The 143,566-nt window shown below is 39.7% G+C and overlaps 8 protein-coding genes, 1 non-coding gene and 2 pseudogenes across 13 annotated transcripts; 2 read left to right on the top strand and 9 right to left on the bottom strand.

Moving 5' to 3' along the window:
* Positions 1-13,552: 13,552 nt before the first annotated feature.
* On the top strand, positions 13,553-65,928 carry LOC144649515 (polycystin family receptor for egg jelly-like). 5 transcript variants are annotated; one of them, XM_078509019.1, is made up of 29 exons: positions 13,553-13,602; positions 13,714-13,782; positions 23,804-23,892; positions 26,133-26,160; positions 28,291-28,553; positions 29,868-30,090; positions 30,971-31,082; positions 32,689-32,952; positions 33,749-34,211; positions 35,073-36,555; positions 39,100-39,512; positions 40,604-40,789; positions 41,177-41,274; positions 41,994-42,104; positions 43,453-43,790; positions 45,033-45,301; positions 46,813-47,043; positions 48,198-48,323; positions 49,478-49,711; positions 50,544-50,804; positions 52,716-53,298; positions 54,420-54,751; positions 55,774-55,998; positions 56,779-57,040; positions 58,352-59,339; positions 60,574-60,790; positions 61,461-61,629; positions 62,134-63,854; positions 64,954-65,928. In XM_078509019.1, exons 3-29 carry the CDS (start codon positions 23,851-23,853, stop codon positions 65,017-65,019), a joined length of 9,708 nt encoding a protein of 3,235 aa, XP_078365145.1. In that variant the 5' UTR covers positions 13,553-13,602; positions 13,714-13,782; positions 23,804-23,850; the 3' UTR covers positions 65,020-65,928. The 5 variants fall into 5 exon arrangements, with proteins under 5 accessions (XP_078365145.1, XP_078365149.1, XP_078365146.1 ...); XM_078509023.1 differs by having other exon boundaries at positions 65,194-65,928; XM_078509020.1 differs by having other exon boundaries at positions 13,568-13,585.
* Positions 65,929-68,566: 2,638 nt separating this feature from the next.
* On the bottom strand, positions 68,567-74,206 carry LOC144649520 (pyruvate dehydrogenase [acetyl-transferring]-phosphatase 2, mitochondrial-like). Its single transcript, XM_078509030.1, has 2 exons — positions 72,764-74,206; positions 68,567-69,335 (listed from the first exon to the last, which is right to left on the bottom strand). The coding sequence occupies exons 1-2, from the start codon at positions 73,920-73,922 to the stop codon at positions 68,770-68,772; spliced, it is 1,725 nt and encodes a 574-aa protein (XP_078365156.1). The 5' UTR covers positions 73,923-74,206; the 3' UTR covers positions 68,567-68,769.
* Positions 74,207-75,431: 1,225 nt separating this feature from the next.
* Positions 75,432-83,612, bottom strand: LOC144649527 (calcium/calmodulin-dependent protein kinase type II alpha chain-like). The gene is made up of 6 exons (XM_078509038.1): positions 83,074-83,612; positions 80,714-80,929; positions 79,498-79,603; positions 78,035-78,165; positions 77,375-77,506; positions 75,432-76,634 (listed from the first exon to the last, which is right to left on the bottom strand). The coding sequence occupies exons 1-6, from the start codon at positions 83,233-83,235 to the stop codon at positions 76,407-76,409; spliced, it is 975 nt and encodes a 324-aa protein (XP_078365164.1). The 5' UTR covers positions 83,236-83,612; the 3' UTR covers positions 75,432-76,406.
* Positions 83,613-84,944: 1,332 nt separating this feature from the next.
* On the bottom strand, positions 84,945-93,525 carry LOC144652217 (calcium/calmodulin-dependent protein kinase type II delta chain-like). The gene is made up of 7 exons (XM_078512228.1): positions 93,121-93,525; positions 90,589-90,804; positions 89,777-89,876; positions 88,682-88,812; positions 87,699-87,830; positions 86,673-86,848; positions 84,945-85,758 (listed from the first exon to the last, which is right to left on the bottom strand). The coding sequence occupies exons 1-7, from the start codon at positions 93,280-93,282 to the stop codon at positions 85,464-85,466; spliced, it is 1,212 nt and encodes a 403-aa protein (XP_078368354.1). The 5' UTR covers positions 93,283-93,525; the 3' UTR covers positions 84,945-85,463.
* Positions 93,526-95,207: 1,682 nt separating this feature from the next.
* LOC144649502 (adenine phosphoribosyltransferase-like) lies at positions 95,208-102,467 on the bottom strand. Its single transcript, XM_078509008.1, has 5 exons — positions 102,347-102,467; positions 99,708-99,811; positions 98,966-99,099; positions 98,467-98,545; positions 95,208-95,707 (listed from the first exon to the last, which is right to left on the bottom strand). The coding sequence occupies exons 1-5, from the start codon at positions 102,448-102,450 to the stop codon at positions 95,571-95,573; spliced, it is 558 nt and encodes a 185-aa protein (XP_078365134.1). The 5' UTR covers positions 102,451-102,467; the 3' UTR covers positions 95,208-95,570.
* A 4,856-nt stretch (positions 102,468-107,323) lies between these two features.
* Positions 107,324-115,119, bottom strand: LOC144649503 (adenine phosphoribosyltransferase-like). The gene is made up of 5 exons (XM_078509009.1): positions 115,006-115,119; positions 113,763-113,866; positions 113,069-113,202; positions 112,888-112,969; positions 107,324-108,550 (listed from the first exon to the last, which is right to left on the bottom strand). The coding sequence occupies exons 1-5, from the start codon at positions 115,107-115,109 to the stop codon at positions 108,414-108,416; spliced, it is 561 nt and encodes a 186-aa protein (XP_078365135.1). The 5' UTR covers positions 115,110-115,119; the 3' UTR covers positions 107,324-108,413.
* A 2,104-nt stretch (positions 115,120-117,223) lies between these two features.
* Positions 117,224-120,978, bottom strand: LOC144652219 (C-signal-like). Its single transcript, XM_078512230.1, has 2 exons — positions 120,068-120,978; positions 117,224-117,377 (listed from the first exon to the last, which is right to left on the bottom strand). Exons 1-2 carry the CDS (start codon positions 120,824-120,826, stop codon positions 117,363-117,365), a joined length of 774 nt encoding a protein of 257 aa, XP_078368356.1. The 5' UTR covers positions 120,827-120,978; the 3' UTR covers positions 117,224-117,362.
* A 1,762-nt stretch (positions 120,979-122,740) lies between these two features.
* On the bottom strand, positions 122,741-123,959 carry LOC144649504 (C-signal pseudogene; annotated as a pseudogene).
* A 127-nt stretch (positions 123,960-124,086) lies between these two features.
* Positions 124,087-126,736, bottom strand: LOC144649505 (C-signal pseudogene; annotated as a pseudogene).
* A 307-nt stretch (positions 126,737-127,043) lies between these two features.
* Positions 127,044-134,665, top strand: LOC144649534 (proteasome subunit beta type-5-like). Its single transcript, XM_078509047.1, has 7 exons — positions 127,044-127,219; positions 129,979-130,123; positions 131,544-131,655; positions 132,644-132,743; positions 132,862-132,891; positions 133,588-133,792; positions 134,500-134,665. Exons 1-7 carry the CDS (start codon positions 127,064-127,066, stop codon positions 134,589-134,591), a joined length of 840 nt encoding a protein of 279 aa, XP_078365173.1. The 5' UTR covers positions 127,044-127,063; the 3' UTR covers positions 134,592-134,665.
* Positions 128,813-128,885, bottom strand: Trnat-ugu (transfer RNA threonine (anticodon UGU)). The gene has a single exon. It is a non-coding gene; the product is annotated as a tRNA-Thr (tRNA).
* Positions 134,666-143,566: the final 8,901 nt, after the last annotated feature.

The raw sequence follows: 143,566 nt of genomic DNA on the forward strand, positions 1-143,566 counted from the left end.
CCTGAAATTCCATCGACCCACCATATCATTAGTTTACTATGTTAAAAATGCTACAAAAAAAATACATCTGCTCGGCTAAAAAGTTTAAAAGTTTACAGTGCGTATCCTTCGGACAAATTCATTTTTACCAACAATGGCCCTGATTTCATTTGGTAGCTCGTTCCATATTTTTGTAGCAAAGTAGCGCCACAATTATTTGCTCGTATCTTTTCTTTTCGCCGACCAGGGAAAATCCAACCTTAGCGGCAGGTTCGTAATTATATTTAGTCAAACGAAAACAAAATTCGATGGTATGAGCAGCCCAATATTATGGGACGATACGGCAATTGCACATACGAACAAATTGCTTAGGCAGTGGCCAGTGTTGAGATTAACATCAACTAGAAATAAATAAATGTAATTTACTGCTAACTTGGACATTACATGGTAGTCTAAGCTGATCTATCATGAATCAACTGATTGACTTTCTTTTGGCTAATACAGTCCGACCTCTATTAAGCTGCCACCCTCGGGACTTTGAAAAGTGGCCGCTTAATAGAGGTACAATATAAATAGGATAGGAATGGCAGTAAACAGTTGACTCTATATAGCAAAATGCTTTTAAAAAAAGAACATATATGAAGATAAATCCAAAATTCACTGAAACAAAACATCAAGTACATTTCCAGTCCATGCATAGTTCTAGCTCTGACACAGAGGGCACATAGTTGAAATGTACAGTATTTCTTCGGCTTGATAATGTACAGAAAATATGCAAAACATCGTTTAGAAGTTTATTATGCCTTTTTGCATCAACAGTTAGTATGTGAAAAAATTTAGCTCGAAATATTTCACAGACGATATATATCATCTGTCACCATTTCGCTTGGAAAGATAATTTGCTGGCCGCTTAATGGAGATAATAAAAAACATATAAATAATACACTTGCGACAGCAAAAAGGTGCCCCGGCCGTTGAATAGAGGGTTCAAATACAGCAGTTTAGTGACAAATAAATCGGGACTTTGAAAAGTGGCCGCTTAATAGAGCTCGGACTGTAGCAGAGTGTGGTGATGTCACTGAGTCAAGAGTCTCGTCTTATGTGAAAACGTTTTTGTCGTGTGCGTCTCCGTAATGCATATATCAAGTATTTATGGTACTAAGTTATACTCACTCACCTGTATAGAAATAAGGCCCCAACATAGATGACATTCCTATTCCAGCAGCAACAGCACTCGCCGCAATATCGCCATAAAACGATGTTAACGCTAAAAACGTTATTTCACCCAACGCACCGGCGCCGCATGCAACACCGACACCAACGAGCCGCCAATGCACGTCGTTTACAATGATAATTATCACGAGTCCTCCGATGGTTAACAACGCTACAGCCGCGGTTCGTACCAGGTAGGAACAGTTTTGAACAAACCACGGACAGGCGACTTTGACTGAAATCTCATGCAGGGCTGCCGCTAAGATCACGGTAGACGAGGCAATGTGACTGCCAGTTAAAATGTCTTGTGTTGCTGTGAGTATCATTTTCTTGGTTACCATGCTAAGCAAGCCGAAGATGGAAAAACACACGACAGTTTTGACTCTGCTGGGCTGCAAACGTTTTATTTCTGTGGTTTCGTCTTCCATCTTCAGAGCCATATTAATACTTTTATGCTTACTTTACTTGCTGGCGAACTTCTGACTACAATTAACTGCTAGTTCAGTCAATAGACTTCTTAAGCTTCGTTTATTTTTTTGTCTCATCTCAGACCACGTTATGTTAATTTAATGTTACCCGTGGTAATTTTCTCTTTCAAATTTACATGGAAATGAATGAATAATTTCCAGATAGACAACGAAACAATCCTCTGGAGAACATCACATAAATGGGCAATTTAAATACGTAGCTAACGAGGTCTATTCCCACGTTCCCTTTGAAAGGGAAACCACACACATTTCTCTTTGAGGTAAAACGCCGTGACGAATACTTTTTTCTGGTAAATTTTACTATCTTTGTCAAGGTAGATGGCCAGAATAAAGCAACGCGAGAAATGTAAAAATTGCATTGTTTATTTCCATGATTAAAATTGAAGAGTTATATGAAGTTTACAAGTTTTTTTTTTCAGCGTTACTGTCACTTTACCTGTCACTACAAGTTTACATAATTATTCCTTCGTTGGCGGGGAAGGCCTGCATTTTCCATATCATTGAATATCGTGTCTTTTAGTTTAAACATATTCCATGAGTCACCATTATGTTTGACAAAAATTATTTTCAATTGTGAAATAGGGTTTTCACCTTTGTGCGAAGTGTGAACAAAATATGAAGTAAGTAATCGACCGTATTTCAGTGTCCAAAGAGTCGGTAAAATGAACAGATTTTTAGACTGAAAAATAAATAGAAAAAATTTAAATAAGTTGGAGAACCCAAAACATCTATTTCCAGGAAGAACACTTCCAAAAACAAGATCTTAATTTCTATTTTATCGTCTGATTTGACACCCGTTAGAAATAATTAAAAATAACAGTTGTGCATCCTGAAGTATGTTTGAATATAGTAATGACGTTCAGTGAGATATGGAGAAACTCAATTTTTTTCCCGAAAATATCAATTGATATGGTTTAAATGCACGATTACACTTAAAATAGTCGATAGTAAAACGTAGAGAAATTTCCAGTGAAACAAAACAGTTGAGATAATTAAAACATATCTTGCGGAAAGATTGGTTTTAAAGAAACATAAAATGATTTAAAAAGAACGTACCATTTCAGGCCCGTAACCAGGATTTTTCACGGGGGTTGCGTATGAGCGCCACAGGCGCGAAAACGTAGGGGGGTATGGGAGCCTCCTGCCCAGGAAATTTGGAAAAATAGGTTATCCGAGACAGCATGTCGTGCGTTTTGAAGACAGTTTTTAAGGAAAGAAGGCAGGTAAAAGTGAAGGTAGCAGCGACAATAATCTGGTACATTTTTTTAAATCCAAAACGTATTTTTCAGAAACAGAACCTTGTAAACGTAATTTACAATGAATGGCTAACAATGACGGCAGTACATAAAAGGAAGGAAGGAAATAGATAGGTTTCATTATTTCAGTGTCAAATGGTAATTAAATAAATCAGCCTGAGAGTCGGTTTGTTGATCTTTTAGCACTGTGGCAAGCTCCAACCTTCTGGGTAGTCTCCTCTCTTTTTTCTAGCGCCTGGGAATATTAATGGCACTTCGAACGGTTCGACTATTCAAGACAATGAAGGACATTTGGTAGAATGTATAGTTGAAATTAACTAGAATCACACAATTTGGTCAAAAATATACCACACGAATCTACAAATTGTGGATCTTCAACCCAAAGGACCATATTGAATGTAAATAGTACAGGAGCACAGGAATGCCATTTCCCTTTCTTAACCGTATTTATTTATTTTGATGAATTTTTTTCACAATGAGCGGTCTTCCAAGGCTCGTGGGGGGGGGGGGGGGGGGAGGAGGGGTGCGGACGCCTGCGGGCCTTCTTGATTTGATCAACATTGCCGAAGTAAGGAGTGTAAGTCAGAAGCAACTGCCATAAAATAACATATATTCTAATTCGCTCCCCGCTCAACCGAATATAAAACATATGTCGTGGAATAGGCAACCACTTTAGGGTGTGTCAACACGAGCCGTGAACGACCAATTGTATTATGTATTACAATTACATAAATTTCATAAACAATATGCGCTGAAAATAACGACAACTAACAGTACACCCGAATAGAAACTATAAAGCTTACAAAAATGTGAACATCTGCCAGTAAATATAATAACATGATAAGCCAATACACGAAAACGCTTATTAACCTTAGTCATTGGGTCTTTAATTTAGAGAGCAAAGATGCGTTCGTATGACTCGAATAATTATAAACGAAGACAACGCCATATATATACCAACAGCCCGCTAATAAGGCATTGCACAAAATGCCACATATCCCCCCCCCCCCCCGAGACGAGGTCACGTAACCCATGATAAATTCATGCGTTGCAAACCTTCATCAAAACTTTCCATCTAGGAGTTCTAGTGACATGCGTAATCAAACATTCATCATACCTTTTCTTATATTTTGTTTTCTTCTGATCACCCGACCTTTGGATCTATAAAGTCTTGAACGTTTTCTGGATCAAACCGGCCAGAGACAGACTGCTCTTCTCCCATTATCAAAGAGAAATGACGAGAAGTCAGGGTCGGTCAGGGGTTTTAGGTATACGGTATACAGGGGCATTTTAAACTGGGTATACTGTATTTGTACCTCAAATTGGGCCTTTTTGGGTATATTGTATACTGTGTTATTCTAAATTTTGGTATTTTGCATGATTTTGAGGGAAAATTTTGGGTATACCGGGTACATGCTTTTCAGGTATACTGGTATACCGCTTACCCCCTGGCCGACCCTGAAAGGAAATTACATATATATACGAGCCAAAAAAAAAGATGTTTACATTTTCCCGATACAGTAAAAACCCGCGAGTAAGAACCTAACATTTAACTGTTAGGCTAAAATATGCAATTTAGATACCATTTTTATAAGAACCTATTTAGCCTAAATTTGGAAACAGGTTCTTAATTTCTCAAATTGATTAAAATGTTTCCTTTTGGGAAAATAGGTTTGGACAAGGCTTTACTGTACATATTTATGTTACGTTCTGAACTATTAGTGCTTCATTTTTACATAAACACTAAAATCTCTATAACGACATTGAAATTTTTTCTTCAGAAATTAATAACCTATTATAGGTTTTAATTAGGTTCTTAAAAGATTTAATTAGGTTCTTAAAAGAACCTAATTAGCCTTAATTCGTGTTAATAGCCTGTTATGTAAGAACTTGTTTAGGCTAACCTGAAAAAGAATAGGTTCTTACTCGTGGGTTTTTACTGTATTTCGATTTAAAAACAAGCAATCCGCGGGGACTAGAAAAGATATTTACATTTTCATTTGGATATTCAACAGTTTATCTTTTTTTTCTCCTTGCCTTAAGAAACATTCTACAGTTTTTCGCTGATTATATCAAGTATTTTACTGATCCAGACCTAAAGAAAACCCAGCACTTCTCATCGGTCTGTCTTCATGGTTTTTGCCTTTCTCAGTATTTTGGGCGTCCCAAAGATGTCAGAAGATAACAGGGAACTGCCTAGAAGCATTCTGTTGTACGAAGACCTGAGAATGTTTTTACAACTCGCGGAGGTGCAACGAATATTAGATCTGACAGATAATCGATAAGCCACTGATATTTGACAAAAAGACTGAGTTATTTCCCTACATACATGCAGGTACTAAGTGGTGCATTTGGGTTATGTCGAGTTGCCACGTGAGGGGCAGATAAATATATTACAAATTTCCTCTATGCAGTCTTGCTAAAACTTTCTGCAGACTTCTGTTCGATCTTTCTTCTCAGCTTTATAACACATTTTCTATTGATATAAATGAAAGAGTAAAGGGACCGCGCGTTCACGATACATACAGTGAAAACATCAAGAGGAATATTGTTTGTCAAAAAGGTATCAGGTTTAAAGGGACACTGTCACGGGGATTTAATGCTTTTCGGTAAAAAGTACTCAAATTGGTGAATAGGTCTTCTCGTACATGAAATGCACCTAGTACATCAAGATGGAGATATAAAGTAAATTGTTGTTGAAAGAAGGAGGGAGAAAAAATAATTTCTAGGTGTTTTTCCAGTACACAAGGACAAATCTTGAAATTCTTGATTTTTCAAGTTGAGATCTAAAGTTCCTGATGGCATCACAATAATGGCTTTTTTATCGCTTCAGCACACTTGCATGGTGATTTTTTTTTTAAAATTGGACTACTATTCGTAGTTTCCACATGTCATTAGGCTCTTGAGTTTTTGAAATAAACTGGTGACAGTGTCTCTTTAAGTTCAGGTTTGATATTCAAATTTCTTAAGTGCACGAATTCCAGCCACCTGTACCAGTATGCCTCGTTAAGCAATAAATTTCGTTTTCTAGTTTGCTAATACAATGTAATTTTAGTTTTGGCTCCACATGAAGTCCCACCAATCCAGCAGAAAGCACACCGACATCATTGCCAACCATGAGCAAGCTTAGTGCGAACTCGCTACGGCGGAGATCAGGAAGTTGTTCAGAAACTGTATGAACCGAGTTCACATAAATAGAGCCGGCTGTGAAGCCTTCGGTAAAGCACAAAATTAAAACAATCCAAACGGACGAGAAAAAACGAAACCAAGAGGCCATCAGAAAGAAAAAGAGATGGACGCACTCGATCAAGGTAAGAATCCATAACTTTTGTACCCGAATGCAAGGGACCATTTTCGGGCAGGCACATGATGCGATCAGGATATGAGACCTTCCCAGAAACTTCCCCAAGTGGTACATTAGCATGTAGTACAGATAATGGTCTCTGGGAGAGAACGGTGCCCCAGAGAAAGCCAGAGTGGTAATGACAGCGCTGTTTGCGAGATATTCCGCGTAATATGCCAAGAACATGTACGTGATGGAAGGATAGATTGCGCTTGCAACTGAGAACATTTCTTTCCACGATAACTCGGGATTTATCTTCACTGATTTGAGGCTCGCTGTCAGTGTTGGTTTCCAGTGGGACGTATTTGATACTTTGGCGAGTCATGTCACTATTTTGTCTTTCTGGAAGATGGTCCTTTGGGAGACTGTAGAAAGAGACTAAAAGTAACAGCACAAAAGGGGCAATTATTCCAAATACTGTTCTTGGTGCAACACACGCCCATGTCGTCATAGCTAGAAATAAAAACAGTATCAAGAATAAGTGTGAAAGTTGAAATGCTGACACATAAGTGAAAAAAGGATATCTACGGAGCTTTGGCCTTTGGTTGGTGAAAGAAATTAGCAGGCATTTTTTGGAAGAAGCAATACTGAAAAGGCCGACCGACCGACCGACCGACCGACCGACCGACCGACCGACCGACTGGCTGGCTGACTGGCTGACAGAATGACTGACTGATTGACGGACTGACTGACTGACTGACTGACTGACTGACTGACTGACTGACTGACTGACTGACTGACTGACTGGCTGACTGGCTGACTGGCTGAATGACAGACGGTCGGACGTCACTTTCTCGCTCACTTAATTCACCCCGACTCTAGAATTGATAGATAGATCGATTGATCGATTGATGGATGGATGGATGAATTGATAAATGAATTGATTGATTGATTGTTTGTTTGTTTGTTTAATTTACCATTACTAGCCGGGAAGAAATAGTGCGTTCGTTGACTCTTCAAGATAACAATAAAAAAATCGAAGTATCAGTCCGTGTGTGCTGGTTCCATTATTATTTCGAAAAACAATAATCAATAGAAAACTAATGATATGGTGGGTCGATGGAATTTCAGGATTTTTTTTTCTTAAATTTATCAAACAGTGTTTTTTTCATCCAAGAACGCTTTGTTCGGCCATTGTTTTCCTTTGACGATTAAGAGCTGTGCATAATTATACAATACAAAACAATACTCTATTTAAAGTGGGAAACATGCTTAGCTTAGAATAGCTAGTTTACAGATGTTCCACTAAAATAACAGATAAAAGAAAACTAAAATAGAATCTATAAAAATGTAAAAATATATAATCTAAAATCTAAAATGTTTAAATGCACTACCTAAAAATATTATTGTGTCTACTATGTTAAAATGCTACAATGCATTACATCTATACTCGGCAAAAAAGTTTAAAAGTTTACAGTGCGTATCCTTCGGACAAATTCATTTTTACCAACAATGGCCCTGATTTCATTTGGTAGCTTGTTCCATATTTTTGTAGCAAAGTAGCGCCACAATTATGTGCTCGTACCTTTCCTTTTCGCCGACCAGGGAAAATCCAACCTTAGCGGCAGGTTCGTAATTATATCAAACGAAAACAAAATTCGATGGTATTGAGCAGCCCAATATTATGGGGCGATACGGCAATTGCACATACGAACAAATTGCTTAGGCAGTGGCCAGTGTTGAGATTAACATCAACTAGAAATAATGTAATTTACTGCTATCTTGGACATTACATGGTAATAAACTAAGCTGGTCAATCATGAATCAACTGACTGACTTTCTTTTGACTAATACTGTCCGACCTCTATTAAGCTGCCACCCTCGAGACTTTGAAAAGCATCCGGAGACCCAGGGGCAGTTAGTGGGGCGAGGGAAACGCGAAAATGCGGGTAAAAAATAACGCGAAACTGCGAGGGAAAAAAACAGCATATAAAAGTTGTATTGACTGAAAGTGCCCCTGGGGAAAGAATCTTACCAGACCAGTTCAAAAAGCTCTCTGAATACTGCCTCCTGATTGGGCAGAAAACTCTTTTGTATTCCCTTTGTATTATTCTGCCCAATCGGCTACCACTTGGCGACCACTTGGAAATAACACAGCCTCAAATAGTTACTACTTAAATGACAATTACTGTTCCTGCACATGTATTCCCTGACGACAGAAGATCGTGCGGAATGTGGAAGTAACACCTTTTTTCGAACAACAACAGAATGATTTTATTTAAAATGCGAGGTTTACAAAGCGATTAGAACTTGGAAAGCAAATTTATCTGACTTTGCGACCGAAATTCTCTAACCGTATGAACGAAATACGCTGTAACTCGGCACAAACCTTTGCAATATCCTGTTCTAGCTGCAGCTTTAAAAAAATGAAAAACAAATCGACAAATTTTTCGCAATTTGAAATCACGTCATTTGTTTGATATTTTCAAAAATTCGGCTGAAAACCATCCATCTTTATTGACTGCTAACATTTGATGTATATACATGATCTTTTTAACTTTAACGCACAAGATTAAGGCGACATCAGCCTTGAAACTGGCTGAAACTGGGTTATTATTAGTATCACATTTATGCGACGGTCAAGACAGACGCACAACACTACAGTTCTTAAAGGCAAAATAAAGATGTCGCTCGTTCAGGAAATCTACGGAGTGGATTTTCCTGTAAGTTGTTGGGAGTAAACTTCAACTGTTTGGTGGCATTTTGGGGTAATTACAGAAAAAACCACTGGTGCATTTTTAAAATAATCATGTTTTATTTAAAACGATGGCTTCCGAAAATCGCTCATAACTTAAACAAATCGCTTTTGATCACCTTAAAATTTATCATTTTATATAATGTAAGCATTATTCTTTCAGATTCTCAAAAATCTAAGCAATCACTTTAAGTTTTCCCGTTTTAAAGCGCGCTTAAAAAAGGGAACTGTCAGCCTCATAAATACCCGCGGGCCACCTTAATAGAGGTACAATATAAATTGGATAGGAATGGCAGTAAACAGTTGACTCTATATAGCAAAATGCTTTTAAAAAGTGAGCATATATGAAGATAAATCCAAAATTCACTGAAACAAAACATCAAGTGCATTTCCAGTCCATGCATAGTTCTAGCTCTTACACTGAGGGCACATAGTTGAAATGTACAGTATTTCTTCGGCTTGATAATGTACAGAAAATATGCAAAACATCGTTTACAAGTTTATTATGCCTTTTTGCATTAACAGTGAGTATGTGAAAAAATTTAGCTCGAAATATTTCACAGACGATATATATCATCTGTTACCATTTCGCTTGGAAAGATAATTTGCTGGCCGCTTAATGGAGATAATAAAAAACATATAAATAATACACTTGCGACAACAAAAAGGTGTCCCGGCCGTTGAATAGAGGTTTCGAATACAGCAGTTTAGTGACAAATAAATTGGGACTTTGAAAAGTGGCCGCTTAATAGAGCTCGGACTGTAGTAGAGTGTGGTGATGTCACTGAGTCAAGAGTCTCGTCTTATGTTAAACGTTTTTGTCTTGTGCGTCTCCGTAATGCATATATCAAGTATTTATGGTACTAAGTTATACTCACTCACCTGTATAGAGATAAGGCCCCAACATAGATGACATTCCTATTCCAGCAGCAACAGCACTCGCCGCAATATCGCCATAAAATGATGTTAACGCTAAAAACGTTATTTCACCCAACGCACCGGCGCCGCATGCAACACCGACACCAACGAGCCGCCAATGCACGTCGCTTGCAATCATAATTATCACGAGTCCTCCGATGGTTAACAACGCTACAGCCGCGGTGCGTATCAGGTAGGAACAGTTTTGAACAAACCACGGACAGGCGACTTTGACTGAAATCTCATGCAGGGCTGCCGCTAAGATCACGGTAGACGAGGCAATGTGACTGCCTGTTAAAATGTCTTGTGTTGCTGTGAGTATCATTTCTTTGGTTACCATGCTAAGCAAGCCGAAGATGGAAAAACACACGACGGTTTTGACTCTGCTGGGCTGCAAACGTTTTATTTCTGTGGTTTCGTCTTCCATCTTCAGAGCCGTATTAATACTTTTATGCTTACTTTACTTGCTGGCGAACTTCTGACTACAATTAACTGCTAGTTCAGTCAATAGACTTCTTAAGCTTCGTTTATTTTTTTGTCCCATCTCAGACCACGTAATGTTAATTTGATGTTACCCTTGATAATTGTCTCTTTCAAATTCACATGAAAATGAATGAATAATTTCCATATAGACAACGGAACAATCCTCTGGAGAACATCACATGAATGGGCAATTTACATACGTAGCTAACGAGGTCTATTCCCACCTTCCCTTTGAAAGGGAAACCACACACATTTTCCTTTGAGGTAAAACGCCACGACGAATACTTTTTTCTGGTAAATTTTACTATCTTTGTCAAGGTGGTTGGCCAGAATAAAGCAACGCGAGAAATGTAAAAATTACATTGTTTATTTCCATGATTAAAATTGAAGAGTTATATGAAGTTTACAAGTTTTTTTTCAGCGTTACTGTCACTTGTACAAGTTTACATAATTATTCCTTCGAGGGCGGGGCCTTTTTAAGGCCTGCATTTTCCATATCATTGAATAGTACGTGTCTTTTAGTTTAAACATATTCCATGAGTCACCATTATGTTTGACTAAAATCATTTTAACTGTGAAATTGGGTTTTCACCTTTGTGCGAAGTGTGAACTAGATATATGAAGTAAGTAATCAACAGTATTTCAGTGTCCATAAGGTCGGTAAAATGAACAGAGTTTGACTAAAAATATAGCAAAAATTCAAATAAGTTGGAGAACCCAAAACCACTATAGGAAGAACGCTTCCAAAAACTAGGTCTTAATTTTCATTTCATTATCTGATTTGACACACGTTAGAAATAACTAAAAATAACAGTTGCGCATCCTGAAGTATGTTTGAATAGTAACGCACGAATTTCTAAATTTAGCCTTTAGGGACAAACAATAGCTCTCAATTTGCATATTATATAAGAACGTGCTTTTTATAATTCACTTATCACTTTCCCCTGATGAAGGCTTTAGTTTAAGCCGAAACGTTGGGGCATTGCGGATATTTTACGAACATTTTACAACAAAACTTTTAACCATTTTATTTTATTTTTATTTTTTTTATTTCTTAATGAATAGTAATGATGTTCAGTGAATAGTAATGATGGTCAGAGAGATCATTTTTTCCCCCGAAAATATCAATTGATATGGTTTAAATGCACGATTACACTCGAAATAGTCGAAAGTACAAGGTAGAGAAATTTTCAGTGAAACAAAACAGTTGAGGAAATTACAACATACCTTGCGGAAAGATTGGTCTCCAAGAAACATAAAATAATTTTAGAAGAACGTACCATCTGTTCAACATCGCTGAGGTAAGGAGCTGAAGTAAGAATAGAAGCATAGAGCAGTTTTCAATTGAGTGTCGTAAAACCAAAACCAAAACCAAAGTAATTACTCTGACCAATCACAAACGACACAGACAATCCAGGGAACCAATCAAAACTCGAAGCAAAAACATGTAGTTGGCACGAAGCGCGGGAAAACGTGCGCGAGCGAGTCGCGATTGGTTTTGGTTTTACTCCTGATTGGCCGAGAAAGTGGCGCGAAATTTTTAAACCAATCACTAAGCGTAGTGAACGCAAAACCAAAGCAAACGCAAAGTACTTTCGACACTCAAGTGAAAACCGCTCTAAACCCGGAATACGATCACGATTTTTATGATAGTGTGGCAGCTCTCATATCTTGTAACTCCATTGGTCCTCTAGCGTAGTAGTAGTCCACTCCCCGAACTCTCTCTCTTCCGCGCGCCTTTTGTAGGCCGGCTGAACCCAGGCCCGCGAAGAGAGAGTCCAGGGAAACTTGCATGCGCATGCGCCAGTTTTTCCCCGAAATCGGGCGTAACATTTTATTTCAATTCCAATTCCTCTTGGAATTTATTGAATTCGCTGCAGTCAGAAGATGGCTGAAAACAACTTATAAGCTGTCGCCGAAAACAGCGTGGCCGATTGGTTAGAGCGCTGGAATTGAAGCTCGGTGGTCACGGGTTCCAATCCCTTTCGGACTACTAGCTGTTGTTGTTCTCAGTTGTCCCAAATTCAGCTCCTCGGCTAGGTAGTTGGGATTTTTAACCATTTTATGTTCATTTAAAATATTTTTTTTCGGTGTTTTTTTTTTCTGTAGTTGTCTACGGCCTTTTCTTGAATGCCGAATCATGCGTATTCTACAGTTTTGCAACCTCGACTGTCGGGTTCTCAGTCCGTAATCGGCATACTATTAGTGGGGGAGATTTTTACATTACAATAGCTTCACGTCAAACCCCCAACCTTTGACTCATCTTTGACCAATCCAACATAGTTGAACCTACCAGGGGCAGAAATCCCGCTGTTTTTGATGTATTTTTGTAGCAAATTCTTAATCTTACATCACGTTTGCTAAAATTCCCGCAAAAAACCCTTATAATTTTCGCTGTTACGTAAGGGCTCGCCCAAGATGATGTTTGGATTACATTTAAATAAAGAATTCGAGTTTTGAAAAGAGGTGCGGTGTGGATCAAAACCCGAGCGAAACACGAACTACGTACAGGCGCAAAATATAATTCAGAAATGTCCTGGTTCCACAAATATTGTTCCTACAACTCAGTTCGGAATAGAAAATGTCCGTCAGCAACATTTTTCGCCGCTCAGAGTGGTGAAATTATTATTTTTCCTTCAGCGGCTTATTAAATCGTCCCCTATTAAAGAAAGGAACAAACTTGTCTAGTTGGATGGCTGAGATAAGACTAATGTGTTAACTTTGACTTTGAATTTCAATATCCGGTTAAATTGAGGCCAAACATTTGTCCTGCGCGAGAAAAAAGAATACGTTTAACCAGGTTCTGTTCTTTATATGGACCGTTATAAGGTCCAGATGTGATCCTTATAAGCTGTCAGTTCCGCAAGATTTGTTTGTTTTACTCAGATACTCCGGCGTTTAATAGTTTGCATTCTAGATTGAGTGAGCTCGAAAAGTCTGCAGGGAGGACAGCTTATCACCTATCAACTTCGCCTGTAAAGTTTGTCGAGTTAGCTGACACCTACGCAAGCTCATTTAGTTTGCTTTGTTGTTTTTTGTGTGACATAGAAAGGCGGCTTCTAAAGTGACTCCTTATTGTCTTAGGGAGGCAGGTGTTACGTCAGTTTCCCTGGGTATCTACAAAACAAGGTAAAATATTGTTAATCTCTCGTACAGAAAAAACTGATACAGAAAAAAGCCAAAGAATCAAATTCTCGAGTGTAATACTGAGGTCTAAAACATTTTCTAGTAAGCTTTTCTTGAAATTTAAGTGTATAAACACTTTGAAAATTTGACGAGAACACGATAAAAGGTAACTTAAAATAATTGTTTTGCAAATTAACGTTTCTTCGACTTCAGAGTTACAAAGTTGAAAGTCCCTACAGATGACAGAAGCTACAACCAGGAAGGATTTTCCGTTGTATTTTGGTAAGTTTTTTACTCTGTTAAAATAATGTACTTTACGTTTTCTTGGCCCGTTATCGGTTTCGTGTTATTTTCTAGGCAGTTTTTTTCTTAGGTGAGCTAGTTTCAACCCCCCGAGGGAAAAGAAAAAACAGACGTGTAAAATTCGCTACCAAAACTAAATCTTAATTTTCATAATTATCACAAAAATTTTCCCCTATTTAGACGCCAGCGACGACAAAAGTGAAGTCACCGTAAAATTCTAGCCTTATGCACTGTAAGATTCGAATGAATTTTTTTCTTAACCCAAAATCTTAGAGGTTTTCAAAATTTTTATTTCAGCAATTATTGTTTGTTTGTTCGCGGATCAAACAAAATCGTCAGAGTCCTATCAAAGCAAAATCTTGCGGGCAAGCGATATATGAGAAGAAAAAAACCTGGATATATATATATTTATCAAGTTCAGTAAATAAAAATCATGCAGTAGAAATTATTACGTATTTGTGTGGATACGATGAAATTTCCCGAATTTCTTCCAAGCTGTCTGCAGGTGTTTCAAAATAATTTTCCAACAATGCATTACTCCGAAATTACGAACACCATCGATACAGCATATCAACAATTTGACTCGTTATGGCGCACTTATATTAATAGGTAGTAGAATTGAGCTCGAGTCATATTGCACAAACAGTCGGTTTTAAGACATTTGTTTTTCAAAAACGAGTTGGTTGATTACGCGGCGCTGTGCGAGTTATGGTCAGTAAATTACAGAATGTTAATTATCAGATCCGGTGTACAAATGGCCGTATTTCATAGACATGCATGCCTCACAAAAAGAGATAATAACGTAGAAACACTACTTTGTTGCTAGATAGCATTACGTTAACACTAGAGTCCTATGATTTTACTCTTATTGATTTTCTGTTTATACTGAATTCATTGAACTCATGCACTTCTTCAGCTTCTTGTTTAATCCGGCGAAAAGTCAAAACTACAAATTGTATCTGTGACCAAAAAATGTTCGATTTTATTTTAAAGGAAGTAAATTTTGGTCAGCACTTAAAAGCATAAAAACTATGTAATAAACCAAATTTGGCGTCCCTGTTGGTCATATACGTACGAACTTAGGGGAAGTTTTTTTGGAGCAAAGCTAGAATTTATTATTACAGGCCGGGGTCACAAAAAAATATAAAGACTCTAATGCTTCAACCAAAAATATACATACCACTCTATAACTTCACGACTAAAAATGTTACTTAAGGGCTCCTATGAAAATTAAAGGGAAATTTCACAAGTAATTTGTTGAGACGAAAGGCTCCAACGCAAAAGCTTCGGGGGCCCAGGGTTGCAGGGCAACTGAGGACCCCATCCGGTCCCCTTCATATTTTGTTAATTCGCTGATTCAAGCGGGAGGTTCGTGAAATTAAAGGAGCTGATGATGCAACAAGGGATCATAGTCCGATCGTGACAGAAGTGCTTCATCCTAAGGGGAATTATGGGACTTGTCTGAAAAGTCGAAAAGAGAGTATTGATTCTGATCTTCCAATAAAAAATGGAGGAATTTTTTTTTCGTTCTTTGGACCCTCGGCACCTACTCCTTTTGAGAACTTTTGATAGCAAAACAAAATAAAAAACTTTCGACTGGTAGTCACCTGACCCAAAATTTTATCCACCTCATTTCCCCCCCCCCCCCCCTACTAAATTTTCAGTTGACGTACGTACTCTTGAAGTTTAGCCTTTTAAAGTTGTTAGAAATATCTATATTGAATTATCCACTGACAGTTTTTAAGTCATTTTCCTGATGCATCAAAATTACTTTCAAATTTAAATTATGAAAATAATAGTGAGGTCCTGTTAGAGTCAGTTTCGATAGGCGACACGGCGGTTTAACAGCAACAAAGAGCAAAAAAAGATGGGGGCAAACGACACGACTTTTGTTGAAATAGCGACAGCGTTGAAAAGAATAAAACGTAATAAAATTAGACAACGACGGTGAGGCTCTTGGTTTCTTAAATCTTCGACAGCGAGCTGATTTAGACACAAAACCCCTGCATCATCAACAATTAAGAGTAGGTCATTTGTGTTCCTTGTACATATAGCCATATTTCTAAAGCATGCGTGGCTGTTTTTTTGAGCGGGAGAATTAACGGGCATTGAAGATTTCAGGTCGAAAGGTACATAAATACAATTAGTGAAAAACTTTCGTTGCCACTAGTATTTTGGCTGTTTTATTTGAGATGCTAGATCCTTCTTCGTTAAATATGGTTGTGTCTGAAAAAAAAGTCATAACGTCAGTCCAAACTAGTTAAAAGAAACAACTAAATTATCACTATGCGTATATGTAAGGAAGCTTTGCATTTATATATTCGCTTTGTCCCAGTAAGACTGGGATTAAAGCTGCTCAAATCTGGCAACCAACTAATGCACTACATCCTGGTGAAAGGGGCTAGGTCACGGTATTTTAGGTAATTCTAGTTATGTTCGTTACTTAAGAGCTCTAAACTTCAAATTGGCAGAGCAAAAGTCTTTTATTTGCAAAATCACGGCCACATAACAAACGAGTCCGACTTTTTTTAAATTTACCCGAACGCAATCCATTTCAATCTTCTCGAATTTTGCCCATCTATGGCCCTTTTTGGCCTTACTGTGTTTCTGTTGAGTTCTTCTATAGTTTGCTATTGTGATATTTCAGTTAATTCAATTCTAAGGCCAGTTGGCCAGTACCGAAATTGCCTAAAATTGAAATTGCGTGAGATAGCCCCTGACCATTATATCTGATTAAGCATAGCAAACTATTTGTCGCCCGTCTCAATTTGAAAGCTTGTCATGTCGCAATTTGGGACGGGTTTGCATGTCGCTGTCGGAATTTCGTCATTTCGTCTAAAGAGCAGGAGTTTTTCAGGTATTTTAGAAAGACAGTTCATGTATTTCTCGCCAATTGAAAACGACATGACTATCTTAGGTACTGAGTTAATATTCGACTTATCCGTCAAATATTCCACACAAATTCATTGGCTCCGTATGGAAGAATTGAAACGCCATATAAGTGTCCCGCAGAGGGACACCAATATGGCGGCCGGAAATCAATGAAAACATGTGAAATTCACTTTTGCTATGAAAATCGTAAATCATATAAAACCAGTTAAAATGTATGCCCGTTAGCGCTCAAATATTACACTGGAAACCTATCTTAATTATATTTAAAAAGTACTCAAATTTAAAGTGGGAACGTGAAAATCATAACGACCGTTGATCGTACTCATAATGACGCAATGAGGCCGTTGTGTTTATGTCAATAAACGTCAAGCTTCAGCACGTTCCCTTCGGATTCTTTAAAGATGATGGCAACGTTCGAAGAGAGACTACCAGTTCAAACATTTAAGGCAACTGCTCCCAGTTGGACATAAGAAGCTTATGTTTGTGATTATATTTATACCTAATCGTACCTTTTTGGTACGCTTCGGTAGCATATCAGGCGAGTTTGGTCGAGCCATGGTTCGTATTTTGGCTCGACTGCGTCTCGCCAAAATACCCATGGCGAGACCATACGAGCCTGATATGCCGCCAAAGCGTACCAAAAAGGTACGATTAGGTATTTACCGTACCCAAATTCTGCCAAAAATCCGGTTTTATTTATCGCTCTGTTGAAGCCATGCTTGCAAGGTACGTACTGCAAATTGTGTTGACTTGGTCTTCAACACTTTTACCAAGTTCCTCTTCTGCCTTTTTTTCCACTCGTTTGCTTAGACTTTCATTCTCTAAATTTTTAAAATCAAAATTAAGCGAAAAATTTGGAAATTCCGTCTCCATTTTTTTAAGTCTGAATGTCGGTAAACATCGCGCAATTGGCGAGTGCGCTCAAGTTAAGTTTTGGCGGGAAAGTTTTTCTCTTGTTACGACCGCCACACCACTAAGTTCTGTTTTATTGGTAAAACCTCTTTTCGATTTATCGTACAGTAACACTACTTTACCTCAAAGTGACCGTGATATGGTGGCCTATCAGGTCAGTGACTTGATATCGTAGGATATCAGGACAGTAGATCGGGCTTCTGATTGGCTACTTGCGATTTTGGGTACGGTAATTAAGGTTATCATTATGATTTTCTTATGATCCTTGTATCACTAATGGGTATTAATTAAGCCTTAGAGACTATTAGACTATTAGTTGCTGTTGCCCTTTTTCCCCTTTGGGGCCATGAATACCCCAAGCGAGCTGGTGAAAAGTCTAGACATCCTCACTTACAGCAACCTGGCTATCAATAGCCTTAAAGCTCAGCGCAGCTCCAAATAACGGCAATGGACAGTTCTGTGACAGGTCTGCGAAAGACGTAGTTAAGAAAGTGGTCAAAACAGGTGTACTCGATGAGGACCTACCTTGTGTATCCATGATTAGGCAGAGTTTGATAACAGTTTGATAATTTTCAGTGAGATTTCTGTCCTCCGTTTTCGAAGTCGACTCAGTAATCTTATCAACTCCACAAAACATTTTCAGTGAAAATTTTTTTTATACATGAGAAATTAAGTCCCTTGTGCGCTCAACCTTTTATTCCCCTTACCAATTATCGTATAAAATTCGGCGGCGCTTTAAATTGATTTTTCTAAATCTTGCCTGACTAGTCTGCTTAAGTTGATATCAGACTTATCATCTTCGACTGACAAAAACGTTTTGCTAGACTCTGAAGATGACTTCCGCTCAGGCTGTCGAAACGTCAGTCACAAACAACAGTTCTTTTCAGCCCTTATGGTGGATTTCCACTGACGTTTACGCAAGACGTTCATACATTGTCTCTTAATTTTTTCACGCACGTAAACGCACGTAAAAAATTTCGCGTCAGTGGAAATCCACCTTTACTCTCACCCGGACGATCACACTACAATCGTTTTATTCTATAAGAATTTATTTTATAAGAATATCGAGGGTGTAATTTGCGAAATTTTAAGAATAAACCAGAGGCTGAGATTTTGAAAAGGAATATAATTTTTGTGTGTTGAAAATTTGTAAAGACAATACAACTACATTTTTTACTGATACCTATAGAATTCGCCCTTTTTCTAAACGGCAAAACTAGACAATAAAAGGATACACTAGCCAAATGTCGATGCTAATGACAGTTCGATGAACGGTACATGTAATACATCATATGTATGGCATACAGCACAAACAGAAATGTCATAGGCTATAATCTACGAATATTCACAAGAATATTTTCAGCCTAACATCGGCAAAAAAAATATTCTTATAAAAAAAAAGTGTATACAGAGCTACTGATACCTCTGGTTTCAAACCATTAACTATGAAAAAATAAATATTTATCAGTCGCGATTTATAAAGGCCGTTTCTCACTTAAACAAGGCATGTAATGCTGATTAGTAAAAAACTATGTAAATAAATAAAGGATGAGGGTTATTTTCAATTTGAACTGTTGAAGATGGCGAAAAATCATTATTTTTTATTTCAAATGGAAAAAATAATTTTTACATCTCATGTTATTGCAAGGTAAAATAACTTAGCGTATAATTATATCCAGAATTTCTACGTAAACGAGAAGGAATTATCAACAACATCTCTCAGCAGGTGAAATTGATCACGTTTGCAATTTTTAATTAATTTCGTCACTATGTCAGGTTGAAACTGACATTATAATTTTACATATGTATGTTGCCACCGGCATCTATCAATGTTTGGCAAGGAATGTAAAAGAAACGTTCAGATCTCTCTAACAATCTTCAAAAACATTGAGCTGACATTTAATTTTGCGTTCGAATGCATCAACTCAGCAGTTGAAAAACAAGCTTTTTATCACCGTAAAGTGTCCGGATAATCAGAGGTAAGTAGCGTTATACGTGTTATATGCTTGTCTTGAATAGACTATTTAGCCTCCTGTCCCGTTGTCTTAATTCAACAGCATTTTGTTTTATTCAAATAAGTGCGCCTAGCCACGACAATTTAACTCTTATTCAAGGCAGGTAAAATATAGTTTTACAACTTTTTTCTTGGGTTGTAAGAAATGCTTTGAACAGAACAATCGAAACTGGGAATTTTTTTTTTAATACTGCCTTCCACACTGAAGGCTGTTTCAGGGTTCTTTAATTTGGAGCAAACTATGGCGCCTAAGGATCGTGTATATTGTTCGTTGAAGAACCCTCCTTTTAGCGGTTTTTCTTAACACTTGAGTTCTCTGTGTGGTATATTTAACATTACTCAAGTTAATCAAATGGAAAATTCATTTTCACGTTTATTAAAGTATATATACCTATCTAGTTAATCCGGCCGGCGAAAACTTTCAAATGCATTTCTTTCCTTGTCAAATACTTTTACTCAGTGAAGCAGGTCATTCTGCCAATTTCTTTGAAGCATTTTTTATACAGCCCTTGAAAGTCCGAGAGAAAGGAAGTTTTAACGATGGACGACAAATGTATTCCCTACTGTGTTTATTTGTTTATTGATTCACATTTTCGTTCGAAACAAAGTTTAATATTTCCGTTTATGCTTTTTTTTTCTGTGACAAAATTTAAAACTTCCGTTGAAATGACCAAAACTTCCACTCTGTTCCCTGTGTGGTATATTTAACAGTACTCAAGTTAATCATATGGAAAATTCATTTTCATGTTTATTACTAAGTATACCTATCCAGTTAATCCTACAAAAACGTAAAAATGTATTTGTTTCGTTGTAAATTACTATCTCAGTGAGCCAGGTATTTTCTGTGCTAAGGTCTTTGCAACGTTTTTAACAGCCCTTGAAGGTCCGAGAGAAAGGAAGTTTTAACCAAGGCTGACCAATATATGCCCTACTGTGCATGTTTGTTTGTTTATTTATTCATTAACATTTTCGTTCGAAAAAAAAGTTTAATATTTCCGTTGATACTTATTTTGTGGCAAAATTTAAAATTTCGTTGAAATGACCAAAAAAATCCCACTATACCTAGTAGTCGAGTTCTCAACTCAACCACAAAGATCTAAAATGGAGCAAAATTTCACGATGTGTTTGTTTTAGAAACGGCACCTAACCCTGCACGTTCAGATGATTTTCAATTACTATATAAAACTTCTCTTCGAAAAATGAGACATTTTCTTCCTTGGAGAGCTAGATCAATAATTGTTCATATCTCACTCGGTTCTAGACGCGAAATACTTTGATTTTAGAACGCACGAATTCACAAGAAAATTTAATTAATTTATATCCCAGCGCAGAGCCGTTAAAGGAAAGTGATTGGCATGTTTGGCTTTGTCCTAATAACACTCGCTAGCGGGAAACTCACTGACAGGCAAGATAAATAATTCTCTTCGTCATTAAATTGTTAATACTGCAGGTTTCCAAGAACAACGGAAACCTCCCGCGCTTTAACAATTGTCGAACGCACGCAACTTATAATCCATTCGATTGATTTTAGAAATCGAGTATACTCGAACTCATAATCGTATAGGTACCGGGTTTTAGCACAACGTATCAAAACCTAAATGAATGCTCAACTTTGCAATTTTTTTACAAACTTGCATTGCACTATGATTAAAATCACACTGACAAATACATAAGCGTCTTGACAGCCCGGTGTTTCCCATTGGCTGCTATCGGAGAATGGGTTTTATAAAACCGTCAACTTATTTTCACAAACGTGCCATTTAAAATGATATCTTTGAAAATAAGATGATGGTTTCATAGTGGAGCAAAGCAGCTCGTCTAAAAAAAGGTCAGTTGTCGAATTCAACCGAACGTTAACATTTGGATTGAGGCAGGATGTTTTAGAAAAACAAATAACACTTTTTATCCCAAAATTACACTGACTCAATTGCCTAGTAATGTATAGCTATAGCAAGGCCTCCAATGATTATCCATTTGCAATAATTAATATTATGCCGGCTTGCTTGTTTTAGAATAAAGTCGGTTTAAACTAACTTAGTAAGCAGTTATAAGAAGCTGGCAAAATCAATTGTGATATCACTGTATAGACCTTTCCAGAATTCTGCATTTCTGTGTTGCATCGGTCATGATAATGTTAAATATCTTGCCTCTGGCTAAAATTGGTAATTTTACTGTGCGACATTTCCGATCAAGGAAATTATAACTTCACCTTGGCAAAAACCATGAAAACTTTTGGCTGGGAATGGGTTAATCATTAATGATTGATGACAAAATGGGCCCAGTTTAACTCTCTTAAAAGGTTTTTCCAATAGCACCCTTCTTCTCGAACAAATTCTTTAGTTGTGCAATTTCAGAACTTTACAAACATATAAAGCACTAATAACTAATTACCTGACCGAAGCAGCCTGTGCGAGTTTTTCTTAGATATTCATTATATAATAAACTACAATAAGCTCATATTCGGCTCATAATAAGACTTTTTTGTTTTGTATAAGTTTTATTTCGATTTTTACAATTTTAAATTTCCTATTGTATTAGTTTTTATTTCGATTTTTACAGTTGGTGTGATATCTCGCGATTATTACCAACTAAATTAAGTGTAGATGTAGATGGGGAAATAACACCCCGCCTTTACGCACAGACACAGTAGTTGAATGCAATTTCGGAACTTTTCAGACATCGACATTTATTACTAATACCACATGCTGCTTTCGCGATTTTTGAGATATTTAAAGTGTATTCAACTAGAATAAGCCCGTACTCAGCTCATTAAAGGGTTAATTTGAAGACAAAACTTTTTTCAACGCAACGGTTTTACGCACGAAGTCTAGATATTTTTGTGAGAACAATTCCAGAACTTAACAATCATCAACCACTCATATTTTTCTAAAAGCAATTTATGGGATTTTATTACATATTTATAGTATATTAAACTAAAACCAATCAAAATCAAGTATTTCTCAGTATGCTATAAACAAACGTATATTATACGTATGTTAAAACTAAATCAAACAATTAGTAAATATTGACTATAAGCTAAACTGTTAGTCTTGCAAGTGCCTGCTAATCAGTATGTCCAGTATAGATACATTTGGAGGTTTGAACGGGAACAAATAGAAATCATACAAAAAAGGACTGATCGCTACCTTAAAAAACTGCAACTGTCACATCGTGACAATTAACACGTGACCAAACATTATTTATAGCTCGAGGCGTACAAATATCCGAAACGACTGGCGAAATTATTATAAAGTTGTAATTGAGGACAAATTTTACAGGCCAAACACACCAATTTTCCACAAAACTTTTCCATTAAAGCTGTGTAAAAGTGTATACAAATACCTCGTATCTATATTACTCGAGACTTGGTACAGCTTGCTTTATTTTTAATGTGTTTTTTTTTAAAAAAAAGCTTCATTCCTTTTTTTAACTTGGCACTCATTAATGAGACTTTCCCACTGATCATTATGATCATGTGAAAATGAATGCATGTTATGGAAATCATTCAATGAAAGTAAAATAATAATAAAAATAAATAAAAATATCGACTGGCCGAGTTATCAAACGCTGGAATTTTCTAGCTTTTAGGCAAATAAGTTTCTCAGAGTACATTTTAGTGACTCACTCGTTTATTATACGATGCATCATGACTGTACGTGCGTTATATATGTGAATTATTTGAATTCTTATATCAATGAAATGAAAGACATCGATAGTCGAATGTTGACATTTATATTCTTGTCGAAAGAAAACAATTATCAACTCGACAAACTTTTATTTACTCAGCAAACTTTTATTTGCTTGCCACATTTAAAAAGATTCAAATTGTGTGCTCTTCTTATTACTTTCAAACATTTATCCTCAGTAATTAATTTGTTAAGACAAAAATAAAGTTGTATTTTTGCATATTTCGTTGGTGTCATTCGCTTGATTACAAACCAATTTAACAAGAAACCACCTGTACTAACTTATTAGTATAACAATGAAAAGTCATTAAAGTCTTCCGTTCAATTGCCAAAATAGTCTGTGTTCACAAATCGACTTTCAGTCCCTGGATGAAGTCAGTAAGAAACTTCAGTTAAAATTCTATAGACATTTTGGCAGTGTTTTACTTAGAGAGCTTCAGTTATTTTTACCAAGAATAACTAATTTAAGTTCAAACTACACTTTGTTTCTTTTCAGGTGCTGTTTAACGAGATGCAAACTTGTTGGGTTTAAATTCAAGGGACATGAGATTCGCAAACTTCATATTCTTCGGAACGTGTTTACTGGTAAGTTGGATAAATATTTTGAGATGTTAAGTTAGGGAATGTCAAGCTATGGACGGACACGAAATTGTTACAAATCTTTGCAAAATGTACTGGAACATGCTCAAAACTTGAGTCATCAATTTTGTAAACTCAAATACACATAGCGCCTCAACTTATTTACGTTTTTTTTACTTTTCGTCAGGGCCTTTCAGAGCTTATAAATGCGATAGAAAATATGTTCTAGGTGATAGTTTAAAAGCGTATAGGGTTTTTTGAGCTCAAAAATAGTGTTTTTCGACAAACAACCACATTCATATTTAATACGTGCATTAAAATTTATTCCCTAAAACTGGAAGAATATTAACATGAGATTATTTCAGTTTTTTAAAGAAGGCCCGTCAAGGTATAATTAGAGCTGTTATTTGTCGCATCGCAAAAACAAGTTAGCTCATTTGCAACGGCTAAAATCATACTTCTGAGAACTACTTCTTAAATTAAAGAAATTTTTAGAAGAGTGACGAGAATTTTTATTGAGCTCACACCCCAGGGTTCGACAACTTTGATCGAGGATCTCCGCGTCGTGTTCGTTATTTTAAGTAACTTTCATTTCAGCTCCTTCTCGGGTTAGGGTTCGGATTAAGAATTATTAAACTACCCTATCTTCGACTTTTCAAAGCATGTCTGGGTTTTATAGTAATTATAGTAATACTTGCACACTAGGTAATTATGCACAAGTGTTAGTCAATTTATAGCACGCCGAGCTTAGCCACCCCTTTCCACAATTTCAGCAGCTGCTTTTGTTAGTGAGTGGTGGGGCTAGTAAAACTGGAAAATAACAAAAACTGTTTGCCTTCTGTCAGTGTTGCAGAAAAGGTGATCACAGTATGGGTGGGTTTTTAATAGCAGAAAATATATTTATTCTCTTAATATCATTCGGCTTGAAAGACAAACTTTTGTCGATCACGTGAAAATAATGTTGCATGTCGACATTCGAACTCGCAGCTAGATAATGATCTCAGTATGTCTATTGAAAACAAAATTGCTAAATTTGTTTTTTCAACAGCCTGGCGTTAAGAAAATATCACGTATTGTTTTTAGTTGCTCGCACTTTCAGCCTTTCAGCGTTTGGAGAAAATAAAAAAAAGCACAGAATATGTAGAATATGTTCAGTCTGTCATACGAAGAGAGATGAAATTTTGACAAAATATTCCATTTTATGCACCCTCATTCACTGAATACGAGAACAGGTGTCTGCAAGTATCTATTCGGTTTGATAATTATCTGAGGAGCGAAACCTTTCGAGGATTTTTTTCAAACACAAAATTTTAAGGGTTTTTTTTTTCATTTCTAAAACAGAACGAGAAGAAGAAATATATAATTTTTTTTTATCGAAATTTAAACTTATAATTACAGTTATTATATATTACCTTGTCTGCCAAACTTTGACGATTTTAATCCATTGATAAAGTTATACAATTTTTGCACTTCTGCTTAATTCCTGTCACTATGAAAAAAATTCTTCTTCATTAAAGGGACTATGTCACGGGGATTTCGAAGATTTTTTGTCTAAACTGTTCTGAAATTAGTAGTAGGTAACTTAACCCCGAATGAACATTTTCTTTGAACATCTAAATGAATTTAGTAGAAACTCAGTCGTGTTCTATTTGAAATCCGCGAATCTGATTGGTTCTCTCATTGATTTCTATTCGCCGATAGAAAACAATCGCGCGCGCGTTGCTCTTTAAAGGGCGAATTTTTCTTGATTTTTGGCTTAAAAAGTACATAAAATTGTAGGTTTTGGACTGCAATTATTTAAAGTTTCTACTAAAACAATTAGACTACTCGCCCTCGTTATTTCTATTCGCTCATAGAAAACTCGGGCTCGTAGTCTAATTGTTAAATATATCCTTAATTTGCGGATAGAAATCAAGCTACGGCTATAAATATCGATATTTCGAAGACGCAAGGAAACGTTTGCCTAACGTTTTCAAATTGCAATCTGTTTCCATTCGGACCATCCGCAGTCAAAGATGCTCGTTAACAGTTTCAGAGCTCTTATATACCATTTTTTTTAATAAAAATGGACTATTATTTTTAGGTTTCCAGCGACACAAATATAAATTTTGGCGGTTCAAAAATCAGTTAAAATCCGTGACATAGTCCCTTTAAGATAAGATATTAAACTTAAGTGTATCCTATTCTAACAGCAAAATCTTCTTTTTTTTCTATTCTAACAGCAAAATCTTCTTTTTTTGCCACAGGCGTTGCAGTGGACAGTGTCCGTTGAAGGTACCAGTTTTCAGAGTTTACTTATTTCACTTGCAAAGAGGCTAAACGTTGTGTTTGTGTGCTTCAAGCATCAGACCTTTGTGGCGAAGCTCAACTTGTGGATAAGGCAGGAATTATATGAGAGATGATTGTTTTGGAGAAAAGAAAAAAATCATAAAATAATGAAAAAGCTTTCGGAAGAAATAAGAAGAACGCCAAACTCGTGCCTTTCGAATTTCGATTGTTTAAAATAAGCATGCCCGTTCAGAACTTCCATCGTAAAAATCTGAAACTTAAAACATTTCAATCGTTGTAAAATTAAAGGTGCGCTCTACCTTAGTTGATTTTCCAAGAATGATCAAATTATTAGTTCTCCTTATGGACATTTCTTGAGGTTACCATTATTATGCAAACTGACATTTAAAGGCACACTGTCACGGGGATTTTATGCTTTTCGGTAAAAAGTACTAAAATTGGCGAATAGGTCTTCTCGTACATGAAATGCACCTAGTACATCAAGATGGAAATATAAAGTAAATACTTGTTGAAGGAAGAAGGGAGCCATTAAATTTTTAGGTGTTTTTCCAGTCCACAAGGACAAAACTTGAAAAAATCAGCCTAACTTTTTCAAGTTGAGATCTAAAGTTCCTGATGGCATCACAATAATATCACTTGTCTATCGCTTCAGTACACTAGCATGGTGATTTTTAACAAAATTGGACCACTATTCGTAGTTTCCATTATGTCTTTAGGCTCTTGAGTTTTTGAAGTGAAATTGGTGACAGTGAATCTTTAAGAAATACATCGAAAACGGTAAATTGAAAATTAATATTTTCACCTTTGGACAGAAGAGAAAAAGAATATTGTAAGACCAAATCCCAATTTTAAAGCTAAGTAGAATAATCCCTCAAACGTATGAATAATATATAAATTTTAACAACTTGGAAACCATTAACATGCGAAAGTCATCTTCATCAATAATGTAATGCAAACGGACTGGTTCGACTTTGAGATGGTAATTTCCCAAAGGGCGGATAATTTGCCATAGAATCTTTTAATTTGTCGTGCTTAAAGCTTACAGTGCAGGGGCTTACGCAGCATGTGCCGACACGATCGCTAAATTTTCTCTGTGTTTGGAGATAATCAGTCGCGGGTAATTGAAGCGAGCCATAACTCCGCCTCGTTGAATTAATACCCCCCATTGCTCGTCGTTCCTCTTCAATAGGCTTTGGAAACAGTTACAAACTAACAAAGCTAAATTCTAGCATTCTGATTGGCTAACAAAGAGGGGTATTTTGCACGGTAATGGCATCTAGCTACTTCTGCTTGTTTTGGGTATAAGCTTTTTTCAAAGACGAAATAACTTGATTGTCTTCCCTTTCAAAAATATTATGTTATGTGACGCAAGAAAAACGTCATCATCTAACTGGAGAATTCCACTCTAAATTTAACTTTGCGGGTCATTAGATATATTATTGAGTTTTGCTGTGCAAACCGAACGTATTGTTTTGTGTTGTGCTCTGCTTGATGCTGTGTTTTGTTTCTTTCGTCTCGTTAACTTTTTTTGTTTAAGGTTTTTAAATAAGTTGATCACAGGTATCCCAAGCTCCTTGGAAATTTGGAGCCGTGAACATTATATGTCATTACGTAATAACAGCCCAAAACATAAGAGTTTGTTTGCGGGACTATAACGGTCGTGCATAGCAGTTCGAAATATGGAAAAGAAAATTAATGAAAACGACTTGTGTTTCTGTGGTGTTTGGGGGCTGTTTCAAAGCGATTCCAGCGAGTTTTAGTTTTACTGTTTTTCTGTCAATATAACCCAAAGGATTGATTTATGGAGAGGAAAGCAGTAAACTCAAACTCGCTGGAACCGCTTTGAAACGGCCCCAAAACGCTACGAAAAAGATAAGAAGTAGGAAATTCTTACAAAATTTATTTTCCATATTTCGAGTGCTATATACGATCGTTTCATTCCGATACAAACTCTTATATTAAGGCTGTTACGGAATGTCACATAATGTTCCTTCACGGCTTCCAAGGAGCTTGGGATACCTGTAAGAAGATATAATAGAAGAGTTTGGCAGAATACGGCCTCACTCGTAAATTATTTTTGACATCACGTGATCCTTTTATGCTCTTGTTTCGCAGCGTTCTATAACATAACTTCAGACATCCTGAGGACAAACCAGACTTTTAATTTAACAGTGGGGGACTCTTGTGATGCTGCCTACACAATTGATTTCGGAGACAGTACTCCAACTGAAAGTTTGACAATTTCAGAGAAGATTTTGTCGCACTCTTATTCCAGTCCAGGAAGTTACGACATCCTTGTTTCGACGTCTGATAGCGTGCCATCTGGATGCAAGAGTGCTAAGAAGTCTGTGGAAGTGAGAGACCCAATCCAGAACGTGGTAAGATTTAACGAAAATTTATTTGTCCCTGAAGTTTCCAACTATTCTAACGGGAGGCCGCGCAAACAGAAACCCAAATTTTCTATTCTAAGTGCCCAGTTGCTTTGGGCGACCACATGCCATTTGTGAATTGCTAGAGGACTCTCGTATTGGCGACCCTCCCACCTCCCCGCAGCGATGACCTTCACGCCTGTTTTTTTTTTCTTCACATTTTTTTAAATTATGCCAAGGCATTGCCCTTTTGATCTTGAGGCTTACGTAAGTGGCTACTGTAGTCGCTTCGTTCCCAATAACTTAGTAATACCAGGGGTAATTGGAAGAAAAGGCTCCGGTAGGAATTAATTACGGTCCCAACAACACGGTTCCCCGACTTCAGCAAGGACCCATCTTCACTTCAGGCTTCTCCTTCCTTTCCCTCCCCTCCCCAGGGGCTTTACGCACCTTGGGATATACCCCTAGTTCTTAATAGAAGTGAAAAAAAAAAAAGAAAAAAAAAAGAAATAGATTAGGTTAAAAAGCATTCTATCACATTTAGCGGAACCAGAGAGCTGGTCAACAATATTACACCAAAGCCTTCCGTATCACGTCCAAGCCTTCTCAAACTGAAACAAAAACTAGTTCTCGAAAAATGCATAAGGCATGTAAAAAATGAAGCAATATCAATAAAACGCACGATGCCTAACCCTTCATTTCATCGCAGTTTGGTATTTTGCATCAAAAAAGACAAGGATGAGTCTTGATGCACCAATCAATTCTCTCATCTTACTCTTAATGAAATGCATAGTTTTAAGTAAGAAGAATTAAAAACCTTGCTCCAAAGAAGTTATGTTACAGTATTTTAAGTTATTTTTCTGATTAGTGTCAAATTGAGTTTTCTAATGTAGAAAAACACCAATGGAGTAAAAAACCTGAAAGCAAATAAAGATGGTTTCGACTGGTTAAGATTAAGACAGATTATGAGCAACGAACTTGAAAAGATTTGCCAATTTTTTCAAGTTGAATTGCCTGTAGTAGGCAACTCAACTTGCATCGTCCGTTTCCTGCATCTTCAGTGTTATGGTTAGCAGGGGACGTAAAAGAACCCACACACTTATCGTAAAGAGTAGGGCATGAAGTTCCCGGTGTTGTGGTCTGGTCTTTGCCCATCGTGCTGTGTCCTGTTGAAATGCTCGGAGATATTAGCTGTACAAGCTACTCTGAAATCCGAGGGTAAAAAACATGATGCTGAAAACGTGATGCTGTAACGTAGCTCCTTTAAGAAGTTGCACCGTAGAAAGTAAATGTTAACCTCTAACATGGTCGGTTTATTTCTAGACAAGCACAGTCAGCAGTAGACTTTGCAGAGTTGGCCAGTCCCTGGATCTGACTGCACAAGTCATCCCAAACACCACTTTCAGTGTCTGGTGGCGTCTGAACAGAACAACTAACTGGACCCAGGGCCCGGTCGAGTGTAAAGAACTCGGAAAAAATGACGTGTTTGTGATGGTCGAAAATGGCGTCAGCGTTCTGTCAAGCGAATGCTTCGAGGAGATTTTTGGTACGCTCTTTAATAACTACCTTATTACATGAAATTTTCGCGACACTTTAATTTCGCGAATTTCGCGATTTTAAAAAAATCGCGAAATTAAAGTGACGCGAACAATAAGTGTCGCGAACATAACATGACGCGAAAATTAAGTGACTCACTTTATATCAACAACAAAAATTAAGTTTAGTACCCTGAAGGAAGGATTTTCAGTGTAAATGGATGTTGTCGTCAATTGACTCAAGATCAATAACTCATGCACGTACAAACATGACCTACTTGTAGACATTGTGAGAACTGCTCTGTTGTTGCTATTGCCGAGAATTAGACCCGCTCTTGCGTTTTTGTTAATTTTGACGTTGTTGTTCCCTTGATGAAGTCGTTTTATTTAATTCAAAGGTATGTTAAATAATATTGCTAAGGAAATGTCAATTGTGTCTTACTCAAAAACGCGAATTTAAAGTGATTAAAAATACAAAGTCTTCGCAAAATCGCGAAATTTAAGTGTCGCGAAATATGCCCACTTCAAAATCGCGAAATTAACGTGTCGCGAAAATTTCATGTAATAAGGTACCCATTATTAACATAAGAAAGTTTTGTTTTTATAAAGATTGCAGCAGTTGACTGGAGTGCGTAGTTTGATTGTCTAAAAAATAATGAATATCCACGTAAGGACAACGGGAAAGTGCAACGACTTGAAATTAATTACATGTTAACGAGAATGTGATTTGAATGTTGAGCAGCCTAGGTAATAACATGCATAAGATCTATTTTCCTAAGTGGAAGAAAAGTAAGAAAGTCCCCGATTTTTTTTTTTTTTACAAGGACTTCACCAATTGTATTTGACTGTTTGTTTAGCTAAGGATTATTTCTTTAAATTTTCGGATTTCAGTTGTTGACTTTGATTTCACCTCCAACCCTGAAATTGGAGCCACCAACAGTACAATTGAATTCACGAGAACTGACGTAACAGTAGCGCCGGGTGGAAGCAACAACACATATAGGTAAGCTGACTAAATATGCTCTGTGTCAGTAGCTTTGACATTCGCCGCTCTCACTCACACACTCACTAATATCGGAAGTGTCCTAATCGTAAAATTCCAGCCGATTTATCGTTTAGGTTATGTGTTTTTATAGGTTCCCTGTTTCCTTTTGTGGAAAAAAACCCAAAAGATTATGAAGTGGCCTCTCTCTTATTCCGTCTATTAAATTAGAAGTTTAAGCATTTAAACTGGGGTTAATGAGCCCTGTGGTCAATGTCAAACTATTTTTGGCTCGTCACTAGCTCGGCTGTCTAGCTGCTGTCAGTCATCGTGCAATAGACTGGAGGTCAAGGTCTAGAATGAATTAAGCGTTGTGTTTCCATCTGGAAAGTTATGTCAAAGTTCCCAGTGATTTTCCGCTCACGCTCTCACGTGATCTCAGCATGCTTTGCCCCTCCCAGCTCTGTGCCAATCCTCACTTAGTAAAATCCCAGTGATTTCTGACCCCGGCTCATTATTGTGAGCTTCTCTTCAAACTAAGGTGTTCTCTGCTTCCCCCCCCCCCCCCCTCCCTCCCTGTATTGGAAGCTTTGTTATCTGTAACCTTCTAAACATTTAGTTTTTAACTACTTTTCGTGTGAAAGTGTATTGCTTTGACTAAAATGACAGTTTACCTCCTTTAATGTTGTTCTTATTTATTTCTGTTGTTGTAAACCATAGCTTTGTAGTCAATAAAGGTTTTTGGTGGCAGGGAAGTGCACCCTAGGCTGCACTCCCACAGTAAGTGCTATAGCCACCCTTGGAAATAGGTCCGGATTTCTCCAGGATGGTACCATCGTACCATCTGACCTATTTTCCTCCCAGAAGGGCACCCCTCTTCTGGTCCGGCCTATGTTACACCCTAACATAGGTTCCCCTAGAGACACCGCTACTCTAGGGGATCTCCCCAAGAGACACTGCTACTCTAGGGGAGACAGGCTCTGCCTTCCCTGCCACCCAAATTTTGCCACCATAATTGGTTATCTCTCCTTTTCTTGTGTCTACCCAGCACGGGTATGGGTGGGGAACAGTATCCCCATCCCCCTTCGTGCAGTCCAGGGAGGGTTGCTCAGTTTTTGCTCCCATATGGGTGGCCTTTTAACCTTTTAAAGAACAAGACAGCAGGGTCTCATTAATAAACCATTTCTATTTCTTTGTTTTCTGATCATCTTCATGATCATTAAAATAATAATCATGCAGAGAGGCTTACAGTGTCTAAAGTAATCCGGGATTTCTTTGATAATGCTCTAATCTGTTCTGCGACGAAAGCAAACCTGACAGGTTAAAAATAGGTAAAGACTAAAGGAGCTAAGTCACGAGGATTTCGCGGATTTTTGGTCTAAACTGTTCTACATTATTTTTGAACATCTAAAGGAAGATGTAACCATAATATTAGGAGAGAAATCAAGCTACGACTATAAGTTTCTTTTTTCGAGGACGCGCGGAAACAACTTGAAAAGTTAAGCCTTGATTTTTCAACTTGCAATCCATTTGCATCCGAGCCATCCGCAGCCAGAGACGCTCGTTAACAGTTCCCGCAATAAATTGAGATTTTAACGACAGCTGCTTTTACTTTTTGATTGATTAGATACGTCTGGGAGTTCGATGAAGACGAGACCATTCAGTGTGCCAACAAAACAGTGTCAAAGTTTTACAACACATCAAACCACGATCCGGGCTACCTTGTTAGACTTTTGGTGTACAACCAGGAGGGTGAAGCAGCCCAGCAAGAAAAGAACGTCAAGGTGTATGACGCTATCGAGCCACCAATCCAAGTATCTTACCCCAACGTTACCAAATCGTCTGAGCCGACCGAGTTTGTTGTGGCGCCTCACAAAGGGCATGGTGTTGTGTAAGTTACAAACTCTTAAAATAATGTATCGGATTATTAGCTTAGTGGAAGCTTCATCCACGTAGTCCCCAAAACAAAATCGAAAATCTGGACAAAACGAAGTTAAAACGGGCGAAATCTTAAGGTTTCGTCGTGCCTTTTCACTCTTTTTAACAAGGTCCCGTCCTCTACCTCTGGATCACAGCGGATGGGGGACCTTTCACTGAGTTGAGAAAAAACCTACGTGGAGGGTGTTCTATGGGCTTGTCACGCAACCATTCCCTCCAGGTGTGGGAGAAACGATTGCGTGACGAACCTATATTAAGAGAAGTCTGTGTAGGAGGTAGACTGTTGTTACAATTTTTGGTCCCTTTTGTGAGTTGTTGGCAAACAAAGGTCGGATGTTAAAGTCAGTTCGAATGCCGCGCTATTTCTTTCTTGTTTTAATTTATTTTGAAGCTTTGGGTGATTGGCAGCTGTCAGTTTACCTCGTAGTACACCTTCGTTAAACTTAGTTGCTATAGTTATTTGTACATCAAGTAGGCTAGCCCATGACAACACTTTTTCAACACGCGATAATGGAACTTAGAAGATCCCGTGTGATGTTTACTTTTGCGGCACATTTGGGAACTATACTGTAGAGTTCATCATCATCATCATCATCATCATCATCATCATCATCATCATCATCATTTCCTCCAGTCTTAACTCTCCTCACTGATTATTACACTTTTTTTAATATCAGTATTAAGAATTTCGTCATAAATCATGCAGCTGAAACAGTAATTGCATTGACACTGATTTCCTTACGTTTCAGATATGTGTGGGATTATGGTGACAACTCCACGGTCCAAAACACTACCAACCGTACTGCCAGCTACATGTATACATCCCCTGGCGATTACTGTGTCCACCTGTTGGCAAAAAACATCTTCTCCGAGGCCATTCTCAACTTTAAAATCTCGGTGGTTACACCTATTGACGGCTTTGGGTTTGTCAAGAACATTACGCCCGTGGAAACGGGTCACCCCACTAACATAGGCATCGAAATCAGAAACGGAAGCCATGTGAATGTTTCTATTAACTTTGGCGACGGTTCCGAGCCTATGTGGATTGTGAATATAGACGATGTGTTGGACATTTTTGTTATTTCCCTGTGGCATAATTACAGCATAGCCGGTCTGTATAATGTCACTATCAAGGCATGGAATCAGGTCGACACCATGACAGCCAACAATATAGCGGAAGTACAGGATCCAGTCTGGAATCTTACCATTCAGGTAAACAAAATAAATCACTACAAAGTAATCGTACCAAAAAGCTACGATTAGGTATGAACATTACAGCTAACATTAGGACAATTACATTTTTCTATTCCATTTTCGTGACTGACCGCGAGTGCTAGTTGCAATTTGGAAATTGCACTGGACGTTCTGAAATATCTTTAAATTACTAGATGTGTTCTTGAATCGAGTGTTTATGGGTTTATGGATGCATTTCAACATGGATTAAGCCCAGCGGGAGGGATACTCGGGATCTCACGTGGCGGGGATGATCGAAGGGGTCATATTGGGCTTCACTGATTTAATAAGGGATTTTTGGGGGTATTGAAAACAATCTAAAGATTTGTGGTAGTGCCTTAGTGCGTAGTTCTGCATAGTTCTATGGTTGAAACAGAAGCGTTCTTGGATGTCTCTAGCATTGTTAAAATGACTACCAGATCTAAAGATAAATTCAGATGGTATGATGAATAAACAAACACGAGCGCTCAATTACAATCTAATGTTCTTCTTTGTGTTATTACATTGCCACTTTCTGGAAATTTAGGGGTCAGAAGTTTGGCATGGGATTTTTTTTTTTAGGTTTATGTTTGAATTTTGAATTTTGCCCCTATTCAGTCGTCCGCGTCACTTGAAATCTCTAGTACCCCCCCCCCCCTCGGGGGAGGGATTTAGCCTCTGAAATGACAACAGGCTATGACTAAAAATTAAGACGCCCTGTGCTCTGAGCTCAGGCAAGCAAGCACCTCCAGTAAGCAACCACATACTGGTTGCCTTGACATTTTGGGCGGTCGCTTAGTACAGGTTCCACATGTAAACATTAACTACATTAACATGAAATTTGTTACGATCTTTCCATAGCAAAAGTTTGACACCACATGCCTGGAAGTAAATGGGACACTCAGCGTTCATCTGACTGTCAACGGAACAGAACCCCAATATTTCTACGACTTTGGCGACCAAACAAACTTGACATTAAGTTCGTCCATTGGCAACCACTCTTACATAACTAATGGAGAATATGTGCTGAACATTACAGCGTTTAATAAGGTCAGCAGCGTTGTCAGGAACGAAGAGGTGACGGTGTGCAAACCGGTTGTTCCACTGGTCGAGCTCGGCGTGACTACTTCTCCCACAAATCTTAGTGACCCTGTCGAGTTCACGATGACTTTAACTGAAGGTTCCGATTTTGAATGCCTTTTTAACTATGGAGATGGCACCTTTGACTTCTTCGGAAAGAACTGTTACAACGTGACGTACTTCGCAGACGGTGTCACCACGGATAAGACCCCTTTTATGAATCTGAAGTTCAAGGTGTATCATAATTACTCTGACGTCGGGCGCTATGAGGTCTTTGCTAACTGTTCAAACAGATTAAGCAAAATAAACTACACCGTGCTCTCAGTTGTACAGAAACCAATAGAAGAACTTGATTTGCCGGAAATGCCTCCTAAAATCCTTGGACATAATAATCCTATCAGTTGGACAATGGCAAACGGTACTAATGTCACATTTAATCTGGAAGCTGAAAACACAATGATCAGTTACACTTCAATCAAAACAGACACTGGAGATGTTCTTATCACCGATCTTAGTCATATCGATTCACCAGGTGTTTATCTTGTCAGGCTTCGAGCCCAGAATGAAGTTTCTGAAGCAAATCGCTCAATTGTCCTTATAATTCAGGATGACGTCACCCACGTGACATTTCAAACTTGGACAACCACCAGTGACTTCGGGTCGAATATTCCTGGATTTGGAGCAGATAACAACACTTTCCCCTCTGAATACCCTGTAAACTTTACTGCTACGCCCGATAAAGGAACAAATCTGACCTACTGGTGGAAGTTTGACGATGGCGACGAACAGAACACCAGTGAGCCAACCATCACCCACAAATACGATGAAATTGAAGCCGAGCACTGGACCAACGTGACAGTATTCAACCTCGTGAGTAGCGTGACGGTCCTGTTTCGACTCAAAACAGAAAAAAGTGTCCTGGGCCTCAGTCTTTCTGACGACAGTCCCGTGAAGGTGAACCTGACTACCACTTTCCGGTTTCGTTTTTCAAGATTTGGCACCCGAACGTGCGTCAAGGTGGACATGGGCGATGGAAAGGGTTTGTTTGTCTTCGGAGGGTTCCACTGTCAGTCACTTGCACCAGGTTATACATACAAATCGGCTGCTGATAACATCACAAGCATTATTCACTTCTACAAGTATTCCACTATTGACGAATTCTGGGTAATAGTCAACGCCACCAACACTGTGTCACGCCTGGACCTCGATTTCAAATCTGTCACGGTAGCACTTTCGTGCTTCTACCCTAACGCCACCATGTTGGGTGAGTCATGAGTAATGTTTTTTTGTTTTTTGTTTTTGTTTTTGTTATTGTTGTTACGGCTCCATTTGTTTGCTATTTTTCGTCAGAAGCCCCTTATAAAGCTGGGGTTCTACATGAATATTAATGAAATTTTAAAAGGTTTACAGAAGGGATTGAAGAAAGAAAAATAGGTCACCAAGGGTGACATGAGTCTAATGCCGTATGGCATAGTGATACAGATTGCGCGGTTTTCGTAAGCCGGTTAAAATTGGTTAGAGGTTTGTGTTCGGGAGTTTAATTTAAAATGCTTATAGCAAGCTAGGGGCATCGTGGATGATTATGGATGAAAACGAAACAGTCATAAATGTTATATGCTTCACAAAATTTAAAGTATGAACAGGAGTTGATGTTACTTCTTCCGTATTGTCCGTAAAAGCAGAAACGATTAAACATTTGGACAAGATTGCGTGACGATTTACAAAAAGCATGTTCATTACAACAAGGGTTGAAGAACTTCACATCGTTTTCATTCAGATTTTTCACCATTTTGATGATGACTCTTGAAACAGATTTTGCAATAAAAGCACTTGAAATAGTGACTGTTACTCCATTGTACTGTACGCACTTAGTGACAGATTTTCCTAGAAACGGGTGTAAATGCTCACGTCAATATAATGATGACCTTTTGAACGCTGGAAACTAGGCAATTATTATCGAGCTACCATACACAGGAGCGAAGACTGTTTATCATGATGTACAAATTTCGCGAATCATCACTTCCATATCAATGTAACCATTTTATGATTTTTCTAGCTGTAAGAAGAACTTAAGATCTCTGAGAGTCGTAAAAGCATGAAATTCGATTTCAGTGTGTGGCAAAGGCCGGGACAGTGTAATACTGCAAAGCGGCCAAACAAACGCATTTTGATTTAGTCGCGTAACTTGATTTACATTTATCCATGTACATCTTTTATTTTTGAAGGTTTTTGTTTGCACTGTAAAGAAAAAATTGGTCAAAATTCGAATGACTTAAATACAAAATACGAGGTAAAGTTTTCTATTTTTTAAAACAAAATAAATATTTGGTCGCATTGTGTAAATAAACGCGAGTCGCCGTCGAAATATTTTTTCTCAAAGACGTCTTGCTTTTTAAGCAAGACGAAAACACAAGTGCTTAACTGAACTGAAAACGAAGATTTATTTTCACAAAAAGCTTACAAATGTCTTAACTGGAAAATTATTACGTCCTGTTCAAGTGTTGAATAATCGTGACTTGAGAAAGAACTTTTAATTATGCGTGGGAACACGTGTCGCTGATTGGCTGTTTTTAATTGAAACTAATCGTGCGTGTCCGTACGGAGTCCGTTCTTGCAGCTGATCATTGTTTTCTACATTACAGCGAACGATTATCGATCCCGAACCATTCCCTTGGGATTGCTAACAGCTTTTTTCATATAACAAAGAGTCTAATGCGCATGCGCAAAGCGCACGCAAGCATTAGACTCAAAAACAATTGAATCACCAAAAGACAGTTGACCTCCACGCAAGAGGACTCCAGGTTATCAGGGGACTGCCTGATGTCCGTATACCTATTTTTTTTTTTAATTCTAATTTTAGAACGACATTAAATCTTCAATATTTCTTATTCTCTAATTTTTACTAATCCTTTGAGAAAAACTATCTCCTTCAAAACATCCTCAAAAAGCACCCCCAAAAATTTACAAAACACCGCATATAGATATATCTGTAATGAGCTAAGGGTTTTTAGATTCCTTGAAAGTCTTGAAACGCGTACAAGATATTACCGTTGAAAAAAAAAACGCCTTCAGGTAAACCCTCGCGTTTCATAAGAAGTTTTACTACAAAATTTAAGGTATGGAGGCTTCCACATTTCACACTTGTCGGGCGCGAAAAGGAAATTTTTACTTTTTGATTTATGGCATATTTCAGAGTTAAGCGTCCTGCAAACAGAACAGGCCTTAAAATCTCGGAGAACCACACAATACCATTCACAAAAGGAAAATATGACTTGTCACCTTTTAACATTATTACATTCTTGGCAAAAGCAAACATATTTCATCAGTAGCTGTCGTAGAAAAAGCGCAGGTTTTTTTTCATCTGTTTACGCTTTGATTGAGAAGTGAAAGTGGCTAGGAAGTGGTCAGGCCTCACTCCTTTTTTTACCAGAACGTTTTGTTAAAGACCACTGAAAAATTATTCCTCAACTGAAAGGTAGTCCTTTCTCCTTACGAGGAAAGCATTTTGCAAGAGTAGATTATGAGCTAGAGAAGTTTTCTAGTATACCCTGACTTTCAATGTTGCTGCAACTACGATTCAGTAATAACGACTCGGTATAAAACCTACATGTGATTCGTGAAAATGGCGGGAGATATAACGCGCGCGGTACAACACGCTTGTCCTTGATTCGCCAAGCGATAAAACAGTTCCTCTCTGATTAGTTAGATTATATTGAATCCATGAAACATCCTGACACATGCAAGTATGATTTCCAGGATTCTGTTTAATTTTGAATCAGTCAAAATTTAATCGGTTGCTTCCATTTAGGTATTGGTCAAAATGTGACCACGGCAACAGAGAAGAAACGCTCGGAGAATATTATCATCGAGACGGAATTAGAGGTTGAGTGTGAGGCATCTAACACTACAGGTTTTGGGTGGAAATGCTTCAAAATATCAAGTGATCCAGTCACTTACCGAGCCCTTGCTAAAGAGGAACAAGTATTTTTGCCAAACGATGTCATGGTCAGCAACCAAGCAGACTTGTTTGTACGGAAAACTGCCTTGTATTTCGGTTTTTACAAGTGTGTGTTCAAGGTCTGGATGGAAGGTATAGAGGGCGTTTCCGGAGAAGCGATCGGTTATATTCACGTAGTACCAACAGAACACTCTCTAACAGAACGCTCTCTGAAGGCTTCTGTGGATGGTGGCCTACGAAAACGTTACAAGTTTGGTAGAAACGTAAGTTGAATTAGCCACAACGACAAGAGTGCTAGTTGTGATAGATACTTTATTACAGTATCGAAACTATACCGTGACTTAAAGGGACTATGTCAAGGATTTTAACATATTTTGGAACAGGCAAGATTTATATTTGTGTCGTAGGAAACTGAAAAATGATGGTCCATTTTTATTTACAATTGCTATTTTAGAGCACTAAAACTGTTTAAAAGCGAGTTTGGCTGCGGATGGCTCGAATAAAATGGATTGTTGTTTCCGCGCTTTCAAAAAAGAAATCGATATTTATTGCCGAAGTTTGATTTCTATCTCCAAATAAAGGTTATATCTTCAGTTAAATGTTCAAAGATAATGTTTTTCATGGGTAAAGTTGCCTACCACTTATTTCAGAACAGTTTATTAGACCAAAAAACTGCGAAATCCCCGTCACATAGTCCCTTTAATACACTGTGCATATACACCAACGCTTCCAGATCTGGACTATGCATCAACCCCAGAAATCATATATCCCCTCACCAGCCTCGCGACGTCCCGAGGGTCACGTATTTCTAGTACTCCTGGGTTTGGGAGAAGCAATGTGAAAGTAAAGTGTCTTTTACAAATTCGGCACTGATAATAAGGGAATAAAATGACTTTTTGAGGGAATGTTGTTTATTTGCGCCCGCGTAGTGTCATTTGTGGCTAATTCTAAGCTTTAAGTCAGCGTAACGACACTTTGTTGTACTCCTGCTTATCTTACTTTATAGTACACTGAACAAAATTACTGGATTCCTGAGATTCTGATTGGACAAAAGCAGTACAATTAATCCCAAATTTTACTCTCTTGGAGTACCAATTTCTTTTCTTTCCGAAGTTGACCCGAAGTCTTCCGAAAAAATTCGAAGTCTTCCTAAGTTGATCCGAACACTTCTGAAGATTTCCGAAGTTTAATCGAACATTTCTGAAATTGACCTAAAGTCTTCCAAAGATTTCCGAAATTTACCCGAACACTTAAAGGCTCGTGCAACTTTGAGAACTTTCAAAACATTACGAGTACCTATTAAGCACTCGAGGTCGTGCGATTTCATATACTAATGCCTTTTTCTAATTTCTAGATTACCTTGAGTGCCGCAGATTCCGAGGATCTAGACTTTGAATTCTTACACCAGGCTTCACCAACATTCTACTGGTTTTGTCGTAATTCATCGGAACCTGAATTTGACACAAGTGGAAATCTTGATCAAATACCATTCATTTCCATACCAGAACTTGATAGCGACGGTCTCCAAAACAGTTCTGAGGTAAACTGATCTTATTCCTTTCTTTGTTAGTAATTACGCGCACTTATAATGACAAACTGAATCCGTTTTGTTACTGATTTTTTACTAAAAGAAACTAAAAGATTTATATTTCTCCATCTGTTGTTTTTTGAATGCACAGTATTTTTTTTGTTTTTAGAGTTAAGATATGGTTTTGTGTTTCTATTCATTTCTTGAGGATTGTTGTATACGGTCTAGATCGCTTTTGCAATGCGGTTGTTTGGCGCGTTATTGTGGCTTATAAAATAGCGTGTCTATCAAGAATTTGAAGGTTGTTGAAAGCCGCTTACTGAAAAAAAATCATTAGTTATAGCGAACAAACTTAAAACTGTTATTTAATACAAAAAGCCTTTTTTTTTTCTATTTCAGAACCTAGGTGGATGCTTCAAAACCGGAAAGGGGCGCCTTAATATCGATACATCTCTTGGAATTATTGATTCAAGGCGAGGGATGTCAGAAAATTCCACGTAAGTATGATGGAGAACAACTACTTATAAGTATGTACAACTGGCGAATCGTCGTCCAAAGCCGACAAAGACTTTCTGCTAGATGGTCGACGAATACCATCTAGTGATCCAGGTGTCGGGGAGATCTTCTGGCGTGGGTGCGAAGGTGGGGAACCTCCACTCTGGGGGTTAAGACCCTTCCCTGTGGACACAGGAGCTCATTACCCTAAGCATGGGGCCCTAAAATGGTACTAGGTTGCTGGGCAATCAACCACCTGGTCCAGGCATAGGCAGTGGCGGATCAACCCTGCACGGCCCTCTTAACGACCTGTGTGCCACCCCATTTCGAGTGGCATTGACCAGTTAGAAATAGCATGAGAACTCATCTTGCGTCTCAGTGTCTACTCGCTGTTAGCATAACCCAGTTACCAACTATAAGACAAACTCGCAATTTGATTGATATATAACGCAAGGGCGGTCAAATTTTACAGCTGCCCTAGATGAAGCCAAAAGAAACCTTGAGCTTGCCGCGTGCGTGCTTTGCCCTTGAAAGGGAAAATTACTCTGACTTGATTTTTGGCTTTTAGGTACTTTAAATTTTAGGCTTCTGATCGTTACACTTAAACTGAAACAATTGGAAAACTCGCCTAGTATGTTAAACTCGCCTGCGCCTCGTTGACTATTCACTCATTGAAAACTCGATCTCGTTGTCTAATTCTATATAATTATTCTGCCGCTAGGTACGTCATCACACTTGTCGTCGACACCCGCAATCCATTCGGGACTAAAAGAGATGTCTACAAACAGGAGTTGGTTATTACCTATGGGGACCCCCCAGAGGTGGAAGTATCGTAAGTATTTGATCCCCTTATCTCGTGATCACGTGACAATACGAGCACCAATTTAACTATTTCAAATAGTTTTCCAATCTCCTTCACTTAGGCCACGACGTTCTTGGTTCTTCAGTGATTACGCCTACGCCTTAGATATTATGATTTAGTATTTACTAAGTATTAACATGTTGCAATGATGATCACGACAGCATGTAATTGCCGACGAGGCAGCCGAGCCAAGAGGCGAGGCTGACTCGGCGGCAGAATCATAGAGCCGGTTTGTATTTATATTGGCACTCAAAGCCCGGCGCACATATTTTAACTCAAAGAAATACTGTAGAATCAATACAAAGCGACGCTAAAATTACCACATGTCATACTAGCAAGGTAATTGAAAGTTAAATGTTTGCTTCAATAAAAATTCTGTTTTCACATATTCCTTGTCCGTTTTGGTTTTGTTTTCTGTTCATATTTTCGCTTGGGAATTGAGTTTTATGTTTTACATGACGAATTCGCATACGAAACTGAAATCTGAGCCGTTCGTGCTTGTTTACGGAAAATTAAAAGCGTCTAATCTTAGCAGGTCTATAAGGAAAATTGTCAAAAATCGAGTCATAGGCAACTTAACCCATGAAAAACATCACCTTTGAGTATATAAAGGAAGACAGAACCTTATTTTGAGGAGAGAAATCAAACAACGGCAAAAATACAGACGCGCGGAAACAACTTGAAAAGTTCTGCCTCTACTTTTTAAGTTGTAATCCATTTCCATCCGAGCCATCCGCAGCCAGAGACGCTTGCTAACAGTTTCAGTGCTCTTATAAAGCAATTGTTAATAAAAATGGACCACTATTTTTAGGTTTCCTACGGCACAAATACCGTATTTATTCAATTAAGCGCCCTGGGCGCTCATTAAATTTTTGGACCTTGAGAGTGGGCGCTTATTCGAGGTGGGCGCTTATTCGAGGCTGGGCGCTTATTAAATTTCACCATTTTTAGCAAGTAGTAAGTTTATTTTGTAACAAAACAATAAATAATAACAAAACGTGAAGATGTACCAAAGCAGTATTTTAACTGTTCATTGAAAGCTTCTGTAAAATACTAAGAAAAAATCGGTCTTCGGGGAAGTCTCTTAGTAGTACTTACTCAAATTTAACTCCCCTTCTGCACTTCACCTTTTTTGTGGGGTGGGGGTGGGCGTTTATTCGAGGCTGGGCGCGTATTAACTTTTGCTACCTTCAGGGTGGGCGCTTATTCGAGGTGGGCGCTTATTCGAGGTTGGGCGCTTAATCAAATAAATACGGTATATATCTCTTATTAACCATGACAAAGCCTCTATAACCATTCTGTTTTCTAATTTTATCAGCTGTACCACTATTTGTCCACCAAAGGTCAATATCGACCAGAAGCTACCTTTGGAGGGAACTTGTAAAGTCTGCTACGGGGAACTCACTTTTAAATGGTTGCTTTTCCGGCACAAGCAACTGGGCATGAATCCCATCGATCCTGACAATTTGGTGGAAGTTCCCCCTGCTGACCTCGCTGAAATGTCAACTACAGGAATTGATTCCCTGAATCTGGCATTACGACAAGAAACGTTACCGAAAGATACTGGTTTTACTGCCTTCTTCAGGGCTTATCGACAGAACGGACAGTATGGGGAATATGTCCACACTTTTGTTACAAACTCACCACCTGAAAACGGTAAATATATAATTTCATTTGTCTTGACTTCACCTTTGGTACATTATTTTGACAAATAACTACCTCAAGTCCTGGTGGATTCCATCTTAAACCGTTCGACTGCCTTAAAGCAACAGGTAAGAGTCGACTGGTTTAAGTATGAGGTTAAGCAGGCTTCGTGTTCATCTGAACGAGGATCATTTTTAGCGGAGCTCCACATAGGCCCAAACGGCCGCCGAGCGTAGCCCCATACCCATACAAAATCCACAGAAAAAGGAAAACCATGAACTTGAGTTTTCATAGTCATCACGGCTAGCGGCGTGGCTCGCGGGCACATACGTCCGTCCGTACGTACGTCGCCCACTTAGAAATAGATTAAGTTACCTTAACCTCTTTGATACTGGACATCCACGTTATGGTCAATTGACAGCTGTCAATACAAGGTGTCTGTGACCAGTATCACGTGACTATATCGCGGGGTCAGGTGTATAAGTGGTCGAGGTAACATGTTTTTATAAAGTTGACTGCTGAACGGAAAATAGTTTTATATTGGATCGCGGGCTCAAGACCTATTTTTTATGTCTATGGTCAGTGAATTCAGACATTTAAATTGAAGGGCAAAGTAAATTACCGGGGAGCTACGCTTTTAGGCTTGGCTGAATTTATTTAATAAAGTTTGCATTTACAGAACTTATTGGTTCAACTCACTCAACCTCTTCATTCCATCTGGGACATAAGGCCGCAATAATTCTTCGCCACTCAACCCTGTCCTGAGCTTTGGCCTGCGCTTCACCCCAAGAACTAATTGGTTACTGAAAAAAAAACTGATTATTCATTTCAATATTTCAATAGTGCTTAAGATTAGTTTGCTTCAAGTAAATGCTGATAGCAAATATCTAAAACTATCTGTTGAACTCAGATTGAAGGAGGATAATCACGAAGGACATTGCAGGGACATGTCGCTGACATGTCCTTGCATTATGTTCCTGGGTGCATCAGCACCTTAAGGGTAGTCAGCGCTTTTAAAGTGCCACAATGGCAAAGGCAGTGACTAGTGGTTTGTCTTGTTTTGTTTTGTTTTTCAGTCGGTTTAAGTTCATAAAATTCAGTTCATGTTAGAAAAAGAGGCACTGCATGTGCCTTTTTTCAAAGCAGCCTGCTGTGAAACGCGAGCTTTTTTAGAGGAAAATCTGAGCAGTTAGCATTAGCATTGGAGGAATGTACAAAAGCCTTTTGCTGATTAACTGTGTATTAATTCCTTAGGGTCTTGTTACGTAGAACCTAGGATTGGAAACGCCATGAACACGTCATTCACAATAAATTGCACCGACTGGGCTGATCCTGATCTACCGCTGAAATACGAGTTTTTATATATCAACTATGTCCAGGAATCCGTGTTCTTTGTGTCCCAGCATCATTCAGCGTCGGTGGTTCTTCCCATGGGACACGAGTCCAACAACTTTACCCTGACCTTAAAGATGCGGATTCTTGATCACTTAGGTGCTGCTACTACTGAAACGATTCAAGTCCAGGTACTGAGTGTAATAATTATTGAGTTCGTTGTTTGATCACAGTAGAAAGTGTTTCTTCATTAGTGTCCGGCGGGGATGCCAAAAGCCATAGGGATAGCCGGCGCAGTGGAGAGAGCGCTCGCCTCCGTCAATGTGCCCGGGTTCGAATCCCGGTCGCGACATCATATGGGGGTTAAGTTCGTTGTTGTTGTTGTTGTAGTTTTTCATCCTTGGCCTGAGGGTTTTCCTCACTCCTCAAAAACCAACATTTCTAATTCCAATGTTTGAGTGTCGTAAGATTGTTGACGTGCTACTCTCGTTAAACCAGGTTGATTGATTGATTGATTGATTGATTGATTGGTTGATTGATTTATTGATTTATTGATTTATTGATTTTGGGGGTAAAATGACATTTTCGTGGAATTCTTTGAGTGTAGCAGCTATGCCTCGTTGGGCCCTCCCAAAGTACCTCCTACTTTCGCGTGTCTTAATTTTCTCGATTCTAAAAAATATCAATAAAAGGTGCCGCGAATATTTTAAAAATACGTTGCTCGAGTGAACTCTTTTTGTCACTATTTTTCTTGGTATACAGACTGACTATGAAACAAGCATTCGCATAAATTATCTGACAAACTAGATCCGATCCTTTCAGATCGGATATGGAAAGCTAAAAAGTGACTCTAATGCCAACACATGACTGAAGTCTCGAAAGAGACAATAAAATTCCCCGACGTGTATGGTGACTAGTTAGAAGAGTTTTTTTAGCGTATGCTAAGGGCCAGGAAAACTAAAGGACTTTGTTACAATTTTTATATAGTGGTCAAGTTTCACTAGTCTGAAGTGTCAGGGCAAGAAGACGGTTGGCACTTCAGATTAAAATTTTGCGAGGCTTATTTTGTCCATAGCTAAAATGACAAATAATAAATTTTATTATACATTGTAGTCACTAGCTGTCTTCTCATTGGCTAAGAGCCTATAGCTAATTCTGGGAATCCGCGCAACCCCGCGCAACCTACAGATTAGTGAATAATCTGCTAGCAGATTATTCACTAATCTGTAGGTTGCGCGCGCAATGCATGATTTCCAAGAGCAATGTGTCAGGCATCTGGCGGCGAAGGAAATTCATAGTTCGTCGATTTACTTCTTCAACCGAGAAATAGTTTGACCAAAGTTCAAAAATTGCTGGACAATTAAGTCTCGGAAAACACAAAATGACTAACAAAAATTGGGAAGGAACTATTTCACGATTTAGTAGGACGACCAGCCGGAATTGGCACAAGTTTTGAAACAGGTTGAAATCGTTTGTCATTACTTCCTTTTCCAGAAAAACAATGTATAATAAAACAATTATTAGATTCGGTTTATGTGATATTAGGAATAATCAAGGTCTCGGATAAGTGTTATCAGCCTCAGCCTTTGGCTTCGGCTGATAACACTTACCTCGACCTGATTATTCCGGATATCACAAAAACCTCATCCAATAATTGTTCAAAAGTTGTTCTTAATGGAGGTCTTTGTTCCCGTTGCAAAAGGTTAAACCCACAGATTTTTCCAACGACCAACTAACGGACATTATCAGTGGCGAAGACGGTCTGTTAAAGGAAGCGTTGAAAAGAGGAGATCTGCAGGGAATGGTAGAAATAATCAACTCTGTTGGCTCGATTTTGAACTACAATGGCCGGCAGGCAGACATCGCTGAGCAAGGAAACTTGACCGATGCAGAAGCAGCAGAGGCAAAGGAAGCAGAAGACACAAGGGAAGAGGTTTGAGAAACTTATGAAGATTAATTTGGTCTTAGAGCGGGTTTCACTTGAGTATCACAAGTAGTTTCAATTGCGTTTGCGTTTGGTTTTGCATTACTACGTTTAGTGATTGGTTTAAAAATCTCGCGCCATTTTCTCAACCAATCCGGAAGTAAAACTAAAACCAATCGTGACTAGTTCGTGCACGTTTCCCGCGCTTCGCGCCAGTTACATGTATTTACTTCGAGTTTGATTGGTTCACTGGATTGTCTGTGTACTTTGTGATTGGCCAGAGTGATTACTTTGGTTTTCGTTTCACGACACTCAGTTAAAAAATTGCTCTTAATTACGTTAGTGTATATGCATGACCAGTCAGATCTGATAATTTAGATCAGAAGAAAAGGCAACATGTGACTGAATTCACAATTTACACTCCTGGCTTCTGGACCTCTCTTGGTCAAGCAACGCTACGCTTGAGGAAGAGAACGATAAGAGTCAATTTCTCTGTAAAAGTAAATTTTTAAAGGTGATTGTGTGAATTAATTCATATCATTTTCAGAGCTAAGCAAATGGAAGAATAAAATGATTAATAAAAACAATAAATATTTGGAAAAAAATTGTAGCAAGTTTATTATATGTTATATTATATAAACTGCGGTGGTATAGCGAGTGGTAGCAAATCGAGAAAAATGGTATCACACATGTGTGGATAAAAATGATATCCACACATGTGATATCATTTTTGACCGATCACCAGAGTTTGCCATGTTTCAATGCTTGATGAGCCAAAGTATATCGATATTAAGTCGAAACACCTTCGGATCTTCCTTCGGTAATCTTCGGAAATTTTTGGCAATTTTCGGAAAATGTTCGGAAACATTCGTATGACCTTCGGACAACATTTTGAAAATTCTCGGAAATCTTCAGAAAATTTTCGGAAAAATCTTCGGAAAATCGTCAAACATATAGTAATTAGAAGGTTTATATAATAAACAGAATAATACATGGTTGCTTGGATATATGGAGTTTATCTTCTCGTGTTCAAAACTGATATCTCACTCGTTCGCTGCGCTCACTCGTAATCTATCGATTTGAACACTCGAAAATAAATTTCATATCTCCGCGCAACCATGTATTATCCTCTATAACCTTTTATCCTTCCTTTTTTTTTTTAGCTTCGTACCGAGATTATCAAAGATCTGTCCGAATTTAAAATGTCAACCGTGGGGCACATCAAACTGATAGCTTCTGCTATTGATGTAACGACTGAAGTTCATTCTGAAGTGGAAACCAAAGCTCAGGTGAAACTAATAATTACCGTCCCCTTCCCCCGGTCAGTTAAAAAAAAAAACTAGTAGAAAAAGGTACTTGGCACTTTGTAGGTTACTGATCCTAAAACGTACAGGACGTGTACTATATACCTAGCAAATAGCTTCGTCTGCCCTCTACCCTTCGATACCAGCCAACATAGCTCTAGGCGCAGACACACAAACTATCCCGCACGATATATTTGTGGTGAACTCGTGGGATTGCGGCCATTTAAGGAACCTAAATGACACGCCATGATTTTTATCTTTACAAAGACATATAAACGGAGGTTTTATTCCTTCTACGAAATTTTCACTGTGTAAAGATTGCGCCAATATATTTTATTAGTGAGCGAAAAATTTTCTCGTTCTGTTTACGGATTACACGGTACGATTTGTCGGCCAAATTTGGACCAAGTTTGATAGGAAATTAAAATAAGTGCGCAGTTAAAAAGTGGCCCGATTTTTGAAAATCAGTTGCAGTGCCATAGATTTTAGAAATTGGGCTTATTTTCATCCTCGCAATTCTAATAATGCACTCGCACTTGGTCGAGAATCCCGCCAGCGCTCAGGCTAACAAATCGTAGCGTGTAATTAGTCATGCGATATATCTTCTTTATACTCGAAATTGTTCAATATAAAGATACCTGCGGGAGTCTTAACTCTTACAGTGCCGTAGCAAGGGTAAAGAAAGTGGGGGGGCACGCGAGCGCCGGAGGCGCGAGCCGCTAGGGGGGTCTGGGGGCAGCCTCCCCAGAAAATTTTGAAATCTAGCGGCTTGGAAATGCTATTTCCAGCATTCTCCAAGAGCTATTTGTGATTTACGCATATCGCGAATTTGAGACATTTTGACATTTTTGAGACATTTTATAGACATTTGAGACATTTTTCACATTGTTGTAACGATTTCTGGTTTGTTTTAGTTTTTGGCTGTTTAATATTGTTGTGCATCACCCTACGTACGTTAAAAAATGAAAAGAAGTACAAATGTTATTGCTTCAAACCTCTCGGGAGATAAAATTTTATTTTCAACATTTCATAGAGGTCTGTTTTTACTTTTTGGGAAAAAAAACTGGGGGGGCACGGGCCCCCCCGGCCCCTCCCCTTGCTACGGCACTCTTTTAAGTTTTGTATTCTTCTTTCTCCAGGAACTGGCTTTGCACTCTTTTCAACAAATGGCCTCAGTATTAGGATCAGAATCAGATAATAATGTGGGCTTCATGGCTGTCAAGGAGACAGTGTCTTCGGTTCTCGGTGGAATTGCAAATGTACTTCAGTCGTCAGCTTCCTTGGCAGCAGTTGATAAACCTGACTCGAAGGAAAATATAACCGGTTATACCGGTAATTCAACAAGTGGAGGGGTCGTTTCCGTCAAGGAAAGTGTAAGTAACGATTTTTTTTCTATCTTTCTGCGATTCCTCTCGGAAAGCGAGGTGGCCTTCTGGGTAATGCACTGGACGTGTGACCCGGGCTCGAGCCCAAGCCGGGATCATTGCGTTTTGTTCATTGGCAAGAAACTTTACTCTCACAGTGCCACTCTTCAACCGGATGTATAAATGGGTACCGGCTAATTAAATGGTAGGGGTAGCCCTGCGATGGACTAGCATCCCATTCAGGGGGGGGGGGGGGATGAAAAACTCTTAGTCACTTATGCTACAAACACCGGAAATAGGCGCCGGCCCGATGGCCACTATTCTCAGACGCAGACCTTTGCAATTCCAATTTCCCCTACCACATTATTTCCAGCAAAAAGTATAACTTAGCAGCAATCCTGTTAAATTAAAATATCGTTTTTCGTCCCCTTATCACGTTTGCCACTAGCAGTCCATCTCGCTCTCTAGTTAATACATGTTGGTAAGGTAAAAGTCTGTGTCCGAGCCAAGTGGCGCATACAGCCGGAGCTTATCCCGGTTTCTGTAGCATTAAGCGACGAGGCGTATTGCTACTTCCCCCTGGATCGGATGCTAGACCATCGCAGGGTTACCCCCCAGCAGTAAATTCGCCGGTACCCATTTATACACCTGGGTGGAGAGAGGCACTGTGAGAGTTAGTGTCTCGCCCAAGAACACAACGCAGCGCTCCGGCCAGGGCTCGAACCCGGGCAGTTCGACTTGGAGTCGAGCGCGCTAACCATTAGGCCACCACAACTCCCATATGTACGACCTCCCACTTGTTGAAAAACACAAATGATAGAGTCTTGTACTTCTTTTGCAGGCACGAAATCGAACGCTGAAACTTGAGAAGATAGTTGATGATTTAGGACACATTGTTATGGACAACATGGTAGCCGGGGAACCTGCTGTGACAATACAAACACGTGACTTCAACCTGACTGTTGAGAAGACCCTTTTGGAAGACCTTGGAGACTCCAATATAACAGACGGCCACACCAAGTTTATTTTACCAACGCTCAAAGAAATGGGGCTAAGATATGACGAAAACGGAACAGAAAAGTACTCAACTGTTGAAATACAGGTAAGCTAGGCTAGAACAGGGGGGGGGGAGGAAGTCGGCACTTTTCTTTGGAGACATAGCAGTGCCTGGAAACGGTGCGAGTCTATATCAATCAAGCCGTTGCTAAGAAAGACGTCACCCAAAGTTTTGTTTCTCAAAAAGATTTAAATATCAATGACTGCATGCGCGTGAAATGCGAATAGTGGCGGTGTTTACGTTTGATGTTTCACGCCACTGATTTCTCACCTGATGTTTCACGTCACTGAGAATGTTTTGGCGGCGTGGAATACCAAGCGAAAAATTGGTCACGGTTGACATTTAACAACCAAAAAATGGTAAATCATTTTAGAATCATTGGAGTTATTTTCAATTGGTATAATTCGCAAGCCCTGCTTTTGCCAGACTGGACACCGTTATCACTGTTGTTCTGATGTCCGGCAAACATCAAAAGAACAAACAAAATGCAAAAAGCTGTTGTGTTTTGTGCACGGTCAAGACCAAGACATGCGAACTAGACAATGACTTTGTCAAGCTATTCACTTTGCCCTTAGCAACCATTCGATAGCTACTGCGCACATTCGGTTGCCCGGCACCGCTATGACCTCTTTTTCAGTTGTGTAACAAAGGGAGTTTCTTCCCCCCTGGGCTAGAAAAAGATTTGGATAGTCCTTGTCAATTTGGGGGAGGCGCGGTGGTCTAACGGTTAGCGCGCTGGACTCCCGATCGAGCGGTCCGGGTTCGAGCACTGGCCGGAGTCATTGTATTGTGTTCTTGTTCAAGAAACTTTTCTCTCATAGTCCCTCTTACCCCCACCCCCACCCCCCAGGTGTATAAATGGGTACCGGTGAACCCTGTGATGGACTAGCATCCCACCCAGGGGAGGGTAGGAATACTCCTGGTCGCTTCATGCTACAGAAACCGGGATAAGCTCCGGCCTGTATGGACCACTTTGCTCTACGCAGACTTAACCTTATCAATTGCAATTTGGTAAAGAAATCGGTCATGCACTTTTAACTCGCGGGTAATACTTATTTTTAAGGGATTTGTTTCTTATTGTTGTTGTTTTTTCATTCCTTAAATTTTATAGATATTTGTCGAAGCTGTTCTTGCCTCTTGATTATACGATAATATCGTTTAGTAATTTCAGTATTTTTTGTTAATATTCATTCATTTAGACTACCTTTTAGGAAGTCGTTAAATATGTGCCTTCATAGGAATCCAGTATCCTTTTGTTTACTTTTATATTTCTTCCAAATTCATCTAGTCTCCCAGTAACCCTTTCCCACTAATTTCCATTTTCCCATCCTTCCCTCCCTCCTCGATTCCCCCCTTCTTTTCATTTTTATGTGTTTTATTGTTTGTGTGTTATTTTAATTCATGGGTTTCTTGTTATTCTTGCCAGTCATAGGCCGACAACTGGGACTACAGAGTAGCTTAATGCTTTACTCCGCCCAGCTTCCTACTTCTGATAGTTATAATTATCTTGCCCTTATTATTTGCCCCGAGACTCAAATGCATCGCTAAAGGGACTATGTCACGGACTTTAACTGATTTTGAACCGCCAAAATTTATTTTTGTGTCTCAGGAAACCTAAAAATAAAAGTCCATTTTTATTAAAAATTGCTTTATTAGAGCAGTGAAACTGTTATCGAGCATCTTTGGTTGCGGATGGCTCGGATGGAAGCGGATTGCAATTTGAAAAAGTTAGGCAAATGTTTTCAAATTGTTTCCATGCGTCTTCGAAATATCGATATTTATAGCCGTAGCTTGATTTCTATCCACAAATTAAGGTTATATATTCCTTTAGATGTTCAAAGATAATGTTTATTTAGGGTTTAGTTGCCTACCACTAATTTCAGAACAGTTTAGATAAAAAATCTGTGAAATCCCCGTGACATAGTCCCTTTAACGCAACTCTTTTGTCTCCCTCAGATGACCTCCATCCCCACCAACTTGAAGACATGGTCAAACACGAGCAAACAGGTCAATTCGTACAATGCTGGCCTCACTCTCAAAGACGAACACCGACATCCCCTTAACACGTCCAACTTCAGCAGCGACGCTCATATCTACATACCACGTAACGCAAGCCAACTTCCTGACGAAGAAGAGTTTTATGTCATACCCTTAGGGGAAAGAAAGTACATACAGTACCACGCTCTCCAGGTTAACAATACAAACTACTCCGTCCACGTTCAGATAAGGCCAAAGAATGAATCCGTAGGAAACCTGACAGTCTTTCTGTTATATGACAAGAGACCAGACCCGGAGAAGTTTGACTACAACTGGACAGTACCGGACTTTAGCGGTTGCACCTTTCGCAATGTGTCTAGAGTAGTTTCCAATTCCTCCACGGGAAATGGGACGAACAACGCAACAAATTCGTCTGCGTCGAACTCCACGGAGACTGAGGAAGAGGTAGTGGTGATTGACATAAAAAGGGACTGCGTAAGAGACCCGTATATCGTTTCTATTAGCAACAGCATGGTTACCAAAGAAGGGACGTATTACTTGGGTAGGTAGCACTATATTTTAGTTCCAAACTCAAAATATAGAGAGGTTTTAACTTGAGTGTCGAAAGTAATTCTCGTTTGCTTTGGTTTTGTATAACTGCGATTAGTGATTGGCTTAAAAAACTCGCGCCACTTTGTCAGCCAATCACAAGTAAAACCCAAACCAATCGTGATTCGCTCGCGCGCGTTTTCGCGAGGCTTCATGTATTTGCTTCGAGTTTTCATTGGTTCATTGGATTGTCTGTGTCCTTTGTGGTTGGCCAGAGTGATTACCGTATTTATTCGATAAAGCGCCTGGGCGCTTATTAAATTTTTTGACCTTGAGGGTGGGCGCTTATTGGAGGTGGGCGCTTATTCAAGGCTGGGCGCTTATTAAATTTTCATAATTTTTAGCAAGTAGTACGTTTATTTTTGCACGAAAACAATGTATAATAACTAAACATGAAGATGTACGAAAGCTGAATTTTAAATGTTCATTGAAAGGTTCAGTAAAAAAACTAAAACAAAATCGGTCTCGGGATAGTCTCTTAGTAGTACTTAGTCAATTTTAATCTCAACTTCAACAATAATCAAAATTCCTCTTGTGCCCTCATTATAGGGGGGTGGGGTGGGCGCTTATTCGAGGCTGGGCGCTTATTAACTTTTCCTACCTACAGGGTGAACGCTTATTCGAGGTGGGCGCTTATTCGAGGTTGGGCGCTTAATCGAATAAGTACGGTACTTTGGTTTTGGTTTTACGAAACTCAGTTAAAAACTGCTCTAAATTTCCCTTGATGTTTTTCCATTGCTCGTTATACAAACCAGGTTGTACAGCAACAAAATCTCTTATTATTATATTATGGTTGATGAGTGTTTTTATTCTCTACACTTTTTAGTTGCCAATATGTTAAGAATGTCAAGAGAGATCAACTGTTCGTCGATCCTTTAAATTAAGTCTTCTTTGCTTGTTCTTCCCTTCCCTTGTTTTTTTTATCTCCCCTTATTAATTATAAAGCCTATTTTAATCGTCCCTTTGGCACACGAAGTACTCACGTTTTAATACGAGACTCACTTCTGAACGAACAAATACGTTACGCACGCCACCTAGTAAACGGTAAACATTTAATCAGCCATCTTTTTTCAGCCGTTTATTACGAAGACCCGGAATCGGAAACGGAAGAAGAGTCAACAGCAAGCGCTCCAACCGAAGCGCGCAAGCGCAGAGATATCGACATTCCCGTGGCCTGCAGAGCGGGAAATGGACGAATGAAACGATCGTGTGTTATTATTCCCCCTCCTCCACCAAAGCCGACAACCCCATCAAAACAGCAGTATGGTACTAAACCTTCCAACGTCGACTTCCAAGGCAACACTTTCAACTCCAATGATACAGAGCACTACTTGATGCGTGTGTTTTCGTCAAACTGTTTATTCTGGGATGAGGAAAACGAGAATTGGATTAACAAAGGATGCAAGGTAAGTGTGTTGGGACTGAATGCCTTATTGTTACTTATTATTGCGGGACTTAATTTTTGCCAATTTTCAAAAACAAAAAACGCGAAATTAACATTAAAGACCCGCGAAAATTCATTTTAAACGTTTTTTTACTGTATTTTTATGTTTATACCCGTTTCATTTTTTTCGCGAAATAAAGTTCCCGCGAAAATAAGTAGCAATAAGGAAACTAACTGAATAGCTAACGTTGAAATTAGGGGGAGGGCAAAATCTAATGGATCGGAATAACACATCGTCCCTTAAGTTAAGCTTAAGTTAAGCATGAATTGCTCCTTTATTGGCATCCAGGTGAAAGTGACTATGATATGTTTCGTCTTCCCTGTTGTTTTGCCACAGTTCACTTTCATGGTCCAAATAAGTTAATTATAGCTTCTTCTTTTTTGTCTTTGTTTTTTTTTATTGTTAAAATAATGGGCTTATTAGCATTTACAAATTGTATGTTACAGTTATGTTTCCCATGAAACTGATTCTGAGGGTCATAGCTTTCACAGCTATTTTTCCAAGTGCAACTTTTCTGTCATTTATGAAACAAGTAGTATTGTGACAGTGCACACACACTAGGCCTTTATCCACAATTTTAAAAGAGCTATGACTTGATATTTCAAGTCTTTTTTTACTTATGTACAAAATTACTTTCAAACTGAAGGACAACTCACGACAATTGTTTGCTTAGGTTGGAAAAACACCAAAGAAGTATTAAGAAACCGCAACTAAACAAGGATAGTTAAGGCTTAGAAAGGTTTTTTTTTTTCGCTCGTTCGATCGTGGCTTCGCCACTCTTTGTCGCCGCAAAAAACCCTCTGGCATCCAGGGTAAAAGCATAGTGTACGAACGACGAAAAAAATGAAAAAAAATTAAATTGGCCATTTTTTTTAAGTCGCGCCGTCTGTGACATAGCTCCCTTAACGGTGGATCTACATAATCTCGGTTGAGGTTTCACTCCAGTACAAGGACTAAGTGTTATGTATTTCTTTAATCCATAGGTGGGAGAGAACACTAATCCCGATCTTATTCACTGCAAATGCAATCATTTGACATCATTCGCGAGTGACTTTCTGGTGGCGCCGAATCCAATCGACTTTGACAAAGTGTTTTCTGCTGACCTCAGCAAGAACTTTGTGGTGCTGTTAGTGGTGTGTCTTATATTTGGATTGTACTTGCTTCTCGTTGTAATCGCTCGGCGATTTGACAATAAAGACCTTGATAAGGTAAGAGATATTAGGTCTATCCAGAGATAATGTGCCACTTGATATCATTCCGGATACGATTATAGCATTGCTCCATCTAGTGGTCCAAACAAACGGTCACGTGGTCCAATTTCCGCCATACTGGATGGCAAGGTACACAATGGGACATCCGAAACAAAGGAATGCCAAGCTTGACTGATTGAAGTGTGCCATGTCACTTTTTCCTGCAAAAGGCCCATTCAAACCAAGAGTCGACCATAATGTGCCTTTTAGTAGCTGCCACAGATTTTTTGAAGACAAAAAATAGATCAGATTGGCGAGCAAGGATGGCGCAGTGATGAGAGCGCTCGTCTCCCACCAATGTGGCCCGGGTTCGATTCCTGGACCCGGCGTCATATGTGTGTTGAGTTGGTTCTCGTCCTCACTTCGATGGTTTTTCTCCTGGATCCCCGGTTTTCCTCCCTCCTAAAAAACCAACACTGTCAAATTCCAGTTCGACCTGGACAGAGCTAGACCCGCATGAAAACAGTTCGAGCTGATGTGGCTTCTTCTCTAAATACAGTAATTTATTTTATCATGTTCCTCACACCCGTGAAACTCGGCCACAAACATTTTTCAGTCGACGTTTAATTTGGAATTGGCAATGTCCGTTGCAGTCGAATAATTCGCCTTAAATCAGTTTATATCCTATTGTTATCGTAATTATCACTGTTCTACGTTTAAATTGCTTACTAAAAGAGACCAGTGTAATAGCAGGATGATTTATTTTTTAAATGTAATTTCTTTTAATTAACATTGCAGCTTGGAGCAACGGCAGTACGAAACAGTTCTGAGGCTACCTTTCCGTATCTGATAAGTGTCCACACTGGTGTGAGGCAAAACGCAGGGACCACAAGCAGCGTGTATATAGTGCTCTCCGGTGATGAGTGGGAAAGCACCCCGATGCCCCTGGTGGACCATGACCGGAAAGTGTTTCAGAGAGGCCAGGAAAACAATTTCGTCGTTAGCCTTCCCAGATCACTGGGCAACCTTACCCATATAAGGATTTGGCATGACAATTATGGTACGATTTTGTTCTGCTCTTATCAGGCTAAGTCATAGGTCATTTTGTTTGTATTGTATTAGTTAGTGAGCCAGATTTTTAGATCGAAAGGTCTGGTTCTGAACCTGGCCGTTATCGTTGGGTTTTGTAATGCACCTATAAATGTTAGGGGGGGGGGGGGAGGAGGCCGGGTATAGGTAGGGGATTTGACAGCAATTGTTTGCCCGTAGTGGGTACTTTTGACCGTTTTAATGGACTTTCTTACAACATTTTATTGAAGTTTAGTGACTCTTTTGAACATCCACGAATGCCCTGGGATTGGGCATATGAACAGAAAGTCTCAGCTAAGTTCAAATGCCCGGCCTATGCCCGGCCTCCTCCCCCCCCCCCCTCCCCCCTCCAGCGGCTTAACATTGATAGGTGCATAAACTAGAAGAGACCCTAAACTCGAGGATCATGTTGTAAAAAGGGGATTGAATCTCTTCCTCAGGTTAAATGATCTATATAACACGAGGTAAAACTGATTTAACTAAGGGTTAAACAGCTGGTTAAATTTAATCCACTTCGCGATGTAAGTAACTCCTAACGTCGGGATGAGCGAGGGAAAATTGAAACAAAATAACAAACTTGTTTTATTCCGTGTACAGCGAAGGCAAAAAAGGTCGTGAAAGTTTTTGATTTCCTCGAAATTATGTTAAAATAGTTGACTATACGTATAGGAACTACTTGCTCGATACTAATTTAGAATTTCAATTCAAATTATTTTTATTTTGGTTTGTTACACTATTGGTTAACTTGTTTGCAGAGTAAAATGTGTCTAGTTCTAAGGCGTTATCGGATCAAGGGAGTCTGGACTCTATCGCTTCACGCGGTCATCGAAACACATATGGCACTGCCTGGACACTAGGCCTTGGCTTAAAGGGGCTTTGTCATGAATTTTAACAGATTTTTGAACAGACAAAATTTATATTTGTGTCGTAGGAAACCTAAAACTAATGGTTCAGTTTTATTGAAAATTGCTATATTAAAGCACTGAAACTGTTAACGAGTGTCTTTGGTTGTGGATGGCTCGGATGAAAATGGATTGCAACTTGAAAAATTAAGGCTTGGCTTTTCAAGTTGTTTCCACATATCTTCAAAAAAATAGATTTTTAGAGCGCTGTGGCTTGATTTCTATCCACAAATTAAGGATATATCTTCCATTAGATGCTCAAAGATAATGTTTTTATGGGGTAAACTGCCTACCACTAATTTCAGAATAGTTTAGACAAAAAAAAATCTGTGAAATCAAAGGAAACATTTCTTCTCATTTAATGATTTTTCCATTTACAGGAAGTAACGCCTCTTGGTACCTTAGCCGCGTTTCCGTTGACGACCTGCGCACAGAAGAGCGGTGGTATTTCATCTGTGAGCGCTGGTTGGCTGTGGAAGAGGATGATGGGAAAGTGGAGCGAATACTTCCGGTTGCAAGCGAGCAAGAGCTGACGCATTTCCAGCATTTGTTCGTGAGCAAGACCGTGCGGGAGCTGGGAGATGGCCATTTGTGGTTTTCGGTGGTGACGCGTCCCGCGAACAGCCCGTTCACTCGAGTTCAACGTGTCTCGTGTTGTTTATCATTGCTGTGCTGCACGATGATCACAAACTGCATGTTTTATAATGTGGGAGGGGGAGATGAAAAGACGACCATGATTCAAATTGGATCCTATGAATTCGATCTGAAAGTATTCATCATTGGAATCCAATCGAGTTTAATTGTATTCCCGGTAAACTTTGCATTGGTTACAATTTTCCGAAACGTGCGTCCGAAAGAAACCAAACGGGAGCGAAACATAGAGACAACAGAGAAGCAAGACGAAGATTTTGCAGACATCAGCAGATGTTCTTCCGTTGAAGAGCTTCAAAATGCCTCCAGCAAAGAACAGATAATCAAAAAGAGTGAAGACAACGAAAAGAAAGAACCTAGCACCAAGAAAAAGAAAAAGAAAGGTCTGCCACATTGGCTTGTTTACGTGGCTTGGGTTCTCTGTTTCCTGGCCTCTGTTACTTCAGCAGTGTTCACAGTCTTTTACAGCTTATCATGGGGTCCCGAGATCGCAAATAAGTGGCTTATTGCCTTTGTGACGTCATTCTTCCAGTCAATACTGATAATACAACCCCTGAAGGTGGTACTAGCTGCTCTACTGTTTGCGATAATTATCAAAAAGCCAATGGACGCCGCGGAGGATACTTCGGACAAGAAAGAACTTAAAGCAAGCCCTGACGATAAGGAGACTGGGGACGACATTATTCTTGACTATGATGAGAACGACGAAAGATACAGGTATGATAAAAATGTTTTGAGGTCCACAACAACAATGCTTGATTTTGTGCGCGTAAATAAATGGAAAGGTTAAAGGAACCATGTCACTAATTTTATCCAAACTTAGGCATAGGAAATGACCATCATTCAAATTTGTTTAGATATATAAAATAACCTCCTAAAAAAGTGAAGGAATATTTAACTAACACACCAAATGCGAAAAAGGAACAGATGGCCAAAAGTGACGAAAATTGAAACGGATTGCGATATGGGTTTTTGAAATATGGTCCGGCGAAACAGTTTTTCAAAGTTAAACTCGTTTGCTTGTAACTTTAAATTATAATGCCCAGGAGTCACATTTGGCTGCAATGAAGCTATGGTTTTGTCATTTAGAATCATAGAATTAATTTCTTTGCAAACTTTTAGTTTCATGCCGAATGTTTGGCAAAATTTAATAACATAAAATTAACTTCGCTGGGACACAGTCCTTTTAATTAGTGCACCCCGCAAATGGTTTAGACCAAGAAGAGTATTTGCCTCATTTGTGAAGGCGTTTGTTTTACCATTTCTTTTATCAAATCATGTTTACTGCTTACTTCGTCGTTTTTTAATGTGTTTGTTGCCATTTTGTTTGCCTTGTTTATCGTGAATTTTCTTTCTCTTCAATTTTTGCAGTATTGTGTAACATTTTTTTTTTCATTTCGTCGCCAAGATCGCGAATATTTTGTTTAGGACTGGCATAAATCCAATTTGAAGCTTACGATTTACGAACTGCTGCACAAATCTGATTGGCTAGAAATCGAAAATAAGGTGCATTCTGCGCATGCTCAATACATTGGAACCGGCCAGATGTTGTACCCTTGAAAATAGTGTAATTGTAGTCAGGGGATGACATAGTTTGTTAAAGGTTTGTCGCTGACTGTGTTTTTGATGATATTTTCCAAGACGTTTCGGCTATTGCTTAAGCCTTCATCAGTTAAAAAATCAAAGCTTTCACACGCGATTTAAAAAAGCAACACGTTAACGCGCGCTTTAAAAATAACGTGTAAAAGTTTGAAACAAAAGAACGTGGCGCGAAACTCATGCGCGTGACAAGGATGTTGTACCCCTTGGTACTGATTAAAGAATCGCGGCCTCTCTGAGGAGAATGCATTTTTCTTCATAGTCTGTCTTTATCGTGTTTTAGTCACTATTTTGACCATGTTTGTCTTGTATTATTTGTGACGGTTTTTTGTTTATTGTTTCAATTCTCCAGGCCCCCAGATGACGATTTTCTGAAAAGCGCTCGAACATTGCGACTGAAAGAAGTGCGCATGTCTGAAATCCTGAAAGAAATTTGCACGTATTTTATATTCCTGATGCTGCTCCTACTGGTTGCCTATGGCAACAGGGACCCCAATATGTACCTGTTGAGGAAGACCCTCCACGAATCATTTGTAGACCAGGATCCAATCAGTATGGACCTTGGTGATGTATGTATATTATGTCTTCGCTATTAGATACAACGGGTGGCGCGGTGGCCTAACGACTTGCGCGCTGGACTCCGAATCGAGCGGTCAGGTTTCGAGCCCTGGCCAGGACACTGCTTTGTAGCTCTTTGTGTTCTTAAGCAACACACTTAACTCTCTTTACCCAAGTTTATAAATGGGTACCGGCAAACCTGTCGCTGGGGTTTACCCTGCGATGGACTTGCATCCCCTCCAGGGGGGAGTAGAAATACTCCTAGTCACTTCATGCTACGGAAACCGGGATAAGCTCCGGCCTGATGGGCCACTAGGCTCGTATGCAGACTTTACCTTACCTTTTACAGATTCAACACTGACAAGACTTGCATCAACTTAAATCGTACTGTTTCTGTCCCTTGTCATACTGTTCTCTCGTAGTTATCCTTTTCATCAGTGCTTTAAGAACTTGTTCATGATAAAATTTACAAGTATGCACTTCGAAGGCGGGGCTTGGGGTGAAATTGGTTAGTGTGATGTTAATATGCATAAGATCTATTGCAACTAACAAAAACCTGAGATAATGAACTTAGTAGCAATTAATAAAACAGCGACTTAAAATGAAGGAGTAAGCTGTTATCGCTGGGTAAATAAGTAAAATAAACCAATAGTTTCTGATTTATAACTTTATATTCTCTAGGCAACCGATGTGGACCTATTCTGGCACTGGGGCCGAGAAACACTCGTACCGAACTTATATCCAGGCGTGTTGTACAACAACAAATCAGACAAATATACCGGGTTCATCTCTGACAGAAACAACTACCTTGTTGGGATTTCCAGGCTTAGACAAGCGCGCGTAGAAAAAGGTGGGGGTTTTTATTTATTCTTCTAGATAATCATTTATATTACGTTTATCTTGTCAACAAACTTTTCTAATTGGAGTTCCGGGGGTGGACTTAGTCCCACTACTTGCTGTTGTTGATAGAGGAAAAAACAGTTTACCAGTTGTGTTTAAAATGGCCTTTAGTACCAGTAGCGGCCAAATGAATGGTTCTGTCAATTCTTCTAGTATATAGGCAGCGCACAAGTGTTCCGACTTTCTAAGAATTAAAAAAAAAAAACAGATCACCAGTACATTGGTAAGATGGCAATAATATTAAACACTGCAGAATTTTCATAAGCACTTGTTTTTATTTCGACGAAGGATTTTGGACGAAAGCAAACTGAAATCTTAGGGTTCGCGCTTTCCTGGTTCCTACTAAACTCTGAGGTGATTAATACAGGGCAAATATAAGTTTTTCTCGAAGTAATTAATTTGGTAGAAAATTAAGGTCTCAATCTGTCGTTTTTTCTTTTCTTTAATTTCACAGATTCTTGTAAGATCCCCGAAGAATTCCAAAGCCACTTTAACGATTGCTATGCTGAGTATTCTTTTATGGACGAAGAAACGGGAGACTACGACATAGGATGGAAATACCTGAACAAAAGTACAACAAACTCTCGTCGCAGGAGAAGTGTTGAAGAGCAGTTTGCCTTCCGTAATAAAGGAGACAAATACCTCAAAAACTTCGGCGATTCCTCCCGGATTCGTTCCCGTCGTGCAATTGAACCCGTGTACACCTCTACTTCCGGTCGTCAACAGAGAAAAAAGAAGAGGCCTGGCAACACAGCCAAAAATTATTATGTGTTAAATTCCGCCATTCTCCCCGATGGCTCGATCATTTCCTGTCCCTCCCGCTGGCTGCATAACAGCGCACTAGATCTCAAAGGGTACCCCTTCTGGGGGAAAATGACTCTTTACAGCGGAGGTGGTTACCCTGCGGAACTGGGATACGACTATCCCACGGCACTTACAGTCATCGCCGATCTGCACTCCCATAGCTGGGTTGATCCGCAAACGCGCTCGGTGTTCGTCGAATTCACGGTGTACAATGCCAACACCAACTTATTTGGCATCGCGTTTCTGTTCGTGGAATTCTTGCCGATGGGTGGAGCTTTCCCCTATGCCCATTTTGTCATTTCCAGGGTGTACAGCTATGTTGGGCCTTTTGCCAATTTCATCCTGGCCTGCCAAATATTTTTGATCCTATTTATGCTCTATTTCATGTATCGCGAGGGAAAAGCCATCTATAAGCAACGCAAGGCCTACTTTCACGGGTTCTTCAACTGGATGGAGATTGTTATGATCGTTTGTGAGTTTGCCATGGTAATTCTGTTCCTTGGGCGTCTCTGGGAAGTGGACAAGAACTTAATAGAGTTGCATCACAACCCTAAGGACTTTGTTAGTTTCCAGTACGCCGGAGCAGCGGATGAATCGTTGAGTTTCATCATGGGGATTCTAGTGTTCCTTGTAACTCTCCGCTTCCTAAAGCTGTTCAGATTCAACAAGCGCATGTCCCTGCTGGGATCTACAATCGGAGAATGCGCCAAGCCCCTTGGATCGTTCTTTATCAGTTTCATGATCGTCTTCTTGGCGTACGCTATTATGGCTTTCCTGGTTTTCGGGATCGACAACGACAGGTATAAAAATTTTCTCAGCACGTTTGAAACTCAAACAGCCATCCTTCTGGGAGATTTCGACTACGACGAGCTCCGGCGGACAAATCGCTTTCTGGGTCCAATCTACTTCTTCACCTTCATGTACTTCAGCGTCTTCTACCTGTTGAACATGTTCATGGCTATCATAAACGACACCTTCTCAGAGGTAAAGGCCTCGATTGACAAGCAACACAACGAGTACGAAATGGTGGAATTCATCTTGTCCAGATTTAAAGAAAACCTAGGGCTCAACCGTAATCGTGTTGGGACAAGCAAAAGCCCGTTTAAGAATCCTTCGTCGGGATTTCCTTCATCTCCACCGTTCTTGCCGTCCGACTACAAGCATCGGGATGGAGATGATCTCTCAGAATGCAGTCAGCTCACAGTCGAGGACAAACCACCTCCAGTCACTACACATAACGTCCTTCGCAAGCTGTCAGCGTTAAACAAGCAAATAGATGAGTTGACGACGTTCGTCGAGAAAAACGACAAAGAGGAAGCCGACAGTGACAAGAAGCTATACGACATCATTAACAACATGAACGACGACCAGGTGACTAACTGATAACTGACTTACTGACTTAAAGGAGGCGGCGTGGCCTAGTGACCAGGGCGCTGGACTTGTAATCCGAACTGAGTCTTGGGTGCAAATCCTCCTCCCTGCCACTGGATAAATTTGAATTCTGTGGTCTTAAAGGGGCTATGTCACGGTATTTTCAGGTTTACGCAATTTTATTTATTTCTCTAAACCTCAAATTGGCAGAGCAATAGTCCATTTTTATTGGCAAAATCACGCTTGCATAACAAACAAGAATAATTTTCGAGCATTTGTAAATGGCACTTTCATACAAATTGAGATTGACTCAATATGAAAAAGTCGGGCCGGCGTTTTTCAAAGTTAACCCGAACGCAATCCGTTTTAATCTTCTCGAATCTTACCCATCCATGCCCCTTTTCGAACTCTCTTTGTTTCTTTTGAGTTATTCTACAGTTTTAAGCCGACATTGTCATATTTGAGCTAATTCTGCGACCAGTTGATCAGTGTCGAAATTGCCTAAAATTGCGTGACGTAGCCCCTTTAAATTCAACTCCTCCACGCTTGTCGATAGCCAACTGGTCAGCCTCCTGCCAGTTGGATTCTTAACGTTAACTGTGTCATGTTTGCTTGTTTATTATTTGTTTCTTATACACGGCCACACTAGACTGTTCACAGCCCTCTATTTTTTCGTATTTTTTTGATCAAATTAGCGCGGGGAAAGAACGGCGAGAGAACTGGACGCGAGCACAAAACGGGAGGCGCGAGGGGAAAAATAGAGGCTGTGGACAGTCTAGGCCACACAAGCTTTTAGCTTTACTGCGCTTTTCAGTGACACAGAAACTCCGAAGCTGAAAACTCTGCTAACGTTTCTTCTCTGCCTTCAATCACTTTTACATCTGTAACTTAATAATGACAATCAACGACAGTTAAAAAATGAAACAAACAAATGGATCGAAATCTACCAATCACAACCAATGCACGTGACAATTTGAACCCGTTGAAGTGAGCTGCTAAGAGGTCCATTAGAAGAAAAACGCAACAGTTCACATGTTATTTAAAAACCCCGCTGTAAACACAACGGTGTAAAGAATAAAATGAATTACTTTCTTTTTAGGTTGAAATACGACGTAGCTCCATCATTAAGGCTGAAACAAGGCCAAGGTCGAACACTTGGCGCTAAAGAAACTCTTTCCGACTTTTTGCATACGTAATCACTTATCTGTAACTATTAATTTTAAAAAAAGTTAGGTTTTTGTGTTCTAAGAGAATTCGTAAAAAATAATAGGACGCTTTATTGCTCGGGAGCGGCAGAATGTATACAACCTTGTAACCAGTTTCTCTCCCGTCTTTTTAGGACTCTATGACGCTGGAAACAAAGTTGTAAGATTAGACCCCTGGGTATAGAGCGCATGCGTTGTGGCTCAGGTGCAGTTTTGGGCATGTACTAAAACCCGAAACGGCGAAACAAAACGAAACCACGGAAACAAGCGAAACCCATTACCATTATTGAGAGTTATCCATAAACAGGCTAACCTAAGCGTTATATAGGCTAACCGGAGTGCTATTCAGGCTAACCGGAGTGCTTCCGTTTCGTTTCGGTGATTACGCCTCTTTTCGTTTCGGGTTTTAGTACAAGCTGCAGTTTTGTAGGTGTTTTGCGTAGTTTTGACTTTTCTCCTAGCTCGATAGCTCTAAAGAAAACGTTATCTCGGCTGTATATTACCAGGGCATTAAAGAAGCCTAGTCAGCGATGACGCACCATTGAAAAATTTATCCTAACTTTTTCAAGTTCGCGCGGTTCGTAATCCATCTCGATTTTACAATCTAAAAGGGGCTATGTCACGGTATTTTAGGGTGATTCTGTTTATTTTCGTTAATTACGAGCTCTAAACTTCAAATCGGCAGTGAAACAGTCTTTCATTGGCAAAATCATGGCCATAAAATTAAACAAACGAGGATGATTTCCGAGCATTATCAATGAGATATTCCTACAAACTGAGATGACCTTGAAAAACGTCGGGGAAAATTTTTTAATTTTTGGCCAAATGTATTTTTTTTTAAGTTTTTTCAATTTTTTCCATCCTTTTCCCTTTTCTTTTTTTTTTTTTTTTTTCTTTTTTTTTTTTTTTTTTTTTTTATTTTTTTTTTTTTTTTAATGGGAAAAACCCCCCCCCCCCCCGCCGATCGGCCAGAAGGTTAAGGTTAAGGCGGGAAAACAGGGAAGGCGGCATCAGACCCACAACGCCAAGCGAACCATGCACGTCAGTCCCACAACGCCTAGCGAACCGTGCAGGACTAAGAAGAAGGGCGCCTGTGAACGAGGCAGAAGTCAGAAATTGCTTAAAATTGCTGTGACCGAGCTCGTTTAAAAATAATTTTTAGTATTTTCAACCGTGGTACGCTATCATTTCGAGCTATTTCTTTGAGATTTCCTTCGATTTTATGGTCTTTTTGTACGTTTCCATAAGTAAAAATATTAACAGGTCACAGAAACATTAAAGTATATAAGCACTTTTCATTATCACAGGAAAACTAATTTTAAAACCTAGAAATTCTTGCTACTAGTCTGTATATATATTCTATATAATACGGGTTGAAAGAAGTTGATTGCAAATCAATACAATTTTCTGCTTGAATTTCAGTTTAGTTTGTAGTTGTATTTTATAGAGAAATTAGCTACCCAGCGTAAAAGGTAGTTTTCGCAACCACAATACCAATAAATAAACGTATGTAACCAAGATGTTTGAACGTTGGTTTATTACTTGAAGATAGAACAAGTTACCCTTATTTATTCATTTATATAAAAAAGACATGGCATAATATATTTCTTCCTTACATCAAGCAGTGATGATAATTGTGCTTCCCATTGCACTTCCTCTTCATGCTTAAATTGCTTAATATTAAATATTGAGCAATTTTTATTGTAGAGTGAGGGCCTGTTTATATGGAGAGAAGCTGTCCCTGGCATGGGGGTTACACACCGGTACCGCACTGAGCCATCTTTGAACAAGCGTTTATATGAGAAAAGTTGTTTTGTCAACTGAGCCAAAATTTGGCCCTCACGGTTTGACGCATGCTCTGTATGGCCAGACTTGTCCCTGGTAGGTGAGTCGAAAAGAGCCAAAGTGTTTACATGGGAAAACTTTGGCTCGCTCTCAAGGGTCACCCTACCTAAAAGTGACGGAGTGACCCTCTACCCAGGGTCACCCTGTCCCACAAGCCAACTTTATGATTTTTCATATAAATGGCTCACAGCAATTTATAAAGAGTTGTATGAAAAGCTCTCTTGCTCCAAGAGGGTAACCCTCCTGCCAGGAACACCTTTTCTCCATAAACAGGCCCTGAACCGGTTAAGTTATTAAGTCACCAGCATGTGAAAGCAATCTTTCTTTCTTGTTTGAATTTGTCCTAAAAGGGCAAACTTGAACCTGGTGTATTTTACAACAGTTGATACTCATAACACTTTTGCCACTTTAACTAATTTAATGTGTGATTGTTCAGCTAAATTAATACACTTGTATACAGATCAAGAAATAAATTTGGTCATATTTCCTTTGTAGCCTATATCTCTATCTACACGGTATTTTATTCTGGATGTGAGATTTTAATTGAATTTCAATTAAAATGTCACATCTAGAATGAAATACCGGTACATTTTGTCAGTCAAATTTCCTGTATAGCCTATAAATTATGTCCATTAAACATTCACATGAAACCTCAGTCTTAACAACTCCAGAGCTGTTTTTTTTTTTCTTTTAACAAATTGCCAGCTTTTCTCCATATTTTTCACCAATTTTAAATACCATAAAATTCTAATAGTAAGCCAGGGCCCAGAGGGAAGGAGGGGGGGAGGGGGGGGGGGGTAGCAGAAAGGATTTGTTTTGCATCTAAGATTCAGAGGTTCATTTTTGGGAGGGGGGGGGGATAAAATTGGCTAAAAAATATTGGGGAATTTTTTTTACCTCCGAGGTTTTTCCTTGGGCCTATTTTCAGGGGAGAAGGGTTATTACTTAGGGAGGTGTTTGTTTTATTTTATTGGGGGAGGTGGGGGAATTTAATACTGGAATTTTATAGGGAATTAATTTTTGGGAGTAAGGGCTTACTTCTGGGGCTAACCTGGGGGGGGGGGGGGGATTTTTAGAATAAGGGTAATTTTTGGGAAGGGATGGAAGGATATTTTCAAGAAAAGAACATGTTTTTTGGGTTGGGGTATGATTTTGATTAGACAGGATAAGGCTTTAAATACCTTCCCCCAGAGAAAAAAGCCACAGGAAAACAGCACTCTGGGGAGGAGGAAGGGGAAAGGATCTGGGGGCTAATTTTTAAGGGTGGGGATACATTTAAAAAAATGGAATTTAACAGGGGGTTTATTTTCAGGTGAGTGGTATTTGGGGGGGGGTGGGGGTGAGCCTTTTTTTTGGGGGGGGGGGAAGGTCTTAATATTAGAATTTTATGGTATTTGTATTTTTGCCGAATTTTAGCCCGCAGCTACTTAGTTGTTGATGTACAGAAATAATTTCATGTACATAACAAATAAGTGATAGTATTACAGGTATCAGTCCCAATTTCAAGGTATTTTGATACTCTGTGCATTGCTAAGTCCAAAAAGTTGCTTAATAATTATTGTGAATGTCCAATAGCATTCTACAGGTGCCAGTCAGTGTATTTAAGTCCAAGTCCTATAATGTTATGAAACTCAACATTCATAATAAGCAAATCTTAACATCAGAATATCAGGTTATTTTGTTGCTCTGTGCATTGTAGGTCACTTAGTTGTATTAGTGGAAATGTCCAGTGAAATTACCAGATGCCAGTCTTATTATCAGAATTTTAGAGTCTTTTTTTTTTTTTGCTCCAAGCATTATTAAGTCCAGTAAGTCACTAAGTTTAGAAATTCCAGTATTACAGAAGCCAGTCCCCTCACATCCACCTACTCCACTGCCACATTGCTCCAATCGAAGTGCACCACAGTAACTGTGATGTCATCACGATAATTGCGCACATCAGGATAAGGAATATTTAAGCTTGTACTAACAGCTACATGATCGTCACCTCCAAGAGCCTCTTTGATGAGACGAGAAGCAGAGTTCTTCAGACTGCTTGTAGATTTCTGTTCCCGGTATGTTATACTGTAGCCTGGATTGTGTTTCTCTAAATTATCTCTCACAAAGTCGACGGCTTCCTCGTTACTTAGCATGTCCCATAAACCATCAGTGGCAAGAATTAAAAATCTGTCCGAACGTTGCAGCTGGTATGATGTCACTTCTGGTTCAGCAGTAAGGTAGGGTGGAGTGAGAAATTCTTTAGCGTCAGATAATGGTTTAAGCCCTCTTTCACGAAACAATTTTTCTTGTTTCTTCTTGCTCCATTTGAATTTAGCGTCACCAAACGCTCTTAAGGGTGCTAGGCGGCCAAGAAGTCTTTCATACCTAAGGCAAGTAGATGCCTCCTCTACTGGGTGTTCACTCATTACTCGCTGGACTTCACTGGGGTTGCCTAGCAACAAGAAATTAGTTACTGTTAATTTTATCTGACACATGTGCAAGTGGCCATACTATTATTGGTTTATTCAATCGTTGTATTGAATGATACTGTAAACAGCCGCAGATGCTGCACCTTTATTCCAAAAAACTCGCCAGAAATTTTCGTAAATTGACACTTTAATGGAAAAGTATGTAAATTAATACTACATAAAACAACAAGTGAGTACCGGTCATTGCTCTTGCAAGTTTGACAGCTCCTAAAAGCTGTTTGTAGTGTAGATGATGGCCTATATTTTCCACAGTATAAAGTATAATTGATACTCCACAAGTGAGAATTCCACAAGGATTTTCTTTGATTTACTTTCAAAAAACTTTTTTTTCCATAACTTGAGTTGGTAAATTCAGAGTAGCGGCTTATCTGACTGTGGGGTGCCGCTTATGTGGGTGTTTACGGTAATTGTTTCTAAGCTATAGGTTTTCCAGGCTATGTTGTTACTAGGAAGAATTGTTACAAATGTGCACAAAATTAAATCCTCATTCATTCATTGCCCTTTGATTACCCAGATAGCAGGTAAGTAATTCTGCCTTCGTACAAGCAGTTTGAGAAGAAATTTGAAAGTGATCATATTTAAACATCAAGTTCCAAAACAAGTAAAAAGGAGCCATGTTTGAGAAGAGCATGGTAAACATTCAGGAAAATTCACACATGATTGAACTAACAACCTGCAACCTTCACTGAGGTCTGCAGACTACTAGCCTGCGTTGCAGACGAACAAAACCCTGGTATAGTCCGTCTGCAAATCAGTGCACAAAAGCTTGTCCCAGCCCCACGCATGTTACCAGGGTTTTCTATAATAGCCAGTGCTCGAACTTAACGGTCGTCCACTCGTCCAAAATGAGTGAAAATTGCCCAAAACGAGTTGTTTTGCCACTAGTCCTCTGGACGAGTAAAGTTAGAGTTCTCCAATAAATAATTGCCTTTGTATGGTACTAAAAGGACTAAAATGGTCGAAGCAAACAAAAAATTTCTGAAAACAAATGTTTTGAAACGACGAGCAAAAAATGCTAGGCGTTCTCTTGGCAGGTAAAAGTCTGGGTTCCCTCAAAATGAAATGCATCGTAGAATGTAATATGGCGGCTTCTCGTGTTTGCTAAACTTGATTAGATCTTGGCCGCATCTATATTTTCTTTCAAAATACAGTTTGTCGAAATGTCCAAACGAAAACCAGTTAAAAGTTCACTGATTTCTTTCTTAGGAGGAAAGCAAGATCAAGAAATCAACGCAACACCTTCAATGCCTGCTGCAGCTCCGACCAAAAGAACACAGAAGTTTTGGGAATCGTGGGAAGAAAGGTATACAAATGGCTCCAGTTTGATGAAAAAGAAGACAAAATGTTTTGCAAGTTTGCAGGGAATTTCCAAATGGAACAAACACGCAATATTCCCTGACGATCGGAACAAATAACTTTCAAACTGCTAAAAGGCCAAATGATGCATGTATATGTAACTTAATACGTTGCAGCTCTTATGTACGTGTAACCGAGAAGAAATTGTTGTAATTCTTACTAAAAAATGCATATTTTATGGTTGCGTTTAATTATTTGATCATGGTTTGGCGTGTATGTACCTGCAGGCACAAATTACTTATTGCATTACAGTCATTATACATGGGAAAAATGTAAAGAGTGACCAGTAGCATTGCTCCTGGGACGAGTAAATTCTAAGCCTACTCATCCTGTGGAAGACCAGACCTAAAAGTTAATTTTGAGCACTGATAACCTCCGATTGGTTCTTGAATAGGGCCATTCTTTCGTGCGCCATAATTGGTCGAGTGGATCTCGTGAAACCATAGTTACCATTCGATGAATACCAGATACCAGATACAGTAAAATTCTGTATTGGATTTGCTCATCCAATTTATTTCGCTTCTCACTTGTTTAGAAAGCGCACTATATGAAGACAGCTGTATTATTTGGAGGCATTTTAAGTTTAGTAGAGCCATAAGACTGTCACTTTATTATTATAATAGCAAATATGCCGGGCAAATGCGTGGAGGTCATAGGTCTGCACAGTTTCCCGTTTGTATATTTTGACACCTCTGTTTTAGATTTGTCATATGTAATTACTATTGCGGTTAGTCTTGGATCATTCATATTTGCAAGATATCTTTGAGTTCTCGAAATGATCGCTCTGGTCCTAAATTTTCCGTGAAAATGTCAAGGCAAAATTTTTTTGTTTCTATAAAGGCAGGTTTTTTTATAAAGGAAGGTTTTCTATAAAGGCAGACGGAAACCCTTCCAAAAACAGAAGTGAAGGTGATTGTGACACAAGTCAAGTGAAGTCAGAACATCTGTAGTAAACAAATGGCTTGATACCACTAACTTACACCACTGGAGCATAGGCGGCGGAGCAGGGGGGCAAGTGGGGCTGTAGCCCCCCAAACAAAAATTTGGGGGATGAGCCCCCCACATTTTGGTGCCAAAATATTGCAAATGCAGCGTAAAATTGGTTTTTTAAGATATTTCCTTGGAAGTCTTCGGAAAACTTTGTTTATCTTCGGAAAAGTTCGAAAAATGATCGGAAACATTCCTTTGGCCTTGGAACAACAGAGAATCTTTGGAAATCTTTGGTCTAGAAACCGCTCAGAAAACAAAAAGTTGCAAGTCTTGCTAGAATGGAAATAAAACCTGCCAAGTATTTTTGGGACAGTCTAAGCCCCCCCCCCCCCCATGTTCCAAAACGCTCTGCCGCCTCTGTAACAGGTATACTCAGGGAGGGGGGATGGAAGCTTTTGGATTTCCAGGGCTGTAGGCAGGATTTTACTTGGGTGGGTGTGAGTACCAGAGGTATGGGCATCTAGGGGGTTCAGGGGTATTCTTCCCTGGGAGATTTTGCAAAATCAGGTTGTTGAAGTCCACATTTCCTGCATTCTGATAATCTATTTAAACCTCAATCCCTGATAAGGCAGATCTTTGTGACCCATGGGCGGGGAGGGGGTATGGACACACCCATCACATCCTGCAGCTGCCTATACCCCTTATTTGACTGATACATGTACATGTAAAGGAAAAGTCTGTGTCCGAGCCAAGTGGTTTATACAGCCAGAGCTTATTCCAGATTCTGTAGCATTAAGCGACTTGGAGTATTGCTAATCCCCCCTGGATGGGATGATAGTCCATCACAGGGTTCCCCCCCCCCCCCCAAACACACCTGGATGGAGAGAGGCACTGTGAGAGAAAAGTGTGTTAGCCAAGAACACAATGCAGTGCCCCGCTGGACTCAACCCCAGGCCTTTTTGACTCGGAGTCGAGCGCGCTAACCATTAGGCCACCCCGCCTCCCACACATGTACATGTACTGCACATAATTTTGACCCCATTCAAAACAGTAGTTGATGACCACCAACTGATTACCAAGAATGTGATTATTTCATAATACTTACGAGCTGTATGATCAGTGGATAACTGCAACGCTGACCACTGTCCATCTTCACTCTGCACACCAAGCACAGCACGGCAGTCTCCACAGTTTGCCACGGTTAGCTCTGTGCCCTTTATGTACACAACCAGAGCACAAGCCCCTGACGTAGCTGCTCTAAATTTCTGTTCATTTGCCACTTTGTTCTCTCCTTGAGCTAATGCTTCATGACTTAAATCGTCATCTAGTCTGAGAAAAGCCTTGGAAAGTGCTGCCATTGTGTGAAAAACTTGTTCTTCCTTTGCGTCTGCGGCAGCATTTTGGTGACCATGAGTCTCCTGGAGGTGTGCAAGTGTAGGTGCCACCGAATCACTGCTATGAAGTCTCTTCTGCACCCTGCGCAGCTCCATAAAGTACCCTTTTAGATTCTCATAACAGATAGGATCCTCACGGTAGTTGTATTTACTAGGAGCGTTAGTAACAAGAAAGTGTTTGGCACATAGGTAGTTTTTCAAAGTTGTTCCTAAAAGAATTTCATTTGGAAGTAGTGCGGCTCCTATATAATCTGAAAGACGTTGAGCAACGTTATGAGCACAACAGTCTCCTCCGTGACCGTCCAAAACTCCAAATAACAAGGCTTCTCTGTCGTGTAGCAATCTACTAACAAACCTTCGATCTTCAGTTGGTTCATTAGAAGGTAACAGGTTGGACTCAAACGTGCTCACGATTCCGTGCTGAAGCCTTCCTACACATTCATTTTTCGTAATCATGTCCATTACTTCTTCGTCAGACATCATCCATGGTTCTCTGTAGCTGCTACGGAAGTTGATCATTCCAAACAAGCTCGAGCGAGCGCGAGATCTTGTGGACGTAAATGGCTGTAACACCGCCAAATTACCAAGATTTACCAGTCCACGGTAAGCAAGAAGGCTAGGAAATCTTTGATTCCGAAAACCTTTGGCTATACCAAGGCCTTCGGAATCAAAGGACTTCCTCTTTCTGCCTTCGTTATGACTCCGTCTGGAAAATGACTCCTTGAAGTTCGAGAGCTCACCCGGCAAACCAATTGTTGACTTGTTTGAGCATTGCTGTGCCTTAGAGATTCCAGCGGTCGATGAACCAGGCATCTTTACGGTTAACATCTTAGTCACCTCTTTTAGCAGTGACTTGATCCACTTTGCCATAACACTCGCTGGATGATCTTCAGAACGAAGCTTATTTTATCTCCAATATCCAAGAGTTCTTTATAAGAAGCTTGCTTATATTCCTAATCACAATGATATCGCGCCGGTTTCTTGCTTTTGAAGACGCTGATCACACGTTATTTCACTATCACACGATCCACGTTGTAGAGCTCCTCGTTGCATTTGAGCAAATTACTTCAATTAACTCATTACGTACGATTATGACCTCACAGAAAACAACGATTTGTACAAATTGCTTTGCTAGAGCTTGACCGCCATGGATCCGCCATGTTGATTAACTAATTACCCACAATGCTGTGTCGACAGAGACAAACTCTTTCCCAGACTCCCTCGCCGAACTTTTAAGGCAAAAATAACGCTTTTAAAATTTTATTATTACCTTATGGCTTAAACAGATATTGGATGAGGTTTTTGTGATATCCGGAATAATCAAGGTCGAGGTAAGCGTTATCACCGAAGCCGAAAGGTTGAGGCTGATAACACTTACCGAGATCTTGATTATTCCGGATATCACAAAAACCGAATTTAATAATTGTTTTATTAGACATTGTTTTTCTGGAAAAATAAGGACAAAACGACTACAACCGTTCAACTAATTCCTACTTTTCGTCTTGTTTTTGAATGCTTTTCTCTCAAGGTATTCGTGGAATAGTTCCTCCGCAATCTTTGTCGGTCATTTTGTGTTTTCCGAGAATTTATTGTCCAGCAATTTTTCAATTTAGGTAAATATTTTGCTCGGTCACCGTAAGAAGCGAATCGACGAACTATGAATTTCCTTCGCTGTCAGATGTGTCCCACATTCCTCTCGGAAATCATGCATTGCGCGCCCAACCTACAGATTAGTGAATAATCTGCTAGCAGATTATTCACTAATCTGAAGGTTGCGCTGATTCTCAGAACAAACTGTAGGCTCCTGGCCAATGAGAAGACAGATAGTGACTACAATGTATAATAATCTTACTTATTTTCGCGAGTACTAATTTTCGCGATTTCAAAATAATCGCGAAATTTAGTATGTGCGAAAAAAACATTGCGCACGCACACGCGAAAATTAATACCACATTGTATATCAAAACAATAAAAAATTTAAATGTTTGGAGCTGCAACTTTCTTTCTTTAAAAATATCTTTCCGTCTTGTTTTTGACTAGCACCCTTTCTCTGATTACTGTTTCGAGCTTGTAAATTAATTCAAAACCTCTTTAGTGCAGTCACCAAAGTTTCCGTTTGCAGGCTCCTTGTAGTTACAATGAGCCAGACCTTTGTGTATTTCCAGTGGTTCCTTTGTCCTTGACGACTGGTCCATAAAACACTGATAAAATCGCGAAATTTAATACACTTTTTTTCTATTTTTTTTTTGCAATCGCGAAAATTTATACTCGCGAAATTCGGCTCTCAAATTTCCGCGAAATTAAGTCCGCGCGAAAATTAGTGAGAACAAGGTACATATTTTTCCCATACCATATTTAATTCTTGGCTGTTTTTTTCTCAAGAATAATACAGCCAGCCGCTTAGCACGAACTTAAAGCAAGTCAAAAACGCAACTTCAATTTATACTTTTACCATTTATTTTATTCTTATTTTTTATAGATATCTTATTCTCTCCCATACTAGTACCATAATAAAATTCTTAGTTATCACTGAATAACCACGTTCTTTGCCATCGATTCTTATTTCTATTTTGTAATCGTGTTTTTGATCCGTTTTGGTGCGACCTTTCCGATCGAGAAACATTTAGTTCCTTTCAGTGAGACCCAAGTAAGGGCTGGCCAAACCGAAAAGGGCATTGCTCAGTGTATAAATAGACCATCTAATGATCAACATCTTTCTCTGATAAAAAGTTCCTTGAACTTAACTCCGACCAACAAAGTTATTTCTTGCCCGACGGCTTCAAATGTGACAAACAATTATTTCAAATTATTTTTTCAACCCTTTTTACAGCAACACTTCTCTTTCTAAAGTATCTAAAGTCGTTCACCTTTACATATTATACTGAATAAAAAAGTTATAATTCCTAGGAAATTAAGTGAAATGGAATGCTGTGTACAAGAAAAAATAAAACCGATCAGAATTCTGAGGCTAATCAGTAAGTTGATTTTGGTATAATTTAAATGTTTCATTAAGTGGCGTGGAATGATGTTTCTTGAATTAATTTCGACTGCTTCCAACATATGCGCTAATTTAAAGCGATTTTAATTAGTATTCTGGGACTTGAATTACATTCGACATAACCGAAGTGCGACTTGCTAACAAATCAGTATTAACTAAAAATGTCTATGAACCATTTTCTGTGATAGAACAGATCATTAAAATATACTAATACCGATAAATAAAAGTAACATTCTTACAATAAATATAACTGATATTGTTCTATGGATTTTCAAGATTTACAAATATACAAAAAGAGAAAAGTACGATTTTATAGTGACTGGAAGTAATTACTTATTCACTGTGAGTTATGAATTTTACGATTTTACGCCGTTCATCAAAGCTAAAGGTTCATCTGGGTTTTCCATCATTCGCTTCATGGCAAAAATCGTATAAACAGCTCCTCGGAGTTTTCTTTTAGCGTTAAAAGCATTCAGATGATCCAAAGTTCCTTTCCTATGTGCGGTAGATAACTTTCTGTTCTGGGTCCACGGATCTTTAACAAGTTCCGTCGCTGTTATCCGTTCATTTCTATCAACCATGAACTGCAACAGAAAGTGCAAGTGCGGGTTACTAAAACGAAAGAAAGAAACTGTTTGCCGCGTCGGCGACAAATCAAACACTGCAGAAAAACGACAACAACAACAACAGCAGTGACAACAACAACAACAACTATAATTATATATTTGATATGAAGTTAAAAAGGGAACCAATAAGCCGCCCTAGAAAATTTGCAAAGTTGTCTTTTTGAGTTTTAGCCGACTTATCGTAGTAGCTCTTGTAGATAGAAAGTTGTGCCAATGGAGGAAAAATAGCAATAAAATACTAGTTAATATAAGTTAAATGAGAAGCGTTCGTTGATTCCATATGGGAGCCATGGGAGTAGCTCCAACCATCCATCCTCCCCTCCATCCTCGTACCCAGGGTCTTCGTTCCCTTTGACCAGCGGTCAGGAAACGAGCCTGCGCAGAAGGGACGAAGACTCGAGGTACGAGAATGCCTCCCCTCCCGCCCCCAACGCATGCGCATCCACCTACACTTCCCGCCCTTTCATTGCCTTTCATGCTTGGGATGTACGCTCTCCCTCCGCATCGGCCAGTCATTTAAAAGGTTAGGTGAAAGGAATTGAGGCTAGACTGTACTAACTAAAGATACTTGGAACATGAATGCAATAGTAAAGGGTAGCGCAATTTGAAAAATAAAAGAAGATGGTGTTGAGCACGGATTTTTGGATCCCAGAGACAAAGATGAAATGCTGAATATCTTCTATCCCGTAATCCCTTACCATGCTTTTTATTAGCCGCTTGGCTCCTTCAGATATAGATTTCCATTCTTCATCTGCGAAACTGTACTTTCCACGTGCAATGAGTCCGAAAAGTTCCTCTCGATTCGTGCTCCAGAAGGGAGGATAGCCGGCCTAAGAAAGAAATAAGAAAAAACTTAGGGATGACTGCTGATTTCCATGATAGCATTCACCAGCCTATCTCCTTGATGATTTACGCTTGATTTTTAAACAATATATTTGCAAGGTAAGGGACTCCAGAGCAAGTATAACCCAGTCCCCTTCCAGTTTGCATTTTGCGAAACACCAACCGGCCGCTAGCGATAGAAGGTGGCTGTGGCTGTATTCGTAGCCTAACATAAGATTTTAATGAGTTATTCACCTAAGTTGATTTTAAACACCGGCTTAACGTCTTGTATGCTTCAATATGCATCTTCAGAAGTGACCGTTAGCTAGATTACAATTAAATTTAAATGTAAAATGAAAGAATGAACTGTTCGCTACACTTCGAGAGAACAAGAGAACAAACAACACGAACTGACAACGTCTCAAGCCCCAAAATTTATATAGCCACTGCTACACACATACAGTAGAGGACCAGTACAATTACAAGCTCGCGAGAGCTGCTGCACCATTGGAAAATACTGTAATTCGAAGACCTACCAATAAAGTATAGAATATTACAGCGCACGCCCAAATGTCCACTTCTCTGCCAATGGGTTGTCTTGTGACAGTTTCAGGAGCAAGATAGAGCGGAGACCCCTCAATTGGACAAGAAATGATGTCTGACTGTTCTGAAGAAAAAATATTTAAATACCAAAATGAAATTCATAAAGTATTTACACTTCTTTTTTATTCAAATGCGTTAAACCTAGTGGGAGGGGCGGTGGCCTAATGGTTACTGTTATGACAGGAGAACAGGCAGTATACTCGTGTTTTGATCCAACATGAACTAGTTTCTTAGTCTTGTAACCAGGGGAGGGAAGCCCCGGGATGTGCCTTTTTAAAACCCAGTACCAGATGACAGTTTCAGGACATAAAGGACGAAGGATAACCCGAATAAGTTCATTGTGTCCAACAATTCAGACAACAAATTAGGATCTTGATAAATAGATTGTTATATTTCGGTATAAGCTATACCATCATCAGACTAATAAAATTAACATACAAGCTAGATCTTAAATACTGTGAGTGAGGAGACGGGAACAATAAGTTTACTCAGGAGAATAGATAGAGTTCTCTGCTGGATTTTAGTCCATTGTTCAGGGAAGGTGCTAGGCGTTTGATATAATAAGCCTCTTTGTATAGAAGAAGATTCCAGTTGTGATCACAGTCTATATTCTAATACCGTTGTATCATCACGGACAACATGGGTGAAATATTCTTTGTCATTACTGATAGAAGGTGGAGCAATCTCAGTGTTTAAATTATCCGGTAAATTACACAAATCACGAATGAAAAGTAAATGGTTACACGTTCGTAGGTGTTTGTAAATTGCGCTCTCTTTGTCAGAGATTGCGTGTTCATGTGTTCGGACGAAAAGAGTTCTGTCCGTTTTGCCGATGTACGCTGATTGGCAGCCAGGGCATTTAAATTTGTAAACAACATGTGATTTATTCAGAAGTGGAACTCGATCTTTATTGTTCGTATAGAAACATAGTTTCGTTGTTTTCTCGCGTACTTTTATCTCGATGTTAGAGTTTGTAAGACATCTGCGAAGCGAACTTATTCGGGTTATCCTTCGTCCTTTATGTGCATTTTTCATGCTAAGGGTATTCGAAAGATAGAAACTTCACAAGTCAGAGTATAGAAAAGGGAAGGAAAGACTGTCCTTTTAAGGGGCTTTCAATGCCTCTTGAACAGGGAATGAGATATCAGTGATCGTCCTTTCAATGTTTATGTTGCAGAAATCGACATTGAGCGCCAGAGATAAAATCACCTGTACTCGCTAAATTTTAGTTCTTGGCCGCGCGAACACTGCAGCTCAACTGCTCGCTCCCAACTGCTCGGCCCCGATTGACCTAATTTTAGTATAGAGGGATGGCTACGCTTAAATGTCGATCATATCGTGTGTTTCTTTACCAAAAAGGCTTGGCCTTCACTTCAACATTTTTTTTTCACTGTACCTGGTAATTTTTTAGCCAAACCAAATCCGCTGAGTTTCAGTGGAGGAAAGTGGTGGTTGTTCTCCACTGACCTCCAGGCAATAATGAGTTTTTCAGGTCTGATATTCTGCAAACGAAAAAATTTACCAGTTATTTATACTCTAGGACTGCTGTGGTCATTACAGGGAAAATTCCGGAAGGGACGCGTTGCAGTGTCATGTAGCAGGGACAAAATCATGTATTATTATATAAACATCAGTGAAATACCAGGAAATCTTTCGCGCGAAAAAATCATATCTTCACACGTGAAAATAACATGTTATTTTCACATGTGAAGATATCGATTTCGAAACATTTTCTGACAAGTTTGCCCTGTTTCAATGCTGAAGGAGCCAAAGTAAATCGATATTAAATCGAAACATCTTCGGATCTTCCTCGGAAATCTTCGGCAATCTTCGGAAATTTTTGAAAAAGGTTCGGGAAACGTTCGGAATCATTCGTACGACCTTCGGACAACATTTTGCAAATCTTTGAAAATCTTAGGAAAATGATCGGCAATCTTCGGAAAATCGTCAAAACCATCGTAATTAGTAGGTTTATATAATAAACAGAATTGCGCTCACTCGTGAGATATCGATTTGAACACTCAAAGATAAATTTCATATCTCCGCGCAACCATGTCATATCCTCTATCTGTCCAAGGCAGAGGACATGTACCAGAGAGGTGTTGGAGCGACAACTCGTGTTGCGCGAGCTGAAAAGTATCAGCACACACGAGAGGATAGGTTACTATAGCCACATGTTCCTGCTACATGTCCGCTAGCCTCGTGCGAGCAGTCACTGATTTTGTCACTACTACATCAGTGTTGTTGCTTTACTTATTCATTATATTCATTTATTTATTTAAAGGTCAAGTCTGCATCGGACCAAGCGCCCATACCGCCAGAGCTTATCCCGGTTTCTGTAGCATTAAGCGACTAGGAGTATTGCTACTCCCCCCCGGATGTGATGCTAGTCCGTCACAGAGTTACCCCCTGGCATTAATTCGCCGGAACCTTGTTATACACCTGGGTGAAGAGAGGCACTGTGAGAGTAACGTGTCTTGTCTAAGAACACAACACAATGACCCCAGCCAGGGCTCGAACCCGGACCGCTATATCGGAGTCCCGCGCATTAACCATCGGGGCATCGCGTCTCTTCATGTGTACCTCCCTTAAAAATAACATAATGAACTCACTCTGTGTACAATCCTGAGCCCGTGTATATACTGCACAGCGCTAAATAACTGCAGCATCACCTCGCGCGCCGTGCTCTCAGAGAAGGAATTTCTAGATACCAGGTCCTCGAAGAGCTCTCCGCCACACGCAAGTTCCATAACAAGGTAATATTTATCAAAAGCGGGGTAGGAATGATGAAGCTTAAGAATGTTGTGATGATTCATTTCTTGTAAAATCTGAAAAAGAATTAAACTTAATGATTAAAATATAAACTAATCAGTTGAAATTAAGGCTGGAAATATGACGAGTATATTAAGGACGTGTTTTTTTTATTCACAATTCTGGAGTGAGAATGGCCAGAATGTGAAATGCGCGGCGTTTTTCTATTCTGCATTCCCATTCCGGAATGGACAAAACGTCATTCCATCCATTTTGCCCCAGGGGGACCCCCCAGGGGCAGAATGGACAGAATGTTGCGAATGCAAATCCAAGATGGCGAACGGAATAGCTAGCCCGTGATTCGAAGGATCCTTTGAGAATAGCAATGCCACAACATTCGCCAGAACATTCGGCAGATCCATTACAGTCTCCATACTTTCCTCCTCCTATAAATGTAGTAGAAAAATTGCTGTTTTAATGGCTGCAATGGCAGCCTATTTGTTGTCCGTCATTATTGTTACGCTTTTTTCCCCTGTGCCAGGTCCGTGCATATCATCTATCATCTCGACTACATGGGCGTTTTCTAATGCAGGCAATCCGAGTTATTGCTGGCATTTTGTACCAACCATTCTTATTTCAGAATTGTGGGTAACAAACGCGCCCTAAATTTCCTGACGGCAAACTGAACATGATCAGTGATGGGCAGAGAAAAACAAAATAAAACAAGTAAAAAAAAATTTTTAGTTTCATATTTCACATTCTACGTTCAGTTTTGAAATACAGGCTGACCGTGATCCTCATCAAATAAGGAGAGCATATCTGGTCTGCAAAATCAGCTAATAAGGGAAAATTTAAATGAGTGTTGAGTAATAAATTGGCTAAATAAAGTGATTTTTTCCAGCGACTTTTGAAAGTTATCAGGTTTGCTTTGGTCCAATCTTCTGTATAAGGTTGTTCAAAAAAAAAATTGAAACATTTCTGCTTTAAAAACTTCTTACAACCTTTCCAGCGCTAGCTTGCCATTGCGACATTTTTCACTTGTAGTTACGAGTATTTTTTTGCTATATTTGCCTATAAGGTCATATCAATTCGATCTATATTTATTTACTCAGGTTTTAGTACTCTGTCAGTTGAGCACAGTTTATCTTAATCCAAGTTAATCTTCTCGGTTATCGATCAGTTAGTAATCTTCCACAGTAAAATATAACCCGTCAACCGAGCAACAATTTTAACGTTCTTTTGTGTGCTGTCATCTTCTCACCTCATAAATTAAAATCGTGCCAATCGACCAAAGCTTTTTCTAACATTTAAATGCTCGTCACGTTCCGTGTACAAAAACTGTTTTCAATAATTAAAATCATTTTTAATTAACAACGGTTCACTAGACATATTTTCGACTTTGTGTAATCTTAAGTTTCAACAACTAAACTAAACAAACTTTATTTCGCCACTTCCTCGTTTCGCTCAATTTTTCTGCACATGAACTTCTGTGACTTCACTCAGTGAATGCATTGTAAGAATGATTCATGTTTGAGACTTTGCATATAAATTATAAACACAGGTTATGCAGAAATTCACGTTCTTACGTAAAGTTATTCAGTCTTTCCTGTTCTGTGCGTGGTTTAGCGGAGCTATGCATTAATTGCCCCTGAACTATTGTTCTTAAGTATAAGATGTCGTCACAAATATCCGCCTCTATGCGTCTTTATCAAAGCCTTTTGTTTAAAGCCAGTTTCTTAAATCATTAACTTCTTAAAATGGTGTACACAATTCAAAGGTCTTACCGCCATTGAATAATCTAAGCGATCCTGAGTCAGACATCACAACATTTACTGCAAGGTGGCGGAATTATACATTGTATAAACTGATAACCAATAATATCAACGAACTGAAGTCGATATGAATAAATAAAACTTCACTGAAGTGTCAATAAATACTAACGCACAATAAATTATGGACCACAAGAAAAAATCTACCAATTTTTGATCTGATCTAAAACAAGATGGAGGCAACGAATATACAAAGGCTCCAAAACTTTGGTACTTCGTTACAAACTTGCCTTCTTTTCTCGATACGCCGTAAATCATAGAGGCCTCACGATTGGTCACATTTGCCGGCTTCTTCTTCCAGTATGCCTCTTGCCTGGTGTCGCTTCTATGGCTTCGTACCACATAAAGCTTGCAGTGTGTATCTTAGAGTTTATCAAAAAGATCGGACTCACCTCTATTTCTTGTTCAATTCTTTCTCTCTGTTCTTCAGTATTATAACTCATTTCCTTTACAGCGAATGCTTGTCTTGTCCTTTTATCGATACATCTCTTGACTTCGCTGAAAGATCCTTGACCCAAAATTTCCCTGACATCATATTGGCATACAAATTCCATAACTTGCCCGGTGTTTTCCAGTTAATTTTTTTTTACTTAACTTTAAAGTCAGTTCAGCATAGTATATGCCGGTCTCAAATGAACTTCATCGGTCGATCGAGAAGCTGATTAAAATAGTCAGAAGAGGTTTAGACCCGTAAAAGTAAACAATGTTTTGAGCAAATTGATTAAAGATATAGGACTCTTCTATCTATTGGACGGCTGAGGACACACTGCTGTTTCGGATTGCTAATTGTTTTAGTTGACTCAAGCTGTGCAATCGTTTGAGCTTTGTTTGATCGCGCGTTCAGTCGTCAAAGCAAGCTAAATCAATAAGAATGTGTCAAACCGCACATAACATTGCAATATTAAGTAGTGTTTGATTTACTTCGCCGATCAAACACAATGGCGAGGCAAACTTAGCATAAACATCTCGTAATAGCGAAGTGATCAGCGGTTATTACTGGTGTCCGTCATGCGAGAAGTGCTGATATTTTTTGAAGGGAAACCGCCAAGCAAGAGCAAGAGAGTACATGATCCTCTCTTGGCAAGGGCTAATAGGCATTAATGGTGACTTAAAAGAAAACTTTTAAAGGTAACAAGTCAAAGTTTTATTTCCGCTGTGACGTCAGCATGATGCAAATCTGCATCAATCTCGTTTCCAGAGTCCACGTTCCCCTTGACCACTGATCTTTCTTCCCTGTGCCAGGAGAAGATGCTCGGATGATCCTGGAGACAAGTTTGAGTAAAAGGTCGTCACAAGTCTTCTCTCATCTGGTGTTGCTCAGTCGTGTCAAACTTGGGGCGAGTTATCAAGTCTAGCTAGTTACACTTTTTTCCCTCCTTTCTTATTTACCCGTCTGGTATTAACAGCCCGGGATTAACAGTTTTCTTGCCTATGTTTAAAGAGAGTATTATCACAGTCAACATTTCTAAGAAGGATTTAGTGGCATGAGACCACCGAGTCCATGGGGATTGATATTTCTTTCCACTTGTATGTCATAACGTAATTTACCGTATTTATTCGGTTAAGCGCTCAACCTCGAATAAGCGCCCACTCTGTAGGTAGGAAAAGTTAATAAGCGCCCAGCCTCGAATAAGCGCCCACCCCACCCCACATAAAAGGAGGACACAAGAGGAGTATAGACTATTATTGAAATTGAGATTGAAAATGACTAACTATTACTAAGAGACTACCCGAGACTACCCAGAAGACCGAGTTTTCTTAGTATTTTACAGAAACTTTCAATGAATAGTTAAAATTCATATATTGTTTTCTCGCAAAATAAACGTACTTCTTTCTTAAAATGGTGAAAATTAATAAGCGCCCACTCTCAAGGTTCAAAAATCTAATACGGTAAATAATTTAAATGTCTACTGGCATTTTTACAATTTCCTGGTGTGTGTGTGTTGTGTGGGGGGGGGGGGGAGAGGAACGGGGGCGGAGAATAGCTTTTGCTGAGTAGTATAGGCCTTCATTCTATGTTCCTTCATACGCCTCTCTGTAGCTGTTTACTAGTAAATGAAACGACAAGTTCTGAGAATTTCATCAGTACAGTTTCAATTTTTTGGCGCCTGGTTGCCAGTGATGTAAAAATGTAATTGGCTCAAATTTGTAATTTACACCAAATAGGTGTTTTGTTTTGAAAACTGCACACTCCGTCAAACATTTGAGTTAAATATACTTTAATTTTCGTCAAAGAAATATCTTAGACAGAAATTAACCTCGGTCGCATCTGGGAAAAAAGATTTGAGACAATACTGATACTTTTAAACTCTTACTCATGCTTCTTTCCAGAAAAACATTGAAAGTCGCATTAGATGAAAAAAGGTTATGCAATTTTTTTTCGTGGTATGCCGTGAATATCCCCTCGTAACTTAAATACACTTTGTATATATGCACACTTTCGTTAACGCCGTGGAATAGTGACTTGTGGAATATTTCACGGTACACCACTCCAAAGCATTTTACTGCTGGTGTTTTCTAATCTCCTTCCCAGATTCTGGAAACAAGATTAGGTATTTCTAAGTAACGATTTCAATTATTGACATCATGGATATAAGGCAGCAATCTATGATGCAACGTAGTTTTTTCACGACTTGTGCATGGTCGTCAAGAGGATAATGAACTGAAAAGACCCGCGTATAAGGCTTTGATCCAGTCCCCGAGAGCCCGCCGGCCAACACCGGGATTTTCCAAGAATAAAAATACTTTAGCTTTTATCGACTATAAGAACTAATTATCTTTATCAGGCATGTTTTTGCCCACTGTCTCTATCCCTTGCTTCTCCAGGCTTTACTTTAATTTTCACTGAGCTCCTGAAAGCTCGAGATCTTCTCGGTTTCAGTAAGTCATTGAGATGATATTCCTTCGGTGATTTGGCTAAATCGTTGTCGTGTTCATTAACATCTTCGTCAATCTTTTGGAGTTCTTGTTCTTTGTGCGACAAAATTTCTCGCACTTCATGTTCCAGTTCTGGGTCAGGTGTGTAGGAGTCTTTACGCGTCAAACGAACTACATTCTTGCTGGGTGTGAAGGTTAGCCTGCAAAAAGCGGTTAAAATACCGTAAACTTCCGGTTATAAGCCCCCCCGCTTATAAGCCCATCATCCTGGAAACAAAAAAATACATCCGATTATAAGCCCCCACCCGGATATAAGCCTCCCTCTTCCAGATGACTGTTATAAGTAGGGCTAAATGTTGCTTTATTATGCGTTTTTAACTCAAAACCGTATTTCGATTAACACTCCCGAGGCTTGTTTTGAAACGTTTTTTCATTCCGCTTATAAGCCCTCCCAGATATAAGCCCCTCCGCTTATAAGCCCACCCTAAACCCCTTACGAAGTTGTATAAGCCCAGGGCTTATAACCGGAATTCTACGGTGTATATTAAATACAGTAAAAGCTGCGAGTAAGAACCTAATTTTTCCAGGTTAGCCTTAACAGGTTCTTACATAAATGGTAGTTGAAACAAATTAAGTCTATTTAAGTTCTAAAGAAAAATTTACATTTTGCAAATAGATCTTTTAGCTAGTGGTACGGCTCGGTCTGTTCCTTGTGTAAAATTTGCATACCACATAAGTGTTTATATAAAAATGAAGCACTAATTATTCAGAACACTGATGACATAATATACATGTACAGTAAAGCCTTGTCCAAACGTATTTTCCCCAAAGTAAACATTTTAAATCAATTTTAAAAAATAAGAACATGTTTCCAAATTGTAAGCTAAATAGGTTCTTATAAAAAGGGGTTTTAATTTGCAATTTTTATCCTAACAGGTTCTAAAATGTTAGGTTCTTACTGGCGAGTTTTCACCGTATATTAAATATTCTATAAGTACAACTGAATCAAAGGAAAGAGTTTTGATAAGACAATCCATCACCTCTCTCTCACACACACGCACACGCCCGATCTGTCCTCGCCATGAAGATGAAACAAGTTACCTAGCCGCCATACCTTTTCCTAGCGATAAGCCCCAACACTACCCCCTTAAGTTTTCTTCTGGCGTTAAAGGCTGTGAGTCGAACGAACGTCGTTTGCTTGTGGAGAGCGGGGATGAAATCTCCTTGAGATATCCATTCGTGACACAGAGCTTGCGAAGCAGTTATTCTTTGATCAGGATTCACTGTCAACTGCAAAATAGCAAATTACAGTAAATTCGATTGGTCTAATTATGGCCATAACTATTTGAATAACAGACTGCAGCCCCTTAGCCTGCGAGCAGGCTCTCTTTTCGGGGGCGACGTGAATTGAACTCTTCGAGCGCCGAAGGCGCGATCCTGCTCGTGGGATCGCGCCTTTGGCGCTCGAGGAGTTCAATATTCACTTTTCCCCCGAATAGAGAGCCTGCTCGCAGGCTACGATAGAACGAAAAAAGATTGTAGTGGAACCTCGATTTAACGCGGTCTTCGGTGTAAAAAACGATTTTCTTTGCCCCACTATTAGCCTGCGAGCAGGCTCTCTATTCGGGGGCAACGTGAATATTGAACTGCGGGATCGCGCCTTCCGCTCTCGAAGAGTTCAATATTCACGTTGCCCCCAAATAGAGAGCCTTCTCGCAGGCTAGCAGCCCCTTCGTGTAAGAACACGTGTAAGACAACGATTTTAATTTGTTTTTGGTCAACCAAATATGTATGTAAAAAAAATTTACGATACTTAGAGGGGTAGCCACATCAGCCCTAGATGGTTTTCATTCGGGTCCTCTATATAGGTCCAATTAGAATTTGACGGCAGCTGATGTTCATTGATTTGACAAGATTTACATCTGAGAGACTACAGTTATTTTCTCTCCCTATACAGCTACAGTAAACAATGAATGTTTATGAGCTCTTTCTCAAGGTAGCATTGAGAAGTTTTCAATTGTGCTCTGACGAAACAAAACAACTTTTTTCTTTAAGACAGAAAAGAACATGATATTGAACTAATACTTTTCCAAGCATAAACGTTCGTGAAGTTGTATAAAGTATAAAGGTTAATCCTCACCATTTTCTTGATGAGATCCTTGGCTGAATCGGACACTGAGTCCCAGTATGGAGAGGGAAACGTGTAGTTTCCTTGTAGAATGCTTAAAAGTAGCATCTCTACCCTCTGATTCCAAAATGGTGGATAACCAACCTAACGAAACAAAAAGAAACATCTAAAGTTGTTTCTTGCGTGTGAGAGTATGGATAACATTGTTTTTGTTGCTATTGTGGTTTTGTTATTGTTGTTAACGTTTTTGTTATTGGTGGTGGTGGTAGTAGTAGTTGCTGTTTTTGTTGTTACACGCAATTTCAGCAGAACATTCACTCGATGATCTCAGCGATAGATATGCCAAATCAGTTTGAATCGACCATTTTTACTGTGACTACTCGGTCTTGATCGTAAAAGGCATCCTTGTCTGCCTCCTCTGCATCCTCTGTTGGTGCATAACACACTACCACCGTCAGTTTGGTATACCTTGAGTTGAACCTGGCCTTGAGAAGTCTCGGTCCAGCTGGTTTCCATTCGATAAGAGTCCTCTCCATCTTCCTGCTCATGATCATGGCCACTCCTTCTGTATGGTGATCGTCTGGTCTGCCCGAGTACAGTCAGGTGGTATGTTCCATCATCAATCCAGTTGCCTGGCTAGCATCATCTTCGTCGCCACCAATGTTTGCTACTCTGGCGTTGGTTTCGGTAACAATAAACTTTTTACGGGATGGGGTTGTTAGCCCCATGCCCAACCCTCCCCTTTTACCCGGGCTTGGGATCGGCTGGGTACACCTAATCTAGGCACACCCCTGAAAAGTCCTTGGACATTTAAACCGTTATAAAAAACGTACAAGAAGCTTGTGCAAAAAAGTCGAAAAGCACAGCAACAGGACAAACTACGGGGAGAAAAAACGGGTAGATAAAATTTTTAGCTTGAAAGTAAAGGATTTCATAAAATTGAGCAACGTACGTTTAATGGTAGTGCAGCTGGTCCTATACGACCTAATACTTACAAGTAACAGATAAAGGATAACACCGCAGGCCCAAATGTCTACGGCGCAGGTGACTGGCCTCTCTAACACTGTTTCTGGCGCCAAGTACATCGGTGAACCGCTGCCATTACATTCCACTACTTGTCTTCCGTCTACGGTGTAAAATAAAAATTATTTATTTTCCTTGTGCAGTCAAATTTATAGGCGCGAAACAATAAGACACGTTAAAATACTCCGTAACAAACACGTAGAGACTAATACTTCACATTAGTCTCTTTGCTTTCTAATCTTAAATATATTGCTACAAGGACACTTCTTATTGTAAGCTTCTTTTTCTGGTGGTTGTTGCTGCTCTGCCGGTGTCATATTTATTGTTTTTATTTTAAGTATGCAAACGCGCGGAATATTATTTTACGTATACTAAGGGACGGACCATTATTTTCTTGGAGGGGGGATGAAAAATTTTCCTCTGCAAACTTTTTTTTTAGTTTATGCACCTCTGCAAACATTTTTTTTTTTCGAAATTCTTACTATTTTTTTGTTATACATATCTTGTTTGCAAACAATTTGTTTTGTCTTTCCAGGCCCTGCAAACAATTTTTTTCAATATTTTTCATCCCCCCCCCCCCTCCAAAAAATAATGGTCCGTCCCTAAGGACATGTTTATATGGAGAATGAGTTGTCCCTGGTAGGAAGGTTACCCTCTCCCGGGCGCCATCCTTCACCAAGCGTTTATATGAGAAACTGAGCCAAACATGGTTTCTGTCGGTTTCACGCGTGCTCTGTATATGTGTCCAGACTTGCCTCTGGTAAGTGAGCCACCCTACTTGCCTACCTTCAGAGCGAGTGATCCTTCTGCCAGGGTAACACTGTCTACCCACTTCCCCCTCCCAAGCAAACTTTGCATTTTCTCATAAACGAATCGCAGCTTGTTGTGAAAAGAAACGTATGAAAAGTTCTCTCGCCCAAGGTGGTTTGGTATGGAGAGTAATCCTTCATCACGGGACAACTCTATAAATAGACCCTATGCTCGGTTTTCATGCTGTTCAAAGGACAATTCCACTCACTCGCGCTTTTTTTTGTGATATATATCCATCTTGTTATTATAAATGTTACCTTCGATCGACTTTGCAATTCCAAAATCTGTGAGTTTAATGATTGGTGGACGGTCTACTGTCGGTTTTTCTGCCAACAACAGATTCTCTGGTTTTAAATCCTACGAGAAATAAAATGTCAATTTTGTTCAATAGTCAAAAATGCTGGTAAACAGACCAGCACAAGCGTGTACTAGGATAGAGTTATAGATAAAATGAGCTGGCCGATAACTGTGCTCTTTTGTAAAGTGCCAAGCCGTGCTCATAAGGTCATTCCAGCGAAATATTAAATTTACACTAGATTTTGTCACATTTTTCCTAGCTAGAACATGGGCAGAATATAATTGGAGGGGGGGGGGGGGGGGAGGGCGAGCCCCTTTTTTCATGGATTTTTTTTTAGAAAACATTGTAACCAACTGAGTGTCTTTCGAGCACTATTGTGCAATCAAGGTTGTGTTGTGAGTATGGGGCAAGGTTGCACTCCCGCCGAGACTTTTTCGGTGCCCCCTGTTTTTGAATTTTCTTGGATCTGCCACTGTAGAATGCAGTGCTTTCCAGGCCACAATTATATTTTCACGAGTATTAGCTAATCAGGTCTCGTTCCAGGTGAATATTTATTCATCTGCAATAGAAATTGGTCTATATTAAGTGAAAAATATGATAAGACCATACTCGTTTACGAGATAACGACGATTTTCCTCTCTGGCAAGGTAAGCCGTGAAGAAAAAGCTGCCATTACGCACTAATCAATTGTCATTTTAAAACGCAGTACGATCCGATGATCCCCACCCCGGCACGTTTGTACTGGAGCCCCTCACGGAAGTATTTTCTTACCCTGTGTATAATTCCTTTCCCTGAGAGATAGTTCAATGCATTGATAATCTGATGTGCACACGCGCATGCGTCCTTTTCACTGTAGAACGGTCTTGACACCAGGCCATCGAAGAGGTCCCCGCCAGGAAGGTATTCAAGAACCATGAGGACTTTACCTTGCGCGTAAAATACTTCCTCAAGCCGAACTATACTCATATGATCAAGTTGCTCTAATAACTGCAAAGTAGAAGTATGAGGTTTGTTAAAAATATTAATCGTCGAGGGGAAGATTTGCTATGGTATTACCTGGCTGTACAGTCAACTTTCTTAAAGGAGCGATGTCAGGGGAATTTCGCAGTGTTTTGGTCTAAACTATTCTTGAATTTAAGAGTGGTAGGCAACTAACCCATAAAACGTACTATTTATCAACATCTAAAGAAAGATATAATCTTAATTTGCAGATAATAATCAACCTACTACTATAAATATCGATGTTTTGATGACGCGTGGAAACAACTTGAAAACGTTAGCCCAACTTTTCAAGTTGTTATTCCTTTCCACCCGAGCCATCCGCAGCCAAAGATGCTCGTTAACAATTTCAGTGCTTTAATATAGCAATTTTTAATAAAAATGGACTATCATTTGAAGGTTTTCTGTGATACAAATAAAAATTTTGGCTGTTCAAAATTCTGGCAAAATCCGTGACATAGTCCCTTTAAAGCGAACATCGCTGCAAGCTGAACATGGGTATATATACTGTAAGCTGACTGGCCGGTCCTGGCCTTATTTCTCTTGTTTCTCTGTAACTTTAGCTCGTGCTCCCACCTCTCTTAGGCGGGCGGCTTGAGTTGATTTCAAGAAAGTTCACCCTACTACTTTTATTACAATCACACTGTTTATGCCAACTTTACACCAACTTGTAACGGTGCATGGAATGGACTCTTACAATTAGACTACGAGCACGAGTTTGGAAGAAGCAATCAGATTCACGGATTTCCAACAGCGAGAATTATTAGCCGTGACACTAGCTTCGAATAGCAGCTGTCAAATCTAACAGTGAGTGAGAAAAGTCCAATATGAATTCTGACCGCGATAAATTCTCAGAACTTATCAAGCTATATACAGTCATTTAATTACTCTCACCATTTTAGAGAAATATTCATTCCAATAACACTGGCGCAAAATAGACTGTTAACACTGCCACGCAATAAACGGACGAAGAAAAGTTCCTTTGAACCGCAATTTAAATGGAAAAAGAGGACATAGACCGCGATTTGAAATGAATAGGGACACTTGATTATCTCGTTAGAACAGACCCGTGTGCGTAATAGAATTGTTCCTTATCGGGTGATAATTTTGTAACAATAGTTTAAGTATCGCAAAGTATTCAAAGTCGGCAGATAAAACAAGTATTAGTGTCAATTACTAATTTGGGAACTATTAAGGCGTGTTAATTTGGTAAAAATTACTTGAATACTTTTTTTTGATATTATACCAAACCGGGCTGAATAAACTTACAAGCCGGGAACATCGAAACTAAGACCAACGTTTTTTCCCGTTAAATTTTGGTTATAACGTAAGACACTAAAGTTCGATCCAAATGCGCGCTGCGGTAAATGATTCTTGCAGAAAGAAATCTTAGGAATAACAGTATCAATAAATTGTTAATGCGTGACTTTTTTTAACAAGCCAAATTCCTTTTAATTTACTAAGCAGCGCCTGTCAACTTTCCATAATTTCTGCATATCTATTTTCTAACTTGTGCTTTAGATATATGCAATTAGACTAACTTCGATGCCATGAAATTATGCTTTTGTTCCTTAGACAGTAATTTGTTGTCTAAAACTTGGACAATTAAACAAACTTTCAGGGAAAAACTGAAAAACAAAAAGCATCATTTACAGAGACTGATCGATGAAGCGGCGACTGGATCGGAATAATCCTAAACTCAAGCCACTCTCGCGCAAAAAAACTGAGAAACATGTCGGAAACGCAACTTAGTTTCATTTTCTTTGGAATGGAAAGAAGTGCAGTTGATGTCATAATATTCTCATATTTCGTTTGTTTTTCTAATCCACAAGTGGACATTTCTGTCGCCACTTTGAAAAAGGTTAGAGACCCCGTTTGGTTAAAAACTCGTGTAAAATATTGTTGTTGTCACAAGCAACTAACTGTTTCGAAATAACCTGAGTGGTTCACCAGACTTAACATGTTTTCAAAGGATCAAAGATATTATTAAGGTAAACGCAAGGCTCGGCACTTAATGAACTGAATGAATTGTTCGTTTAACGAATCGAAACGGAACGCCTCAAAACGCAATACGAAAACTACATCAATAAAGAATCTCTTTGTCGCGAAAATTTCAGTAGAGTAACGAAGAGAAAGTTACTCTCTAAATGTTTTACATTCCATCAAAGTTTAAATTGTAAGTCAAAATTTAATCGTGTTTACCGTGCGATCAAGCATTAAATCTCAAAGCGTCCCTCTGATCCCAGCTCTTAACTCGATACCTTTAACCCCACAGGGAAAACGAATGACTAAAAGCGTGCCTACCTCCGATTCATTCTCTACTTTCTCTCTATGTTCTGCATCCTCGTAGTGAATTTCCTTGACCGCAAATAGCTGCGATGTTTTGCGGTTAACGCACTTCTTAACTTCAGCAAATGAGCCTTTCCCAATGAGTTCCTTTATCTCGTAAACGTCTTCGAACTTCATGGTTAACTCGGCCTGGAGCAATTAACCTTTCCACTACGCTAACAAAAGGGTTTACGCGTTTCTACAGCTCCCTGGAAGAACCTTAGATATGCGCCGAAGTTTCGCCCTGTTCGTGGCGCGCAGTTCAGAAATCGTCAACTTTTCACATTTAGTGATTAATGCTTCAAGAATGCATGTATCGGAAACGGATCGAAGCCAAAGTTTACTCTGTTAGTGCAATGCCCGAATATATTAACACGTCGATCTTTTGTGCACGTTAATGTTCGCCTATGATTGACTGACAAAGCCTTAAACAAAGATCAAAAGAGTTGTTTGTTAACTGAACAAACACGGTTGACAGAAAATGCCAAGATCGTTACCCGCTCAAACTAAAATTCCGTGATAGGGCTCGTTATAAAAACTACAACACTTCAGTCACAGTTTATTTTAGCCGTCCTTCAACGAAATGCTCTACAAACACCAAAAAGTATTTTTTGTGCTTTGAAAATGAGCGCGAGAAAATAATTCTCTTATAGCCGTCAATTGGTGTCGGCCCAAGTTTTGAAAGCCGACTCTAATTTGAATTTTATTACTTCATTCTTTTGTTCGGGCATCCAGCATAATTACTGATTTCTTTTTTTAATTTCCTCGCAATTTTTGATTGAACATACAAAGCTCGCTTTGAGCTGCCGCTGCCTGTTCTCAGTGCACGTAAAGTTGAAAACTGTTAACAAGTAGTTTTAAGTATTTAAAACTACGAATTCTTCGCATGATCGGAATGGGTGATGACTCGAAAAAAAAAAAACAGGGCAAAATATAAGAATATATAACAGCTAGGCCACATTACAGGTTATAAATAAAATAAGAATGACTGCAAAGTAGCAGCCTGCGTAGCAGGCGCATGTATAGTTTTGCGCACGTATGTGGCCGTCTCGCGCCTTTCGCGTTTCAAATGCGCGCTCAAAAACGAAAACGCCTACGCAGGCTAGAAAGTAGACAGGCTAACAACGTTTAAACGGTCGTTGTAGCCTACGAGCAGTGGTTTTGTCCGTCGAGTCTGAAGGAAAAAAAAAAACGCGAGCTGAAAAATTGCCGTGGGAACCCAAGATTTCCCACGGCCATTTTTTCACTCGAGCTTTTTTTTTTTCGCTTCACGCTCGACGGACTAAGAAAAAAGTGGGAGTGTTCGTAGTCTTAAAGCGGGTCTTAACCGCTTGTCGAGTTGATCAGGTTCATGCAAAAGCGAAGGACCTGGGATCTAAACTTCGCTGGATCCCAGACCCTTGTCAGCCTACGCTCGAGCTCTACTAAAATCTACATTTTGGCGATTTTTGATTGGTCATAGCGCCTCAGTATTAATCTGCACGTGCGTGAAACCCCTTGGTGAAGTCAGGATCCCCTTTTGGGACCCTATAAAGTAAAAAAAAAAAAAAAAATACATATCAGCTTTATAGCTACAGTCGGGGAATTTTGTCTTCAAAACGAAATTGCTGTAAAGTTTTTATCTGATTCGTCGAGAAAATACGATCGCTTTTATTGGCTATAACATATTGCACGACTAAAACCAAAGGAAACGCACAGAAAACTGTTATCTCAGGCCAATCGACTATATAATGTAAAAAGAAAAAATGAAAAAAGTCTGTGTAAGTATATAAGCAATGAAATACTCCTCTAGAGAATCAAGCAACGTTCAAAATGAACTTGAACTATAATACAGTGGAACCCCGATATAACGATCTTCGATTTAACGATATTCCCGATATAACGATGAATATGTTATGTCCCGGCAATAGCAAAATGTATGGGACGGAACCCCGATATAACGATTCCTCGATATAACGATATAATTTTACTGCCCCCTTGGCATATCGTTATATCGGGGTTCCGCTGTAGAATGAACTTTTGCCTCAGCAAAGGAACCTACAAAGAAAAGTAAACAATACGTGGAAAATAAATGTTTCAACTTTATTGACGCTATTTCCATTGGATTGTACAGGTTTGTACGTGTATATGATGTAAAAAATATATAAAATAAAATTTCATACTGCATGTACCACATGTACAATAACGTTGATTTCCTATGCAACGGCGGTCTTGTTTTGACTAATCACACTAAAATGTATCACCTCACCACCACTTTATGTAGTACAACAAAAAACTGACACGATTTGTCATTCATTCTTTCAATTTCCCTTCTTTACCTACTTAATCAATCATTTTGAACAATCATCTTTTGAATGTCTTGCAGTTTTGCAAAATGTATAGTGTAATCATATCTGTATGAATCAATCTGTTATTAATCTCAATGTCTAAAACTGCACTAGTGAAAAGCAAGGAGCAGGCACTTTGCTCCTTCCATTGAGTTCCAGCAGTTCAACTATCAGGACACATTGCAGCACCTCTCCACCAGCCTCACGCACCAGTTGACAAGCTGCTTGAAGGGTGCCTGTCAATACGAATTAAGCAAAAGTTCAATTTTATTTCCTCATTCAAGTGGAGGGGGACAGGAGGGTGGAAGCCCAGGTGTAAAAAAGTTGGAGGTGGGAGAAGCATTTCTAAGGTGGTGGAGAAAATCAGGGACAGCGGAGCATTTTTTTCAAGTGTGTGGGAGGGGGGGGGGGGGGGCTGACCATTGAAGTCTTGAAGACTAAGTCTTTATTTTTTCGGAAATTCTGGGGGGGGGGGGGGGGGGGCTAAAGCCTCCCCAGCCCCCCGGCTCCGCCGTCCCTGAAATTACGTTATATTTTGTAAAAGAAATGGGACAAAGAAGAGGTAACTACCTTATTATAGGAATATAACGAGGCATTTTAACAACACGAACAAATGTTACCCGTAATAAAATTAACGCGAATTTTTGAAATTCGCGTTAATAACATGTATCGTTAATTTCCTATAATAAGGTACTACAGAAAGGGACAGGGAGCAGGAGAAAAAGGTATGGGAACCAAGATTAAGAGGTAGGGGAAGAAGGGAGGTTAAGACCTCCTGTCCCTCTCCTCTTACATTCAAAGTACATTTTGGGTTAGGATCGTGCATCTGAGGGTAATGCCCACAGTATGTATACCTGCCAACTTTTTCTGGGTGAAAGGCGTGAGATTTTTTATCCTGTGCCAGGATTTCCGAAGACGATACGACCATTTCCGAAGTTTTCCGAAGACGTCCAAAGTATTTTGAAGACGTTCCGAACATATCTCGATCCCACTACGTTGAGGTGTTTTGCTAAACTCGACCTCGTTCGCAATGCTTTTCTTGTCAAATTAAAACTCTGGGATTTCAGGGGAAAGTATCATCAGTTACTCATTTTACATGGAGTTTTCTTCCCTCACACTGGTTTGAGTTAGCATAATGTTATTCTTGGAAAGTGTGTCGGTTATGGTTATAATAACTCGCATTTTTCGACTAGGCGCGAGAAATTGGTTCGTTAGCGTGAGATCAAAGTTTTTAACTTGTAGGCGTGATACTCATGGCTAAGGCGTGAGAGTTGGCAGGTATAAGTATGTCACTGAGCTACATGAGCCATATTGATAGTGACAAACTGACATGATAATTTTTTGCCATTTAACAATTAGACTACGAGCCCGAGTTTTCTATGAGCAAATAGTCAACGAGGCGCAGCCGAGTTGACTATCGCTCATAGAAAACGAGGGCGAGTAGTCTAATTGTTTTAGTAGAAACTCTAAAGGATTGCAGTCCAAAACCTACAATATTGTGCACTTTGAAGACAAAAATTAAGAAAATTTACCACTTAAAAAGCTACTCGCGCGCGCGACTGTTTTCTATCGACGAATAGAAAACAGTGGGAGAACCAATCAGATTCGCGGATTTCCAATAGAACACAGCTGAGTTTCTACTAAAAGGCATTAAACAAAGGGGCAAAAAATTAAAGAGGCCTCTGCGAAGGAGAGTGGGGGAGTAACTTGCAATATTTTAGCATCCCATCCAGGGGGTAGCAATACCCCTGACCACTCCATGTTATAGTGCTAGAAACCATAATTAAACACTGCAAGCTATGAGCCAGTTGGGCTTAAAAGGCCGTACTTTTACTTATTTCCAGTTTCTGTAGCATGATTAAGCAGCTAGTATTACTACTCCCCCTGGCTGGGATGCTAGTCCATCACTAGTTTCTCCCTAGCATTCTGTCATGTTAAGTATTTACGTTTAGATATGCTTGAATCTCGTTTTTTTTTTCCTTGTTTTTTTTCTTTTCCTTTTAGCCGATACATTAATGTATATTTAAAATGACCGCTTTTCAATCGTTTCCTATGTTGTATCATTTTTTCCTTGTTCTATGTGTATTTAAGTTTATTTTTGCTAACATTGATGTTATTTTACACCGTTATATACTCTGTTTGTATTATTTTGAGTGTCAATAAAGTATTAATTAAAAAAAAAAATCTGTCATGTTGCCCCAACAACTTGCCAGTACCCATTAATTATACCTAGGACTGAGTGGGGAAAGGCTCTGTGAGAGTAAAGTTTCTGGCCCAAGAACACAACAAAATGACCCTCACCAGGTCTCAAACCCAGCCTACTTGACCTGGAGTCCAGTGCACTCACCATTTGGCCACTAACTGGGGCTCTCAGTAATAAACCAAGGATATAAACAGAGGCAGCAGAAAGTTTTGAAACTTGGGGGGGGGGGGGGGTCCATGGTGCTCCAAGCCAAGCACATCCCCCCAGGTGCGCATTACTATACTCAAGATTCCAACATTGTCCAGTGTGTCCGTAATCGATATTTTGTGACAATGGGAATAAACTAGGCAGTTCAGGGTGCTTCATAGTACTTTTTGGGTTGTTCTTTAGATGCCAGAAGACAGAAAATGTACGCCCTGAAGTCGCCAATGCCTGTCAAATACAATCTTAACAGATTGTGGACCTCTCCTAATAGCGCTTTAGGGAAAAGAATTTCGCTGAAAGTTCTAATAACACCACATTATCCTACCAAGCACGATCCTGATAAAACGATTTGTGTCTTGACCTACCGCCTTGGCTCCGCTGCCTATGATGAAGCATTCTTTTTTATCCACTTAAGCATTTTAGTATAAAATAATATAATTATTTGGAGAGTGACAAGTGACATCTGCTTGTCCATGCTACCTAAAAGGGGAATGCATCATGTAATACAGAAGCACATATGTATTTCTCTGTAGTACCTATGAAAGTAGTGTTGCATGTAATAAAATATAATAAAGTATCTAAACTCACCCCCAGTTGCTAGAAGGTCATCAAGTACGACAACTTTTTGTCCTTTTTCGATGGCATCTGCTTGCATCTCAAGAACATCCTTTAAAGAAACCTTATTATTAAAACTTGCACTTCTAATCTGAGATGATCATTTTATCACATTCATATACATCCGCCGTTCATATATGAATCAATTCATGTACAGTATGTTACATCATTCCACTCCTCTCACAGGAAAATATGAATTCGCAATATTTATTGACCTTGCTCCCAATGTGTAGCTTCATAGGTCAGTTGGTAGAGCGTCGCACTGGTATCGCAGAGGTCACGAGTTTGAATCCCGTTGAAGCCCTGGATTTTTTTTCAGGCTTCTTTATTTCAATTGCTTAAATTGGAAATTCACTGCGATGATCATTTATCAATTTCATATACATCCACAGTTTATATATGAATCATTTCATAGACACAATTTACATCAATGCAGCATAAGCAAAAAAAAAAAAAAAAAACAGATACTCACTTTTCCATATTCTTTTGTAGATGAAACCTTGACTGTAGGTCCAGGTAGTTTTCCCGACTTGCGTACTAGAAGAAAGGGCACATTAAGACTCATTGACAAAAGAGGACCAAACAAAAACCCTCTGGCATCAAGACCTGCAAAATACAAGATGAGAAAAAAAAAAATAAACACTGAATGATATATTAGCTAATAAACTCTTACTGTAGCAATTGGAAGACTGACTATTTGAGTTAAGTTTCATCTGATCTGAAGTTAAACTGTCACTAAATTTTCCTAGGCCTCTGTCTACCTTCATCGGAGTAAAACAATGATGTTTGTTAACACACTCCAGTTAAGTTTGTTTGAATAAGCCAGCGGATTTTTAATTTCTAAGAAGTGGAGTAAGTGTATGCAGGTGGCTTTCTTTCATTAACCTTATTGGAATCCACCATTGAGTGCCATGACTCTTAAGAGTCTTTTGGTGTAACTTGTGACTACTGAATGATTACCCAATTCCTGTTGGCATTCCTGTGAACTACAGTATAGGTATACCTGTGTTGTTGGTATCCCTGTCGTGTAAAGGTTTCAATGTTTGTTGCATTTCTGCTGTCTATGACAGTATACTGAAGGTACATGAAAAAGGTTAACGTATACCAGCAATAAGATTATAGTTTCCTGTTTGCAAGTCTGAAAACTGCAAATTAGGAGGGCAAGAATTTACTAAAAAAAGTAATGAACAATGCAAGAGAGTTTTAACACTTACCAACAATAGCATCAATCTTTGGGAAGTTTTTTCGTAAATGATCTGTTAGAAGATCTGTCACTGTTCTCAAAGCATTACAGTCTTTTAAAACTGGGCAAATGTCCCTAAAGAAAGAAACATTTACCACTTATAATGATACTAGTATAAACTTGAAACCCAAACACCCAAATTATATTACAGACAAAGAATTACTTCTGTAACATTTGACCTGATTTTATTTTTTGCCTAAGACTAGACGATTGCAATGCCTAGTTCTCTTACTTCAAACATTTGTTCTTGACATTCATTAGTAGAGTCAACTCTCTTTAAAATGGACACTGTCGGGACTGGCCCCAACTTTCCGTCTTAGAGAGGTGTGCATTTTATAGGGAGTTTAGTTACAGTAACAGCCCAGTCAAAATGTGCCGGCATCCTGCAATTTTGCCGCCTACAACGAAACATCTGCCGCCTACTACACACTAAAGTTCATTAATTTAATAAATCAGGTTTAAGTTTTAACTTTGCCATAAAATCAGTCATACAATAAATTAATGTTAAAACAACAATTATTTGATCTTGTTTTGCTTTTATCACGAGAAATATAAACCAAAACACATCAACAAAGTTACTCTCCGCTTATAGTACAGTCAAGAACAGCCATATTTGAAAATTACCCCATGATGCAAAGCAAACTGTTGAAAGAATGTACATCATGTGTGCTGATGGATTGTGTCTCTGCAGGCAACTTAACTTAAATTTACCACTACAGTACACTGAAACTGCACAATAAGCTTTAGGTATACCTATTATACAGACTGAGATAATCAACTTTTAAACCTTTTTTATATGTTTTACAGCAAGGCGCCCAAAAGTGTGACCACTTTTAATTTATTATCACATTCTTTCGTGCAGATTTAATCCAATCAGAAGTCAACTGCAAGCTATCCACGGCTTTTGATTGAATTAAATTTGCAAGGAAGAATGTGAATAAATTAAAAGTGGTCACACTTTTGGGCGCCTTGCTGTAAACCTCATTTCTGTCAAAACAATAGCGACCTTCAGATTGTACTACGAGTACGAGATTGAGTACGAGTACGAGTTTTAAAACCAAATTTGTGTGCCTCCTATAGTCACTTATCACACCAATCTTATCCCTAACGTTTGTTTATGTGTTAGTCAGCAACAGGGAAGAGTTATAGTTTGGGGGATACAATCGTGTCGAAATTCCAAAGTCGTACTCGTACTCGATCTCGTAGTCAAATCTGAAGGTTGCTAATTACTTTCTCAGCAATTTGCCAGGTTGTCCTAACTCATTGGTACCTATTATACTCCTGGGGGGATAGAGGCATTGCAAGAGTAAAGTGTCTTGTCCAAGAACAAAACACAGTGATCCTGGTAATCGCTCCAAGCTGGACTGCTCAATTTGAAGTCCAGTGCATTAACCACAAGGCTACCCTTTACGTCCCACTGCAGGATGGGCCACTTCATTGATGATGGGTTTTAATCAATTCAAGATAATATTGTTTTTTTAAAGGCAGAAATTTTACTGCAAACCTGAGGTCACATCTTACACTATAATACAGCAAAATCTTGATTTTTATGAACACTTGATTTCTTTAACTTTCTTCGTAATAACTTGAAACAAAAGTCATTCCCTTGGATTTGCTTTTCTCAGTGAAACACTGCAATTTTAACCTCCAATTTCCAACTCCCCGATTTCTTTAGATTACGGATTAGGAGACAACAAGTTTATTTCCTAACAATAAAAGTATCCCGAATATCATGATGCTTCACATAGCACATTTATCTCTACCACATGATCAAACCTTCATGCTCAAGGGAAATAAAAAAGGTTTGAATTATCAGGAGTTCAAGTTATCGAGGGTAAAATTAGTAAGAAAATGGGGGTTCGAGTTATTGGGATTGAACTGTGACCATTGTTTTGTGTAATGAATGTTCTGGCTGCTGAATCTGTGTTTCAAGAAGAATAAGAATATATTGCAGTCTTGACATGTACAAGCAGTTCTGACAAGAAATCTCCGGTGTCATGACTTACTGAAAGGCCAACAAAAATTTTTTATTGACATTCCCCTGAGAATGTCGAGTTACATGTATATGATTTCTGTCTGATATTAACAGGAGATCTCATTTTCATTGGGAAAGGGTTCATTTGGGGGGAGGGGGATTATTGGAAATGCATTATATACACACTCAGTATACAGGATATACTGGCTGTGAAGTTTCTTTTTGAAAAGCATACCCTCTTTTATAATCTGACAAAATAATCAAAAACTCTACTAGTAACTTCATTAGAATTTTTAACCAAAACGGCTCAAAAGCCATAACCCATACCGGTCCCCATACCCACTTCGGCCAGCCCGGCCATGCCTATTATAACTGCAGATAATAGCATACAGCCCTCACTGGCCAGCTTCCAACCCTCTCGGTATTAATTTATTTCCACTTATTAGTTATACCTCTTAGCAAAGGCAATCTTGAAGTCTCGCCACAGTTAAAGAATTTTCGAACGTTTAACAACGGGAAAATTTCCGCCACTGCAAAGAACTGTAGAACTTTTCGAGCACACGATCAGCCGGTTTTGATAGGTTCGCGTTTTGCACGAGCGGGCTGCGCGCCCCGATTTATACAAACCAACTCACCTGAACAGAACTCCAGGTAAAGGGAAATCTGGGAAAGGTCTGATAAGCGATTTAACGTATTCTAGCGCCTTTTCCTGATCGCTGTAATTCCCCGATTCTGCCATGTCGAAACAGAGCCACAAGGTAAGGTAGGTACGTCATGTATGGGGACATATTGTGTACCGGACCTATGAGTACATAAATATCTGTAGTAGCTGTAGTATCAGTACTTGCGTTATCTGTAGTAGCTGTAGTACTTGTAGTATATGTAGTAACTGTAGTAACTGTAGTACTTGTAGTATCTATAGTATCTGTAGTATCTAACCTACCCAAGGTAACTTGTAGACCGGATTCTTTGTTCCGTGGGCTCATTTTTTTCAAACTCATGTTTCACCCCCACCCACAGCGTCCACGCAGCGTCCTCCCGATTCGCCACCAGCTTCCCAACCTCTCCCAGCCTCGTCCCCACGGCCTTCTCGGCCGCCATTTTGAAAAGGCCCTGGGGACGAGGTTGCCAGCTTCCCGGGGCTCCGGACTCCCTGACCTCCAGTTCTTCTTCTTCTTCCTTTTTTCCCTATATCTTAAAGCTTATTTTCGTTTTCAAAGTTTCCAATGAGCATCCCCACCACTGCAATGACCCTGGTCTTGAAATAGTTTATTTAAGTACTCACGGTGGGGAGGGGTGGTAGAAAAATTTTATTAGTGTGGACCATTACTCTTTGTATAGAAGGCCGAATTTGAAATGGTTATTTTTCTCGAGAAAAGTTATTTGTACATAGCCGTGAACCGTATCGTTTTTTTTAAATGAGAATACGAATGACTGTTTCATTCTCACTACTGTAACAGGGTACCGTGATTTTTCTCCCTCTAATAAATTATTCAGTCAGCGTAGTTTGAGTACATTTCTCTTTAATTGATGTATTTTAATATTTTGTTTTTATTTTTTTAATTTTTGTAAATAAAGTAATAAATAAAGGAACGAAAAAAGCTTTAAACACGACTACATTGTGAATTACGTGACCAGCGTATGGCCGTGACTATGGTATCTGCCCCAGTCACCAACTCCAAAAGGTGCGATTTTTTATACGTAACGTGAAATGGCCATTTTTTAAAAAAAAAAAAACGGGGAACTGTTTTTTATCAACTTTGGGAGTATGAAAACTTTAGGGAGAGCAACTGGGAACTGGGGGGGGAGGGGGAGGGGGGGGGGCGAGCAACTGCCCGTCGATCCTGCGCCCTCGCTTGGTTCAGCTGGACATGCTTCTATACACTGGTTCAATGACTCGTCCTATAAGTAATTACAGCATTTCTACGCCGACGCTTAACACATATTTGGTGTCAGGTTCCCCAAGAGTTCTGCTTCCTCCTTACACATATTGAGAAATATTTGAGGTATAGGAGCCCTCAGCCGGCGGGGGCGTACGAAATAAGAGAAAGACCCACCGCTCTCCCTTCTAATAAATATATAAAAAAATAAATATAAAAGACAAAAAGAAAACCCAGTAAATAGAAAAAATAATTTGATATAAAAGACCAAAAGAAAAATTCCTAAAGCTAAAAAATTACAATTAATATAAAAAGACAAAAATTCCTATAGCTAAAATAATATTAAAAGCTACTATTGGTTGCATCTTGACCTAAGAATGTGCGTTCTGACTCCCTGCAAAAATTGAAATCGCTACAAGTTCTAGGTTGGCATTATTGTGAAACGCTGGAGACATGTCCTGGAAGGTTCCATGTCTAAGGGAATAAGCGGTAGGCGCACAGAGGGAAAGTAAAATTTACATAGTTAGCCCCGGACCGTGACATAAGTAAAAAATGGGTCCTGTCGATGAAAATTGACCTGAATGGTGACTCACATAAATAAGCTGCATCTTTCCATCTGTACAACATAAGGCGTATAAGAACTACCTAACTAGTGAGGCTAAACAGTCCCTTGTTCACGCCATCACAGGGTCGCGTTAAGAATAACGTAATAGTTTCTTTATAGACCTGCTTCACGTATACAGAATTGCGCATGCAGTCCGATTCCACATAAATTACCACACATACACCAAAAGGCACGCTCGGTATTTTGAATAAAATTTTATTTCCCATGAAGTAAAGTACTAGAAAGTATACCAAATGAGGATAGAAACCCTCACGGGCTACAAATTGTCCCCATGAATAAAAAATAATCGATCTATCCGAGAAGCTTAATAAATAAGATAACAGTAGTGTTACATATTATTTCATAAATAAGTTCTTTATTTTTTTAGAATTATATAATTTTATTATTTCTATAAATATAAGCAAATTATATATTGAGACATTTAGGCGACTCACACGAATGCCCATAAAAATATTTAATCATATTGAATAGACAACACACTGCACAGGAAAAGCAAGGAGCAGGCACGCTCCTTCCGTTAAGTTCCAGCAGTTCAACACAGGCACAGCAGCACCTCCCCACCAGCCTCACGCACCAGTGACAAGCTGCTTCTAGGGTGCCGTCAAAAACAGTTAAGCAACAGCAAAAGGCCCGAGCCCCCCTAGCAGAACCAAAAATTATAAACAGTGAACTAGAAGGAGACCAGGAGGCTCGAAATGCTATCTCAAGACCCAGACAGGATCCTGCCGAGGAGATCCCATGAAGTGAAAGTGAAAATGTTCGCAGGGAGGAGGGAGCTAAGTAAAGAGCAACCTGTAGTGAGATTCGTTTACAGTGCCTCCCCACCCTGAAGTATAATTGGGTACTGACAGTTTGTTGGGCACCCACAGCAGGAGCGAGGACGCCTCCCATCCAGGGGGGGGGGGGACAGCCGGACCCACTGGGACGTGAAGGTCAGAGAACACAAAATAAAAAAATTGTAGTTTGCGATTTTCTCACCCGTCCGATCATCCACTCGCTCTAAATAATGCAGGAGATCCCCGCAACCTGAAAGGTATCAGTTTTCCGTGTATTCTCCACGTCCTGCCCAGGGGCCGATTTTAGAGCTGTACTTTGATGATTTCCAACTGAAAGGGGCGTAGAGTAACAAAAGCGTTTCTGCTAGGACCAGTCTTCGCTTGATGTCTGCCTCCGTTCCACCTTGCTTGTCTAGTATTGCACCAAGGAGGATCCCGACGTCTTCCGGTTGTTGCCATCACTGTTGACAGTGATGCAGGGGTCGCCCTTCTCACGGCTTGCAATTCAGGCGCATGGTCTTGGTTTTACTGAGGTTAATGCTAAGCCCAACAATCTCAGCCGTATCTGGAGGCAGGATGTCCCGATTCGTATTCGCGCAACACGCCACCTGAACAGTGGAGTTCCAACGCGCCCTTTTCTATCAAGCATGTTTCTCATACCCAATCAATCACAATCACAATAATCAAAAGATGAAGCCAGGCATGACACAGCCCTGCTTCACACCACTTCTCACCCAAACCAGTCTAATCAATGTTTTTTGCCCTAAAGGATGCAGATTGAGCCGACAAATCTCTGATGTGTTGATGTACTGCTGGGAATGCCGAATCTGAATAGACCATAGCTTCGATGATGCTATCAAAGGCTTTCCTGAAATCAACGAAGTTCATGTAAATGGTATGGGGGCCTGCCACTACACGCTCTCAAAGATGTTTCTAGTGTGAATTCTTTCCATTGTTCCCCTCCTCTGAATCCAGCCCTACTGACGCAGCTTCTCACCACCCCGACACACAGCCCGGGAGAACCACGGCACAATGTCAACTACCCCCGCGTAGACCTCCAGTTGATGGACCTGCTCCGCATATGAAGAGCAGATGAGTGACGTGCACAAAAGCACGCAGATGAGCCCCTGCATTTCCTGTTCTTTAGTGTGAAGCACCTCATCTCAAGTTCCGATATTTCTGATTTTTAGGTATTGCGGCAGAAACAGGGCCAAGACTTGCACAGTGACACTTGCAGGTCTACGTTGAGCACACCATCAAAATGCTCCGTCAATCTCTAAGGATGGGGCCGTCAATGTGTTCCGCCAGAAATGTGTGCTGGTGAGGTCACTGATGTTGTTGCCCCTAGCTGCATTATCCCCTTCTTCCGCAATGTTGTCCACCACCCAAGCAGTGCACCGCTTTACCTTCTTATCCGTTCTCCTACTCTGCTCCTTTCTGCTCGTTCAGTCGCTCAGATCTGACCTTAAGTTGCTTCTCCGTCATTCTCTATAGTTGGCACTAGTAGATGATCTTCTTCGACGACAGCCCACTTATATGATTACCAACAGAGTATACTTACTACTGTGTGGAACGCAAAAGATAGCCCCCCTCTCTAGCTCAAGAGCAAGGGGGCGGGGGAGAGAATAATGTGAAGGAGGAGAGGAGGTTGGTAGTGATAGAAAGGTGAGGAGCCCACCATCGACCAAGGGAGTGTAAGGAGAGGGGTGAGGAGAAGAGAGTTAAGTAATAGGGAGGAGAGAGGGATAGAGGTAGGTGGGGGAGAGGGAGGGTGGCTGGAGGGGGGGGGGGGCCGGGGGAGAGAGGAAGAAGAGAGGGGTCCGGGGAGGTAGGGAGGGGAAGGAGAGGAGGGGGGGGGATGGGGAAAAAAAAGAGAAGAGAAGAGGAAAAGAGAAGAGAAGAGAGTAAAGAAGTGAAGGGAGTGGAGAGAAGAGAAAGAAGAAGAGGAGAGGAGGGAGAAAAGGGAGAGGAGGAGACAAAAAGAAGGGTAGGAATGTGTGAGAGAAATAGGGAGGGGAGAAGGAGATGATGGCAGGGAGAGGAAAAAAGGAATGAGAGGAAAGAGAAGGAGGGAAAATGAAGAGAGAAAAGAAGAGGGAAAAAGAAGGGGAGATCAAAGAAAAGAAAAGAAAAAAAAAAAAAAAAGAGAAAGAAAAAAGAACGCAGAAAGGGGAGAAAAGGAGAAAGGGGAAGGAAAGGGAGGTGGGGGGGGGGGGCAAACAAAAAAAAAACGAAAAGAAAAGGAGATGAGGAGAAGAAAAAGAGGGAAGAAATTGAGTGATGCAAGCACATACACTTTAAAGTAGACAAAATTACAATTTGATATAAAAGACAAAAAGAAAAATTCCTAAAGCTAAAAAATTACAATTAATATAAAAAGACAAAAATTCCTATAGCTAAAATAATATTAAAAGCTACTATTGGTTGCATCTTGACCTAAGAATGTACGTTCTGACTTCCCTGCAGAAAATTTTGAAATCGCTACAAGTTCTTAGGTTGGCAGGTAGGTTATTGAAAACGCTGGCAGACATGTCCTGGAAGGTTCCATGTTCTAAGGGAACTAAGCAGTTGGCGCTAAGCAGTAGTTGGTGAAAGTAAACATTGTGTCTTTTTGTAGGTGACACTAGTATAGCCCCGGTACCGGTGACATAAGTAAAAAATCTTGGGTCCTGGCTCGATGAAAATAATGACCTTGAATGGTGACTCACATAAATAGGCTGCATCTTTCCATCTGTACAACATAAGGCGTATTAAGAACTACCTAACTAGTGAGGCTAAACAGTCCCTTGTTCACGCCATCATCATGGGTCGCGTTAAGAATAACGTAATAGTTTGCTCTTTAATAGACCTGCTTCACGTATACAGAATTGCGCATGCAGTCCGATTTGTCTGTTGAGCACTTAAATTTAACCACATCATAACACCTAAAAAGTCTGCACTGGCTTCCGGTATGTTTTGAATGAATGAATGTTTATTTCCCATGAAGTAATACAAGTACGTTATAGAAAGTATACCAATACAGTAACTTGGGAGGAAAACTATAGAAACCCTCACGGGCTTTTACAAATTTGTCTCCCTTCAGTAAGAACTATTAAAAATACATTCGATCTGTAGCCGTCATACAGGCATCTAATAAATAAGATTACAGTAGTAAGATCTTATACATGTACATGTGTAATATTAATATCACTGTAAATAAGTATTTCTATATTGTTATTTTTATTTAAGACTATATTATATAATTTGTATGTATATTTTATAAATATAAGCAAATTATATAGGTTGGATGTACATGTTAGGCGCATTTGATCATATTCGCACGCTAATTTGCGCCGAATAAGTGATAAATAATTATTATTACTATTATTAAATTTATTATTAATCATATTTATATGAATCAGTCTGTTTTCAATCTCACTGTCTAAAACTGCACTAGAGAAAAGCAAGGAGCAGGCACTTTGCTCCTTCCGTTAAGTTCCAGCAGTTCAACTATCAGGACACATTGCAGCACCTCCCCACCAGCCTCATGCACCAGTTGACAGGCTGCTTGAAGGGTGCCTGTCAAAAAAAGTTAAGCAACAGTTCAAAAGGCCATTTCCGAGTTACCCTTTGCCTCTGTTTCAAAACGAGTCTACGTGCGAAACCATTCAAATGAAAATTAGTTTAATTTGCATGAAAATTGTCCTGAAGGTGAAACTCATTTTCATATGAATGGTTTCGCACGTAGACTCGTTTTGAAACAGAGGTAAAGGGTAACTCGGAAATGGCCTATTCCTTGTTCAAAGTACCTTTCAGACAGGATCCTGCCTCTGAGGGAGATGCCCACAGTAAGTAACATGACAGTGACAAGCTGATATAACAGTTTTACTGTAAGGTACTAAGCCAAGGAGCACAGGGAGGAAGGCATGCTTGCATAATGGTTAGTGCAAAGGATTAAGAGATCAGGGTTCAAACCCTTGTAGGGGTCATTGTGGTGTGTTCTTCGGTAGGATTCTTTACATTAACAGTGCCTCTCTCCACCCTGGAGTGTAATTGAGTACTTGCAGTTTGTTGGGGCAACCTTACAGAGTGTCGGAGAGTAATCTGTGAAGGACAAGCCTCCCATCCGGGGGGGGGGGGGGGGGCAAAACAGTCAATTCCCTCTAAGTCGGACACTACACAGGGTTCAAATGTCCGCCTTATTGAGGTGTCCACCTTATAGAGAGTCGAGGTTACGTGACGCTAGTAATTCTGAGATAATATAGTGTGTGTAGTTGTGGCGATGTTATCGCCACCTCTTCGTGCCCGATCCATCTTCATCTTCGTATCTTTATTTCTACAGATAATGGCTGTGTGTTAGTCTGATGGTACAATTCCTCGCTTGATATTTGATTTGGCTAGAAGACTTTGTATCTTTCTTATGCATTACCTGTGAAAGGTATCCAGTTTGTTCAAGTCGGGTGGTGATTCTCCACGTCTCTGCCCTCAATAGGACGGCCACTACATTGGCGTTAAAAATGCACAGCTTAGTTTTAGAGCTGTACTTTGGTGATTTTCAACTGAAAGGGGCTGTAGAGTAGCAAAAGTGTTTCTTGCTAGAACCAGTCTTCGCTTGATGTCTGCCTCCGTTCCACCTTGCTTGTCTAGTATTGCACCAAGGTATGGGAATCCTTCGACGTCTTCCGGTTGGTTGCCTTCAACAGTGATGCATGGGGTTGCCCTTCTCATCGGTTTGCAATTCAGGCGCATGGTCGTGGTTTTGCTGGGGTTAAAGCTAAGCCCAACAATCTCAGCCGTATCTTGGAGGCAGGATGTCTTCTCCTGTATGTCGTTATGTCTGCTTGCTAAGAGTGTTATATCGTCTACGTAGTCCAGATCTTCTTGAACGGTGGCGAGGTTCCAACGCAGCCTTCTTCTTTTATCAAGCATGTTTCTCATTACCCAATCAATCACAATCACAGAGATGAAGCCAGACATGAAACAGCCCTGCTTCACACCACTTCTCACCTCAGTCTGATGTTCTTTTGCCCTAAAGGACGCAGCTTGAGATCTGATCGTACAAATCTCTGATGATGTTGATGTACATGCTAGGAATGCCGTATTCCTGCATTATGGCCCATAGCTTCTCTCTGATGATGCTATCAAAGGCTTTCCTGAAATCAACGAAGTTCATGTAAATGGTATGGGGGCCTGCCATTCTACACGCTGCTCAAAGATGTTTCTGAGTGTGAATATCTGTTCCATTGTTCCCCTTCCTTTTCTGAATCCAGCCTCTTACTGACGCAGCTTCTCACCTACACCCTTCTTAATTCTGACAATTAAAATTCTGCAGAAGATCTTCGATGGCACTACTAGGAGAGATATACCACGGTAGTTGTCACATATGGTCAACTTCCCTTTCTTCGGGATTTTTACACTAAGCGACCTTCTTCAGTCTGATGGGACCTTCTGCTCCGCCATGATCTTGTTGAAGAGCTCATGGAGTTTCTTAATTGCAGTGACTTGCGTGCACAAAAGCATTTCTGCACTGATGGAGTCCATTCCTGGGCATTTCCTGTTCTTTAGTCGTGGAATGGCACCTCTTATCTCAACTTCCGATATTTCTGATGTTTTTATTGCTGGTAGTTGCTGTGCAGAAACAGGGCCAATGTTACTTGGCATATCAGTACTTGCAGAGTCTACGTTGAGCACACCATCAAAATGCTCCGTCCATCTTTTAAGGATTTCTTTGCGGATGGTCGTCAATGTGTTTCTCTTTGCCAGAAAAATCTGCTTGGTCAGCTGGTGGAGGTCACTGATGTTGTTGCCCCTAGCTGCATCATCCCCTTCTTCCGCGATGTTGTCCACCATTCTTCTTTCATCAGCCCGTGCACTCGCTTTTACCTTCTTATCCGTTCTCCTGTACTCTGCTCCTTTCTGCTCGTTCAGTCGCTCAGATCTGACTCTTCTCAGTTGCTCTTTGATCTGCCTTCTCTCGTCCATTCTCCTATATGTTTCGGCAATATTTCCAGTCAGACTTGATCCTTCTCCTTTCTCCGACGACAGCCTCTTCACTCTCATTATATGCATTTTTCAACTGCAACCAGCAATGTTCAATACTGTCATCCTCACTACTGTCCTCATTGTTGGCCAACGCCTCAAATATGTTTTGGACTTCAATTCAGAACTGCTCTTTGACTTTCTGGTCCCTAAGTTTCATTGTGTCATACAGTTTCCTCCCTCCCCTTCTCTCCCTCTTAGCTCTGCACAATTTCAGCCTCACTCTTGCCAGTACAAGGTGATGGTCGTTGCTGGCATCTGCCCCTCTAGTCGCTCTGGTGTCGAGCAGAGACCACCTGTATGTATCTTCTATTAACTATGTTGTGGTCAATCTGGTTGCGATCATGGCCATTTGGTGAGATCTCGGTGAATTTGTGAATATCCCTGTGTTTTAACAGCTAGTGTTCCACTGATGACAAAGTCGTTTAGTGCGCATAATTCTGCCAGCCTCTCACCATTCTCATTCATCATTCCTATTCCTTGCCCTCCAATGACTCTCTCCCATCCTTCATTGTCTTCGCCAAATTGGTATTGGCGTCCCCCATAACAATCAGCATGTCATGCCTGGTTTTTCTTTCCCCTTCATTTTGCAGCTGTTCGTAGAATTCCTCTTTCGTTCCTTATTCAGCATCATTAGTTGGTGCGTAGTTCAGTATTACTGTGATCTATGTGTATCGTAATTGAATCTAGCACTCATAATCCTGCCGCTGTCTGGGTTCCATCTTAGCAGTGATGTTCTTGCTTCTTTCTTCAGGACTAGACCCATTCCTCTCTGGTGTTCTTTCTCTGATCTAGAGTACAGGATGTATTCACCTGTACTGTTCTTCAGTTCCCCAAACCCAGTCCACTGATCTCATTTCACTCAGTCTGAGTATGTCCAGTCTATACTTCCTGAACTCATTCCCTACATTGGCTGTTTTCCCACCTGGAACAACGTCCTAAGAGTTTACATTGGTGATGTGAGAGTTGTAGGCTTCTGGATTTCTCTCGGCTTTCTCCATAAGCCGTTATACTTGCAGTTTCGGGATTCCAAGAAAGGAAATCGTCGTTGCGTGTGCTGCATGTTGCCTGCCTGTATCTGTGGTTGGATCTTGCTAATTCTCATATGGTTTCCGTAATCAGACTTTTATTCCACTGTGTAGGGTGATTAGCCCTACGCCAAACCCCCAACCTGGAGGGCCATTGACTCTCCTTCTGTCTGGCTTCTACCCTTTAACCTGCCCGCCATGATTGAATCTGCCAGGAATATTGCAATCCCAGCCGGTATAGCTCTCGAGGTAAAGGAAGCAAACAAGCTCCCCTGCCACTTCAAGGAGACAGTCCACGACGGGAGAGCATCCAGGCTACCCAACAATTTTCCAGTACCCATTTAAACTCCTGTGTGGAGAGAGGCATTATGCAAGTAAAGTTTCCTGTCCAAAAACACAACACAATGCCCCTGGCCAAGGCTAAACCCCAGCCCACTTGACCTGGAGCTTTGCATAGGGCTTTCATTAATTTTTTTTAAGCAGCCGTGACATTGAAGTTATCACCCATAGCATTTTGCTTTGTGTAACATAACACCAGCTGACATCTTCAGATGTGACATTGAGTGAGCCTAGCCATAACAGTTGCTACGGGTTATGGTCCTGCAGTGCTCTTACCATTAGGCCACAAACCAAGCCTATTAGTATTAAACCACTTGGGCATGCAGCATTCATTCTTTTTAACTTTGATTAGTTAAGCACTTTAGTATATATTTATTTTAATAAGTATATATAGAGAATGAAGAGACAGTGTTGTCTGTTTGCCCAGGCTATATAAGAGAAAAGTACATCCTGTAATGCAACAAGAGCACATAAATGTCACACATGATAAAGCATCATATCTGGACTCACTCCCAGTTGCAAGGTCATCATCAAGTACAACAACTTTCTGTCCTTTGTGGATGGCATCTGCTTGCATCTCAAGAACATCGTCCTTTAAAGAAATCTTATCTTTAAACCTTGCACTAGAGTAATAATAGTGTTAATTTGCAGTAATACAGTATAAGCAAAGAAAAGCAAAACAGATACTCGCTTTTCTATATTCTTTTGTAGATGAAACCTTGATTGTAGGCCCAGGCAATTTTCCCGACTTGCGTACTAGAAGAAAAGGCACATTTAGACTCATCGACACAAGAGGACCAAACAAAAACCCTCTGGCATCAAGACCTGCAAAACACAAGATGAGAAAATAAAAACACTGACTGTAATTATTCCTCCAATACTTGTTAGCAATCCTATGATCTACAAAGTAGGTACACCTGCTCCAATGTTTGTTGGCATTCCTGTGGTATATAGGTTCACCTGCTACAATGTTAGTTGGTGTGTCTGTGGTCTACAGTTCAGGTGCAATTCCTGGTATTTTCTCGATGAAATGCCCCTGGCATTTATTTCAAACTCAGTCTGGTTGGCCCGGCATTTATTTGACTCCTGCAGTTTATTCAAGCCCAGTGTTTATGAAGCAAGGGTTTTTATTCATTCTTTTTGACACATATATATCTTGCTAATATACCTACAGCTTATTTAATATGCCTTGGACATATACCTGAGAGGCCTATTTCAACTCCACCTTGGAGACCCCAGCGTTTATTCAGGGTATGTGGTACACTTAAAATGGTTTGCTTATACCAGTAAAGAGATTATAACTCTGTTTGCAAATCTGAAACTTCAAACAAAGGTATGACTTTGGCTAAAAAGTAATGCAAATTGAAAAAGGATTTAACACTAACCAACAATAGCATCAATCTTTTGGAAGTTTTTCCGTAAATGATCTGTTAGAAGATCTGTAACTATTCTCAAAGCATTACAATCTTTTAAAACTGGGCAAATGTCCCTAAAGACAAAAACATTTATTTATCACTTGTAATCTAATATAAATATTTATGAAAAAAAGTAAATAACATTGTCTCCATTATCTACTGACACATTAAAAAAATATAAAAATACAATTCACTAAGTCAATTTACACCCTCTCCTGTCACCCCTGGAAAAATAAAGGAGAGAAAAGGGAGGTCTTAACTTCAATGGGGAACAGGATCATTTAACGCGGAGGGGGCGGGGGGTTCAAACCAAATTAACAAAATCTATAACCTCATTAGAATTTTTAACCAAAACAGATCAAAAGCCGTATCATATAGATTCTTGGTTTTAGGCCATCGTAACTTGATTAAAAATATAATACAGACAGCGGTGATAAACATTATGAAAAATCGCATTTTACTAAACTTGACGTTTCGTATGCTAAGCTACATACACTTTCAAAAGTATGACCATTAAAAATTTGGCGACTATTTATATATTGTTGTCTCAGTCCAGGTTCCATACCCCTTTCATAACAATATATAAATAGTTGCCAAATTTTTAACAGTCATACTTTTGAAAATGTATGTAGCTTAGCATACGAAACGTCAAGTTTAGTAAAATCCGATTTTTAATGTTTATCACCGCTGTTTGCATTATATTTTTAATCAATATCAAAAGCCATTATCCATACCCAGGCCCCCCTAGACCCAGGTCAGAGGTTCCTTCAGTGGGGCAGGGTGGGGGGGGGGGGGTGCGAAAAATAAAAAAGGGCCTCTGCGGTGAAGAGAACAACTGCAGCTGCTAGCTTACAGTCCTTGCCGGCAAGCTCACCCGGACAGATTTCCGCACAGCCCCATACATTAATTATGTATGCGACTATTTTATACTATCACTATACACAAACAGCAATCATGAAAAGAACGAGTCCGTCAGAATATTGAATGCATAATTAATGTATGGGGCTGTGCGGAAATCTTGCCGCTCACCCCTCCCGGTTTTTTTTTTGGAACTTATACTTCTTACCAAAGGCAATCTTGGGATGGAGCAAACCTTTACAACCGCAAAATTTACATAAGCTTAAAAATCTTCGAGCACACGATCAGCCGGTTTTTTTATGTTCGCGTTTTGCACGCGCGGGCTGCACGCCCAGATTTATATAAACAAACTCACCTGAAAATGATACCAGGTGAAGGAAAATCTGGAAATGGTCTGATAAGCGATTTCACGTATTCTAGCGCCTTTTCCTGATCGCTGTAATTCCCCGATTCCTCCATGTCGAAACAGTGTCACGAAACAACCAGCCCGCGGGCAACCTCGTTCCCAGGGCTTTTCCCTTGGTGATTTGGAACATCACCAAGGGAAAAACCCTGGGAACGAGGTTGGCCCGCGGGCTCATTTTTCCGAACTTGTGTTTCACCCCCACCCCCACCCCCAGCGTCCGCCTGATTCACCGCCAGCTTTCCAGGGCTTACTGACCTCCAGTTCTTATACTTTCTTTCCTTTTTTTTTTTATTTTCTTTTTCAAACTTTCCAATGAGTATCCTCATCACTTTTAGCACTGCAGTGGCCCCGGTCTTGGAGTACCCATGGAGGAGGAGGGGGTGGTATGGTAGAAAAAAATTGTATTAGTGTGGATCATTGACTCATTACAAAGAGGGTGGTGCTAAAGCGTTTTTCGTGATCCGTGAAATGCCTATTTTTATTTCTTGTGAATTGTGAAATGGCTATTTTTTCTCGCGAAATGATATTTGGTTACATAGCCACAAATCAACAATCCACTTTTTTTATTGAGAATTCAAAATGGACTGTTGTTGTTTCTCCAGGGAAATTTATGTGTTTGACTAAACCATAATTCTTTCTCCTTTCCAAAAAAATTTCCAATAAGGGTTTGTAAACAAGACAACAACAGTTAACTGCATGATCATTGAATTTTATAGTCACAAGCGGCATCCCATAATCTTCAGTCAGTCTTTTATTTTGGCCAAGCATTCCTGCTGGCAATAGGAGTTTCCCCATTCCCCAAGGGAATAAACTTCAGTTTTGAATATTCCATAACCAATCACGGTGTGGTGGCCTAATGGTTAGCACACTGGATTGAGCGGTCCAGGTTTGAGCCCTGGCTGGGGTCACTGTGTTGTGCCTTCGGTGAAGCACTTTTTTCTCATAGTGCCCCTCTCCAGACTCGTACCGTCGTTACTCGTTTTTTCGTTTTTGGCTACGTTCGAAGAGGATGATGGGAAGGACGTATACTAAGTTCGTCCTTCCCTTGATGCCTTGCGCGCTGCTGAACAAGCAAGAGAAGCGACTGGGTACAAGTCTTGCCCCTCTCTACGTATACCCAAGTGTATAAAATAAATAGGAACTGCCAAATTTAATGCTGGGGGTAACCCTGTGATGGACTAGCATCCCATTTAGGGGAAATACCCCTAGTCTCTTCATGCTACTGAAACCGGGACCTCTTGTAGGCGAAGACTTTACCTTCACTCATGGTGCAAAGTCTTATTGCAGTTTTTAGTGAAATGCAAACTCTTACATTCAATCATCAACCAACGGTTTGCGCTTTTTGCTGCCGTCAATCATCTTAGCAGACCTCTCGGGAAACAGAAGATCACTTCAACCGGGTCAAAAGGTCACGTCTGTCAGTTGTGATTGGTAGATTTCAATCCATTTTGTTTGTTTCTGTTTTTTACGGTTCGTTGGCTGTCGGCATAATTATGATTGATGGCAGAAAAAAAGCAATTGATAGTTGGATTTTGAGGCTACGTTTACACGGACACGGTTTCATTTGTAACCGCATCGAAAGCGATGCGGTTACGCCTTTCGTTTACACGGCACCGATCGAGACCACTACTGTAACCGGGTCGTTTTGAAAACGCTGTCAAAAGTGGAGCGTTTTCAAAACGATACGGTTTCGTTGTCGTGTAAACGGTCAAAAACGGCGAAACCGCATCGATTTGAAAACGGCCATGTATTTTGGCACGAACTGGCTGGCTTGCGAAGGGTAAACATAGTGAAACAAGCTTAGAGAGCAGCGCTTGCTTATACAATCACATTCGAAAACAGTCGGAAAATCGTTAAATAGGCTCCGTGTAAACACTTCGAAACCGTGTCGTTTTCGATGCGGTTTCGAGGTCATGAAACCGTGTCGATTGATAACCGTGTCCGTGTAAACGTAGCCTGAATTTCAGAGTTCGCTTTTCGCTGAAAACCGCAATAATTGTACTAATTGCCACCAGAGGACTAATCTGGCAATGGCAAAGTTCAGCTGCTAGCTAGGTGCTTCATATGCATGGCAAAAATTTTAATATAATATGCTGCTACAAAATTTCAAAATTTCCTACAGTTACAAAACTACATAAGCAAACTATGCAATAACTATTATTAATCTACGTCTATTTTATATACAAGCTGATTAAGAGCACATCTTATGAGCTCTGCCTACTGTATAATGCCATTTTCATTGCAAACATACAAATAAAAAAATGTACATAAAATCTGTTTATGAGAATTTGAAGTAAATGTCCACTCTACCAAGGTATGATCTTTCCATTGAAGCCCGGCGTATCAAATCGAACGTTCGGTTTTCGAACTCAATCGAACGCAATCGAACTTAATCGAACGATTAAATTCGATTTTGTTCGGTTATCGAACGAAATCGAACTCACAAAAAATAAATGCAAATCGAACCAAATCGAACCTTCTATAAAGTCCGATGACGTTCGATTTAGTTCGGTCGTCGAACGACACCAAAGCGAGCGACTTACGTCGTATGACGATATGATCTGAGATTGTTTGTTTGTTGCCATTTAAAAATTTTCATTAAATATTCTTACAATCATTAAAAGAGTCCAAAAAGCCATTGTTATATGAGAAATATAAATACTTTGTTGTAATCAATATGCTCTTTAAACTCAACATAATTTCAATAATAGATAAAAAATAAAAAATAAAAATAAAAAAAGATAAAAATCCCTCGAAATGAAACGACTTTTATGGTTTGGATCGGTTTTATATCAATTTGTTGCTCAAAAGTTGCCAAAGAAGGCAAAAGTTGCCCTAGGTTGCTGGTACTACAAAAAGTTGCTCAAGACGCTAAAAGTTGCTCAAAAGTTGCTGAGCACAATCTATTTATGCCTAGTCCGAATGCGTAGCACCAATTTGTGGTGCCGAAGGGAAACGCTATGCCCCAACCTCTTTGTGATTGGATACAATTGAACAATCGTCGTTCAAGATTTTGTTTCGTGGATAGGGAGGCAAAGGCAAAACCAATACTCAATAGTATAGGGAGTGATATCAATAGTGCGACACAACCTTAGGACCCTCGCGCAAATGGCAATTACGATGGCGATGCCGGAAGCGATGCAGTATCATTTAAATATGTGTCGTTGTAACTTGTATGCGTCGGTAAAAGGAGTGCGTAATTGACGTCTGTTTATTTACTTCCAAATACACTCTTCCCGAAACACCGCTCCCACAAACAATGAAAACCTTTTTCCCTTGCTTTAGTAGTCAACTGTTGATAGCCTTCACCACAAAAGATTTCCCTGTTCCTCCCTCTCCAGTTACAAGAATATTGTGCCCAGCTTCGGCTAGGTGTAGGATTTCAGATTGTTCAGAAGTTAAGGTTTCGAACCTAGAAAATGAGGACTATTTCGGTGATTGCAGCCATAAATGTTTAAAACATCAAAAACAGAAAGAAAAATAAAGGAACTCAAACACGAGTACCTTGCCATATTCGTATGTCGCGAAAAAATCCCACTTTTCCGCAAACTCGCGATCGCCTACATTTTCTGCGCTACGAAAGTCGTGACGGAACTTCGCGGGGTTTTCCCATACAGCTGGACCTTAACAAAAGAATAGCAAATCACAACAACAGTTTTGCACGAGAGTTTCACATGTGGGTGTATTGTTTTGCAATCTCTGTAAAACAACTAGGTGAGATGACTAAAGCCTGATATTTTTTAGGGCTGTAAAATATTTTTTTTCGTTGAAAAATGAACGCTGACTTTTATTTGAAGCTAGCTAGCTTCAAATAAAAGTCAAAATTGCCATATTTTGCGCGAGGGTCCTAAGGTTGTGTCGCACAATTGACGTCACTCCCTATACTATTGAGTATTGGTTTTGCCTTTGCCTCCCTATCCACGAAACAAAATCTTGAACGACCATTGTTCAATTGTATCCAATCACAAAGAGGCTGGGGAATAGCGTTTCCCTTCGGCACCACAAATTGGTGATACGCATTCGGACGGCTTAAAATTTTTGGATACCCGTTTTCGTTTGAGGGCTTGTTCCGGACCGTTTGGATAAATTTTCGATCAAATGATACGAGAAGATTCGTCAAGCCTTCCTCTTTTCTGGTGCGTAGTTTGAAAGCTGTGCGATGGGATTATCAGGTCGAAAATCGGTTCGGCGCTGGAAGTGTTCTACTTTGGAGCTGTTGGAGTTTCCACCCTTTCCATATAATTAGATGTATAGTAAACAGCGAAAGCAAAATACCCTTCAATCGATTCAAATTCGCCATTTCGAGCCAAAAGAACGACACTACACAAAAGGTAGGAAACTTAACACTTTATTGAGCACAAATTTGTTAATGTTTTGCACCATTTTACGCAATTTTACAAACCATTCGGTAAATTCCATACATTCTCTATAAAAATGTAAATGTGCACAGTCCAAACACAAACAGTTTGTCTGGGGCCCCTGTGGTGCAGTGCTATATTGTTTGATCATATAAAGTTATAATTCGCAAAATGTTATTCTAAAATACGGTTTCCACTTGATACGATACGCCGATACGCCGGGGGTTGTATTTGAGTATTTATAATTAGATCCCTCATACGAGTTTATAAATGGCTTACTACGTATTCCCGGGCGTATTAGATTGCTCGAATATTATGTTTTGTTTCTTTAGGATCAAAAAAGACAAAGATTTTACGATACCGTGTCCAGTCACTTATTCCAAAACCATTTAAGGAATAATCATTAACTTTTTACTTGCTCATTAGGTTCCAATTTCGTTATTTTATATTTTAGCTACAAGTTCGATTTCCGAACTTAATCGAACGCTTAATTCGATTTCGTTCGATTTGGTTCGGAAATCGAACTCACAAAAAAAATTGTTGTCCGATTTCGTTCGATGACCGAACAAAATCGAATTTAATCGTTCGATTAGATTCGATTTCGTTCGATTGAGTTCGATGAAAAATTTGTTCGATTTCGTTCGATTTGATACGCCGGGATTGAAGGCAATAAAACTTCCACTTTTTGACTCGTCCAAAGAACCGATCTGCGATATCAATCCCGAGACTGATTCTTGGGTAGTTTCGGTTCCATGTTCTCCCCCCATGTCTGTTTTCACCCAGCCTGGGTGTAACGCAACCGCCAGGATACCATCACTTGCTAGATCAATGCTTAGTGACTTGGTGATCATATTGAGCGCTGTTTTGCTGGCTCGATAAGGGTAATACTGAGGAAAGATTGTGCCTGGAGTGTTCTCGCCTATCGAAGAAAGTAAGGATGACATATTCGCGATGCAAGTTTTGGCTTCTTTGCCTTTTTGAGAAGATGCACGGCGAAGAAGAGGCAGGAACGCTTTGGCCAACATCAAAGGAGCTACAGCGTTTGTTTTGAAATCACTGATCATGCTTTCTGTGGTGACTTCGTCTAGTGTAAGTCTAGTCGCGACCCCAGCGTTGTTAAATAAAAGATCCAATCCACGGCCTTCCAGCATTTTATCCACCTCGGATACAACTCGACTGAAACTTTCAAAATCGTTCATATCCATTTCCATCACGTGAAGATTCTTGTTGCCTTCGGCGAGTGATTTCAGCTCTGAGGCGCGCTCCAGCGACCTACAGGTGGCAAAGATATGCTCTGGAGGAGTAGGAAGGCTTAGAAACTGCTTTACAAATTCTAAACCGATTCCTCGGTTGCAGCCCGTTATAAAAATGGACTTGAAAGGCCACGAATGGGAACAACTCACAGCCGCCATGTTGAGAACAGTGACAACGCCCAGTTTATGGGGCCTTCCAAGGGACGCGGACTATTCTCGTACCCCTGAGTCTTGGCGACACAGAAATTAGTAAACAAACAGAGACAAGAACTAATTACGAACTGAAACGCGACAGCCCACACACAGGGGGCCCTCACATCAGATAAGAGATGAATAAAAGATAAATCCGTCGTGGAGCCTCTTGGGGGTCCTCTTTCGTGCACTATTTTCTCGGTTCCAGACCTCGCACCAACTGACCGCGTATAATTTATTTGGTTTCAGACAAGCAACCAGCAGACGTCCCAGGAGACCGCGTATAGAGGCTTCAAATGGCTGCTTCATGAGAAGACGTGACGAGACCCTCTTATCTGAAGTGAGGGCCCCTGTGGGGACACAATAAGCGCTAAAATAAAAGTAGGTCCGCAATGCACACAAAAGGTGGACTTTCCTTTGCATAAAACCTGATAACGGGAATTAGAGTCCAGAGTGATTATTATAGGGGGTCATTCAGTCCGCATAACACCAAGGTTTTTTCTTCCTAGACCTCAAATTTCTTTTATTTTCTGCTGAGAATGAGACCGCCATAAATATCATGACTGTAGACCGACAGAAAATAAAGAATGTGTCCGCAGACCGACGCTGGAAATCTGCCTAATCTGCCAGAGAATAATCGTAGACCCTCAGTCCATGCACAGTAGTCAGCAGTCACTTGAGACCCCAGCAATTCAATTTGATCCAAACTGAGTTTCAAAATGTCAAACAAACTTATCAATCAATCAACTTTTTCAAGGTTGATGGAAGAAAAAAAAATAAAACTGCACTTTTACATTAAAGGTCATTGCCCTGAAATAGAACTGAACACAATTTTTTAACCAAACTTCGCCTATTGGTTTATTACTTTAAGGGAACTTAAATTTTGAAATAAAAAAGGGGGGTCACCAGATTCGTTTAGGAGCAGGAAGACCTTGTATATTCCATATAATTCCTTTAAAATTCCTCTTCGAGTACTAGTAAAGTACACGTTTTTAGCGATAATTTATTTTTTAAACACAAGAATTGATCTGTTTTCATTTCACAGAAAGAACTTGATCGCTACACCCAAAATATGTGAAAAAATTGATAGGTCACCAGACTCGTTTACGAGAAAGCGACAATTTACTTCTCTCGCGGACTAAGCCACATAGAAAAAAGCCGCCATTTTGTTTATGTGCGCGCGCTCGCGCGCGCTTATTACGCGTAAAATTATGCGCAGTAAGGATGCGCAATGCAATACAGGGCAATGACCTTAAAAGAAACACATCTTGCAATTTACCTTCTCAAACTCATTAATAATTCAGCAAGTTAAAACAAAGAAAATCACAGCCATGAAAGAGGTTCGGACACCCGGTCATTCGGATACCTGGTCTTAATCAGCATAATTTTTTTAAAATTTTATTTCTCCGTTTACTCCACGGTTTTTGTTTCGATCAAGAAGATTATATCAAACACTCCAGACAGTGTTTCATTGGCTATCCAAACACCTTGAATTTCATCAAGAATACTCTGCTGCACGTTGTATTTTCAACAGTCTTCTCAGTTCAGTATATCCGATGAAACGCTATCGCTCGTGTTTGATATATTACATTGGGCCAAAATAAATTTAAAACATCAGTCCCTAGCTGTTTGATCAGCCCTGCATTTAAAGTTTGTTTAGAATTCTATAAAGTATTTTGTATTACTATACAGTACATCATCTAAGTCAAGATATTCTTCTGGAGGTCAAATAAATCTTGAACCACACTCATTTAGGAATTTCATTCAAATTATCTACCAAGCATCCCTGCCCCATCAGATTTCCCCCATTCCCTTCACCCCTGTCTCCCAGTCCCCAGGGAACAAACTTCAGCTTTGGATACAAATTTATTATGAGTTCATTTTATTTAGGTCTTCCTACTGTACTATTTTTTCACTGCCAATGCACAAACAATCCAAACCCTTTGGGCTTAGTGTCTTGTGTGTTATTCAGTTCAGAGTTTATTTAAAAATAGACCGCTTTGAGCGCTTATTATTGCTTCCTGGGAACTTCAACTTTGCTGCCTGAAGTCTGTCTAGTTATCAAAAATTGAAAAACCTACAGCTAACTGTGTTAGAATAAATGTCTAAAACTTTTGGAATTTGGAATATGACCATGTTACTTTACAACAAATGTGGCTACCTTGTCACTTCATGACCTTACGTAAGGTCTTACACGAAGTACTACCCAGCGCCAAGTTCTACATAGGATACTCCCGTGTTACCATGACGTGACTGTCACGTAACACAAGTCAAAAACTGCAAGTAGCATGTACATGTCTACTCTACCAAGGTAGGGCCTTTCCACTAAAGTCAAAAAATCCTCCATTTTTTGACTCGTCCAAAGAACCAATCACCGTTACCAATCCCTCAACTGATTCTTTGATGGTTAGTGTTGCATTTTGTCCCCCCATGTCTGTTTTCACCCAGCCTGGATGTAACGCAACCGCCATGATACCATCACTTGCTAGATCAATGCTTAGTGACTTGGTGATCATATTGAGCGCTGCCTTGCTCGGTCGATAAGGGTACATTGTGCTCCAAGTGTTCCCAGCAATCGAGCCAGCTCCGGATGAAATATTCACAATGAACGTTTTAGCAGAATCTGCACTGCTTTTTTGAGACGATGAACGGCGAAGAAGAGGCAAGAACGCTTTGGTCAACATCAAAGGAGCTACAGCGTTAGTTTTGTACACATCGAGCATGCTTTCTGCGGTGACTTCGTCGAGTTTAGATCTATCCATGACCCCAGCGCTGTTTATTAAAAGATCCAATCCACGGCCTTCCAGCATTTTATCCACCTCGGATACAATCCGACTAAAACTATCAAAATCGTTCATATCCATTTCCATCACGTGAAGATTCTTGTTGCCTTCGGCGAGTGATTTCAGCTCTGAGGCGCGTTCCAGCGATCTACAGGTGGCAAAGACATGCTCCGGAGGATTAGGGAGGCTTAGAAATTGTGAAATAAATTCTAAACCGATTCCACGGTTGCAGCCCGTTATGAAAATGGACTTGAATGGCCACGAACTGGAACTGCTCACTGCCGCCATGTTGAGAATAGTGCCCAGCCCTTCGTCTGTTTCAGCGAGGGAGTGGTGAGTGCCCGGGCGAGGTGCGGGAAGAGAGGAGCGGGGAAGGGGGGTCAGTGTTGTTGGATCTTTATCTTATATTTACAAGGAGGCCAGAGTTAAGATAGGCCTTTTCTTGCTTAAACAACTTACCGGAAACAAAGAAATAAAAAAAAAAAAATGATACAGTTTATAATGGCTTGGAAACAACTAACAACATGAGTGCAATCATGTTCAGTTAGCAAGTAGAAATCAAAGGCAAAGCAATCAGATTCATACATGTGTGACAGACTGTTAAACGAAAATCGTGTGTATGGCATCCTAAAGTACTAGAAAGACCAAAAGGTGACACCAGGTAAGGTTGTATGTTTTATTATAGCTTTTGTATGATATTTGGAGTTATTTTTCTCAACTTTATTTTAAATACATACATGTACAAGCTCTTGTAGTTCATCCATATAAACTGTCGTAGTACGCTTTGGTAACCTGTGCATGCAGCTATAAAATTTTGACATTTCCTACAACTACAAGCAAACTACAGAAACAAGTACATCTATATTGGATGCAAGCTTATTATGGGCTCATTTTATTTAGCTCTGCCTACTGTACTACAGTCGAACCTCTCCATACAGACACCTCTGTAATACGGCCACCTCTCTATTATGGACGATCCCCGATGTCCCAAAAAAATTATCATATGTTTTCTAATACAGACCCTCTCTAATACGAACAACGGACACTAAATGTCAGCCCCAGGGAACAAATTTATATAAACTTAACCACTTTATTACAGACACTCCAGTGATCATGCAATGATATTTTGCATTCGTAATGGCTATTTACTGTTTGTGGTTACAAAAACAACATTGTAACACTTTATTCATCTTTGATGTTTTCGAATTTCTTCGTAGTGATAATTTTTTTACCGGAAGCATTGCATTGCAGAACATATTGAGTTACTATTAACTAAATACTTTAAGCTGTTGATAAAGTCAAAAGTGACGTCATAGTGGTGACCTTTTTAAAACGGACACCTCTCTAATACAGACACTTTGGGCTGTCCCTTTAGTGTCCGTATTATAGAGGTTCAACTGTAATATTTTTCACTGTCAACGCAAGACATTAAACTGCAGGTAGTACATATCTTCTACATAGGATACTCTCATGTTACCATTACGTGACCGTCACGTCATACAAGTCAAAAACTGCAAGAAGCATGTACAAGTTAACCTGCGATCAGGCGTTATTTTTCTCGCGCTGGAGGGGTCAACGGAAAAATGAACGCCTGATACAATTACTTGTCGAGTCGTCTGTAAAAAGTCCAGAATCTGGACTTTTTTCTGATTGGTCAGAAAACAAAAGGCAACATTAAAACTCTATCCTGATTGGCTAATTGAGTTCAAGTCTAATTTCCGGTCCAAAAATGTCACACATAGATGATTGTTATCATAGCGGGCGTTGAACGGAATGAAGTAGAGAGCGAGTTCTTCTAGCTTTTAGAAAATCTCTCAAGAGTTTTGTTCACAAAACATTTAAAGACGAACAAAGGGAGTGTATTCGACGAATAGTTTGTGAAAGAAAATATGTTTTGGCGGTGCTTCCGACGGAATTCGGCAAGAGCGTGATCTATCACCAATGGTGTCGAAGATTATCACATCACACCACCAAAGACGCCAGACGATCGTGCCAGTGACGAAAACTACAACCTTGAAATGTCTAACCTGAGCCTTACACAAAATCAGCCTTTGCAGAAAACAAATTTTAAAAACCATCCGATCAGCTCGTTCAAAATGGTTATTCAAACACACGTTTGTGAGAGTAAAAATATAATTTGAAGGCGCTAATCACGCTTATCTGATGGCGTCGCCGACATTCTCGACGACGTTGACAGATACTTTAATTAGGGGGCGGCAGACGACTTCACAAGTAATTGTATCAGGCTTTCCTTTTTTCGCCTTCCCTCCGCCGCGAAAAAAAAGTAAGCCTGATCGCAGGTTATGTACAAGTCAACTCTACCAAGGTAGGACCTTTCCACTGAAGTCAATGAATCCTCCACTTTTTGACTCGTCCAAAGAACCAATCACCGTTACCAATCCTTGGACTGATTCCTTGATAGTTAGTGTTGCATTTTGTCCCCCCATGTCTGTTTTCACCCAGCCTGGATGTAACGCAACCACCATGATACCATCACTTGCTAGATCAATGCTCAGTGACTTAGTGATCATATTGAGCGCTGCTTTGGTTGATCGATAAGGATACACTCCACTAGAAGTGTTCTCAGCTATTGAAGCGAGTAGAGTTGAAATATTCACAATGGCAGTTTTAGCAGAATCTTCATTACTCGATGCACGGCGAAGAAGGGGCAAGAAGGCTTTGGTCAACAACAGAGGGGCAACAGTGTTAGTTTTGTAAATACTGATCATGCCTTCTGCAGTGACTTCATCGAGTGAAGATCTATCCATGATCCCAGCGTTGTTTAATAACAGATCCAATCCACGGCCTTCCAGCATTTTATCCACCTCGGATACAACTTTTCCGAAGTTTTCAAAATCGTTTACATCCATTTCCATCAAGTGAAGATTCTTGTTGCCTTCGGTAAGTGATTTCAGCTCTGAGGCGCGCTCCAGCGATCTACAGGTGGCAAAGATATGCTCTGGAGCATTAGGGAGGCTTAGAAATTGCTTAACAAATTCTAAACCGATTCCTCGGTTGCCGCCTGTTATGAAAATGGACTTGAATGGCCACGAAGAGAAACTACGCACTGCCGCCATGTTGACAAAAGTACGACCCAGCCCTTCCAGGTCGTCGCCCTTTGTCCGTTTTAGCGAGGGAGAGGTGGGGAAGAACGAGTCAAAGAGTCGGGGGAGGGGGAACAAAGGAAAATGAAGAAAAAAGCTTTCTTGAACAAGTCGGCCATTGTAACGTCATTCTGAATAAAGCAAAAAAGAAAATATTCCTTTTCATGAGTCATGTTTTAAGAGCTATTATATTTCTTGTCCTATGTAAAAAAAATAAAAATAAAAAGATTTTAGAAAGCTTACGAAGTAGCCCACCCCTCCCGTAACATTCAACTTAGTTGTTGGGATTGCAAAGTATCTTGGGAAGGTTATTAAAGATGGCGGTTCAAGCAGCAGCCCGAAGCTATGGCAGTCTCTCATTGAATGATATTTTCGGAGAAAGGAAGAATGCTTCAAGAGACAACGAACTAACTAAGGACATATCAGGAAATTTTTGGAACGACTGTCGATTTGCTGTTCCACCTGGAACTGATGTAAGTTCAATAATTTTAAACCAGTGTAAATTGCTTAGTCATCCGGCGAAGGTTTTCCCAAATTAAAGATGTCTTTCGCCATTATTTCGCCTTCAACAGAGTAAGGTTGCTGTTTGAAAAGCTTATAATTAAATGCGGCTAATGTAATTTAAGGAGGTGGTTCCATTATCGATTTGTTTTTTTCGTTCATGACAAAGTTGGTTAGGTTTCTTTTATGACATTTCCACGTGCTAGAAAACCTAGGATTCAAATACGTTTATCGCTACAGCAAATAAGTGGATTGATATACGTTTGAAGAAGGAAGAAAAGTTTTCTCTCGCTTTCTTTTTAAATAGAAAAGAAATACAACATCAAAAAATGGTTCAGTTAAAGGTTGACATCTCTCACGCATAATCTTCTCTAATATAAATTGTCACTTTTTCAATTCCCCTCTTGTGGTGATGCAAATGTTATAAATAATTTCTCATTCAAACAGAGTCTCACTGTTTACAACACAAAGATAAAAAAGACCATAAATAACAATATGTAAGATTTATAGTTAATTTCTAGAGAAGAGTATTAATTAAAAACAATAGCTTTTGTGAGGGTACCTTGGGTGCTGAAGGATTTTCGCAAAGCTGCTAAAGCATGATCAGTAAGCAGCAAAGCTGTGGTCGTGATCAGTTCCAGGGTATTGTAAAGGCTAATTCAGATCATGTGATCATGCTTACAATGGCCGATTCCCCCTATGGCGCATACCTGCAGGGAATCATGGAAGTTGTATTCATCAAACCATGTGTGAGACTTAGCAACGGCGAATACAACTAGCATGATTACCTGCAGGCGTGCGCCATAGAGGGAATCGAACATTGCCGCATACAACAGATCATACTCACACAATGACTTGGGCCTTATTTGCTTGTGCACAACAATGATATTGATGAAACAATTTATGTTGTGAGTATGTTGTTTGTGAAAGTTTTGAGCAAAAATTACACAGTAGCGTCTAAGTCAACCATGCTTATCAGGGCTCAAAATAACGGCCGGTCAAAGGACAATGTCCGGCCAAAATGACGATTTGTCCGGACAAAATATTGGTTCGGCGGTCATTTTGACCGGTCACGTACACGGCTTTCAAATAAATAACACGCACAAAAAAATTTATTCGCAGTATTTCTTGAAATTTTACAGTAAAATTATAAAGTATCATAGCAGCTTGCAGTCACAAATTTGTAGAATACAGATGAGACGGTTACGCTCTGCGGATTTGTTAGCGGTTTGCTTAAAAAAAAAAAAACAGGAAACATCCACGTCTGTAAATACACTAAACAGACAACAATGAACATCGCATCAATCAACGTCTGCTATTAACACGCGTACATGTACGCAATTAAGCCCGGGTCAAACAAGCATAATAATAATAATAATAATAATAATAATAATAATACTTAATTGACCACTCCCCCAATGGGGCTTTTCAGGGCCAATGTGAAACAAATATTAAATGAACATAACATGGTTAAAAATCCCAACTGGCAGGAGGCAGACCAGTTGGATATTTACAAGTGTGTCCGAGGAGTTGAACTCAGGACTACCGAGAACAAATCCAGCCAGTGGTCAGAACGGGACTTGAACCCGCGACCTCCGGATTACAAGTCCGGCGCTCTAACCACTCGGCCACGCTGCCTCCGTATAGAGTGAGAGTTGATGAGAGTCGACTCTCATGAGAGTTTTTGTCAACTCTCATCGACCTTCATCAACTTGGGCCAAACGAGAACAACAGTCCATCAAACTCTCGTCGACTCTCGTGAAAAAATTGAGCACGGTTAAAGTCGATGAGAGCGCATGAGAGTCTATGAGAGTGCATGAGAGTTCCAAGCCAAACGAGAGTGACAGTTTGAACTCTCATCAACTCTCATCCTCGTTTGGCCCGGACTTTACGTACGCAGGCGGGCCGAGAAAAATAGCACTCGTAAGTGGATTTAAAAAATATATGCACCTTTAGAAAGTACAAGTTCATAGCGTGTTTTTTACCAGCAAGATCATGAAAAAATAATAAAATCATTAAACGCTTTGAATGCGAATCAAATTGCAAACTTCGATACAAAGTTCCCAACTTCGGCCAAAGTAAACTGGAATCAACTGTAATCCCCTAGCTTGAAATGGGATATTGGTATAGCATGATACAGAAAAAAAAAAATAAAAGTCAAGGACGTGAATCCTTTTTACTGGACACAGTTGACATGAACTGAGCCGTTGGGGTTTCCTTTCTTCCTACATGCCGAGCAAAGGCAAAGTTATCTCACTTGTAGCATGGGCGTATGTCCTATTACTATGTAGTGTTCGGTAGTAAATATCAGTAAAGTGCTTACAACCAAGATCGCCTCCACCTGTAAGTCGTTAAATAATGTAAAACTATGCAGAGTAACATAACATTACGGCTACTGAGCATTTTGTTTTGTAGGGTAGAACGCAGAAGAAATAGAAATTCAAAAAGCGAACACTTTTAGCGATCAAAACATTTAAGCTTATACTCTTTAACAACGAGTGTTTTAGCTTATGAGGCGAACTTTTTGGCAGAATAGGCTATTGCTTCAAAGTAAATACTCAATATTTTGACCGGTCAAAAACGAGACATGACCGAGCAAAGATTGATTTGGCCGGTCAACATGACCTGTCAGTATCCAAAAATTATTTTGAGCCCTGCTTATGCAAGAAAATGTTGAAATTTAAGTGCCAGTGGACATGACCTCTTTTTGATGCATTTTCATGGCTTTTAGCCTGTAGAGTTTCTGAGACCCTTTGCTAGTGGAGAAGGTGATGTCAAAATCCATTTTGACCATGGGACAACTACTCTGGCCTTCAAATTCCAACACGGTGTTATTGTTGCAGTGGATTCAAGATCAACTGCTGGATCATACATTGGTAAGCTGATAGGTCCTGTGTTTAAAACATTATTTTGATTAATCAGATGGTGACATTTAAAATTATTTAGTAACATGCAAAAGTTCAAGTTATGGCAAAAGGATGCCATAAATGAAACTCATGGTTACAATACAAGATTTTCCCCTAGAATGACTTATGCTTTACCCAAAACCACAACAAATTATGGAATCTTTAATATTAGATATCAGGGCGCTAAAATCTGGAATGCTATCAGTGATGACATTAAGCTTCTGTCACTTAAACAATTTAAGAAAAAATATAAATTAAGCATTATCACAAGCTATTAACTGAACCTTTCATATTTATAACTATAATACGTCATTTTCCATCTTTTTTTTCCATTAATTTTTCTTTAAGCCTACTTAGTTTTGTTTTTGTGTGTTTGTGTGTTGTATAGTTTGCTATGTAAATATTAAATATACCTGACCTTTTTATAAATTATTGTAATAAAAACTAAGTATGGCTGCCCAATCTTGTTAGCCAATCGTGGTTATTCTGGGCAGCCATGCACTTAACTTTATTTATTTTATTTATTGTATTGTTAATTTAATTGAATGTAAAGGGTGCAAATAAAGTTGTTGTTATAAATGAGAGATAATATGACCGCAGACTTTGATACCATTGGCTGTTTGAAAATCAGACTTCTTTTCAGGGTTTGATTATTTTTAGTCTTAGTCTTAGTTTGCATACAAATTAAAATAAAACAGTCCGGTCACATTCAGGTAGATTTTCCACTTTTTTCAATGTGTATTCTATTTATTTATTATGTTGCCTTGAAAGTCAACTTTTGCTTGCATGTACCGTATTTTCTCGATTAAACGCCGGCCTCGTATAAACGCCGGGTCAAAATTGCTAGTTATTAAATAAACGCCGGGGGAGTTTGTTCGAGGTCCCGGCGTTTATTTGAGGTCAAGCTAACAAGTAAATATATTCTGTTTGTCACAAATCTGTATTGCAACATAAACTATCCAATCCGTATAAGTGCACCTTTGAAAAATTACCACCTTTGGATACCCAGGGACACTTTTTCGGGGCAGAACAAAGAGAAAAATCCTTCCGCCTTGACAAACTGCCCCTTGGACTTGAAGATCGGTAATAATAAATAAATCTGAAAAGTTTGCAGAAAGTTGCAGTCCGTTAATAAACGCCGGGCCCCGATTAAACGCCGGCTTCAAATAAACGCCGGGTTCACGAAGTTAAGTTTGAAATAAACGCCAGGGGCGTTTATTTGAGAAAATACGTAAGTAACTGGTTGAAGAGCTCTGACTTGTTTTCAAGGCTGTCATTATTTTGTCATCACATGTAGTAGATTTTGCACCATGTGACCTGGTTATGCTAAAAACCCATGAATGTTGAACTTTCTAAAGACTGATGTGAGTTTTGCTTTTTTTTTTTATAGCCTCACAGACAGTGAAAAAAGTGATTGAAATCAACCCGTATCTTCTGGGGACAATGGCTGGTGGAGCTGCTGACTGTTCTTTCTGGGAAAGACTGCTGGCCAAACAATGCAGGCTAGTAAAGTTTGAGTTTAATTTACTTTTTGAGCTGAACTATCCTGTGCTCTTGATCATTAATTTTAGGTTCTGCTTGGAATCAAGGGAGTTATAGTGTCACCTTTCAAAAGATTAATAATTAGTACCACCTATGGTTCAAATTTAGGCTTTAGTTAGCATAACAACTTTTGCAATATATAATGATTATATCCAAAACATTATAATTATTACTACCGTTTGCGTCCATCCTTGAAGCGTAAGGAATTTAACGCGAAGTTTTACTTTTTAAACTCAACGGTTTTGTCTGTTTACGTGTCACTTTTGACCAATGAAAGTTTGCGGTCAGGTCGCCAAATTGGCATTGTTTTGGTGCCATATGATCATTTTTTGGTCACAAGCTATCAATATTTTCAAGATTTGCCCACTCACTTCGATGAAAGTCTGCTCGGAAAATGCATTGCAATGGAGAGGAGAAAAAATGACCAGTTTGGAAAGAATTACATGCATCATCCAGGATTCGCTTTAGAGCAAGATTTAGACGTCCACAGCCCTCTATTTTTTCGTGTTTTTCTATCGATGAGCGCACAGTGAGAACGGCGAGAGAACTGGAGGCCAGCACAAAACAGAAGAAGCAATTTGCGTTGAAAAATCGAGAGGCTGTGGACAGTCTAAGCAAGATTTTCAATGCTTGATTCATTTGTCTGAGGTGACACATAACCAGATGAAACTGTAAATGTTTCAAAAGCTTTATGAATGAACATAAATGGTAGTAAGTGTCAAATAACTTTTACAGAACAGTTTTCTGCAATGGATTGTAAAATGTTTTTTTAACAAAAGATAACTCCAAATTTTCTTGTAAAATTAACCTAACTAAATGCAACCTACATGCTGTAAATAAAATGTAATTTTAACAACGATCTTTATTTCTGACTCTGAACTCATTGCCAGAGGGTTTCAGTTTAGAAAGCAGTTTGAATGTTGACGTTTTTTTCTATGGAAACCACAGGATATACGAGTTACGAAACAAGGAAAGAATATCAGTGGCTGCTGCTTCCAAGCTTCTTGCCAACATGGTGTACAACTACAAAGGCATGGGGCTGTCTATGGTAAGGAAACAGGACTTTTGGTTATTTGTTTTTACAGTCTTTGAGGCTGTCGAGATATGATGTAGATGTGATTTTCATCAAAATAGAAAGCGTAATAAAGATATCCTTACTTTTGCAGGGTACTATGATATGTGGCTGGGATAAAAGGGTGAGTGACTTGACTGCTTTTTTTCTGTTTTTTTTTTCTTTTCTTTTGTGAATATACATGTAAAAAGTATAAGGTGGTTTTCTATAGGCCATTTCCGAGTTACCCATTGCCTCTGCTTCAAAGCAAGTCTACATGCGAAGCCATTCAATACGAAAATGAGTTTCACCTACAGGTCCATTTTCATGCAAATCAAACTCATTTCCATTTGAATGGTTTCTTGCACTCGTTTTAAAACAGAGGCAAAGGATAACTCAGAAATGGGGATAGGTTGTTTGGCTTTTATCATTTTGGTTTGCAGAGTTTTCCAAAGAAGCTGGCAACAGCCAGAGTTCCCTCGGCTACATGATTATATCTGGCCATAGCGATCAGCTTGTGACAAACAAGCTTGGCGTCACTGCCGTCAACTCTTCTAGTTGCTGATGCCTTCTTCAAAACATTTTGAACCCCTGTTGGTTTGGCTGGCTTGGTTGATCCTCTTTATCGTGAAACACTTGATTTGGTTAAGTTTCCCAGTACTACACTTTTTTAAACTATTTTTGGTTAAAATGGTTGATCAATTTTCAACAATCTTAATAACCGAAAACTGTTAATTCCAACAGAACATGACCGAACAGTTATCAACCAAAAACAGTTGGAAAAGTGCGAATTACTTTCCACTCTTAATTGAAAACAACAATTTTTTTTTTTATTTCTCAGGGTCCAGGACTATACTATGTGGACAGTGATGGCACTCGTCTGTCCAACGACATGTTCTCTGTTGGGTCTGGTTCAACATATGCTTATGGTGTATTGGACAGTGGGTACAAGTATGGCCTGAGTGTAGAAGAGGCTTATGACTTGGGTCAGAGAGCCATTTACCATGCTACTCACAGAGATGCATACAGTGGTGGAGTTGTGAACTGTAAGTATCCAGGGGCTGGTAATATCATTGTCGTCCCAGAAGCTGCAATTACTTTAGTCTGCACCAACAATAACAACCTCTGGCTGGTGTCAATATGATTGGCTTACAAACAATCTGATTGGCTAGCAAACCATACTGCAGCCTCTGGGGACCAAATTGTGGTAATAATTTATTTTTGAGTTATTTTAGTTTGGGACCTCATATGACACATGACACCCATTCCTACCCAACCCACCCCTTACAAACAATGCAAAGAAAAAAATTGAGTACATTTAATTTGTTGGACTTAGAAAGAAATTTGTTATCGTCTTGTTAAGTGTTTGCCCATGTTAAATGCCCCCTCCAGGCTCTCTCTAACAGAACACTTTTGTAACAGGGTCGTAACCAGGTATATTTTTTCATCGCTGATCCCAAATTTTAGCTCTAAATTTTGATTCCTGATCCCCAAAATGTGGCAACATTTGATCCCTGATTCCATTTTGATCCCATCTGATAGACCGATCCGGATCCCATGACTCGTGACCCGGGATCCCGGGTCCATGATCCCGATCCCGAGGCTGTGATCCCGATCCCAAGGCTGTGATCCCTGATCCCATATACCTGGTTACGACCCTGTTTGTAAGGTCCAGTAGGAGTCATATTTACTAGTCAAAATAAAGCCATACCTTATAATGACTGTTTGTTGACTCTACTCATCTTCTTAACAGTGTACCACATGAGGCAAGATGGCTGGATCAAAGTCTCTCAAACTGATGTGGCTAAACTTCATTATCAATACCAAGAAGAAAAGCAGAAATAGATAGGGAAAGAAATGTGTTGCTTGATAAGTTATGTGCTGAAGGACTTAATAAAATTGTTTCATTTACTATTAAATACTATGTCCTTCTTTGTAACAGGCCAAAGAAAATCAGCCCTACACCCTTAAGTTACCAATTAGCAAAAAAACTGCAAGCTTGAAGTTTGTATTGAACAATAACTTTATGTATATTAGATTATGACCTCTGAATTTCTATGAGGTTGTAGTTGAATTTTTCCATTTCTCGAAGCAAAGACATGCAACGGTCAGATGACAACTTCTTCTGAGTCACTGACGTATCTGAAGTACGTGAGATCATTTGTACACTGAGAATTTTACGACAACCTCCAAAGAAGCTCTGACGATTTCCGAAGACGATTTCACATAGAGGGTGGGGAGTTTGAACGCAGACTTGATTTCTAATTATACGTGCCCCAGTGAAGGCATGTGGGGTTATAATCATGGCGGAGACCGATTATCTTCTATGTTTTAATTATAGAAATTAGAGAAAAAAAAGTGTGGTCTATTTATAAACCCAGTATGCAGACAGGATTTTACGAGCATAAGTAGCTACACAGATTAAACAGTTATCTGTTTAACTATTCATCTTTCCCGGGGGTAGGGTCATTTGAGCACTGAAAATGGGCTTGTATTGGGGCATTTGAACAGCTTTTTGGCCCAGGGAGGCGGGAATTTGAACGCAAATTTTCGAAAAATTCAAATGCCCGGGGGGTTGCCCGGGAGGGGATGTTGAACCTTCGATTTGACTGATACATTAGGTTAAAGTTCTTCTTTAAAATGGTTCATAAGAGAATCGCAATTGACCACGAATTTGTTACCCTGAGTACCAGAGAATATTTCTCTCGCTCGGCGGAATGCTTTCCTCGGCGGCCGAAGGCCATCGCCACAAGCGGCAAAGTCAGACTCGACCGAAACCAGAAACTGCGCATCAAAAGTCTCTGGCACCGAGGATACAAATTTGTGAGTTCCGCGAGCGGTAAGTGTCATAAAATCGAGGTCTATGGCCCCTAAGGCGTACTACCAAAGGGATTGGGATATCATGGATGCCTTTCTTAAACTTGTAGTAATTTAAAGGAAAGGGCCGTGTTTAGCTGAATTTCAAGAAATGAAGAATAGGTTAGGGTAAGGAAAAACTACCATTTTGAGTATTACAGTGCGACGCGAGTTACCGTGGCCACCCAACAAACTTTTTTACAAGTATGCTCTCGTAATATTATTATTTGTTTGACGAACACGTCTCCTTGCAAAGTTGAATACGATCAAATAGATACTTTTACATCGTTTTTATCAACAAAACGCAGTAAAACGTAAAATTTTCCAAGATGACAGTTGTAAAAAAGTTTGTTTGGCGGCCACGGTAAGGCGCGTTGCACTGTAAAGGGGCCTTTCAAAATAAAGCTAAGTGAAAAGTTTAGAAAACGGATGCAGTAAATTTGTTGTAAGGCCTGAAAGGCGTACAATTAGATGGTATGTAACAGTTTTTTCGGGCCTCGGGGTGTAGCCTCCTCGTAAAAACTTTGTTTACCCCAGGCGTTCGACCCACAAGCGTAACACTTCACCCGTACTGGTTTGACCCAGTAGACAGGTAATCAACAGGTCTCAGGAACAGAAAAACCTTGCATATAACCCAAGTCACGATTGGTCAGGTATCATCGTGGTTAATAAAACAACATTTTTCTCACAACACCAAAATACGTTTTGGCTTCGGTTGATAGATCATGAAACCCGAATCTGATAATTTTGTTTTTTACCTACTAGCTCCTTCGTCGACCTTTTGTCTTCTGGCTTTACGAGGTTTTCTTCCTGTACTTTTTTCACGACTTTTTTATCCTTTTCCCGTATTTAGTGCATTTTGAACTTCGTCCAGGCTAATTGAAGAAAAACTAGAAATGTTAACACTGCGCGAACATGAATCACGCACCAGGCCCGTTTTGGCATTGTTATTCGGTTTCCGAAGGCATAGAGCAGTTTTCAATTGAGTGTCGTAAAACCAAAACCAAAGTAATTAGGCTAGCCAATCACAAAGAACACAGACAATCCAGTAAACCAATCAAAACTCGAAGAAAATACATGTAGCCGGCACAAAGCGCGGGAAAACGTGCGCGAGCGCGTCATGATTGGTTTTGGTTTTACTTCTGATTGGCTGAGAAAGTGGCGCGAGGGTTTTAAACCAATCACAAATAAAAAAGCGTAGTAATGCAAAACCAATGCAAACGCAATTTACCGTTTTTCGACACTCAAGTGAAAACCGCTCTAGTTCTCGCTTATTTTGATTTGCAGTAAGGAAGGTCTCTTACACCCTGGCGGTTTGGCGGTTGACGGTACATGTATTCGTATTTATCAGGCGGTTTACGGTCAAGAAATGATGACGGTTTAGGCATTTAGGAGGAAACGAAAGCTGTTTGCAGTCTAGGAAGAAGAAAAATTTATATGGCGGTTAGGGCTGATGCACAGCCCGCTATAATAGACCCTTAGTAAGCAGAGCAAAAGATGAAAGGAGATGCAACGTATATATGATAGTAGAATTCATCACCAAAGAGGCCAAAGACTTTAATTCCTCGATAAAAAATAAAGCTTTCAAAAATTTGTTCTTAAAAGCAAGCCAGTATCAGAAGCGTGCACACTGTTGACTTGAAGACCTGCTCTTATAATTCATGAATGAGTTAAAGTGAAAAATTTCTGTCGTTTTCTTCCCAGTAAACTAAGAGAAATGTCAAAACACGTCAATTATCAAAAGTAGGGAAGTTTTTATTGTTATTGTAAAATTATGAAATAAAATAAAATAAAACACTAAAATAGAAGTACAAAAAATGGAAAAAAGTTCAGCGTCCACAAAGCCGTAGACAATAGTACAATATAAGCAGCTACTTAATGTGTAACCTAAAGATATTTACACTGAATGAAATTAAGATACAGAGGGTCCAAACTTTTTTATCCTGCTTATCACTTGGATATTTACGTGGCCTTTCCCGCCATCACAAGCCATGCAGTCAGAAGTTGATTCAATTCATCAATGAATCCAATCCCGTTTCGGTTTGATGCGAATTGACTGGTACGTTTGCGCTATTTGCTGGTTTTTTTTTATCCAAATTAAAGAAGCATCACCCAGGAAAAATATCGACCTTTCTCTGTTAGTCCTATAGCCTCGATGTCCGATCGATTCCAAGGAAGATTGAACGGCGATGTTTCGACAATCAGCCGGCGATTCTTCCCCAAATTTAAAAATATCATAGCAGGTATCTTCGAATCCTTTCATGTGGTAGATTCCTCCAAAGAAACGAAAAATACATTTTGGGTTTCGACTCAACATGCAAATAAACTTAACCCACTTTTTATTTTTGCCATAATTATTTGTACATCGTTAGATGGCTTTATTACATTCCCTCCACCAATAATCCATGCTACTGGCTCTTACCCATGGAACAAATTAAAGGATTCTTAACATATTGTGCCGGCCCATTAAGCGATGAAAATGAAGAAATACTCCCTCAAGAGGTGTCACAGGTGTTTTCTCTGAAGGCCAATGTTCCAATTCAGTTAATACCCAGGCAGTCGGATTTACGCTAAAATGATGGGAAGTTAAGGCCTTTCGCTTGTGTGTGTGAAACTTTGTGTCCGAATAAGTGTCTTACTAAACTGCATTTCTCCAATTTCTTTCGAAGCTGAGTAATAAACCCAAATACAAAGAGACCTCTCTTTTCAATCAGCTGCATAGTTGTCAGGCGTGTTCTCGCCTTCTTAGGAAAAATTTATCCCAGGGTTCTTCGCATTCCCTAAACAACTTTTAATGGTACTTGTTGCAATTTTTGTAAATTCCCAAAACTGATGGAGGAAAATGTTAACACATACTTGGGGTCAAATGGAGCCAAAACTGCAAGATACCCACCCGCAGGGGGGATTTACAGGTATCTATAGTCAAGTCTAATGTTGCATTTGAAGAATTACCTGACCGATAATCACATTTGAACTTGTTAAGAATAGTCAATCAACTTCCGCTTTTGCTTTAGGTTTATTTCTACGACTAAGGCAAAAGATTTTCTTCTTGATCCCGAATGTACTCTGAGACAACAGTGCTGTAAATACAATGTATCATTCAAAAGCATCTACAAATGTTAAGATTAACTCTTTTTGCCAAAAACAAATCGTCAGTAAAAATGACGTAAATCATTTATAAGACCAACAATTCCCGATGAAGTAATGTTCCATCTGACAAAGAAAAGGTAAAACCTTTTCTACTAGGTTTAATTTCTCAATTTTAAAATGAAGTTACAACTCTGTGCAGTTGTGATTTCCTTTGCTGCCATTTTGAGTGGCGGCTTTGCTAGCACGAATCCAGCTCAAGAAGAAAATGAACCAGTACCAGAAGAATACATTCTTACTGGAACCGTGATGGACGACGAATCAGCTATTAACGCACTTAAACGAGAAGCCATGTTCACTTACCAACTAAATTTACAGAAATACCTTGAAGAGCTTCCTAAGCCAACCAACGGTGAGCCGAACAACTTCGATGACAAAGACTTTGCCATAGTGGGTTCGCTGGCAACAGCCGATGCCTCCATAGTTTTTGCTGAAGGAGTAAAGAATCTCCAAGTCATTGCCGTTGACAAAGCCGCAGGTTTCCCTGGCCGCCCAAACCCGGTGAACGATAAACTACATAATCGGGTGCAATGGCTTAACTCTTTCCGCAACGTTCTCTGGCTTTTAAAAGAAAAACTTAAATCCGGTGTTGTGAATGCAGATGCATCGTTAATGGATAAGCTGAGGGAGGCACAAACGTGGCTGTCAACCCAAACTGGTGGGCACCTTGGACAGGTAATGACAAACGCTTTAGAAGGATCTGGACTGATGGCAAAGTTGGAAGCAAAATGGGGAACACACTCTCTCAAATTCAGAAGCTTTTCAGCCATAGCTGCCAATGGACTTGATTTTGCAATCAATGGATTCAACACGGTAGTGAACTCCATCGCGTTGAATGAAGAAGTTACGGATGCCAACATTCTGGCTTTAAGTAGTTCGGTAGCTGCCATGGCCGGCGATGTCGCAATGGGAGTCACACAGATATTGACAACCGGCGCCAAAGCTGCCTCTGCTGCTGGACCTATCGGTTATGCAGTCGCTGCAACTTTATACGTTGCATCTTATGCAACTGGTGTTGCCTCTGGGCTTGTAAGTATGGAAGACTTAGAGCCCAAAGACTACGTCAAGGCATTTTTGTCTCCCCTCATTCCTTCGCCAGACTTTGCTGCGATGGTGGACATGTTCGACGCGGCAGCAAGAGGAGACATTGCCACGGCATACAGCATTTACATGACGAAAAGTGTTCCTGCTGCTCTCGCCATAGGTGGCATGGCGGTTGTTGACAGGCTAACGGGAACAACGTATCTCAGAGAACATCTTCGCAAACTTTCCACTCTCCTACTTGTTTTCAAGATGAGTAAGTACGTAGACGAAAAAGACAAGTTCGAGGCCCAAATGAAAAGTAGTACCGGCATGCGAGATCTCGTACGGAGAATAAAACCGAAAAAGTTTCTTTACGCTTTTCCCGCATTCAACACCGAGAATGAATACAGCGTTGATGGATGGTGGAACTCTGAAACTCTGAAAACAGACTTCGAAATAACTTCAACCCTGACAAATTGGATTGTTTTCGTGGCCACATACAACAGTAAATTTCCCAAGCCGGTAGTAATTTCAGACAGTGTTTACAACCCTTGGGACGGTACGACGTTCGTGCCGGACGTTGTAGATCATGGAGATGACCCATTTTTATTTATTGGAGGCAACAACACTAACGACAAAGTAATTTTGGACACTAAAACTGAAGCCTACGGGATGGGTGGTGATGACGAATTTCGTGTAGTCCCTTCTTATGGTTCCAATAAAACTGGTACTGTCAAAATTGATGGCGGCCCGGGAAGCGACACAATTTACACAACGATGGCCTACGAAGGTACTGAATGTTTTATAACTGGTGGTGGTCCTGAGAGAGACATTATTGGCGCAGGAAAAGGAAACGACTTTATTTACGTCGAGAATGACATAGTATCCGACTATGGCGGGGAGAACACCTTTGTGGTAACAGGCAGTGGTGACGACACTATCAAGGTAGGTGCTGGCGACGATGTTATCATTATAAACAAGACTTCTGGATCCATAGAAATAAAGCCTTATTCAACCTATCGCAACCGCGTTTGGAAGTCAAAAAGGATTATCTATCAAGGCGACAAGCTAACAACTGAAGGTACAATACAAAGTTCAGGGAAAATCAAACTGTCTGGAGGTTATGCACATCACGACGTCCTCAGCATGACGAAATATCACCCGATTTCTTCGTCACCAGGTTCTCCAGAAAGAATGATAGTTCTTTTGTTTGATTTGTTCGGCCATCCCGCTAAATTCACCAAACCCAAGTGGTACTTTGATGAAATCGATGATGTTGCAGATCTTTTGTTCGAGAACACCCGATGCACAAGAAACAGCGACGCTGATCCACCTATGTTTTGTCCAGAAGCCGACCAAAGTCAACACATCTTCTACCAGCAAATCGAGCGGTTCGAGCTATGTAGGGATTGCATCAACCTTCTACTGATGACTGTCGATGCTACCTCACAGATAAATGTAACACACGAGATTATCGGGGGACCGCTTGACGATTACATTCTCAATCCCATGTACAATATCCCACTAATGGCACAAATGGGTGCAGGCGCAAACCGAGTATTCTCCGGAAATGCTAGCGACTCCTACTCGCTGATCCTGGACGACAGAAAGGACATCATCTACGACACAGGCGGACAGAATATGGTGGCGGTGATGCTCCCTGAAGGTTTATCATTCAGCAATGTATACATTGGAGCAAATCTCGACAAGGACGGCTATTTAGTGTACCATGCGGCACGGGAAGACCAGACAAAGGATCTACGACTGGAATTCAGATTCCGTCAGGAAGAATCCGTCTTCTTCGAAAACACAGTGAAGTTTCTCTTCAAAGAAAGAACCGGCAAGGAAGTTGTTTTCAAAAATCTTCAAAGGCCAAGTGGTCGCCCTTGGCGTAAGATATACTCCGATGGTGACACGCCTGCTGTACAAGAATTTTATTCCGCATTCTTTCGTGAACCAGATTCTGAGTTTGTACGGGATTTCGTAGCAAGTGCCACCAGAGCAAACACAAGTGAGAAATGAGACACGTAACCGAAAAGAAATCACTCTAAAATATCAAACGGAAAGTTATTTATTTGCCAAATCGAACTGGATGTTATATACACCATGTCTGATAAATTTACTATATATATAATATGTGCATAATTGTGGAAAATGGTCCCTCTACAATTTTAAAATGGGACTATTCTAAATATTCTGTTTTTGTCTTGCTTATTTTCTGGTGAATGTTTGTTTGGTTCTTTATCAGTTCAAAATGTTTGTTTATGTTTCGTTTTATTCTTCGATAAAATATTCCCATTATTTTGTTATGAAGGTAGGGGTACACCAAAAAACTGTAATTAAGAGGTCTAAGAGTTCTTATTCTCAGTATTTTGGTTATGTGAAGTGTCTTGGTTTACAAAGTACCTCCCTGTTAAATTCAATACTGGATGTTATTGAAACATTGTTTCCATGTTCCATGTTTCTGTTTGTGAACTGAAAATGGAAATAAAGTTGATGGATCGTTATTTGGTGCAATTTGTTGTTCTTTTGGTTTACAGAATAAAGGTACAAATTATAAAGATCTCATGGAATCTGAGAGATCACTTTCACCATCAGATGCGTTCCTTAATCACCTGTTCTTGTACAAACGATTACATCTGTTTCGTGAACATATCAAACTAAATATTCCTTAGGTTTGTTTTCAACTACATTGAGTGGCCACTCCTGCGAATTTCAAGTGGTTCTGCATCTGTGTAGTTATAATTATAAAAAACTGCCCTTTTCCGTAACACTAAGAGCAATGCTTAAGTGCTTACAGCGTATAATTTCTCGCGTGATTAGGGTGCGCGCATTAAAAAATTGCGGCCTTTTCTTTATGGCTGGAGCTCACCAGGGAGAAAAATCTTCATTTTCTCGTAAACGAGTGCGGTGACCTCTCATTTTTTCTCGTTCTTAATTAAAAGCAATAACTTTCTCTCTGTAAAATAAATATAGAGCAATTCCCAGTGCAGAATGAGAAACTGTATAAACAAGGCGCTGTTGCTTCAACATTACTATGGAAAACAAAAATGGGCGCTTTCATTTGTCAGGACTGGCCGGCCGATTCGATCCGGTACATTCGAGAACAGAATTCCGGAGTTAGTCAGATTTGTCCTGTCAAATCAGTCAATCCATGAATATTAACATTGGGAAAATCTCTAGAAAAAGGCACACATCAAAAACCACCGGACGGGCCGGCCAGTTCTGCACATGGAAAACGCCCGTAAAATCTGCTAGCACTACTACAATCACCTTAGCACCGAGCGTCCTTAATTTGCTGCCTAGGCACGAGGAAAAGAGATGCTCGTACAATAATTGAACTCAGACCAAAAATCCAAAGAAACCACATAATTTTCCACATATGACATGCATAGTACATAAAAGCCTTTAAACTCATAAAAGCCCTTAAACCTCTTAAACAAGAAGTTCCGATCCGGTACGGTATAAAAGGGGCCTGGCCTGGCCATTCTCACGCCCAGTTGTCAGTCAATCATCAAAGCGTAAACAACTGGCAAACAACCTGCGTATTTTCCACCACTGTTACTGATAAAATGTGTTTCATTTTCGCTAGGAATATTCTGTTAAACGTTAGGAAGTTATTTTTCATACTTTTGTCAATAATATATCTTGGTTTCATGAGATTTCAAAGCATGTTCAGCTTGAAGGATGCTCGGCACCACAACGTGCCACGAATGCAAAGAGTACAAATTTGCATTTCGCGTCCGAGAAGTGTGAAATGTGGGAGGTGCCATCCCCTTTATAGCGGAACTTCT

Source organism: Oculina patagonica, chromosome 4, assembly GCF_052425735.1.
Source record: "Oculina patagonica isolate OP01 chromosome 4, crgOcupat, whole genome shotgun sequence".
NCBI lineage: Eukaryota > Metazoa > Cnidaria > Anthozoa > Scleractinia > Oculinidae > Oculina > Oculina patagonica.

Coding starts and splice junctions, on each gene's coding strand:
- LOC144649502 (XM_078509008.1), bottom strand. CDS start 102,450: ATGGCAGAATCGGGGAATTACAGCGATCAGGAAAAGGCGCTAGAATAC. Junction 99,100..99,707: donor AAAGATTGATGCTATTGTTG/GTAAGTGTTAAA, acceptor TGTATTTTGCAG/GTCTTGATGCCAGAGGGTTT. Junction 95,708..98,466: donor TGACCTTCTAGCAACTGGGG/GTGAGTTTAGAT, acceptor TCGTATTGACAG/GCACCCTTCAAGCAGCTTGT.
- LOC144652219 (XM_078512230.1), bottom strand. CDS start 120,826: ATGGCGGCTGTGAGTTGTTCCCATTCGTGGCCTTTCAAGTCCATTTTT.
- LOC144649503 (XM_078509009.1), bottom strand. CDS start 115,109: ATGGAGGAATCGGGGAATTACAGCGATCAGGAAAAGGCGCTAGAATAC. Junction 113,867..115,005: donor TCACCTGGTATCATTTTCAG/GTGAGTTTGTTT, acceptor TTTTGTCTTTAG/GGACATTTGCCCAGTTTTAA. Junction 108,551..112,887: donor TGATGACCTTGCAACTGGGA/GTGAGTCCAGAT, acceptor TTTTTTTGACAG/GCACCCTTCAAGCAGCCTGT.
- LOC144649515 (XM_078509019.1), top strand. CDS start 23,851: ATGAGATTCGCAAACTTCATATTCTTCGGAACGTGTTTACTG. Junction 28,554..29,867: donor GAGACCCAATCCAGAACGTG/GTAAGATTTAAC, acceptor GTTTATTTCTAG/ACAAGCACAGTCAGCAGTAG. Junction 41,275..41,993: donor GGGATGTCAGAAAATTCCAC/GTAAGTATGATG, acceptor TTCTGCCGCTAG/GTACGTCATCACACTTGTCG.
- LOC144649534 (XM_078509047.1), top strand. CDS start 127,064: ATGGCGGTTCAAGCAGCAGCCCGAAGCTATGGCAGTCTCTCATTGAAT. Junction 132,744..132,861: donor AAGGCATGGGGCTGTCTATG/GTAAGGAAACAG, acceptor TTACTTTTGCAG/GGTACTATGATATGTGGCTG. Junction 133,793..134,499: donor CAGTGGTGGAGTTGTGAACT/GTAAGTATCCAG, acceptor TCTTCTTAACAG/TGTACCACATGAGGCAAGAT.
- LOC144649527 (XM_078509038.1), bottom strand. CDS start 83,235: ATGGAATTTGTATGCCAATATGATGTCAGGGAAATTTTGGGTCAAGGA. Junction 79,604..80,713: donor GGCTCAGGATTGTACACAGA/GTGAGTTCATTA, acceptor TTTCGTTTGCAG/AATATCAGACCTGAAAAACT. Junction 76,635..77,374: donor AGCGGCTAATAAAAAGCATG/GTAAGGGATTAC, acceptor TTTCTGTTGCAG/TTCATGGTTGATAGAAATGA.
- LOC144649520 (XM_078509030.1), bottom strand. CDS start 73,922: ATGGCAAAGTGGATCAAGTCACTGCTAAAAGAGGTGACTAAGATGTTA. Junction 69,336..72,763: donor ATCCACTGATCATACAGCTC/GTAAGTATTATG, acceptor TCTTGTTGCTAG/GCAACCCCAGTGAAGTCCAG.
- LOC144652217 (XM_078512228.1), bottom strand. CDS start 93,282: ATGAAGTTCGAAGACGTTTACGAGATAAAGGAACTCATTGGGAAAGGC. Junction 88,813..89,776: donor AATTGCAAAGTCGATCGAAG/GTAACATTTATA, acceptor TTTACACCGTAG/ACGGAAGACAAGTAGTGGAA. Junction 87,831..88,681: donor TTATCCTTTATCTGTTACTT/GTAAGTATTAGG, acceptor TTGTTTCGTTAG/GTTGGTTATCCACCATTTTG.